The 144,179-nt window shown below is 44.7% G+C and overlaps 1 protein-coding gene across 1 annotated transcript; it reads left to right on the plus strand.

Moving 5' to 3' along the window:
* The first annotated feature begins 1,935 nt into the window (after positions 1-1,935).
* On the plus strand, positions 1,936-95,745 carry C11H17orf50 (chromosome 11 C17orf50 homolog). The gene is made up of 3 exons (XM_078668119.1): positions 1,936-2,357; positions 58,610-58,757; positions 94,073-95,745. Exons 2-3 carry the CDS (start codon positions 58,615-58,617, stop codon positions 94,389-94,391), a joined length of 462 nt encoding a protein of 153 aa, XP_078524245.1. The 5' UTR covers positions 1,936-2,357; positions 58,610-58,614; the 3' UTR covers positions 94,392-95,745.
* Positions 95,746-144,179: the final 48,434 nt, after the last annotated feature.

Raw genomic sequence — 144,179 nt, forward strand, 5'->3', positions numbered from 1 at the left:
CAGATACTAGTGGTTAGAGTTACATATATACAAGTTGCAGATTCACTCAAGATTACATTATAATAAAAGTAGAAGCGTTAAGGGTTGAATAAATAAAAAAAAAAAATTTAAAAGTATGATCATCTCACCAATGCTGGGATGGGGGCCTCCTCACCGTTCCTGTAACTGGTGAGTCACGAGATTGAGGAAAACAAGAGGTGGCATTCCATGCGTCAATAGTCTGTAGCACTGTTCATTAGTCCTGCATCTGGCGAGGTGTACTCTTGAAGGGCGGGGAGGGGGGGATTGGCACATCAGTAGTATCGACCGACAGGGAGTTGAAAGTAGGGGACAACTGCATGCTCACCTCCTGTCCCCGTTGTTCTTCTTGGCATCTTCTGCACTTTCCAAAATGCCACCTCTGTCCTTCAGGCACCATTCCTTCCTGGATTCCGTCAGGCGCCACTCTCCGGAAACATAGTCTGCACCAAGCGCGGGTGCGCAGATTGATTACTAGGCAGCCTCTGGTCCAAATGGCAATAGGCCAGCACTTTGGTGCTGACAGCCGCCTCTCCTCGCTGTGCCTGGCATGGAAGTACCCTAGGCAGGGCTAAGGGGGCACATTCCCCGCAAAAATGAACCACTGCAGTCAGGAACCACATCAGCCTCCAAGATCTGAATAGGGCCGCCATCTTGGCTCCGTCGGGAGTGTGGGAGCCGGGATATTCAGCGATGCCCCAGCTCTACGTCACACTCCCGGGGATCTCAAAACCCACAGTGGTTGACCATGATAAATTAGCACGCCACTCCTGTGAAATCAGGGAGGCGTTGGCTGCTAGGTGAGGACAAAGGAGATCGCATTTGGCGAGGAGCTCCGTCGCCACCCGCGATCCGTTGATCCTTTGACCCTTGCCTCACGTTTAATAACCCCACCCTCTCCCCATTCTACTCAGGATCACAGTTCCCAATCGCTATATTAATGCCTTTGAACACTACCAGCAACACAGTATGTTTGGTGATCAGGTCTGGTGACTCAGTGGACTAATGCATCCACTGCAGGGGCCTGTGTTCGACCTCATGTCACAGATTCTAATCCTGGCAGGTCCACTCAGCCTTTCATCCATCTGAGGTCGATAGAATGAGTACCATTGAGTTGGGTAACAATAAACATCTGTTATTCAGCGTGAAGATACCTATGGGTGAACGTGCGCTTTACAAATACACGTTATGATTATTTGCCACATGTCACACGGGGGTCTTTCTCCCGGCCCTAGTTTTCGGCAACCAACACTAAGAATGGTGGGAGCAGTAAGCCCCTACTGATACTTGGAAAATGAAACCACAGATTCCAGTATGAATAAAGATATTGGAGGAAAAGGAAGGACTGGCTGAATGTTTCCCTTGTGACGCAAATCCACTTACAGCTATTGTCCAGTTTGTGTAGTGGGCTGTGGTTATTTTTCTGTCTTATGGAAATGTTTTACTATCAGGTGGTACAAAAGGGGGTGGTGATGGACTGAAAGGGCATGGTGAGCAAAAAAACGATGGATTTAGGCCCAGATCTCTGTACTGGTGGGAATGTATGATTATTCTGTCCATCAACTGTTGTTTTTACTGTCAGGTGGGACATGCAATGCATGTCACACTTAACTAGTCCTGGCTTTTTAATTGCCACATCTTTTCATTCTGGAACTTGAGTTTTCCCCATTACAAAAAGTGCCATAACAACACAACTTTTAAAGTGCACTTTTAAAGTATCCACTAAAAGTAACTAAAGATTGAGCTTTTCTAGTTAAGGAGTTTGTTTTTTATTTTTTAATTTAATTGCAGGCACTTCTGTAGTGGGCAGGCTCAGGTATATATAATTTAACAATCAAGGGGACTTTACACGATATGTCGGCAGTGTTGCAGTTCACAAAAGGTAGGAACCCATGATAGCACATTTCTAACGCCATGAAACAAAGCAAACTGCTTGCCAAACACCGGTTGGCTCCTTCAAATTATGGTGGAGTTTGTCTGCGAAATAATTTAATCCGGAAATTCATAAGAAATCAGCAAATGAGCGCGCTGCCCCCGCTCCGGCCTTCCCATACAACGGAAGCCAGCCCAGGAGTCAATCAGGCAGCATTAGCCGGCGTTATTAAATATGGAATCTGGAGCCAGGAGGCTAACGCGGTTACCGAGGTCCGGGGGACAGTTGGGTTGAGAATGAGCAGAACACCGGCCAAACGATGATTGATAAAACGCCGCACCGCGAGGACGAGGGCGTTATTAGGGCGCGAGTCCGCCATACCTGTTGCTGCCTGGACACATACCACCTTCCAGCCGAGGCGCGAGCTTTGTCTTCGGTTTCTGCTTCCTACGCGATTATCTAGTCGGTAAGTCGACAAAGCATGCTTTAATACTCTTTAGGTACACGTTTTCTTGAAAGGCAGGGCGGGGTTCAAAGAAAAACAAATAGTTTGCCCACGACACGCCGGTAGGAATGCAGCAAATTGTTTGCAACGGGGACAAGATCAGGTTATTTCTTAGCAATCCAATGCCTTCTGGGAGATGTAGTCGTAGAATATCCCAGGAGGTCTAACGTTGTAGATTATTTTGGGTGGTAGAAGGAAACATTCTAAAAGAGAATAATGATTGAAAATGGACGCTGGTGTCCTGAGACATCTCGAATGGTTGCTTTACCCAGGTTTAAGTACAAACCACCTTGCACCGTTCATGCTTCCAGCTACTATGAATTATAAAGTCCCAAAACTTATTTTTTTTTTCAAAATCAGATAGATCCTCTTCAAACCCTTTTTTATTTTCTATAATCCTTCCCTATTATTTTCTCTTTTTAACGCAACCCTTACGCTTTACGTTATAATTACTTGCCACTTTGGCATTTTGTTTTTATTTCCCGAAATGTTTGCTATAATTGTTTTTCCTCAGAAGATTATGAATATGGACACAGATTTAGAAAAGTTTTCGGGTTAGCGTTACTTTCTCAACACTAACCCTACGCTAAACTTTTTTTGGGATTAACAAAACAACACTAATTGGTATTTGCGTTGGTTTGTATGGAAAAGTAACGCAAAGCAGTGCGAAATGCTGCTTTGCATTACTTTGCTCTCAAGGGGGCATTATTGTACATGGGCGCTCCCATGCTTCCACCCATGCTTTTTGACACTAAACCCTATCTACTAACATTAGTAGACTGGGTTTAGCGCCAAAATTGGCACAGCTGAAAGCAGGTGCTGAAAGGAGAAATGTTTTTCATTTCTCCTTGCTTTTCTGTCTTTGCATGTGAGTTGCACTGTACGGCACACATACAAAGTAGCAACCGGTTTAAAATGTATCTAGCCATGGTACTTTGTACAGGAAGGGTACCCTTTCTGCACAAAACCTATGGTAGACTCAGGCAGGCACCCTGGCACTATGGCACATGCCTGGTGCATGGCAGCTGAAATCAGCACTGGCACTAGGGAGAGGGGGGGAGAGTGCTGTTGTAATTAACCAAGTGCCATATATCTGTAGATATAACACTCTCCTGGGGTTATCTCGTTTCTTTGGTCGGTGGAGGAGTCCTGGCAGGGTCGGACTGGCATATAGAGGAATCTTCCAGGGCCAGAAGGGCTGGTCTGATTGAGCAGTGTGTGGGCCTGGTTTTTAGCTGGTTGGTGGCTTGTTTTATGGTGTGGTGGTTGATTTTACTGTTTATTTCCCCTATATTATAATAAACGTGGCATGAAGAAAGCACAAAGACTGGCAGTCCCATGTCTTGCAAAACACCTGTGTCTTTACAAGTATAAAACTGCTCCGATTTGCAAACATGGGCCGCTTTTTTAGCTATCTAATTTGCTAATCTTTCATTTTTGGGCCTTGACCTATTTTCTGTGTCAGTGTAACCCGGAGTCCTAGCCAACTAATGGCACTGCAGACCAGGGGTTGGAAATCAAAGGTAGCGCCATCGCAACGGAAATGGCTGCACGAGTTTCTGAAATGGGCTGCAGCAGAGAGTACAATTAGGTACCAACTGGCTCGACGTAAGTCGGACGAGAAAGCCCAGGAAGCAGCACTGGCGTGGGAAATAATGGTCCAGGCTCTTCGGGACGGTGCAGTGGAGAGTGCAGAGGAGGAGGAAGCTGTAGACCCAGGGGCCCCAGGGGAGGTTGTTCTAGTCCCAGCACTGACCCCAGACACACACATCAATTAATCGATACCTGACTCCTGAGGTTACCAACACAATGGAGTACACAAACATCAGACGCGGGCGCAGACACCAGGGGGAGGGGAAGGGGGGAGAGGGTGGGTTAGCCCAGCAATGGAGGAGAACCTAACACCCATCTGCCGGATGGTGCAGAGAAGAAGGTTGGGGGGGGGAAAGTTAAAAGCGGAGAGCGGTGGACCGATGGAAATGATTGCACCAAGAGATTTGGAGTGTGTTCTTAACACTTAATCGCCGCCCGGCCTCCGGGATGCGGGCTGTAAGGCTGTGTATGCAATACTTGAACTGAGTGAAGAACTTTATGGTACCGCGAAAACGTCTTGCAAATGTGTTGTATACCCTGTATTGACCTCTGCGATAAAAATTGTTTAAAAAATAAAAATAATGGCACTGCAGGAACCCAAGTAGAAACATGACTATTCATGAACTTTCGGATTTCAGCTACCAACACAGCAGTTTCCTGCTAACAATGTTCTCTGTCGCCTGCCCATCACGTAAGACAGGGCTAGCCCCTCAAAATCTACCTGCCAACCCACCAGGCTACTATTGTTTATCTGCTTATGATAAAGGCAGCCTCAAATTCCTGTATAAAACCCTTTTCTAATTTTCTTGTTCCACGCAACTTGTCTCTAGTCACCTGTAATAAAGAAGTGACTGCGCTGCTCAAAGGTAATAACTTATTACAAGTGAGTTCTGACACCTGAGAGCCAGCAGCTGAGGGGAAAGGCAGGTCACAGAGCATAATTAAATCTGCAGTTTCAAAAAGAAAACATGGCTTTTCCTACTTCTGCTCTTCTTTTTTAGATGAGCAGAAAGGAGATATTTATGGCAACATGTTTTGTTTTTCACCCACTGCATTATAGGAAAGATATAATCTATCTGCATGTCTCTATGGGTCATAAACTACAGAATTTTGATTAATTCGACATGTACTAATATCTGTTTGCAAGAAATATCGAAGTGGTTTTTGGTTTGTTTAATTGTTTACTACAGATTCTAAATTTATTCTTCATGTTTATAGACATCCCATCTCTTTTATATGAAAGATCACCACACCAAGGATTTAAACTGTTTGTGGGAAGAGTAATAGCATGAGACTGTATTTTAAGGAATAAAGTACCCCGCCATACATTATTAGCTCACCTATATGGTCACAAAACCCTTCAGGTGACTTGCAAAATCCCCAAAAATGTATAACAAGGGATATGTTATCCCGTATATTAAACATGGGAGCCTGCAATCCCTGTATAAAAGTCAGGCTCCTAATTACTTGTTACAGTTGAGCTGTAACATTTCTAGTTACCTGTAATTACAAAATAGTTTAGTGAACGGCAATAATCTATTTCAGTTGAGTTAAGATGACATAATGCCTCTTAAAGATCTAGCAGTGAGGTGAAAGAAAGGTCACAGAGCATTATTACAGCTCCAGTTTAAACAACCTGAAAACTATTTTATCTTTTTTTTCTAATATGCTTTTTCTAGAAAGAAAAAGTGATCAGCAGCTATTAGATCTTTATATCAAGATATTAGGGATAATACCATTTGACGTACATTATAAGGACATTACAAGCCACTGAGGAGTTCCATACCCATATAGAAAAACAAGGCTGTTATAAGGTTATGGAAAATCGGAGGTGGCTTAGAAGTTCCTTATCATGTATGACAGGGAGTACTTTATCCCATAAAATACATGGACACATCCTCACCTTTCCCACAAACCACTTAAAACCTTGATGTGTAGCCCTTTCATATGAAAGAGTGAGCATGTTTGCAAACATGAAGATTACAAATAAAACCTCAAATGCAAAATTAGACACATCATTGCAACAGATATAAGAAACAGTTCAATACAAGTAAGTAAAAAAAAAAGGATGTAGTAGCTCGGAATGTGTAGAAATATGCTGAAAGATTCTAGCTTTTCTCTATATAAGGAGTGCAAAAATAAGCATATTCTCTCTGCTTGCCATTGTAAGCTATTAAAATAGAGCAAAAGAAAGAAAAGCAACGTTCCGTTTTCTTGTTGCTTTAAACAGCTGCTTCAGTTATACTCGCTGACCTGTCATACACCTCGGCTGCTGGCTCTGGCAGCAGGCATTGTGAAGTCTGAAGTCGGCTGCAATAACTTATTACAGTTGAGTTCTGGCGTCTTTTCTTTATAATCGTCGACTGGGTGGGTCACAAGTTGCCAATTATAAAGAAATTAGAGACAGGAGTTTATACAGGGATTGCAGATTCCCATGTATTATATTAATTTTTTGCATGTTTTGGGTTATTTCAGGATCTCGCTGCATGTTTCTACACATTCTGAGCTACATCAATTGTTTGATCTAACATTAAACTGATTCTAATAACTCTTTCTAAAAAAAACATTTTGTAATAGTTACTTACTGTTTTGGGTTTGTTTAATTTTGTTGTACATATTTTACTTTCATCTTTCATTTCTGCAACCACGCTGTCTCTTTCAAAGGAAAGAACAACATACAAAGGATTTCAGAGGTTTGTGAAAAGGCTGAATGGTGTAACGGTTGAGATATGAAAGAATAAAATATCCTCTGCCATGTCTTAAAAGAATATTGCAGATCTCAACATAGTTCCATGACCCTAAAATTGAACTCTGTCTTTGCCCACGTTACTCCATATGGTCACAGATTAGAAACTAGAGAGTAGGTTAAATAGACTTTTTAATCTATACATCTGGACCTACAATCCTGAGTTACATTTATCAGAACAAGTGCATTTTTAACAACACTAATAAATTCATGGAAGTATAATTTAGGCTTTGAAAGGCAGGTGATTCCACAATTGTGGTGCAAACATTGAGAAACCTACTTCTTTTCTCCTTACACATATGTCAATTAAAGCTTCCTGAGCACAATGTAAGAAGGGTATTATGTTACTCAATATTGATTTTGCGTCATGTAAAACCCCCTGATATTTTTACAGAAGCCGGTTGCCATACGCGTCAAATATGGGTACAGCCGATACCTCTGGATTGCCATTCGGTATCTCTACCACAGCCCTTGCTTTATCTTGTTTGAGTGTCATGATGACAGCCACAGGACTCTAAGAGCCATGTTTATCCACCGTGGTTTCCACTCCTTGCCATCCACTAAGCCTTCATCAGGAAGTAGACAGCATTTGAGGGCTAAGGGCCAGTGAAAGGGTCAACATTCCAGGGGAAGTAGCACCAGCCAGATAGGCCACTGTCCTTCTCAACACTTCGTGTGTGATTGTCTGAGGCCTGCCCCCCTCTGCACCCGCACAGCACATCCTCCTCAAGGATGGCTGCACAAGACTGGGTGGGCGCGAGAGGGACACACAATACGCGATAAAGACAATATTACGGAGTTGCAAGACGGCCATTCAGATGTTAAAATGACCACTTTGGTCTGATAATTGTTGCATTTGTATCTTTTCTAGTTAGGTTGCTGGGGTATTTCTGGCAGCTATTCTGGTGTTCTCTTTTGGGATGGGGTGAAGAGATTTTATTGGTGGAAGTCATGCATGCAGAGGATCATTAAGATAGCTTTCAACCCAATGGCAGCCCAGCTTTAAGAAGAAATCCCTTATTCAAGAGCAGTATACAATTAAAGTGCATCCATCCTAAAACCTTAATCCCAATGCAAGAACAAGCTGTTGTCGTCTCCCTATTTAAATGGATATATGACGTTAAAACGCATATTTTTACAACGCATACCGTTACAACGGGACTTTTACAACGCAAATACTATTACAACGCATGTATTTACAACGCATTTTTTTACAACGCAGGTACCTTTACAACGCATACCATTACAACGTAAGTATTGGTAAGTATATATAATTTTTTTAATTGTATATTATTTAAAATTATTTTTATTTAATGTAATTGTATTTAATTTAATTTAATTTAATTTTATTTAATTAATTTAATTTATATTTATTTTTATTTTATTTTTTTCTTGTACCCCTTTATCTAAAATTCCCAAAACTGACCCTGAACCCTAAAAATACCCCTTTACCCAAAAACCCAAAACTGACCATGAACCCTAAAAATACCCTTTTACCCAAAAATCCAAAACTGACCCTGAACCCAAAAAATACCCCTTTACCCAAAAACTGAAAACTGACCCTAAAAATACCCCTTTACCCAAAAACTGAAAACTGACCCTGAACCCTAAAAATACCCCTTTACCCAAAAACTGAAAACTGACCCTAAACCCTAAAAATACCCCTTTACCCAAAAACTGAAAACTGACCCTGAACCCTAAAAATACCCCTTTACCCAAAAACTGAAAACTGACCCTAAACCCTAAAAATACCCCTTTACCCAAAAACTGAAAACTGACCCTATACCCTAAAAATACCCCTTTACCCAAAAACTGAAAACTGACCCTGAACCCTAAAAATACCCCTTTACCCATAAACTGAAAACTGACCCTAAACCCAAAAAATACCCCTTTACCCAAAAACTGAAAACTGACCCTGAACCCTAAAAATACCCCTTTACCCAAAAACTGAAAACTGACCCTAAACCCTAAAAATACCCCTTTACCCAAAAACTGAAAACTGACCCTGAACCCTAAAAATACCCCTTTACCCAAAAACTGAAAACTGACCCTAAACCCTAAAAATACCCCTTTACCCAAAAACTGAAAACTGACCATGAACCCTAAAAATACCCCTTTACCCAAAAACCCAAAACTGACCCTGAACCCTAAAAATACCCCTTTACCCAAAAACCCAAAACTGACCCTGAACCCTAAAAATACCCTTTTACCCAAAAACCCAAAACTGACCCTGAACCCTAAAAATACCCCTTTACCCAAAAACCCAAAACTGACCCTAAACCCTAAAAATACCCCTTTACCCATAAACCCAAAAATGACCCTGAACCCTAAAAATACCCCTTTAAAAAAAACCTAACATATAACATTTTAAATATAATTATATACTTACCTATACTTACGTTGTAATGGTATGCGTTGTAAAAGTACCTGCGTTGTAAAAACATGCGTTGTAAATAAATGCGTTGTAATAGTATTTGCGTTGTAAAAGTTCCGTTGTAATGGTAGTGCGTTGTAAAAAATGCGTTGTAATGTGTGTTTACCTATTTAAATACATTTGTTTTGTTGTCTAAGAAGGCTGAACTGCCGATGTGGGCCACAGAGATGCTTACCTTAAGAGATCTGTGCGGCATAGTAAGCCTCATGCATCGAACATAAACTTTTTACCTGCAAAGTGGAAGTAGGTCTGTGTAGTAGCCCCACAAACCCCCTCGCTATCATGCAGGTAGAGGATCCTATGAATGGCAGAATGAATTTGGTCTTGCAGCAGGCGCATTAACAACCAGAGCTATTTTTTCCTGTAGGGGCCATGTGTCTTGCAGACTACCTACACACACACACACCTCTATGCAACTACTACTTTAACGCATAAGTTCTCTTTTTGGCATTGGACCTTGCCACGGGCAGGTGTTGGTGACACTAAAAAAATCTGCAGCAGATGCATACACCCAGGTACTTCTATCAGTGAAGAATGAACGTGAACCCTACAGATTATACATAGGAACCTGCAGTGGGTGAATTAGAGTGGAATGGTGACTTACCAGGATCAGAACAAGTAGCCTCCAGGTTAAAAATCTCAGCAGAAGATGCGCTAAACAGCCAAGCAATACAACTACCACTGGAAACTGTGGCTTGCAGGTCGCGCACAGATTTCTGCAGTAAACCCCAAACGTCCTGGGGTATCTAACTGGGGGTTAAACCTACCACTTGCAATTAGCACAGCTTTCTGCAGTAGGTGCTGAACTCACTGATATATAATTAGCTTAACGTAAACTCACACGCTATTCAACATGCCCTTTCACCACAGTTTTATTCTTTTACCACTTCTTTGCTTTTTTTTACTACTTAATTAATATGTTTATTTGTTCATTCTAAACTAGTTTATATACTTGTTTGGGGGCATATTGATGGAAGGCTGTGTTTGATTTGAGTATTACATAGTTGGTGAACTACCTCTATTTAATCTAATCACCTCCTCAAGAACTGTGTTGTAAGTCAGAAATTCATCTGTATATAAAATGCGACACCAGTATAATAATGGCCTAAGCTTAGCTTTCAGTACTGTAGGTTTTACTCCTAAGTTTGGATATAATGGTATAAGGGGGCGCTCTGGGGCAGATTAAATAGCGTTTTAAAATAAATGTATTTTCAGGAGTTCATACATTAGAGACTTTGTGTGGCCTGATAATTTGTCCATATATAGTGCTGCCCTCATGGCTTTGACATTTTATAGGCAGGGAAGGGATAATTGCTTTCATGAGGGTTAATCATATACTTTCAATATCCCTGAGCTGTATTATTGCAATTTCAGTACGCTTTTGGTTTCCGGCGTTTCTCATGACATATTCTTTGTAAATTTTACCCCAAGATATTCAAAAGTCATGCCCCTCTCAAGTTTCCTTCCTCCCATTGGGATTGAACCACAGTAAGCTTTGTGGGGATTGAAAACCACATGTTTCGTCTTATAAGGGTTTGGTTCCAGGCCTTGCTATTTGCAAGAGACTATGAATCCATCTAGAAGATCCTGAAGGCCCATCAGTGTCCTTGAGATTAAAAGTGTGTCATCCACAAACAGAATGGCCGATATTCTGCTACGAACATTTTTGGGTATTTTTTTTATGCAAAGTATCAAAACATTCCAAAATGTCATTAATATATAATGAGCCAAATGTGGGGGCCACTATGCACCCCAGTCATACCCCCATTTTAAGGTCTCGCACTGGCGATGCAGCGCGAAGCGCTGTCTCGCTGCGAAACCTGTAGTCATCGGCTATGCTTTCAAGGAGACCGGAGATGGGCACGCGCAGCATGTCGGAATCAGATCAGGTCGCGTGCGTGAACACGCGCTCCATTGCGACTGAGAACAGCAAGCCAGAATCTGATCAGGGCGCGCGCTTGAACACGCGCTCCGACTGTGAACTGTTGCCACGCACACAGACACACGCGCACACACGCAGACACACGCGCACACCCCCCCTCCCCCCCAACTAACCGGGCTCGTTCTGCTGCTACAGGCTCCGTCACTCCACCGCATCACCTGACACACGCTGCTCTTCCTGAAAAGTAAAGGTACAGCCTACCACTCTGGTTGTTACGTCAGCCCACTCGCGCGCACACCCAGCGTTCTTATTAGCCAGGGCGACCGTCATTCAGAAAGGTGACGATTTGCTGCTAGTTTTTCCAATTCCAAGCGACGATACTTGAACGAACTGCAATAACATACTTTTTAGCCTATCAGTTAACGGAATGTCGGAAGGGTTATGTACAGATGTGCTTCATGCTTATCATTGAAGAGAAACAGTCACAGCCGTCTTCATACCAAATGATTTGAGCAGGTCTCGCAGGCGTGGTTTTTTTTTTTTTACACTTCACTGCTGCTTTTTTTTTTGCGGTCCTTACTTTCCTTCTCGCAGCCACTTTATTTAAAAGGCAGCATCCGCGGCAGCCTGCAGGAGTGTGTGTGTGGTATTGAGTTCAGGGACAGAGGCGGGAGCTCTACGCGCGGCGCTGTCAGAAGAGGCAAACGCCGCTCCCTGCCCCTCATCCCTGTCTATATGCGCAGAGGTGCGGAGAGAGTCTTTGTGTCTGAGCATCTGCCGGTACAGCCCTTGCCCTTCCCCACGTGAGCTCTGAGCACGGGATGCTCCCTCATGAAACGCGCTGAGCCACCTCAGGTGTGCAGCAGGAGCTGCAGCTGTTTACCTGCAGCGAGGGGAGGACGAGGAGAGGCACACAGCACCTCAGAGCTCCGGAGTAGCCGCCGAACCAGCAGCATGGAGGAGCCGGGCTGCGCGCAGGCCCCGCTGGCCCCAGGCGAGGAGGAACTGCTTGCAGTAGGCGATGACGTCGGGTCCAACCTGCCCCTCAGACCCACGCCCAGCCAGAGCCGTTTCCAGGTGGACCCGGTGACGGAGGGGGGAGCCCCGAAGGCCCGAGACAATGAGGCCACGGCGGGGTGAGCTTTCAGAACTGGGACACGGTGCTGAGCGAGGCCGGCAGCCAGCACTCGGACGGGAAGCCATACTACTATGACACGCACACAAACACCTACTATATGCGTACCTCCGGACACCACACCATTGATGCCTTGCCCCGCATCGACCACTACCGGCACACTGCCGCCGACCTCGGCTAGAAGCTGCTGCGTTCTAGCTTGATGAGCTGAAGAAGGTGAGGCTGCGATCGGGGCATGCTGAGGGTGGATGATGGAGGGATGTTGAGAGCGATGGGGAGGTCACCCTATGGAGGCAGAGACGTGGATAAGGTCTGTGCGCATTGGATGCTCCTGGAGCATTGTGTGGGTAATGTGTAGAGTGAATTCATGACAGACAAGGGAATAGAGGACAGGTGCAGAGCGAAGAGACACGGCAGGCAAAGGTAAGTAGGATGCTCAGTAGTAGAGGCACAGTACCGAGTATAGTGATCTTTTGGTGTAGGTTGGCTAGAGGACGGCAGTGCCACGCAGAGGGTATGAGTCATTTACAGGTGGGCATGGAATCCACCCTAATCGTGGAGGGTGCAGAGTTATCTGGTGGTCAGGAATGTGATATGTCTAACAACTAATGTGTGAAGACACCTCAAAGTGTGTTTGAACCTGCCACATAGCCAGAATGACAAGGGTGCATTAGACTTGCATTGGGAAGTATGTGCATAGCAGCGATACGGTGTATGCAGTGACAAACACAGTACGTGCTATGGGCAGGAGGCACCGACCTGAGTTTGTTGTCAATGCAGTCCTGTAAGTGCAGAGCCATGTCCTAGAATGTGGATGATCCGCATGTAGAAGTTGCAGAATAAAAGGGGTACGCTCATGTTTTGCTGATTGCATGGGGCATGAAGGACCGTGAGGGTGGTCAGGACAGCTATTCTGTTAGTTGAGTGTAATGGGATGTGCAGACTTATCGCATTAATGACCGAGCTTGTGCAGGGTCACGTGTGTGTGTGTGTTTGCATCTGTTGGAGTTTGTTCATGGGCTGCATTTGTTATAAAATTGCACGGTGTGTGCAAAGCCCTCAAGGGACAACATAGAGGAATTGAGATGGATGTTTAGTATTTGTGTAAAATGACTAGTGAGAATTCTACATAGTTCTTCCTTTCTGAAGTTACAGCACAACATGGCACCCAATGGCTCGTTTACTGTGTTATCTTAGAGTTAATTTACAGGCAATAGGTCAGCAATGACCATGCGATGTATGTGATTGCTGCCTGGTCGTGGAATTAATCCCAATCTAATTGCTGATGCAGACAATAGCCAAGTGCAGTTGGTTGCTGGAAGAACATTCTGATCAGTATCTGGTTAAGTGACTACTTAATTAACGCTTCTAACGTGATACCCGTTGTTGGTGCTCAGGCATTCATGCTTTTTGCCAGTGGTTTGGTGCATTTTGTTGTCTAAGGGGGCAGTTCTGTAATTTCTTTTACTTGATCTGCACATTGCCCATTACTCTGTTATTACTGCCTGATGGAGTTAGGAGATTGCAGTGGACGCAGATAAAAACGTCATCTGGACATTTGCATTTCCCGACCCCTAATGGGGAGTGACATATGGGTCGCTGAAGGGACGACATTGATGAGTGATGCAAAGACGGAGTCCTAAAACCCAGCTGGCTCGTGTCTGTGCAGTTTTTCTGAAGCCTTTTTACTTTGCTTCACGCACAACCACACACACACACAACCACACAGAACCACACACACACACACACAACCATACAACCACACACACACACAACCACACACATAACCACACACACAACCACACCTTCGGTGCACACTTTCACCAGGCACAGACACCATCCGTCATCAATGCACGCTTTCACCGGGCACAAACACCACCAGCCGTCAGTGCACGCTTTCACCAGACACACACATCACCAGCCGTCAGTGCACGCTTTCACCAGGCACACACACCACCAGCCGTCAGTGCACACTTCCACCATCAGTACACACATCAATTGTTACTTTACTTTTAAACATATTCATCTAAAGTGCAGCATGCCACCATTGCTACGAAAATAAATACACATTTTTTTGGCCTTCAATTTATAGACTTTTGTTGCAATTGGTGTTGTAATATTTAGTAATGCCAATAGCTCAAACTTAATTAATGTGAGACCTATTGCATTGCAAATGCTTGTTATAAGGATGAGTTCAATGAGTATGCCATGGGGACCCATCTCACTTGCGCATAAGTTTTTCTATGCAGTCATATAATATTGACGGCAAGTTCATTGTATCCCGAGCAATAAAGGTCCAATGTATTCAGTAAGAGTCCAATAAAAGGTTGTGTCCACAGAAAAAAAACTTTAAATTAAAAGAAAAAAAAAATTCTTGGTCTCTCTGGTACTAATATTGCTCAATGCGGTTTTTTATTGGTGAAAAATATCTTTATTCACTCTATCGAATAGATCACCATTTTTTCTTCATTTCGCTTATTATTCTCTCATCCCGGTTTTGGTGTTTCTTTTAGAGATACTTGGAGGATTATGGTTGATTTTTGTCTCCTCCAACTATTTTTCACACTGGATGTAGGTTGCTCTGCCCTGTTTTGAAATATGTTATTTTATTGTTTTTTGTAATTGTTGTTTTTGTTGAACATTCTTGCCCTGATGAAGTCTGTGGCATATTCTGCTTAAAGACGAAACACGTGTTGGCTAGGATCCATATGAATGCTGTTTTGAAAAAATAAAAGAAGAAGAAAAAGTATACGTGTGGACACAACCTTTTTTTGGACTCTTACTGGAGTACATTACTGGAGTACATTGGACCTTTATTGTTCAGGATAAAACAAACTTAGCTTTAATGGTGTGGAATTTTTCTGCATTATTGGTGATGGTTGGATGGGCATTACTCCTATTCCTATGAGCATCCTGATACTGTTGAAATTACAACTTACAACCCAGCGCAAAACGATACCCAATCATCTGTTTCTGTTGTTTTGATCTGTTTAATATTGACAGGAGGTTACTTGGGACTGCCATTTTCTGCAAAATTTGCCAGAGCTTATCACGGGGTAAGGCGCCCAAATGCAGCACATAAGTCCACTAAAGTGACTTATAAGTGTCCCTTATTTACAGTAACCGTTTTTCAATAATTGAGTAAAAGCCTAAGTAGTAGATCTATTGTGCTTATTTTCTTTTTAAAACCTGTCCGGAGATTTGATAGCATTTCATTTTCATCCTTGGAGATTATCAAGTATTTGGAGGCGGGAGGCAGAAGTGTTTCTAAGAGGCAGATATGCTGTAGTTAGCCTGATCAATCCTCTAGTTTTATATAAGTGTAGGGATTATTTCTGCCTCCTCCCAGGTATGTGTTATGTGGAAAAGTAAATTTTGCCATGTTGTATGTGCCTACGTGTTCCCCATCCTAAGTTATATGTGCATGATCAATATGCATATGTATTCCCTATGATCGATTAAAGACGCGATTACAGTTGTGTCCAACTCTAGTATGCCAGTTTCCAGTTCTCGTGAAAGCTACGAATATTAGGCCTATGTAAACCTACGTTGCCACATTTTACAGTGTGCACGTTAATTCAGTAAAAGTCCCCGTTTCTAGGCCTCAAAAGGGCCCGGACTCAGATTCAGCTCCTGTCTCCTGAAACCTCTCCGAGGAGCGATACAGCCCCCACCTGTATCCCTGACCCTTCACTTACTTTCATGCCTCACAGTGCCCGGCTCGGCCTGGCTCTGCCTCCCAGTCTGCCAAGAGTATGTTATGCTTCTAGTTATCAGTTCGGCCCTCCTTCTCTGCATTCCTAAGCTACTGAATCACATCAATAGTTTCCGTCATGGTCTAGCCTTTATGTCTCCATGTAAGAGAAATACTGTATTAATATTCATAGAATATTCCTCGCACACGCACTACATATAGAATTATGTATGCACCAGTCTTAGTGTCTGTTAGCCTTTGCCCTGATAACTTTTGGATTCTATCAACATGTACTCTAAACACCAGATACTAGATATGCCTGGGTACATGTCGCTCTGACCCTCCAGACTTTAGTCTCCTCTTCTAGGGCAGAAGTCATAGCCCCCAGTTCTCCCTAGTAACACGTCATTGTCAGTTTGCGCGCACCACTAGGTTAGAGGTCCCAGCTGCTCAGGTAGCCCCCTCCATGTTTCCGCCCCTTTTTATGACATATTCTGTTACATTTGCATCACATGTCTATGTATACGCCCTGTACACGCCTACTGCTACGCCCCCTGTATTGAATGCAATGTATTTGTTTAACTATAAATATTGTGCACTGTTATTAAAAGTTACCCCTTATGCTCCCAGATCCTGCCCCCGGCAGCTGCCATCCCATTCCCATGCAGGCTGTCCTGTTCCTGTCCTTTATGTCTGATTAAAGCCTGTAGACTCAAGATACCTCGAATCTTGTCTCTTATTTATTGAGCTATCTGTTATTAGAGTATCCTGAAAAATAGACCGGTAATTAATTATTTATTTACCACAGTTATTTCAGCTTCAGTCAAACTAGTATTAAATTGGGTCTTACTGTATGGAGCCCATTTATACAGTTTCCTAAGAAAAAGTTCTCCTGGTACTTTACCAGGGTCTGGAACCAGCCTTAGATGGAAGCATAATTGCTTGAACAGTGTCACTTAATTGAATACTAAGTGGCTCCTCATTAGGCCTCGGTGGAGTTCGCTGAGCTTTACTCAGCGGAACTCAACAAAGTGCCGGATAAACACTGCCGCGATCTGTGGAGTTCCGCCAGTGGCAGAGTCTGTTAAGTCGCGCTGCTCGCACTGATTTTTAGAAGCAGGAGTTTATCCGTGCTGTACAATCAGCACAACCTGCACTACGCTTCGGGCCAGAGGGCGCTGCTGCTTTCGGCTGCTCGAGTATACATTTCGATCAAGTGGCAACTTCCTCAACGCGAGCAGCAGATTTCTCAACACAAGCAGTCGCGACCTGCCGCAACTACCAGCTTTGAGAAATCTCACCGGAAGTAGTCTAGCGCACAATTTTATCCTGTGAGCGCTCACCAACTTAAAGTTGGCGAACAGCTTGAGAGAAAAAGCTCTGCTCTGCATCACTTCACAGAGCTTGCCGGAATTCCGAAGTCTGTGTGGAGTGGGCTAACTCTGCTAGCGGAGCGGAATTCTTCACCCACCCCTACTCCTCATCAGCTCCAGAGTGTACTATGTTGAGTAAACCAATAATAATGTTACAGTCATGGTTATTAGAGTATAGGTTAGTAAAATGATCTATCTGGATTGAGACTGTATAAAAAGCTACATTTGTATCACTTTGACAACTGCTGTGTGCTACAATATGCAATAACCTTTTGCAGTCATTACCTATTGCTGCTTTCAACAGCTCCTGCAAATTTTGAACTTCCCACTGATTTTTAGGAGGTGCATCCTGAATTTTTATATATTGTACTATCGCCCTCTAACATTATCTCTATTCTTGGAGTTGATTGCCTATAAGAGTGAGCCATTAGCTTCTTTACACCTTTTGTTAAACCAAGGTTTTTTTTGTTTATACAGTTGGTAGTCCTCGATTCACTATAAATATTTCAGATAGCAAAGACGTTGGCATGTATAAGCTTGATTGCTTAGTACTAACATGTGCCATTTGCTCGAGCTTGTGCATCCCTTCCCTACAAACATACCGTAACATCTATGGTGGGTGCTTATTGAAATCCACTTTATACCTTGTTTTTTATTTATTAAAGTCATCTCCCCGCTAGCCGTATGAGTCATGGGGGATCTACATGTGTCATAATGCCATTCAAAATTAAGCAAAGGGCATTATGATCCCTACCTGTACGATCGACAACCGTCACCTCAATAAGATCTTTCCACAGTTGTAAGACTAAAATTATTTAGTCTAACCAACTAGCTTGATTAAGTTGTATCTGAGTGAGTACACTCATCATTGAGGCCCTTAGCCTCAATAACCGCTTTAGTGCATTCAAATGGTTTGCCGAAGCAGACCAATTTTTGATAGGAAAGAGACCAAGTTTAGGAATGTTCCATAGCTCATCGTCTGTCGCTCCGACTAAAACCTCAGCAGTGATTAGGGGTTCATAAATTCTGTTGAAATCCCCTACTGCAATCAAAAATCAATTTATATTCAAAGATTCAATATGGGTATCAAAATAGTGCAGTGTTTTAGCTACTCTATTTCCACCCAGTAGTGTGATTATATATGTTATAAATAGCATATACCCAGCCCATGGATAAAATCATGTTAATGCCTAGGATATTAGTCAGGTGAATCATTACTTATCTGCTTACTCTTACAATTTAAGGTTGTTTTGACCCATGCAGAAATCCCATTTCCTTAGCAGATGCACATTACATTGTAATTTGTGAACACAGATCGAAAAACAGGTGTGATAAACCGGGTCTCCCGGAACATAATGATGTCAAACTGCTCTACATAGTCACACAATTCAGGGTCAGCCCATTAGGCTAAGTTCCATGATAACATATTTAACTCCTTTTCCGAATTTACCACTGACCAGCCATCATTGTACCTGTGTATTACTATTTGATGTAGAGTCATTGACATATCTAGTGTTCACTGGTCAGTTGACTTCCTCAAAAATAGCTTCATTATTTACTTTTAGATTTGCAACCTTATTTAGAGAACTATTTAGATTTACAGATCAACTTTTCTTCTCTACATCGGCCAGTCAGTCTATCTCAACATGGTAAGAGAACTTTGTCTGCTTTCAAAGGCTTATTAAAACAGATAGTTCTCAGTGATATTTCTTGAAACCTTCCCTGAGTACAACTATAATTAAATGAGATCAAACAATGTATTTTGGGGTACGTTAATACCTCAAGAGCCACAAATGCTTTCACTAATTTTTTTAGGGTTAACTCTATGGAACCATATAGTTTGAAAAAGCAGGAAGAAGAAGCGTTGACTTTGAAATGTTTGAATAAATCACCCAGCAGCAGTGACAAACACTTCTAATCCAGTGGATTGATTTGTTAATCTGCATCTTCTTTGGTGGTTGGAGGAAGTTTGGCAGGATTAATTATGAACACTGTCAAGTGCTTGGCATTGGCATTATAAGAACATGTGTGTGCTTTCCTCATGACAGTGGAACCTTGTGTTCATTGAGGACTAATCCCATATGTGGTTCTTCACCCAGTCCAAGATGGGCTAACATCATTAGATCTAGTCCCAGGGTTTCACAAGGGTGCATTATGACTGTGCCGCTTTGCTTTACATGGCAATTGAGGCTCCCATGTGGGTTTGTAGGCAATGGCTTGGTTCTCGTAATCCTTCCTTGGGGGGGTGTGGTTGTTTGCATTCACACTCTTACCCTGCCCTTTATCCCTCCTCCTTGGCGATTGAGGCTCCCAGGTGACTTTAGTAGTCAACAGTTTAGTTCAAATAATCCCGCCATGGGGTGTGCGGTTGTTCGCATTCATGCTTTCGCCCTTCCCCCCTTATGCCTTCTGGCTCGATCTGTTTGTGAAGCGCACAGTGAAACGATTTTTCTTAGGGACAAGCATGACTCGCAGGGTTTGCCAATACTAATGTTACAGCCACCTGCCTCCTTTCTTTGCACTGTTAAATTATCATTGTAAGAAAAAAAATATTTGAGTACCTTAGGGCCAGATGTACGAAGATGGCATTTTGCATTTGAATCTCGATTTAGAAAATTTAAAATATGTACTTATTTTGCGTTTTCCTAATAGCGACAGGAAATCCAAACCAAAGGGTGCTTCTGGTCTTTAGTCCCTCCTGAAGGCACCCTGGAATGCATTGTGCACATGTAAGTGCACATATACTCAAAGGGCATATGTGTGCTTCATGTCACATTAAGAAACGCATTTTTAAATGTATTTTTTAAATTTTGCACATGGCAATTGCATTTCCTAAATGCCCAATTTGCACGTTTATTTTCGTCGGGTGTGTTTTTTGCTAGAAAAGAGCATTTTTATATGTTTTCTTTAGAGGCATAAGTTGTTCCTGAAGGTAATTGATTATGGGGCATATTTATCAAATTTTCACACAATACAATGCAGGGAGCTGCCTTGCGTGAAAGGGCAGGAATGCACCGCATTGAGCATTATTCGGCACATTCCTGCTTTCTCCCTGCACTGGCGCACAGACTGCTGCCTAAGTACCAATCAGGCACCTTTGGACTTTGGTGCAAGCGTGCCTGTGTTGTAGGCAGGATTGTTTCTGTGCAGGACGGGACTCCTTCCTGCGCAGAAACAATCATCAGAAGCATTTTCCTCTTTCTATGTATGCTGCAGAATGCAGCACATGTAGAAATAGGAAAAATAAAGTTATGGCTCCTCATTTTGCCTCCCCTGGGGAAGCGTATCATTTTGTCACATGATGAACCTGGGAATGTGCCAAAATACATGGGTGGATGCATTGAAACACCCACGATCCACCCATGTAACGCCTCCCTTGGGCAGAGTAATGCAAGACAGCGACCCAGCCATATCCAAATCAGTCTTGATCCTGCTCTGTTTGGAATAGTCCAACTCAAACTGCCAGGCCATGCCCTCCCTGTGCCGAAACCCAAGCAACTCAAAACTATTATTGCCCAAGTTAGGACTCCTCATTCGAGTATAGCTTGGCTCTAGTGGAACGATGAGCACTGGTCCCACGTATGGCATACCCATTGCTCTTAGGACTGCAACAGAAACAGTCCAGTCCCAGGTTAGGTCCTCCCTGAACCAGAAAACAAGCAACCCAAAACCAAATTTTCCCTGATTAGGGCTTAACAGTCAGGTATAGTTTGGATCCAGTGGCACAGTGAACATGGGAATAGCTGTTCTACTTACGGCATTAACTGCTGGGCAAAGTCGGGGCAAAACCAGTCCTAGTTTGCTTGTGTTCCAATTTAGTAAGGACCTGACCTGGCTGTCCAGGCTGAACTCTTCTATTGGAGCAAGGTCAAGACTGATTTGCATGTGGCTGGGTCCCAACTGAGGTGGCATAGTGAGTAAACAATGATTGACTGGAGTTAGGCGCGCATTGGGCTCAAAGGGCTTCAGCCCCCCCCCCCCCCGTCGTGTGTGTCTTGCATCTCCACGCTGCATATTGCTGGAAGAATCAGACCCCTCCCCCCCCAATCTTTTTTAGTAGCCCCCCGGAAATTTGGCTCTAGTTGCGCCACTGACTAGAGTGCAGCCATAGAGATTAGATTAATTCAAGCATTCCATCCATCACCACATTGTTGTTGGAGTTGCTGCCCTAAGTGTGACAGTATGCCCAAATGTGGGCCCCAGGCTTACTGTGCCACTGGAGCCAAACAACACCCAACTGAAGAGCCCTAATCAGCACAAAAACAGTCTTGGTTGCTTGTGATCCAGTTCAGGGAGGACCTTGATTGGCAGTTGGTGCTGGATTGTTGCTGTTGGAGCACGGCCAAGACTGATTTGCATTTGGTTGGGTCCACACTAAGGTGGCAAGGTGGGCAAAAAGGGATGGTCTGGAGTTCGGCTCTGAATCATTACGAGAGGCTGAGATTATTTTAAGCATTCCTTCCATCACCTTGTTGCAGTTTTTATTTTTTGAGGTACCTGCAATTGAAAGACATTCTGTTTAGGTTAAGTTGGTATTTTTATTTTGAAAATTCGTGGAATGTATACTAGCCTCTGTGTGTGCTCTTTTTCCTTTTACATTTAAAAGGAGGTTATAAAAGTGTGTGTTCTCTCACATGAATTTTTCTTTTTATCATGTACAGCTCTCAGAATGTTCAGGTAGTAATCAGTAGCTAGCTTGAAAAAAAAGTATCTTTGAATAGTCTATTTTATTTGTGGAAAGTCAATGTGTTTATTATTTTTTAAATGCAATTATAATGTATGATTACCCTTTTTAGTGTGTAGGTGGCACTGTGGTGCAGAGACAACTCGGGTCGATTAATCACTTCTGCTCATTACTGTAGTCTCATCATGACTAACAGCAAAATGGTGGAGGATGACTTATATTTATTTTTGGCTGTCACTGTTTTTTTTGCATTTGTTTGTTCAAATCAGTAAAAACTTTACTTAACCGTATGTATTTGTTTACTGACCAAATACGTGTTTCATAATAAGCATTCCTCTATATGTGGAGGACACAGTCTTTGTTAGCGCAGAAGCTGTTGAATTAATATATGATTACATGGTAGAGTTTATATACTTTTCAATCTTTAAAAAAAACTCAGTGAAACAATATGTGAAGTAAGGGTAGAGGCAGTAGAGGTAAATTTCATAGCCATACATTGTATTGTGGTGTGAAGAGACACTTGGTAAAAAACGTGAGGTAAAACAACTGGATGTAATGTACATCGATGTAACTACTGATATTCGAGAAGGAGTCAAACTGTGTGTAGCTTTCCTCATTATCGAATTGCAGTGGTGGCTGGCATGTAAGGAGGGTGGTGAGGCGGGGGCCCCCAAGAAAACAAATACATTCTATTTAACTTGATGGCACAACATCCTCCTCGCTCAGATCTTCTCTACAGACAGGCAGGCAGGCTCCAAGAAATTGCAGTAACCAATACTGGCACTGCTCTCTTGCTGCATGAGAGCCACGCCAGGATTGGAGGGAATGGCCTCTCCCTCTTCTCCCAAGGACACTGAAGTTCTATGCTGTCTCTACCCTAGCTGTCGTAGACAACTAGGTGATAGAGGGTTAAAATGCGAATGCCTGGATGGCCTTCGCAAGATGTCCAGCCAAAAAGACATGCTTACTTACAACTTAAAGTACCCTGCCTATCCCTATTTTTTGCTGCTGCCTTACAGGCTGGTGGCAACAGAAAGCCCCGCCCCCGTCCTAGTGCTTGGCTCGGGATGGGGTTTTGAGAAATAAAATGGTAATAAATTAATTTTATTACCATTTTTATTTTTCCATCTCTGGGGCAATTTGTTAGTGGGGCGACACTCCTCCACCTTAATGGAGGAGCTACCCCTGTCGAATTGCTTGATATTGATCAAGTGGTAGATATCTACAGACTTTTAAATATAACACCCGAGCCAAACTGAGGTCTTGTTGATATTCCCTAGTTCTGCTCTGTATGAGATAAATATTTGGCCCTCTCTGTGGGCAAATGTCTCTCACTTATAAAATCTGTTCAGACTGAGAAATATAAATTGATCACAACCTGAAACACACGGTGCAAAAGTATCTAGCAAATGCTTTTTTTCAATAAAGTGCTCGGAAGACCTCTTCCTTCATTAGGCTTCATTTGCACATCTCCGTGGATAATGCTCTCATCCATGGGCATCTGGACTCTGTGAATTCCATTTATCTGGCTGCACCAGAAAAGTGATTTAATCATCATCATCATCATTATCATCGAAAGACTATATTCGATTATAATTCTGATAATCATATAAGAACATACAGGAACACAGACAATAAAATTGTACAAAAACACATAGGCACAGATGTACGAAACCATTTAGCATTTCTTAACGGGCCGAATCTCTATTTTGGCCCGTTAAGAAATGCTAACTGGTCTTTTCAGATACTTAAATGGCCAAAACCGGTCGTAATTTGTGATTTCTACCCAGTAGAAATTGCAAATTGCGACCACGATTTAGGAATCGCAAATAGGGATTACCTATCTGGACATGTACAAAGCATTTCCTAAATGCGAATTGGGCATTTAGGAAATGCAATTACCATTGACATCAAGTCAATGGTAACCATGTGCAAAATAAGAGTGCATTAACATTTTTTATTGTGGCCTGAAGTGCACCAGGAAATTCGGGGTGCATTCAGGGGGGCCTTAAGGCTTGGGTTTGCAATTCTTAAATTGCGATTTCCCATTAGTCGCAATTTAGGAAATTTTAACTACTTCCTTCATCTCCCGTAGGCGGGAATGCAATGGCATTTCCTATTTGCGATTCCGCAATAGCAATTTCTAATCTGTGGGAATTGCTATTAAGGATTCGCAAATGTTGTACATATCCTTTACGTTTCTTAAATGGCTATTCCTACAGAGCTGCTATTTAGGAAATGCAAACGGGAATCTTAGTACATCTGGTCTCTTGTTACATATTGACTATTCATGCATAGCTACGGCCATGGAGGCTATGATTCGTATGTATAAAGCAAAATGTTTAGCAATTGCTTCCTATGGGGCCGATATCTGGGGCTACGTACCTTCACCAGGCATTCAAATTATAGAAAACAATTTTATACGATCTCTTTTGTCACTCCCAAAGTCATCCCCCACATTTTCAATCCACTGTGAAGTGGGCTTGGGATATATTACTGATCTCCTAAAAATGACCCCTCTGTTACGTTGGGTTAAAACTTGGACAAATGAGGAGATTACACTGAACCACCTCATACTCAAAGACTGTATGGCCTTGGATAAAGCGGACAGTATACCCTGGCTTGCGTATGTTAGAGCGGCATGCGTGAGGCTGGGGCGTCCGGACATGTATTTATCACCACAGGGCCTCAGGAAAGAGGATGTAGGGTGGGTTAAGGTGCATTTCCGAAATTTGTTGGAGTCAGAAAGTGAGGAGATTGAACTTAGCAAACCAATGGTGAGATCAATATATCAGTTATCAACCTCCCCAGTCATGGAACCTTACCTAAAATATGTGACTAAACCATACCATTGTTTTCTTTTACTTAGGTTCAGGTTCAATCTCATTCACCTTGTGCTTGGTGCCTACACAAAGTGGGGGACCCCAGTAAATACCCCACCTTGTACCTGTGATAGTTTTTCTACACAGGACACGCTTCACCTAGTGATGTTCTGTGATCATTATTTGGTGGCACGGAATTTTTTTTTATACCCAATCCTGAAAGCCCTTAATTTTGCCCAGGTGAGGCCTGCACTTTTACACTTACAAATGCTTAATTCTGTGCAGGTCACATATAGCGTAGCCAGTTTTTTGGTAGCGGCAGCTCGTATAAACAAAACAAGACTCACCCAGACGAATAATCAACTAGGTTGACATTTGTCAACTACGTCCTGGGAAAATGTATCAAGCATAGTAGGAAACAGGACTGGGAAACAGGGGTGGCCTTTTTTTTTTTTTTAAATGTATAATGCTACGTATCTATTCTTTGTATCAAAGATTTTAATTGTTTTAAGAATGAACGTATGAATTACAATCATGTGTATATTTGTATATTTGTAATTTTATTTGTATAATGTATGTATGTATGTCTAAAATGTATTGTGTACTGCTTTTATGGTTTTAATTAACCGAATAAAGACTTTTGACTGACTGACTGACTGGCATAGCTACGGCACTGCACAACACGTTTTGAAACGGAACATACTGCCTAACAGCCCTCATCATCACTTAAAAAGCGAAAAAAACGAAAAGCTGACATACAACTTATAAAATGTCTTAATTTTAAAGCCTAAATTAAGTATCTTTTAGCATAAAATACATAGAATCTACAAAATAATGTAAAATTCAGCAATGTCTGTTCTGAAACACGTTCGGACGGGCAGTTGGTAATGTTGTCTCGTGTATATTGGCTCAAAGGGAAGCCCAACAGAGTTCGAATAGTGCACAGTCGGAACCAAAATATAGAGCACGCTCCCAGTAAACAAATATTGCGCAAGAGATAAAGCCCAGTATATAGTGGGGTCTTTAGCACAAAATATCACCTACAGCTGGTCTTGCTGAGTTCATTGTGGTCACTGTCAGAACATTAAAAGCTAGAAAAGTTCTCTTGGCCCAAATGTTGTCCTTCTTGTGTATGGAGGTGGGGTGTTCAAATAAGTCCTTTAAGGATGCATGTCTGCTTTACATAAGATAACCAAGGGATGTTGGACCAATGATTCCTTTGTAAACAATCTCTGATAACTTTGTGGTTAAATGAGGGACGTGCGTTGGACCAAATGGATAGCCTAAGCAACAATGGGGTTAACATGACAAAGACCTCAATACATCAAAGACACTGCTTCTCATGGCACATATAATTAGAGATACTGGGTAGAATGGAGAGTAGGCATCAATAAAATCAGTTTGTAGTGCCATAGTGTTCTAATACCACCATATTCCAACACCATAGGCGGCAAAGGCTGGCCCTGTGTTTTATAGATGTTAAAGAAGGGCCTTAAGAGTTTGCCTCCCAGTGACCGAATACGGTTAAATAGCACCCCTACAGATTGTGATAGTTTTTTACACCAATCGGAATTAATAATGTGCCAGCGTTGGGCAAAATCGAAAGTAATTCCTAAGTAGGGGCAGCTATATACCACCATTATCTCCCCGCGTGCTATAGTCTGTGATTTGGGACAATTAATGACCCAGTCCAGATTGGAAATGAAAGAATAAAAATGCAGATACCAGTTTCCCTAGACCAATGGGGTGCATGTCCATAGGACAGCATCATCCATGTACAGCAGCGTAGAGGTAGCAAAGGTATTAATAATTTGTACGTCCAGACCCTGCCCCACTAATGCCGTGTTCATGTTGTTCATCTATAAAATGTACAGTAAAAGAGCCAAGATACAACCCTGGCAAACTCCACGTTATAAACTAATGGAGTTGGTGCAAGGGCCTAAGGGTCTGGAATTTATAAGCATTCACAGGAGAATGTCTGGAAGGCTGTAACAAGTGTGGGTTTGTAGACCTACTTCTCAGACGGTCACGTGGCGCTCCCATGTGGATCCTATTCCTCCTGTTCAGAGCAATCCATAGCATAGAGCTCAACACCAGAAGGATACCTTGTGCAAAGACACATTGGTTTTCTCCACAGGAAATCTATTTTTGCCGGTTTAATAACCACTTCCCATACACCCTCATTACATCTGGGGGTGATCCATTCTCTTTCTTACCCTGGAATGGGATGTATGCCGGCTCGCTCCAGTAATAAGCCTTCATTTTCTAGTTTCTAGGATCGAAATGGAGATATTTTGGAATGCCCACAAACACAAATTTGAAGGTTTTCCCAAACTTGCAAGGACAGCCACACGTTGGAATACCCATTTTTCCACAACTTAAGTGAGATTTGTGGTTGCAGAGAAATTAGAAATGTCACAGATCTTTGCACACTGTTTGTTTGCCAAGAATCTCTTTGTGAATTTCTTGGCAGTCATAAGTAAGGTACATTTGGTCATACATTTAAATGTATCTTCTGGATAGGACATTTAATCAGGTAGAAGAGAAGTTCAGTTTTTTAAAGTTAAGCTGTGGAATGCATTAAAACCTCTAGAATACCATTTGACTGTATAGTTAGATTATTTAAAAATATATATATTTTATTGAATAAGAATTACAAGTGGTCCATTTTGAACATTTAATATAAATTGGATGCAACAAGAATTATAATGTTACTTCACTCATAGAAATTAAATGAAAAACAAGATGCCAATATCCATAAGAAGCAGAAAATTATGTATGTAATCGAAGGTGACTGCTAATAGAATAAACATGCTTTGGCAATAGTTTAAAATGTGGGGTGAGACCAATTAGCCAATATACAATGTTCAATTAGTACACCTAATAAACAGCTACAGAGTCTGGTAGTTTTCTTTGTCGGAAGCATTAGAAAAACTAAATCGGCTGCATAAAGGTCGGCTTGCATAGTATGAACACGTCTGAGGGTGACATGAGAACAAAAAGATTGAAGAAGAAGGAAAAAGGGATAGTGGAAGTGGAGGTACATGATTTGTAATATAATGCACTGCTAAATAATAAAGATAAAACAGTACAATATTAGATCAATTAAATGTATATGTCAATAAATAATTTAAATATCTTGTTCGACATATATTGCGGTCGCCAGTAGGTATTTATTTTTAGGATCTAGTTTACAAAGGAAGAGCTTTTTTCCCATTTGCCAATAACTTTGGCGTCGTTTGACAAAGCCTCGCAATATTTTAAAAACTAGTTTGCCACTCACTTTATCTGTCATCTTAAAAGTTTTAGGGTGATCCCTCAAGTGGGGGCTGAGAAAAGGGGGGGTAAAAACTAATTTAGCAGACAATTAGTTGTTGGTCCAGCGAAGTGTCTATTTGTAATTTGGTGTAAATCCGTTCAGTAGTTGCAGAGTTATTAAAAGGAATTTTCATTGTATATGTAGGGATGCTGAGGATCTGCGACCCCTTCCGATCTGATTGGCTGCCAGCACTTCAAACCAGGAAGTGTTGGCAGACTTCTTTGGAGTCGTCTTGAACCGAGTCCAAGAAAAAAAGTTTTAAAAAAAGAAAAGTGGGCAGGGTAGGAATACCCTGACCCCCTAGGCCTCTTGGGGGTGTTGCACAGGGACCCAGCAGGACCAAATAAATGTACTTTTCAGCAGGAGTCACGCTGGGTCTGCTGCTCCTGCCAAAATTCTTTTAAACACAGAAAAACAGTCTCCAGCACTTCTGTAATCTTCAGGCCCGGTGCCCAGGTCCTGGGAAATGATGAGGTATTAAAAAGAAGTGGGGGTGTTCAGGCCTCCCTCCTCTGGCCTTTCAAAGCCCTCCCTGGGACCCCGCCCTGAGGCCCTGTTTATAAATTATGTGGGGGTTGCCCACGCAGCAACCCCCTACACCCAGGAGACCACCACATCCCCAGGGCAAATCTGAAATGAATGCGGGGCATTGAAAAACAATTGTGTGCGGGCGGGCCCGCTGGACCCCCGCACCCGGGGGATCACTACCTCCCAAGGGCTAAATATAACATTAATGCAGGGACCAGCACCTCCCCAGGGCTAAGTTGATGTAATATGTGAGGTCATAAACAGTGCATTGCGGGGGCGCAAGTTATAGTTAGCTCAGGTAACTATAACTGCTGAATTTTCATGGTATTGTACGAGAAGGGCCGGGTCTAGGGCCGTGTGATTGGTGTCACCGCACCGGGTGCTGACTTTGGGTAGGAAAGCCCTGTTTGCAAGTATATTTTCATTTTAAAAGCACCTGCTGCCGGCGTTCCTTGCTTCCAGCAATTTTCAGCCATCAATAAAAACATCAAGATCACTCCAGTGATTAATGTCCTGCTGGTGAGAGATCGTAGGTATGTCTAGTGGAAGTTTTAACTCATCGTAAGGTACTGCAGTGGGTTGGTATGCATATTGCAAAGAATGGGTACCATGCAGATCACAAAGTACATATAATGTAAACAGGTCAGTGGGTTACTGCTTGTGCCCCAGGGATCCTTTCTTACTTGCAGTTTATAAGTTAAAATCCTAATATAGCATAGTGAGCTATTAACTGTCATCAAAGAGCTCATGCAAACTACAAGATATGTATTAGCGCTATATGTCTTTTCGCCCTGTCTTTCATTATCCTAAACTTGCAAAAATGGTTCATTTGGGGAGAAGAAATCAATGTTTATTATTAAACAAAACCCCTAACAATGATGTTATGTTTTAAATTCTGAATTTGTGCTTTTCCAGACCAAGGACTCTTAAAGATATACTGCCTACCAGTATAGATGACATGTGACTCCTACACCTTGTAGTCCTCTGTCATATGTAACATTTCCCAAACACAGATTTTCACACATATGATTGTGTCAACGTGTGTGTGGTTTAAAGTGCTCTGACACCCTACACTGGGATGAGTGGCGCTATAAAACTAAGGGCCCCATTAGGATCTGCCCGTCATCCCGACGTAAAGCAGGACTGCCCGCCATAAGGGCGGCAGTCCCGTTGGGGCCATTAGGATGCGCCCACCACACTGACGGGCGCATCCCGCATTTTTAACATTGCGGCAGGCGGTGTAGAAAGCACCGCCCACCGCAATGCTAAAAATGCACATTGCGCATTTCAATGCACAACGTGACAGGCACCGTGCGGTGCCTGCCACGTTGTACAGTGAAGTGCAGATGGGTACCATAGGTACCACCTATGTGCACCCCCACCCCCTGGAGTCCCTGGGACCCACATGGGGCCCCCACAAGGCATTCCCGAATGCTTTCCGTGGCGGCAACACCGCCACGGAAAAGCATGTTCCCGCCCACATCCTAATATGGATGGTGGTGTCTAACAAACACCACCACCATATGAAAATCTTTTCCGCCCGGTCAACTCGTTGACCGGGTGTAAAAGTGGCGGGCGGTCTTTCCGTCCTCTGCGGTCCCCCCGCCATAGTAATATGGCGGGGAGAAATGGGTGGCGGGCGGGGAAGGATGTCGTGCCGCTCACCACCGCCCGCATGGCGGGCGATCCGGCCGACAACCTAATGGGGCCCTTAGTGTTTCTGAGAGAGAGTGGTAATGGAGAATTGAAGAGCACTGTTAAATGCTGGTAGAGAGGGAATCTGTGGTAGATGTGGTCATTGGGGGGCGCCAACAAACATTGTCGCACGTGGTGCCACCAGTGCTAAAGCCGGCCCTGTGTACGAGTGAAACCTGAGCCTAACTATAACTTCCCTGTAACCTTTGGCTTTGTCAATATATATACTGACGAAGCTTAGCCAATCCTGGGAATCTTGTTTAGAACGCAACCCAGCAATGTTCCATGAAACTAACTTCCCCACACCATCCTTAATACCATCAGACGGCTTAGATGTAATAATTACAGGGATATCTGTAGACTGCCCTTGGTCTAATTCACATGGCGTCCCTTGGTACCGGTTGATTTTAAAGCCAACCCCGCTCCTGGTATCAACCTCTAGGTTGGGGCTTAACGGAGGGGCAGCATCCCACAATACAAACCCTGCTGCCTCAGTTATTTCTGGTGCTTCCATACATTCCCCACCATTCAGAACCACCAAGTTTCCACTATCTGCTATCGGAGAGACCAATGTTTGTCAATCATTGTTGTCTAACCCAGAGCAGCTCCTCACATTTACTCTTCCTGTGGCGTTGGAAATGGGCACCAGAGTATGGGGACATGTTTTCCTTAGTTGGATCTGTGATTGGGATGGAACACTGGATCTAAACTCCAGTGTAAAGAGGTTGTCAGCAAGGAATGCAGATTTCAAAGTTAACTCTATAGAGTCACATGTGGAATTTGGGGAACTTAACCTTTTTTGCCTCTAAAATATCCTCCCTAATCACCGAGCGGCAACCTCTGACATGGAGCAGCCAATGAATGGCTTTGTTGGTCAGAGAATCTGGGTGCTCGCTATTACCAAATTTCACATTCCCTAATTTAGGAACATTAGTCATATATATTTTGTTCCTTTGGGAGTGAGCTTTATTAGAAAGGATATTCCCTTTATTCCCTAGATTATTGGCCTCTACAGTTGTCGAACCCACAGCCACCCCAGTTGCTTTTATTTGCCGTCCGGCTAGACCAGTGGTTTTTTGTCTAAACTCTTGTCCACTTCCCTCTCCTCTAGAGTGTTGGGTAAACAGCCCTTTCTGTCTTTCAGGGGTGGGAGGCCAGGACTAAGAACAGCAGCTTTCACCGTAGTCTGATCACTATGCTTATTCAAGGCTTTAGTTAGATGTACTTTGCTTACTTCATGAGTTTTTATGGGGAAGAAATTTCGTGCTGCAGGTTTCACATTAGGCGTGGACCTTATTAAACCCTCGCATTTCTCATTGACTGTAGAAGTTAAATTAATGATCAATGCCCTCAGTGACTCTATTTCATCCCGCAATAAAATAACAAGGTTAGTCAAAGCACCAACTTCCACGGACATTGCCTTGTCCCTACTATTGTTAGTAATTGAGGGGGCAGGGAGCTCATTATGAATTTCAGCCAGAACCGCGAACCTATTACCAAGAAGTACCTGGGGGGCAGGTGACGATGACAGGTTCACACTCTCGGGGTCAAGGTGGATAATCGGACCTTCATTGCTAAGAGACTCGTTAGATGTTGTTAAACAGTCCCCAATGAGATTAACCATGCCATCCTTACGTTTCCTTTTTGCCTTAAACATATCTGGAATTGTTGGAAGTTCAACAGGATCGTTTGCTGGCTTTAAGGAAACCCCTCCCTTATCACTCGTGGCATCCTCGCTGACATGTCCTTGATCAGCCACAAGGATCTCCCTGCACTCGTCCACAAGAGTATTAATACGATCCATTACACTATTACCGGCTGGCTAATAATAAATAATAATAATAAAAGGGGTTTTATCATGCGCAAACATAGCCCAATGGGCGTCAAGGCGCCTAATTCCAAATCAAGCTCATAACATAGGCCCAGCAGCTCAACCTGTATAAGCTCTCGAAAAGCACCACGTTTTAAGGGCCTTTTTAAACAAGACTAAAGAGGGTAGGGTCTTAATCTCCATTGGCAAGATGTTCCAAAGCTGTGGAGCAACAACGGAGAAGGCCCTGGCTCCCCATCTGGTGAGCTTAAAGCGAGGGACAACAAGTTGGAATAGTCCCGAAGAGCGCAAACACCTTGTGGGATGGTAAACGGGTAAGCAGAGAGCTGATAGCGCCATTAGATCCATCCTCGAGTGCTCTGTAGGTCAAGCACAGAATTTTGAAATAGATTCTGTGTTGAATGGGCAGCCAGTGAAGGTCTCTCCTCGCAGCAGTGGCAGAGGAAGCCCTGGGAAGATCCAGGACAAAACGTGCAGCGGCATTCTGCACGATTTGCAGTCGATGTATAAGGCCCTTGTTGGATTCCATGTAAAGAGAGTTGCAATAATCCAACCTGGAACCAACAAGGGCGACTGCAATCTGCTTGCGTGCTTCGAGAGACAGATAGCTGCGAATTCTATTGAGCGTCCTGATCACGCCCCAGCAGGTCGAAACAGTCCGATTCACCTGTAAGGACATCGAGAGTGAGGTATCAAACACTACACCCAGATTTCTGGCAGACTGAGAGGGAGTGGGGCAGATGCCAAGAGAAGGGGGCCACCACTCACTCGACCAGATGTCTTGGTCCTTTCCAAAAATCAGAAACTCAGTCTTGTCGCCATTTAGCTTCAAGAAGTTGGTAACCATCCAATCTGCAACATGTTGCATACAGGACCTGAAGCTAGAGGCAGATGTTATGACAGAGGACTGAGTGAGTGAGACCATAATCTGGGTGTCGTCGGCGTATGAAACCACCTCCATCCCCTGCGATCTTACTAGCCTAGCAAGGGGGGCCACGTAGATGTTGAACAGGGTCGGACTTAATGCCGACCCCTGTGGCACCCCACATTGCAAAGACTTAGCTGGGGAGAGGTGGTTGCCGAGCATCACTCTCTGTTCCCTATTAAGGAGAAAGGAGTTGAGGAGACTCAGGGCCGAACCGGTGACACCAGCCTCCCTAAGCCGAGATGTTAAAATGGCAGGAGACAAAGTGTCAAATGCGGCCGTGAGGTCCAATAGCACAAGAACAGTTGTTTGTCCAGCATCAACCTTGCGTCGGATGTTGTCGACTACAAAGGTGAGAGCAGATTCTGTGCTGTGGTGTTTTCGGAAACCATGCTGGGTAGTGTCAAGATACTCCGAAGCTTCAAGGAAAGAGGATAAATGGCGGTTCAAGTGTGCTTCTAGGATTTTAGCAGGTGCAGGGAGCAAAGAGATGGGTCTGAAATTTTTCAAGAGGCCAGGATCGAGTGAAGGCTTCTTAAGGAGCGGCTTCACAATGGCCTTCTTCCAGGTAGATGGAAAGATGCCTTGATCAATTGCCCTGTTCATTACCTCAAGTAGGGGGGGAAGGAGGCTGTTCCTACAATCTTTTAACTTTTTGAGAGGCATAGGATCTAGTGGAGAGGAGGATTTCGTCTTGTCTAGAAGAAGATTCAATCCCTCCAGAGACATAGTAGGAAAAACAGAAAGGAAGCTAGAAGGGCCAGTATTCAGTGCCTCAGAAGAGCTTATATCAAAAGGAAAATTTTCAACCAGGGAGAGACGTTGTACTTCTAAGGAAGTATGGATGTCATAGATTTTTGTGTGAAAGAAGTCTGCAATATCGTCACAAAGACGTTGAGAACTAACTACGGGATCTGGAAGTTGGAGGGAGCATAGAGAATCAGCTATTTTAAAAAGCTCCCTAGAGGAAGTGAGTGAACTAGTAAGGTTGGAGAAGTATTCCTGTTTCTCCACAATCACTTTCTGCTTATACTCCCGTAGAGCAGACTTGTGAGCCTCCCTATCCATAGGATCCCAGGATTTCCTCCATTTCCTCTCACTGCTTCTGCAGCCCTGTCTTAGAAGTCTAAGATGGTCTGAGAACCATGGCGCTGATGGTTTCCGCCGGGCTACATATCGCAGGGATGCAGGGGCAAGCTTTTCTACTGCGTTAGTAATAGAATCCTGCAGAGATTGTGCTGCCTCATCCGCACCTTTTAAGGAAAGAGCCTCAAGAGTGGGAACAAAAGGGGCAAAGGCCTCATCAGTAAGATTTCTAAAATTTCTTCTAGATACGAAAGGGGTAGTCCCTTTCTTAATAAAATGAGAAGTAGAAAAGGCTAGATGCAGCGGAACCGCAAAATGATCTGTCCACACCAACGGTAAAGGTGTACCGCTGGAGAGTCTAGGATCATTAGAGAAAACCCCGTCAAGAATGTGACCTGCTATATGAGTAGCATTGGTAACAAGCTGAGTGAGATCACAAGCTCCAAGAGATTCAACCAAGGATAGAGTATCCTTAGAGTGGACATCATCGAGATGGAAATTGAGGTCACCTAAGATGGTGAAGGAGGGCTTTCCGAAGTAAGGTTCAAGGATTCTCAGCATATCAGAGGCGAAATTAGCTCTGTAACCAGGCGGCCTATAAATCAATATGCCCGTAAAAGAAATTGAGGGGGCGCAGGTAATACAGAAGTATAGGGCTTCGAAACGATCTTGGGGCGAGGAAAGTAAGTTGACCGTACACAGCAGGGAGGATTTAACCTCTTTGATGCTCTCTTCCCTTTGCGGAGCTTCGGGGGGTTACCAGTTCCGTTCTCCCCCTCCATTGATTTGCGTTTCCCCATGAAGCCTATATCTAAACAGCTCTTGTTAATACGGATAATGCAACAGCTAAACCCCAGCCATTAACAGTCACAAAGTAAACAAACGAGCCCCCTTACAGTTTTTGATGGTGGTAGTCTTTTTAGGCGGACGTTAGGGATGGGGCCCTGCCCTGCCTCCTTCTATACTTACGTAGACTTACTGTGGGGCGCTCAGCAGCACCCACTGTGGATTGATAGTTGTGGGGACTGCCAGTAGCAGAGTGCTCAGCGGCACACGGCACGAGCCAATGGAAGACCACGCCCAATAGGGCGGGACCTTTTTTTCAATAAAGAAGGCAGGTGTTCCCACAATCGGCTGTTGTGTGCCTTTCTTGCCTGTGATCAAGGACGACCCAGTCCAAAACATGTTTGGCGCTTGATTTGGATGAAGGTTGGGGCTAGCTTCACTGTTGCTGGCATGATGGAGGATTAACTCCCCGGGTGTGGTGTTTCTACAGAGAGCAACCTTGTTTGAAGTTATATATTAGATCACTGAATTTCTATGGTTTTGTGTAGGTAAACAGTGAACCTAACTATAGCGTCCTTGTAACCTTTGTTTTTTCAGGGAATTTGTATGGTTTCGGTTTTTTTACGTTAACTAATATATAATTATATTTGCTGGTACCGGTACTCGTGAATCCACATCCCTAGATCTAAAGTTCTATTCTTTAATAACTACAAAACTACTGAACAGGTTAAAACTAAATTACAAAAAAGGTTCTTTCTGGAACAAGACCTAGCTTTCTTCCAAAATGTGATATTAATCTGTTCAGCAGAAACTTCCTGTGCTAAACTAGGCGAAGTAGGGCACTTTTTAGGGAACATTTTGTGTAGATTCATCAACAGCCCCAAAGTTATTAGCAAAAACAAAAAGCTTGATCTATAGAAAAGGTTGGTCCTAAGTAGAACTATTTCCTGGCATATATATTCACTGAAAAAAACAAAGGTTAAAGTTATAGTTTGGTGAATATGTCAGTGACAACATTAACTTTATTTAAAACACACTAACTAATAAACACACAGAAGTCTACCAGTTATAGTTACCTCTGCTTACTAAACTATAACCTGCGCCCCCGCCAGCGAATTAGCCCAAAGGAAATAAAGCTCCCTGGGCCAATCAGAATGCTCTCATTTTGAGTTACAGCAAGTCTCTCTTGAGCCTCTTGCACGCCCAACCATCCAGATATACAAATATTTTTTACCCTAAGTGTTTACACAACTATTGAACGGATTGACACCAAATCAAAAAAAGCACTACCTGCAGACTAAAATTTAGCTTCCTGACAAATTTGTTGTAATTCTGTTCAGTAGTTTTTCCTGTAGCCTTGCCTAAAGAAGTCTATGGAAAACACATAGGGATTTTGCATTTTGGGACACATTTTAATTAAATGTAATAGTGTCTCGAATAGTGTTGGAAAACCATGTTCCAAAATATTTATTTTTTGTTCTATTCCAAATTAAATCATAGTCTTTAGACACATGTTTGAAACAATATTTGTGTAGGGGAAGTACTTCAGACTTACTAATATACAATTTGTACCCTAATACTCTAGTACACAGAGCAGCTTTCTCAAAGAATACAGGTAACGATAAGGTAGGTTACTAATATATATGAAAAAGTCATCTGTATTTGTAGACTATTTTATGTCAGGAAATCCAAACTAAAATCCTTTAATATTTGGGTTTTCCTGAAATTTAGCCAAGATCTGCATTTAAGTTTAAGGAATGCAAAATAGAAGGGGAGAGAAAAATCAGTCTTGCATAGCAGCCCTTATATTATCAAAGTAAGGTGTTTAAATGTTTGTAATGGAGCCTTAAGTAATATACATGATATAGATAAACATTTAGAAATGTTGGTCCAATATATGCCATTGTAAGGCCTTTTGTATTAAACTTCAATCTAAATAATCAAATGATGTCTCAGCACCTACAGCAAGGTCTGAACATTGCTAGATGACAATCCAATCTTAGTAAACTCTGACTGTTCATTTCTAACTAACTTCAAGATGGAAGATTCCAGTCTTGTAGCCTGAATATTTGCAAATATTTTGCAACTGTTAGTGATTTGGGGAGTAAAAAAATCATTGCTTCTAAAAATTAGCTTTAAGCCAAACCTATTTCCTGAAATTGATCATAAAATTCAAATAAATTAGGTGCTGAAGTGCTCGAGAAATGAGAATAGAAGTCAGAAGAACTTGAAAGACCCAAGTGCTTTACCTTTTTTACGTAATGCTATTGCGATAAGAGCAACTTCCAATAAAAGAGAGATCAAGGGATTGATCAAACTTTCAGGAAAGATATTTGAAATAATTTATAATGTCCTCAGTTGTATGAATTAACTCTACAGTATATAAATCTTTGAAAAATCATAAACAATCGCAATATCAGAATGAACAACTATGACTTTGCCATATTCATTGAGTATTGATTGAATACATTCTTACTTTATCTTTGGATCATTGGCTACAATTTGACCCATTATATTTCTTCTTCTAAAATACGTAGCTTTACCTTTAAACATAAATTCACAGGCTTTCTCATTAGTATGTTTATTAAAATCTATATTGGCCTTACTTATCGAGGTGCTAGATTTTCACTTGCTGCCTTTCCTAGAAGGAACTAGGTCAAAATCTGATAACATTTGTGCATACTCCGAAACAAAAATGACACCAATTTCAGAATGCAATACAGTTAATGTTTCTTGATTGAGAATCCTGCCCTGGAAGATTAAATAAAAAATTGAATTGGTCTGGATTGTAAACCTTCCACTATCAGAGAGAATTCTTTGAGTAACTAAGTTTTCAATCACGTTTGCATCTTATTGGGATAATTGGTCTGGATTGTAAACCTTCCACTATCAGAGAGAATTCTTTGAGTAACTAAGTTTTCAATCACGTTTGCATCTTATTGGGATGCATTTATGTATAGACCTATTATCCAAAAAGGGATTAAATATCTGATTGCAATCTCCAACAACTATCCAGCTGTCATGTGATAATTGTAATAAGCAGTGGCTGCTTGCACAGGTTACACGGTGGGGCGGGGTGTCTTTGGTAGTGGAGTTTGACATGCGACGGGAAAGATTAAAAGAAAAAAATAAGAAATACCTACCTTGCGCTTGCCGCATTACCGAGTCTGCGATGGGCCAAGCGCAAGGTAAGTGGTTTGATTAATTTATTTATTTACTTTCACCCTTTCAGCCATATGTCGAACTCCACTACCCCTCCTGGCCCGCACTGCCTTGCCCCGCCTCACCGCCCCACAGCGTTACCTGTGTAAGCCGCAACTGGTTGTATGTTATCGCTAATATCATCATCATCATAATCTTTATTTTGACTTAAAGCCATAAAAGAACAAATAAACATACATACAGAATAAAAAAAAATAACATTTAAATTGGACAATTGGCATTGAAGGGATCACTAATATCATTCGGGTACGCTAAATTAGGGTTTTCTGGGCCATAAGAATAGATAAAGGAATCTCATTTACTTTTGATTTTGCAAAATATAATCTTCCTTCTGAATCAATACCTTGGAAAATACCATCAACTTTTAAATACTTTTGTAATAGAATAACAATTGCATTTTTTTTACGGAGAGAATGAAAAACAAAAACCTTCTCAACCAAATTTTCTTAATTTACTAGAATTGGAGCCTGAATAATGTATTTATGCCGAACACAAACATTCATAAAATGAAAACACAACAAAAAAAAATCCCTCACTAAATCAGAAAAATAGAGTTAATTTTAATACATAATTTCACACCAAACCAACTAAAATCCACTCTGTATAACCAGAATTAGGATTTTTTTTTAAGTTTAAGATCAAAACTTCCTCTTAAAAGATCAAAGCAAACACAAGGAGATGATGGACGGAGCACTGAAACTTTACAGGCACTCTTCCCCAGTCACAGATCTTGGTTGAATCCATCATCATTCTTCAGCTCACTTCGCCACCTCAGATCCGACCCAGCTATATGCAAATCAATCTTGACCCTGTGCCTCATGGGAACAGTCCAGCCCGAGCTGCCAAGTCTTCCGTGAACCGGAAACAAGCATCCTAGGACCGGTTTCCGGGTATCACCCTTCATCAGCCAGGCTAGCTTGAATCCAGTGGCAAAGTGAGCAAGGGACCCAAGTCCGGGCATACCCTGCTAACTTAGGGCAAACAAAGCCAACACAAGGAGATGATGGACGGAACGCTGAAACGTAAAAAAACAAAGCACCAATGGCAGACATCTATCTGCGTGAGACTCGGTCGCAGTCAAAATTTATGGTTGACCATAGTGGAGAATGGTTTGGATACACAAAGTGGAAAAACTGCCTGAGATGATAACGTTCAGCTGGGCAAGGCAGCTGGTGGAGTCTGCTGTCAAGATTCCTTAATTCGGACTTAGGGCTATATTTATCATTTTTTCATGCAATGCAGTAAGTAATCTCAACTAGGTTTTGCGATGCCCTTGCATTACATTGCATGGTGCAAAGGTGATGCAAAACTTTGCTAAATATACCCCTTAATATTTTAGAAGTCAAAAATCTCCAGTGGGATGAAGCTGCAGGTTGTAGCCAATTAGGGTGCCAAGAGGCTGATACCCTTTCTGCGACGAGCCACTAAACAAGATGAGCTGCAGAGGAAAAGAAATTAGTGGGAGCTGCTACGAAGTCAGGCCAACAAGTGATGTACCTTGAGCTGATCAACAAGCAGGTAGATCCCGGTCTCTTCTCGGTTCTCAGACCACTTTTGGGCAGAAAAAGTCTAAATCTCAAGATTTGGATGTGGGCTTTCTTGGCACCATTTAAACCACTTCCAATTGTCCAGGGCAGTGAAGAAGCACCACTTGGAGGGCCAGAACTCACTCTGGTAGGGTCCAAAAGTGCGTTCAAGATGGTTGGAACCTTTTCCATCCCTGAGGCTTTGATTAGGAGTCCAGCCAACTAGCCCTTGGAGACACGCAAGTAGTCCTGGGTTAAATGAGAAGTATAGGGCATAAGGAGACCTTGGGCAGACCTCAGGGGGCTTAGGGCAGGCTTCAGACATCCTTCTTGATTCAGCATAGTAGTCTCCTGAAGTACACAGCAGATCGTAGTAACATATAGTCCTCTCAGAGTCCTTCTGGAAGTTCAGAAAGTGAACTGAAGAGTGGTTATGAGAGTCACCTTTTTATACCAGGTGCCTACTTTGAAGTGTATGAAACATCTGGAGGTTTTCCCCCATAGAAGTGATAGTAATTTCCTGCCACCATACACTGGCTCCAGACTGGCTAAAGGCTCAAACAGCTAGTGTGAAGTCCTTGGTGTGAGAGCAGGGCACAGCCTATTAAAGTGCAAGTGGGCCTGTGCACAACTCTGCCTCCCTATCCTGCCTGAGATGGCCCATACAGGCACACCTAATACCTGTATTGTGTGGCTGTCTGGGAGGAATAAACAAAGGCCAACTGCCACTCACACCAAGTCAAGTGACCCAGGAACAGGCTGTGGGCACCTAATGGTTAGGATGCAAGAAATGCCAACCTTCTAAAAGAGCCATTTTAAAAATGGAGACTTAAAATCCGACTTTACCATTAAACAGTGTTTTAATTTACAATCCCTCAGATACCAAACATTATTTCCTACCAACTCCACTCAACAGTTCACACTTATTAAATGTGTTAAGTGTGCACAAGCACTTTAGCACTGGTTAGTACTGGTAACGTTCACAGAGTGCTATGGCCAACAAAAATGAATTCAGAAAAGTAGCAGGGTTGAAGGCAAAACATGTGAGGGAAGCCCACCTTAAGGCTGACCAGGCTTATAATATTTATTTGTACATGTACACATGGATATAGGTGTACATATTAAAATATGACATTACCATCAAACAGTGCTTTAAATAACAATAATTCAGGTACAAAGCATGAGTTTCCTACCTAATCGCCATTCAAAAGTTAGCACTTTTACAGTAATAAGGTAATCCAATGTTATCTTATGGAAGAGGAAGGCCTCACAGTAATGAGAAATGTATGAGTTTTCACTACCAGGACAAGTAAAACTTACAATTGCAAGTTGAAACTGTTTAATTACAGTGCACCCTGCTCTATGGGCTGTTTACGGCCTACCTTAAGGGTGCCTTATATGTAGGCTTATTAGTAGCATTTAATTTGAATGCCCTGGTTATACAGTAGTTACTAGTGACTTATAAGTAAATTAGATATGCCAATCAGGTGTGAACTAATTTTACCATGTTCTAGGAAGTGAACACAAGCACTTTGACACTGGTTAGCAATAGTAAATGCACAGAGTCATAAGGCCTTCAAAAACTAATTCAGAAAAATAAGAGGGGTGAAGGCAAAAGGTTTGAGGGAGACTACCATAGGGCTTGCAGGTCGATCACGTGCCCCTCCCTCCAGCTGAAAGTGGTGCGACCTACCCGACCTCCATGGAGTTTTCGTCATTATTGTGGAAGAACCGGGCCAAATCATCAGTAATGGAGTGTTCTGAACGCGGACAGGTGTGGGGAGATGAATCTCCTCAACAATTTGGGATTCTCACCCCTCATTTGCATGACCAATTGAGGCCTTCCATGTTTGCAACAAGAACATAAGCCATATAAATATGATAAAGCAAAGTACTCTAGCTATAAACTGTTGTTTCTCAAGCAGTCCATTGCAATTGAAAATGTGACCATTTTTAATCCACCAGATGGCAGCCTTGTCAAGTGATCAAAATCCCATTCTTTTGTCTGCAAACTGTGAATACATGTTTGTTCCGAAATAGTTAAATCGTCACAGTGCGAGCTTCTGACTGACAGATATATAAATAGCGTAGATTCAAAATGGTGCTGAGAAAAACCGGAGACGACAAACCAATGATTTACTTGCAGACTGAAGAATGCATATCGTTCATAACAGCTGAGGGTTCAATGCCTTTTATTTTTGACTAGCTGAAATGTAGCATCTCAGTAAAATGATAAGGACGGCTGTTTCCTCTATTACAAGGGGGGATGATCAAGCTGTAGCCATCCACAAAGGTCTCATAGCGATACCTTTCATAATTTATTTATATCTTCACTTTATGTAGTATCAAAAAGATGCATAAACGAGCAATGATTAACCCCATTACACGGGATTCTTAAAATGAATGTCAAAACAGTCCGTGACTGCCATCTAGTGAGCGCGTAACTAGTGTGCAAGTGATATTTGTATTTCTTTTAAGAAAAAATCCCCATTTAACCCCTTGTCTGCGGGGCACATTCCCCCGCTGTGCTGGGGCGCCTACAGCACCCCGGTGCTCATGACGAGGTCAGCTCGTCATGAGCTACGGCGCTCCGGTGCTCATGACGAGCTGAGCTCGTCATGGTCACACCCGTTCCCATGGAACGTTCAGCACAGCAGGGGAATCAGCCCAGCGTGCGAGCGTTCCACGGAACGGGACAGGTCATGACAAGCTCAGCTCGTCATGAGCACCGGAGCGCCGTAGATCATGACGAGCTGAGCTTGTCATGAGCACCCAAGGGGTTAAAAAATGGTATTACTGATCCTGAGCCACCACATATTCATGGAAACTGTAACAGTGATACGGCAACCATCGAGCAAACAGCAAAAACAAATTAACTCGTCTGGTGCAATTTACAACAGTGGACCAATATTGCGCATTAGAAATTGCATTAGAAATTTAGAAGGGGCAATGTTACGAATGAGATTTAAATAATTCGAATTTAGTGACTGAGGGCCAGATTTACGAAATCGTGTGTTTGCGATTTCCAAACAGCGAATGTTAGCTATTCTCTATTAGGAAATCGCAAACTGTGATGTACAACACTGTCACCTGACGGAGAGAGTAGCGGTTGAGAGAGGGGTCCGCCAGGGTTGTGTTTTGGCTCCGACCTTGTTCTCCCTCTTTACCAACGGGGTGGTGGAGCACCTGAGGGAGGACTCGGCTGATGCGCCAACCCTGGCAGGGGAAAAATCACCCACGCTGCTCTTCGCAGATGATACCCTCCTGATCTCTAAAAACCCTATGGGTTTACAAAAGCTTTTAGATCGGTTTAGCCAATTTTGTGCGTCCAGAGGCTTGTGCATTAGTACATCCAAAACCAAGCTTATGGCCCTGGCCCCATCCAAGCGCTTTAGAAATTTCATCAGGCTGAATGACTCCCCTTTGGAATTAGTTGAAGCTTTTGACTACCTAGGCGTACGGGTCAACAACCTGATGAAATGGAACTCACATCTGGCTAAGATGTTGTTGAACCATAAACGCGTGTCGGGGGCTATTGCAAGACATCAGCGTCTATCATATAGCCGTCCGATTGTGCCTGCCATTAAGGTGTATGAGGGGAAAGCCTTGCCTTCGTCCCTGTACGGGGCGGAACTGTGGGGATTCGAGAACATCAAGGAGCTAGAGAGATCGGAGAACAAGTTCTATAGGGACTTGGTCTCTCTTCCTCCGTCGACCCCTCTGGTTCCTCTCCGCCACGATCTTGGAAAACATGCAATAAGGGATATAGCAAGGCTGCGCCCCCTTTTGTTTTGGGTACGTCTTACAAGGACCCCATAACTGTGCAACTATGCTGCCGGACTGGCGGAATTGGTTCGCTTGGATACAGGCCACAAGGTAGCTTGGATAACAAAATTGAAACAGCTGGTGGAGACCATCGGCCTAATAGATGTTTGGGAAAGCCAGAATCCGCCACCAAAGCAACTAGTCAAGAAGGCCTACTGGGAGTGGGTGTCTAATAATGCCATACGAAATTTGAAACTTGGCCCCTTGACGGAGAAATTCCTAGACTTTAAGCCTACTCCCAAGCTGGAACCCTTTCTGGATTTCATTGAGTCCCCGAGAGATAGGGCATTGTATTTGAAGCTGAGGTCCAGCACACTCCCTCTGAATGATTTTACATCAGGCTGGAAACACACAGGGGTGAGGGTAAGCGGGTGCCCTGGTTGTGCTTCCCCCCGGAATCTATTTCCCATTTTCTTTTTGCCTGTCCAGTGTACTGGCAGGCAAGAAAACGGTGGTTGAAACCAGTGAGCCCTGGGGGCGTGGCTACGAGCCGACAATGGTGGACGCGTAGTCTTTGAGCTCCGTCCTTAGCCCAAAACACTTGCTACTTATCCTGCTCCCCAAGTACGCCACCCACCTGAGACTGCCTCTCGGAGCATCGGTGAGGCACGGAGCAGCGGCGACGAAGACCTGCCGGCCCCCGACACAGTCCAGAACCGGTGAGGAGTCGCGGTGCCTGCTGCGGCCTACAGCCTCGTGTGCAGCCGCGACCTGGATTTGGCGGACAGCCCGGAGGGCTGCCTGACGCTGGCGGAGATCGGCGGGGGCACCAGAGGTGCGCCCGGACTCTAGGCGCCCCTACGCCCATACCCTCCACCCTGCCTCTTCAGCCTGCATGCATCTCTGCTGGGGCGACCGGTGAACCCATCGCTGCCCTCCCGACCGCGGCCGGGACTGACGCCGCGAACAGGAAAGAACCGCGCTTGCAGCTCCACCGCTGCGGCCCGCGCACGACAGAACGCCAGAGCGCTGAGCGCGGACTGCGGCGCCCTGACAGCGGTGTAGGAGACCAGCGGCTCATCTCCCCGGGCGACGACTGGCACTGACTTCATTTAGTGGGTGACTGCGGGGGTTGCACCGGCGGCCGCCATTTCGCCTCCCCCCAGGGCGGTAGAATACGCCCAGCTCATCATACGGAGACCTAAACCCACCGGAGCCCTACCCTGGGACCCAGATCACTGGACTCAGGTGGAGCGTCGTGACACTGGGGGTGACCCCACTCACATCCTCACGAGTGAAGACCCCGGCACCCCCGTGGGCGGCGGTACGTGACCAAGGGCGCCCTACCTGAAGCTACTCCTACTCGATGCCACTACGCGGTGATATTTGACCCCTTACTGTGAAACCTCTGGTGCTACTCGGCGGTCGACCCCTGCCTGCGCCCACTTATGCCCCGCTGAGAACATTCCTTACAACGCCACGGCATTCCTCGCAGGCTCTAAGAAAGACATTGTGTCGGCTGATTCTCCCGACCCCTCGTGGCTTGCTATGCCATAGGCGCTCTCCCTGCTTCCGGATTGCATCCCTCAACGCTTACCAGGCGGCGGGAAGTTACGAGCCACTACAGGATGCCCCCCGCTAGGGGCGCGTGACCATCGCCGCGTCGCCCTGCACACCAGATCCATGGGGAGACACCAGGGTAGAACCCAGGACCAGGGTGCAACAGCGGACATGCAGTCTACCGGCTCTGAAGACCCTCTGGCCTCTTCCAGCGCGGATGTCATCCCGCCAACCGGGAAAGGGACTCAGGACGCCAAACTGGACCTCATCCTGAACGAGATCAGGGCGACAAGAGAAGCGCTCGAAACACGTATGGATAATATGGCAACGGGCCTCTCATTGCTCAGGGCAGATCACAACAAACTGGCTGAGAGAGTGTCGGAGCAGAAACTCGCACTCAATGATCTGATCCCCCAGCAGACGGAGCACTCCACGAAACTGGAAGGCATGGAAAAACAGCTCCGACAGCTGTGGGACAAGGTGGACGACGCGGAAGGGCGGGCCCGCCGCAACAACATCCGAATTTTGGGCATTCCAGAGCGGAGCGAAGGGAGGAATCCCACTCAATTTGTGGAAGACTGGCTCAAACAGAAGGTGGGCCCTGAAGATCTTACTGCCCTATACAGCGTGGAGAGAGTGCACAGGATGCCCTCGAAGCCGCCTCAGCCAGGAGCTCCGCCGCGCCCTCTGATCGCACGCCTCCTTCACTATAAAGATCGCGACACAGTGCTGCGCGCAGCAAGGGAGAAGGCGCCCATCAGGTACGAGGACAAGACTATATCCGTGTACCCGGACTTCACACCAGCAGTACAGCGAGCCAGGTCCACCTTCCTGGGGGTTAAACGCAAGCTGCGCAAACGGGAACTGAAATATGCCCTCCTCTTTCCAGCCCGCCTCAAGATCCTGCATGGCAACAGATCACACTTCTTTGATTCCCCGGAAGACGCAGAGGAATGGATGGAAGTTACACTCACCCCACCGACATCTCAAGACCCGTTTGCCGAAGGCACCAGCAATGCCCACCGGAAACGACCAGACCGACATCGCCCTGCCTCTGATACTGGCCAAGGTACCTCGACACGAACCTCACCGAAAGGACAGGATGCGACAAACCAATCAGCGGAACAGGCGAAGGTGACACAGCTAACAGAGGCTGCACTGGCCGCTCATGATGCAGACACGGCGAGGGGAGTGGCCAGCAACTCGGACACACGTACAGAGGTTTCGGGATCCGCGGATAGTTTGCAGCTCTTCCCCAAGATCACGGCGCAAATGGCTACAGAATTTTGACTACGGCGCCTTGATCGATGCACGAGTGGTAATGTATGAACAGCACGATTAGCCACACATAGGTGGGTGGCACGGGGGTTGTATGTGCTAGGGCTTGCCAGGTCAACGCGGGTCAGCACATACTGGGTTCGGACAGACTACACCCCCCATCGAATGAACATGGTTGAGTTTGTATGTTACCCGGGTTGGGTATCATGGTTTGGACCCCGAGTCCGTTTTCTTGGGGACCTTAAAGTTCAGGGGTTGTTATTTCAAATGGCATTCTATCACCAACTTAGTGTAATCTTGGCTTGCTCACCTACGAGCGCACCACTTCCACATAATGCGTGCAGTCATGGGGTCACTTAATTTGTATAACATGTGCACCTGGAACGTGCGAGGCATGGGTTTGATCCACAAACGGCACAGAATACTGGCCCAACTTAACCGTAGAGGGATTGTGATAGCCTGCCTCCAAGAGACGCATTTAAGCAGTGCTGAGAACTTGAAACTGTCTAAGAAATGGAGAGGCCAGCTCTTTGCTACATCCTTCTCTGCATTCTCGAGGGGCACGGCTATATGGGTTCGTAACTCTGTGCCCTTCAAACCAACAGAACAGAGGATTGACAAGGAGGGACGATATGTATTTGTGCGGGGTGAACTGGATGGAGCTCCTGTTGTGCTTGGCTGTGTGTATGCCCCGAATTCGGGTCAATCGGTCTTTTTAACTGATCTTAATGGTGTCCTGGCGGACTGGGCGGGCTTCCAGTGGGTTATTGGAGGGGATTTCAATGCTGTAATGGATGTCATGTTGGACAGGTCGCACCCACCACTACACGCCACCGACAGCAGGAAACAGGCGACCGCGCTAACACAATGGGCGGAAGGGTGGGACCTAGTGGATGCGTGGCGCAGCAAACACTTGCTAGACAAAGAATACACCTTTTTCTCCCCACCTCACCAACTGCACACCAGAATAGACCGAGTGTTCTGCTCCCGCTCTTTACTGGGGGTGATCCTCACGGCACAACACATGGGTAAGACACTCTCGGACCATAATCCTGTAGAATTGGCGATACAATGGGGTAGGCTCCTGACGCCTATACCGACGTGGAGGCTCCCAACGGACCTGTTGGAAGACACTGCCTTCAAATCGTCCTTGGCGGACACCATTGAGGCTTACTTTACCACGAACACTGGCACGGCTAGCTCCAGACGGCTGGAGTGGGACACATTCAAGGTCTACATTAGGGGGGAGGCGATGGCCACCCGGGTGGGCATGAAGAGGGTGGTAACAGACGGCCTTAAAGAAGTAGAAGGTAACCTGGCAATGCTCGAAAAAGAAGCAGCAGGCACGCACCTTCGCTTTACACCACTGCAGGAAGCGCACATCAGACATGCTGAGCTCCTAGAAGACTTGAGGTTACTGGACTACCGAGAATACACTAACAGACAACACACTCAAGCGGATCGGTCGGGCCCACTCCTGGCCCGCATCATACGGGACGCCCCGACGCACCTCCTGATCCTTGAGGTTTCGGACCAGGACGGCTCCATAGCCTCAACTCAATTGGGAGTCAACAAAGCATTCAAAGACTACTACGCCACATTGTACGGCCCGCACCAACCCCTCTCACATGCGGCATTCGAGACGTTCATGGAGGGCCTGGCCCTACCGCGGCTTACTGATAGACAACGTGATGACTTGAAACGTACTATCACCACGTCTGAGATTAAACAGGCGATACACGCCCTGCCGAAGAATAAAACTCCTGGGACGGACGGCCTGCCTGTAGAATTTTACGAGACGTTTAGCAAACTTCTTGCCCCGCGGTTACAAATCATCTATCACGAAGCGCTACAGACTGGTTCCCTGCCATCATCCTCCTTACAGGCCTTGATAACTTCCCTGTTAAAGCCGGGCAGAGACGGAATGCACTTAGCTAACTACAGACCCTTGTCCCTCCTTAATACCGACTACAAAATATTGAGCAAGATACTGGCAACTAGACTGACACAATACATTCCCCAACTGATTCATTCCGACCAGTGCGGGTTTGTTCCTGGTAGAAGCACAGCCTTGAACCTCCGTAGGCTAGCCCAGCTGATGTTACATGACCGGGCGACCGGGAACACTGAGGGCTGCATCACACTAGATCTTAAGCAGGCTTTCGACTCCCTCAGGTGGGATTTCATGTTTGCCACATTTGAGAAATTCGGGCTGCCCCCGGAATATATTGCTTGGGTCAGATTGCTCTACTGCCTCCCCACGGCGCGGGTCGGACGTCCAGATGCATCTCTGAACCCCTACCCATTGCGAAGGGTACCAGACAAGGGTGCCCACTCTCCCCACTCTTATTTATTCTGGCGCTCGAGCCGTTGCTTTGTAAGCTCCGTAAGGAAGCACCCCACCTCGGCATTCGGAGGGGAGGGATGACACATGTTGTGTCTGCCTATGCTGACGACATCATCCTGTACCTTCATGATTTAAGGGGTGACTTACACCCTGTACCCGCTCTTTTTGAGGACTACAGGTTGCTGTCGGGCCTCACGATAAGCGAATCCAAGTCATTCGGTTATTGCTTCACTGACACTGATCCATCTACACCCCTACCATTCCCGCCATACGCCTTCCAAATAGCGGATACCACTTTCCGCTACCTCGGGATCCAAATCTACAGGGGAGCGGAGGAAATGTTGCACGGCAACCTGGGCAGGGCAATAAGAGCACTCAAATCACAGGTACAATTCTGGTTGTCGCTACCGTTATCAGTCGCAGGTAGAGTAGCAATCTCTAAGATGGTGGTGCTTCCCCGACTCATTTACTACTTCACTAACTTGCCATTCCTGATTCCGGCCTCTACCTTCAAGACACTCGACACATTGCTGACTGAGCTTATCTGAGGGACAGGGCGGAGACGCATTAGCCTAGCTAAATTGCATCTTACCTCCGGGGCTGGGGGCGTGGGAGTACCAGACTTCAGGGCCTACAACTACGCCTGTCAGTTACAATGGCCGACTTACTGGCTGGCGGGCAGGAACCTCCATGAGATTGACATGACGGAGACAGACCGGTCCAACGGGAAACTCCACACCTTACTTCTGCCTCACTCAGAACTTCCTAAGGATTCCCCCCCCTTCTCCGCCTTGCCATTCAATATTGGTGGAAGGCAGTGAAGTACACGTCCCCCACGACTTCCTACACCCCTACGACCCCACTACTCGGTATCCCACTGGAGTCCGGCCTGCTCACGACCCACAAATTGGCCCCGTGGCATGACGCAGGGGTCATGCACGTTGGAGATCTATTCGCTGACGGACGCGTATTATCCTTTGAGAACTTCAGGACCACACATAACATCCCAGGAGGCTCATTCCTCCTACATGCTAGTATACGTCACTATGTGACGGAGAAATGGGCGGGAGAGGGCGTGGAACCACCCACAAACCCACTACTGTCCATGCAATACATCATGGGGTCGGGAAGCCACCTCACCAGGTGGCTTACTGCAAGTATCAGAGCCGGGAGGGCGATCCCCTTAATACCCCTTAAGGCCAAATGGGAAGCCGACATAGGACGACCACTAGAGGAGAAAGAATGGGAGCGAATTCTACAGTTCCCCAAAAGAGTGGCCAGAAGCCCGAAGTTCAAGTTCATTCAACTGATGGTCCTGCACCGGGTTTACCTCACGCCGCACCGTATACATGCTATTTCCCTGACGCTGCTGACACCTGCCCCAGATGCAGAGCTGATGATGCCACACTAATACATATGCTATGGGACTGCCCGAAACTGGGCTATTACTGGACAAACGTACATGACTCACTCACCAGGTCAGGAGCTTCCTTACTGCCCCGCACTCTAGAACACACAATACTAGGGCTAAGACCGAGCTCGCGCACACGAAGTGTGTCGACACGCTTCACTGATATGGCCATGCTGCTAGCGACACGCGCGATAACCATGCGGTGGAAATCACCCAAACCACCACAACCTGACACATGGAAAGCAGAAGTTATACGGTGGGGTAAGGCAGAAGGTGAGGCACTACAGCGAGAAGAACGTAGGGGCCATAGGAAGACACCGATATCGCTGGACTGGTTCACCATACTAGGAGCCTTTGAGCTGGACGGGGAGGAGGGCTCTGATGTCTCGCTCTCTACTGCTTGAACTGTGACCTACCCTCACTGCGTCATACAGTGCCTCGATGCTTACGGGTGCACTCTGACCTATGTTATTCAGGAATCCGTACTTTTTATTGTTTGTACCTCTAGCTGCTTGTAAAGGATGATGTAATGGGAAGGAGCTATGTATGTGAGCGGTCGACTGCCAACTGATAAATGCAATTGCTAATAAGAATGCCAAGGGTGGGTACGTTAGGGGTGGTGGGTGGAGGATCTATGGGGGTTTCGTTGAGTTAATCGCACAGCTACAAAATTGAAAATTTACATTACAATTGTTATTACTGTACAGCGAGGAGCATGCCCTTATGTGATTGTCATTCTATATTGACTGTAACACATTGATGCCCTACTTGATATGCAAATAAACAAAATTTTCAAAAAAGAAACCAGTGAGCCCTAATCTGGGGGTTAGGAACCACAAGGAGGCACTCTGCATTCTCACAACAGACACCTCTGCCCCTAGTATAATCAGTGCAACAGCAAAATATTTGGGAAGTGTCTGGCTAATCAGATCAAAGCGCTTATAGGCGAAGCAGATAAGTAGCGCCACAAACCCCCGCCTCCTAATGCTCTTGGTTTAGATACACTGTTCTTAAAAAAATTGTATAACTCTTTTAATCGTTTTTTAAACCTTGTATATATTGTTCTTTTAAATTTTAATTTATACTGTATGTATGGCAAGAGATACATTGTTTTTTGAGATACTCGCGTTCTTTTCTCTTAACCTACGAATGAATTGTGTAAACTTTTATGATACATGTATCAAATAAAGTCATACAACAACACTGTCAGGCACATGCATTAAGCTAGGATTTTGCGAGTCCTTAATTGCGATAATTAAGGAATCGCAATTAAGGACTCGCAAAAGCCTATGCATGTAGGAATCGCTATAAAAATAGCGATTCCTACACATTTCTTATTTGCGAGTCACAAATTGCGATTAGCAAATAGCCCCTTTGCTGCGTTTGTCGGTCAACGGCCTTCGCGAGCACTGCCTCCGTAGTGGTGCGAACATCCGTTGGCCGACGTGGCCCCGCCCACTCCGCTTAACCGACGCACTGCGGCTGCATTGCCGCCGCGGTTCAGGAATGGCTTCCAATTCATTCCTATGGGCCTACAGACCCATAGGAATGATTGGAAAATTGCATGCGCAATTTGCTAGTACTAATTGGTACCCGCAAATTGCCCATGCAATTTCAAGGGTGCAAGGGTGTCAAAAGAACACCCTGTTGCACCCCTGAAATTGATCTGTGCACAAATGTTGCATGAACACATGTCCCAAGGATTATAACACACACATTAGATCCTGAGCTAAAAGAGAATTAATCAGTTTCAAATATCAAGTCCCAAAATTTCAAGTACTCTTAGTTTTATTCTTCATTTATATTTCATTCTTTGATAGAATCCAATCTTCACACGTAAAAGAGAAAAACAACCGCTGCCAACACGTGTTTCGTCTAGGTCGTCAAGACCAAAAGACTTCGTCAGGGCTGTAAATATTACAATAGACATAATCACAATTGCGTTCCACTCAAAAGGCGCTGTCATAAGGTTGATAAGGTTCGATTTACAGTTTTATATACAAAGTGGCATCAGTTCAAACAATAAAACTGGACTGATTGTAAAGATTAAGAACAAAGTTTAGATGGATAGCACAAAGAACTCCTCCAAAATTAGACATTGTATTCTTTAACACAAACATTAAAGATATATTTACCTACTAAGGCAAAAATATATTTGAGAAAAGAGAAATTCCAGTCCGTGAGTTCTTTATATTGTGACAGAAATTAAAGAGAAAGGTAAGTCAAATAAGATAGACCAAAGAAAAGAGCCCAAACTAGAAAATGTGCCGTAATGGATAGATCAAACTCACATCTAGTTAGGTGAATAGTGCGTTTATAGGCAAAGGGTAAAGACCCTCACATATAATTCCGTAAGTTATTGACCTAAGGTCACGTCACGTAAGGTGGATAATAAATCAGTTCACAACCTATATATGTAAAGCAACATATCACAAAATGGTGCAAAAATAATCAAAAAATACCCCACATAACAGTGAACTAATCTCCAACATAGCCCCAAGTAATTGAGGTAGTGCACATATATCAGAAACCGAGCCCATATTCATGTAAATCAGAGTACAATATGGGAAAAACACGAAGTTCGCTCACCATGTAAGTCTCACGAAACAGTCATATGGATGCAAATAAAAGCAATGTTCTAGTCCCAAGCCTGCAACAATACTGCAAATAGAGATCATACATAGTCACTATTTTATTACTAAGTAAGTCTCTATGATGATGGTCTCCTATGTTAATATATCAGGCACAGTGACAAGCACATAAAACACTCACTTAGATCCAAAGAGCGTCCCGCTCAAAGCACATATCCAATTCGAAAAAACGTCCAGTCCTTCCAATAGTTAATTAGCGTCCACAAAATCCATGAACTGAGTCGCTTTAAATTTCACGATTCAGTTATTATCCTAAGAACCAAACAAAACGATATATCTGTAATTAATAATCTTCCTCAAGTATAAGTGGGTATAACGACTAGAAGAACTAATCAGAGCCAAATATACGTTTCAAAATTTCCAAATTCAAAATAAAGTTACCCTCAATAAATTGGTTAAACCGATTTTAAAACAAACAATAACCCAATAATGTGCCCAAGTCGAAAAAAAAAAACACTTAGTCAGTTATACGATACTCCAAAAGTGAATGAGTGGTCCGAACATCCATGCATATTATTAAGAGCATCAAGGACATACCTCCGAGTACAGAGACAGCAAGGAGAAAAATCATTCAGTGTATTGCGGCGTGCAGCAACCGCGCCATATTGTTTGTCTCCTTATCACCACCTAGCGCGAGGAGTAAAAATAAAAGTAGGACTACCGTGCTTGTTGCTGAACGGCCGCCATCTTATAGTTGTCAAAAAGGTCCGGAAAGTGTTATATAAATTCAGTATTCTGAAAACATTAATTGAACATGACACACATAATACGTGCCAATGTAAACATTCAAAAAAGAACTTAGTCTGTCTGACGAAAGAGAAGAAAATTAGTTATCCACCATAATCTAAAACGTTCACACCCGATTTGGTGTCATGTAAATTAGTGAGTGTCACGAAAAAGTATTAGATATAAAATAACAGGTGACAAAAAACACAATATTAGTAACATACATTGAGAAAGCGGAAGGTAAATAGAAATAAGGTCAATATTCATATCACAAGCAGTCTGGTCAATATTCAAATCACAAGCAATCCAGTTATTGTGTACTTCAACATTATTGGAAATTTCACATCCATAAGAGTTTTTTTACAGTTAATACCCAGTTCAGCATATCAGAGATACAGAAGGGTTATAATTCCAGTATACTTGCCAATGATATTCCTTGCAATCCTACACAAATCATCCAGTTTCTGAATTCATCCAATCTTGATTCGTTAGATATAGAGGTCCATCATATCTTAAAGGCATAAAAGTCTGTTCTGACACATAATGAAATTATACCAAAAAGAATTGTAGTTCATCATCAAAATTCAAACCCCGCTCCACCGCATGAACCCGCATTATCCAACGTGCTTCTTGTTGTCTTAATCTGAGTTCCCGATTCCCACCCCTTATATCCATAGGCATGGTTTCTATGCCATGGAAGAACATTGTCAGGTGTTCTGTTTGCGCCGGACAATCCATGGCATGGGCAGCTATCGGAACTCTATTATCCCTATTTTTTAGACCCCTGAAATGTTCACTGACACGGTCTCTCAATTTTCTAATAGTACTCCCAATATAAACTTTCCCACACTTGCATAATATAGCATATATGACATAAGTAGTTGTGCAGTCAATGTGGGTCTTAATATGGTAAGTACCTGAATCATTGTAGTTAAAATATTTTGTCCCATGTAGTGACATTCTACACATACTACAATTCCCACATCTATAAGAGCCCTTATTGTGAGAGTGTAGCCAAGATGTTTTACGGATATTAGTAGGATAGCTGGGACTAATCATGTTCCCAATCGTAGTGCCTCTCCGGAAGGTCACTGATGGGTGGGGCAATATATGTTCCTTTAATATGGGATCTGCGGTTAGCATGAACCAATATTTCTTAAGGATTCCATAAATGTGTGTAGACCATAAGTTGTAGCTGGTCACAAATCTCACCAGGTTCTTAGTTCCAATGTTTTTTGGTTTCGTTTGAAGGGTTACATTACGTTTGAGTTTAATTGCCCTGTTTTTAGCTCTACTAATAACAGCCTTACTGTATCCCCTGGATAAAAATCTGTTTTCAATATCATTAGCACATGCTGTAAAGTCAGTGTCTTCACTACAATTTCGGCGAGCTCTGTAGAACTCGCCAAAAGGAATTGAGTTAACCTGTGACTTAGGATGTGCACTACTGCCGTGTAACACAGCATTGCATGAGGTCTCCTTTCTAAATAGTGTACTACACAGTTTGCCATTGTGTACATAGAATTTGAGATCCAGAAAAGTTATTTCAGAACGACTGTAATTCATAGTGAAGGTCATATTGTACATATTGTTGTTCATATATTCAAAAAAATGTAAAAGTTGAGTCTCGGTACCTGTCCAAATAAACAAAAAGTCATCGATATACCTTCCATAGTAGTTTATACAATCATGCCATTCTGCACCACCAGGGCCCCAGATATGCTTCGTCTCCATCCACCCCATATAGAGGCAGGCAAAAGACGGCGCAAATCTGGAACCCATGGCTACCCCGCATTTCTGGCGGTACCAAGTGTCATTAAAAAGAAAAACATTATTCTCCAAAATTATTTTAGACATAGCCAAAAGCATATTCGTGTGGTCTAGTAGTTCAATTGGTCTTTTGAATAGAAAGTATTCCAATCCTGAGATACCCTTATCATGTGCAATATTGGTGTACAGTTGTGATACATCCATAGTAACCATTAGCATTTCTGGTTCCCAATTAAAATCATTGAATACATTAAGTACGTCCTTCGTATCTTTAATGTAAGAGGCAAGGCTGGTGACATATGGTCGCAGAAAAATGTCTACAAATTCCGATAGTTTTTCAGTAGGCCCCCCAATACCAGACACTATAGGTCTTCCAGGTGGACAAGTAGTATCCTTATGAACCTTTGGTATGGTATATAGGCATGGGAAGCGCGGGCGGTCTACTAGTAGGTATTTGTACTCATTATCTGATAAAATGGTTTCTTGATGACAAGATTTCAAAAAGTCATTAATTTTCGTTACAATTCCAAAAATGGGATTGGAGGGTAGTTCAGTATACCAAGCTTGATTGCTTAGTTGGCTCATAATTTCATTGTCATAGTTAGATTTATGCATTATTACAACATTCCCTCCCTTGTCTGCTTCTTTGACTACAAGGGAGGGATCTGTTGCCAACGTTTTTAAGGCTGTTCTTTCGCCCATCGTAAGGTTATTTAGACGTGAAGAGGTTTTAGATGTAATAATCTTTTTTTCCAATAGATTTAGTTCTTGCATTATGATTTAAAAAAATGCATCAATATTATTGTTACTAGCCAATTTGGGGGTCCATTTAGATTTACTTTTTAAACCACTATCCTCACTATAGTTGGTACAACAGTCAAGTTCCTGCAGTACCCGTTGTAATGTGATGGGATCGTTTTCATTTTCAGTAATGGAGAGAAGTAATCTCGTTGCTTCCACATCGTGAATGGTTACATCCCCCCACATTTGCTTAGAAGATCGATTTGTTTCCACACCTGTTGCTGCAAAGAACTTTTTAATTTTTAGTTGTCTTACAAATTTGTACACATCAATTTTCACATCAATTACATTGCAAACACCAGTAGGACAAAAGTTCAGCCCCTTCTTAAGTGCTGTCAGAGTTTCCTGGGAAAAATCCCTATCCGTCAGATTCATTATCTGGATGTCATTAGTGCAATCTACCTCCTCTGGTTGGCCTGCCATGATCTGGTCTGGTATTGGGTTCTTACGCCTGAGTTTCCGGCCGCCCCTTTTACCTCTCTTGGACCTACAGCGCCCTCTCCCCTTTGGTCCCGCTGTCTCGAATTGCCAATTTTTATACGTTGTACCTCCTTTAAAAAAGAAGAGGAAGAGGTAGGAGGTGGTACTCCATTTGCCTGTTCTATATTAGTGTTGCTAGTCCCTTCATCCCCACTAACAGAAACACTGCTAGAAGATATAGTATTTAAACTGCTAGTCGACACAGTATTGCTGTTGTTATTGAGGGTGTCATTTGTGATTAGTGTGTCAAATCTTTTAGCAAAAGTAAAAACCCTGCCCATGTTATAGTCTTGCTCGTCCCGTTTCAGTTTTCGCGCCTTCCTCTGTTTGATATCATCCTCATACTTGTTCAAAATATCGTTCAAGATGTCATAGTTTTTCTTTGTACCTTCCGCCTTTTGTAAATCCACTATTTCTTTTTCTAAAATGTCCACTTCCTGAATAATTTTGGTTACCTTTCTCTCACAGTTTTCAATGAGTAAGTTCATCAGCCTCATAGAGTTACCAGTGAGTTCTTTTTCCCAAATGAGGAGGAGATCCTCCTCCAGATCATCATATGTGGGAAAAAGCTGTGATCTCAGACCACGTGGGACTCTATCTAACCTCTGGTATTCCTTCAGTGTGGCTCCGTCCCACCATTTACTAATCTCTTGATTTTTTAAGCGTTCTAACCTGATAAATTTAGCTTACCGAATATTGTATCTTAAGTAATAACTATTTCTTCCCAGCGCAAATTATCCTCAATCACCCGTTATCCTTTTTACATGTCCCAAGGACGTGTGTGTGTGTGTGTAACCTACACTACACTAAAGTGCATTTTTCAAAGTTTTTACAAACTACCATGAAGTTCAACTTCATGGTAATTTGCGACCCATTAGTAGCGAAATCGCTACTTCAAAGTGGTTCTTGCATTGCATTTAAGGAATCGCAAAATGTGATTCCTTAAATGAGAGTTCTCAAATTGCAATTGCAATTAATTGCGAATTTTCAATTTGCGAGGGCATTGACCCTTAATGCATCGCAAAAAGCTTTGATGCATGTGCCAGTGTTTTTGGCACTGTTAGCGATTCGCAGTGGCTAGCAAATGGACCTGCCTAATCTATTTTCATGAGGCAGGTCGCAACTTGCGACCCATTGTGAATAATCACAGGGATTATGGCCTGTTGGAATTCATTGCACAAAGTTTGTAAATAGTTCTATTATCCAGAAAGAGAAGCTTCTGATGTAAAAATGGCCATCAAAAATAAATTAGGGAATATATTTTTTAAATCAAGAAAGACAAGCATGCATCACAGAAAGATAGTAGTCTCCTTGACTCAAAGAAACAGAAGACGGCATACTGTGGCTGGAACCGAAAGTAATATTGCTGGCTTGGACCGCATGTTGACTGGAGCAATAACCTTTTAAAATATCAAATAAAGTATAATCTGATTTTTAATTAGCAAAGATTTTCTTCCGCAAAGATTTTCAAAACGTCAGCATTTTCAGAGACTGGAAGGTTTTAATAAACGTGCAGAAAGAAAATTACACAATTATGCTTAGTGTGGGAAAAATCCATGAGCAATTCATTTGTTAGAATTGTTTTTGTTTTATTTTCTTATTTTTTTAATTTTTTTAAAGTTTGTGGAAAAATGCTTTACTGAAAATTTTCACATGCAAGCAAAGTTTGACGAAGTTGACAACCTTTGTATTCTTCCCTAAATGTGGATTTCATAAACCTTTTAAGCAAAAAGTAAATTTCACACACACCTATAAGCTATGAAAATAAACAATCAAGTGAAGTGAACATTTAGCCAGGATAGTAATGCGACTTTATTAGTCCGATTACAATCTTTAGACAGATGAGCATTTTTTTACAGACTAAATCAACCCCCTGGATGTGAGGGAGAGCAGGCATTAATGGAAACTGCTGCAAACCCTCACAGGTTCTTAGAAAATGGAAATTGATAGGATATGCACAACATTGTTGAATGTTCTACTCACAATCATTGCCCTTTCCTCACCCGCCTGTGATATGCAGGTTGTAACAATTAACACACACGGCTGAAATAGTTTGTCTGTGAAAGCGCACTGTCTCAAAGCCAACTGAGGCCGAGAACAAACTTTGACTGAATTAGATTTTTCTTCTTGTGATGTTTGGTAGTTGATATGAGCCTGCAGAAAAAGATTTCAAGAGGAGGAAGTGTGGTAGAAGGTGTGGTGGAACCAAGAGCTTCCAAGAAGAAAAGAGAGCACCTGAAGAAGCGCCTGACATCACTGAGTCTCTTCTGTTCGCCTTTGAGGGGTAAAAGGTAAGTCCTCTTGATTTATAGAGGATACTAGCCACTCTGGTATGTTTGAATCTGCACTGACTCCCAGTGATGTCAGTGGTGTGGGAACACTTTTATGAGTAAACATTGGGCTGGCCATTGATGTAAATTCACAAAAGCCATGGGGGTTGTAAAAAGCTAACTGCCACCCAAAGAGTGAGTGTACTAAATGTCCACAGATGTGATAGAAAATGGTGGCACAGTGGAGTATCTAGTGGTACCTGTTTAACTGCAATACACAAATATTTGGTTAAATGTGGTGCGGTAGTTTATTGACATTGACGGCATCTGATCGGTCTGCTTGTGCAACTCCGTCAGCAAAAACAACCACTGGGCTGGCATTCAAAGCTTAGCATGGTATATTTCAAAGACAGGCCTGGGGAACCACATGATCTCAACGAGAGCAAGCACTGTGCCATGGTATTTCCATCTCCAAGTGAATAGGTTCCATTCCAACTTCCACCAGTCATTGATCTATGTAAAGATGTGGAAAGAGTCATAGTCTGAGCTGGATTCCCATAACCAATTATTCAGTTGGAAGCACTGATTAGTTTTGTTTTTGTAGCACCTATAAGTGTGCAGAGTAGGCTAAGCACTATACTCCTGATTGCACCAAAGATAGTCTAACGCTAGAATTGAAGGGACAGGAGCTGACTTTTAAACTAGCAACTGAGGATAATGTAGTTCAGTGGTTTAAAGTAATTGCTGTATCTGACATACACTTTCTCCAAAAAGGAAAATGCAAATACCATAGGTCAGTCAGTCACAAAATCCATGTGTCCTAAAATCACAATATACAATACATTAAATAATGAGCATTGTCCAAGATCACAAATATAAAATGAAAAACAATGATGCTCGTTTTGGTAGCAGTGCTAAAACATGAGGTGGGAACTGATGCCAGAAATACCATTTTCTGTGCCTAATCTCTCAATTCAGCATTTTATTTCAGAGAAAAAACATTGCATATATTTACCATTAGTATTTGCATTGTGGTAGAGGGCGACAGTTTACACATGCTGTGATGCAGTTTTTTTCTTAAACTAACGTGGTAATATATAATAATGGTGTTCTTCTTCTGAACCTAAAATGTGTTAAAATTATAATATGTGCATATGTTAAGTCTCCTTGCATATTGTGCAGCACTTTAAAAAATGCCATTGAATATAATGAATGATAACTACCATGGTGTGCCAATAAAGTATTATATACGCCTGTTATATAAAAAAGTGACTTATTGGTTTGCGATTGTTTAATTTTTACATTAAAACAGAGTCATAAGTCGGAGTTGTTCCATTCTATTTTTTTCATAAAGTAAGCTTAATTGTTTATTGTTCATTATTTTGACCTTTTATTGTGCATTTGGACCTCAATTGTATTTGGGGGCTTTTACAATGAAACGATCGAAAGTAACTGAGTGTCATCAAGATGTGGCTTAATGTGTCTTGGTTTGTTTTGATTCTGTAACAATATGTGCCCCCCTTAACGGTGGGTTAACCATTGAGGGGGAATTTAAAAATAGTCAAAATGCTCCCCATTTTATTCACAATAATTAAGGCTGACTTTTTACTTGGCAAGCAGAAAAAGAAATCCCAAATCCCAGCACAATTGCTTTTACGAACACTGTGAGGAGCCAGGGAAAATGTATTGAGGTAAATCTATCACCCAGGACCCCGACAGTACTCTTCTAAGCAACCACTCCAGCACGGGGGTGATGTTGACTGATGACGGGATAGGGAAAATAAAACAAATAAATAAAACCACTCTTTTTGCTGTCGCCGTATTGCTAATGCGGCGAGAGCAAGGTAAGTGGTTTTATTTATTTATTTTCCCTATCCCTATCATCAGTCGACTTCCCCTCCCGCCCTGCCCCACCCCACTGCTCTTACCTGTACCAGCTGTGCCTGGCTTTGCATCATTCTATCAGTTTATAAGAGTACTTCTGAAAACCTTCCATAGTCGCAGGTAGCCATGAATATTCCTGGAAAAGCCTAATGAATTCCCAATTAGATGCCTGTAAAGGTAGTTTAACATGTGTAACTGTACAAATTGTATGTGAGAAAGTGGATTGTTAATTGGGGTGGTTGTGAGAGCTCACAAAGTAATAATGCCACTATTCTATATCGGGTACAGATATATATATATTTTTTTAAATCAAAGCTTAGCCAAATCTTGGTTGGGTAGATGTGGCACAGAGCCGTCAGGTTTAACTCGAAGCCGAAGGATAGCAAGAGTAAAGCATTTCAGTATCAAAACAGTCAATAAGTAGGAAACCTGACACAACGAAAACTCCTTTCCAATTTATAAAAATAGTATATATTGTATCATTAAATAGACACCAACATGACAAAAATCTGCTGAAGGGAACTAGAGTTATGAGTTTCAGAGGTTTCTCATACATTACTGCAATTTACACCAAGATTAGTAACTGGTCAGCTGGGCACTATGTAGGTGCAGGGCTTCTTTATTTTTTGTGTCCTTGAAACTTACCAGGAGGCTAGTCAACTAGCACTTGGAGTCCACTAGGTAGTCCTTGGCACAAGTGGGAGCAGATCTAGCCCCTTGGGTCTTTCACCACAGCTTCAGCAGCAGGAGTATCCCTTCTTTTTCTGAAGTCCTGTTTTGGTTCAGGAGGTGCAGTCTTTCTTGGTGCTGCCTTTCTTTCAAAGATCCGCAGTTCCAGCATGTGCAGTCTCTCATCTGTTCTTTCCAAGTCTAACATTGTTCTGAGGCTCAACTTTGTGGGTGGGGCGAACTCCCTGATCAACGGGGCCATAATTCTCAAGGGACAACGCTAACCACTCTTACTTCACTGCCTGTATGGTTGGCACTAAACAACCCCTCATTGCATCTCTCTGCTCTAATCCATGATGTCAGGACCCTTCGTCCCTGGGTCAGAGCTGTGGGCATACCCTTAAGGTGTATCCAGTATAATGAGCTACCCCTCCTGGCAAACCAGTTCTGCTGTAGGTTTTCCCCCTCTGGAAGTGATACCAGCCTGTCTACCTAAACAAAGGAGCGATTAATGTTTTCCATCTGTGGCCACAGCCCACTGGCCATTTGTCGGGAAGAGGTCACACCTCCTCCCACCAGCAGGCCATTTATTCCCCTTTCCTGCCTGAGAGCCATTCACACCTCCTTCCAGGAGGACAGGAAGCTGTCTTCGGCAACAACTGCTCTAGTAAATGAGAAACGGCTACTACAACTTAGGGGCAAGAATCAGTGACTTTTTAAAGTCCTAATATTTAAAGCTACTTGAGCATTAAGTTGATTTTAATGTAGCAGTTAGTTTAATACCCTGTAGTAGTATATTTGGTGGTCCCAAATGGAAGTAAGCATCTCGTGGTCGTGCTAGTGTAACCCCATGTTAGCCAGCGGGACTACCAGCCTTGCTACTGTGAAAACGACAATTTTGAGTTTTCACCGTCAGGACATTTAAAACATAAAAGAACCATGTCCTTCTTTTTAATATTTAGCACCCTGCCACATGGGCTAATAAGGTCGTCCCTAAAATATTAAAAAGGATATTTTCGATCATGTAAAAGCGTATAGATTGTCAAACCGGGTGGCAATTTAAAAGCTGCTAGACTAGGCTGAAGTGGCAGATCTAAACACATGTTTTCACTTATTCACTGCAGTGATGGCACAAGAATTGCTGCAGTCCACTAGTGACATTGAACTTACTAGCCCTGGGTACACATTGTACCATGTACTAGGGATGTATAGATAAGTTAAATATGGTGGCCATGTACTAGATAATTCCACATACACTTAGGAGGGGTTAGAGCACATGCACTGGGGCCAGATCAGCAGGGAAGAGTGCACTTCAGAGTCAAAAAACAAGCAGCCTCAGTCGAGATATTGGGAGGGGGAGGAGGAGGGGGGGGGGAGTGATCATGCAAAAAGTCATTTCCGTACAATGTACAAATATGCTTGAGAAACTGCTTTTGCATTGCAACAATGCCACTCTTGAATTTATATTCACTTTTCTCTGTGCGTTGAAAACATTTGTCCCCCTGTTCTCCAAAGTTGGTCCTGGAGGGCCAGATCCATGCCAGTTTTGTAGCATTTCCCCATTTAGGGATAAATGTAGTTATCTTAAAAATCCGGCATGGATCCGGCCCTCCAGGACCGACTTCGGAGAACCCCTTCAGTAGAGAAACAATTTCACCTACACTTCCAACAAATGTGGGGATGTTTTTTCCATTTTCTCCCAGGAAATGGATACACTCTTGCATTTGTTAGGGGTATATCTCTGAATTTTAGGGTAAGAACTATAAGAACTGTAAGAACTGTTCATGGAGAAGTTTGTCAATACCAACAACATTGGTGTATTGTGTATGCACCCCCTACCAAAAACGCCCACTCCCTGGCCCGCAGAAATAAACAATTTATTTCACTGTGATGCTCTATTGCATCAGTAAATTCATTTACAAGTGCAAATTCGTTTTTTGTGAATTTCAAAATTTTATCTGCACTCACAAGGCAAGCCATTTGTGCATTTGAGTTAAAATTACAAATGCAAATATCTTTGAATCCGACCTAAAGAGTTAGTGTTGAATCATGTACTTTAAAAACTTCTGGAATATTAAGAAGTACATGGAATGTTTAATTTGTCAAGGTAACAAATTATTTATGTACGAGTGTTGGAACTTCTTTATATACTGAAGCCTTCTCCTTTCACACAATACCACGCCTTGTGACTAGGTTCATATTAGAAAATTCCTACCTTAGTAATCAGAGAAAATAAAATAAAACACAGATGTAAGTTAAAATAATCAGCAACAGTGGCAGCTCCTCCGTTAAGGCGGAGGAACGTCGCCCCATTGCTTTTAAGCAGTGTGATGAAAGGAAAAATAAAATGAAAATAACGTATTGTCGTTTTATTGTTTCCAGCTGCTTTGTGGGCAATCGGGCTGCTCTGCTCTCAGAGCAAAGCAGTGGAGGATTGGTTTGCCCACTTCAAGTGCGCATGAATGCTTGACCGGCCCTCTGGGGCCGACCAAACAGTCATGCACACTTTGTATGTTCTCCACACAGGATGCATTATAGCCTGCGTGGAAAATATGCCAAGGCCCCCAGTCTCTGTCTAAGTGGCAAACAAAGGCACTCAGACCAATCACAACGCTGCATTGCAGCATTGTGATTGATCAGGGGAGCCTGGGTGATTACCAATCACAACGCTACCAGAATAAAAACACTTTAAGGTCTTCTTTATTGTTCATTCTCCATTTAAGCTTTGTCGTGGTTGTGAAGACAGCGGATGGTTTTGATGGGTGTCAGAAAGTTTGGCGCTCTGCCTGTTCCCAGAGTGTAGCAGGTCGTAAGATGGTTGGGGTCGGTGCAAGACAGGTCAGGGGAACAAAACCAGCAGAAAATAGCCCCTGGGTAGACAGAGATAAGGACCTCTGGTCAAGTACAATGTAACAAGTGTCCTGTGCACTCCAAAGAGGTACGCAGTTCTCATGTGAGAACCAAAAGAGTCAGACTTTTTAGGAGGAGTAATGTGCTTCAATAAAGTGGTTTTTATGAAGAAAGGTTTTAATTGTAATGCATAGAGGTTCAGTACAAACAAGAGCACAGAAAGCCGACACGTGTTTCGTCACACCGTGTACGGGTTGTGACTCATCAGGGCTGTGCTGGGGCTGTCTCCTATGGAAGTGTACCAGCGTGAGCGAGAGATGTAGGTCAAAGAACACCGTAGGAGGCGGTCCTCATCCGGGTTGTGGATGTACCGCTGATTCCGCATTACCCGCGCAACCTTAGAGAGTAGCGCCACGGCCAGGACGTATCCGTCCCCGAGCAGCACGAGTGATTTCCCACTCTCACCCCTACCCGTAGCGAGGACCGCCTCCTACGGTGTTCTTTGACCTACATCTCTCGCTCACGCTGGTACGCTTCCATAGGAGACAGCCCCAGCACAGCCCTGATGAGTCACAACCCGTACACGGTGTGACGAAACACGTGTCGGCTTTCTGTGCTCTTGTTTGTACTGATTCTCTATGTATTACAATTAAAACCTTTCTTCATAAAAACCACTTTGTTGAAGCACATTACTCCTCCTAAAAAGTCTGACTCTTTTGGTTCTCACATGAGAACTGCGTACCTCTTTCGTGTGCACAGGACACTTGTTACATAGCTTTGTCGTGGTTATCTGGGAGTGCTACAACACCCCCAAAATCGTAGTTCCAGCACCACCTCTGGTCAATCAATCAATCAAGGGTTTGTAAGCATGCTACTCACCCGTGAGGGTCTTATGGCGCTGGGGGGGGGGGGGGAGAGCAGCTTCGGTTCAGTCGAAGAGCCTGGTATTTAGGCTCTTCCTGAAGGTGTGCAGGGTCGGGGAGCGCCTGATGTTGACTGGGAGCTCGTTCCAGGTCTTGGCTGCCTTCTCTGGTTCTGCGGATGCATGGGGTCTATGCCAGGACAAGATCAGCGGAGTGGAGGTTACTTTTAGGTATGTGGAAGTAAACTGCATCGTTGAGGTACTTGGGGCCGATTGCCTGGTTTTGGATCTAAGAGAAATAAAGTGGAATTAAGACAAGGCAGTCTTTGTATTCGGCACTCCAACCATCGATAGTGCTGACTGCAGGTTTCTTGGCAAAATCTTTTTCCCCACCACTTATTTTACAAATTAAGCACTGCACATGGCCCTTTTTTTTTTTTTTTTTAAATGAAAGCAGTGCCCCTCACTATTCGGTAGTGGTCAGAACATTGGCACACTTGACACTCACATTTTGCCTACCATCTCCAAAACGGCTGGATGGATTTTCACCAAAACAAGAAAAAGCACAGAAGGATTTTAATGTGGGGGGTAGAGCTAGTGCCGTGGCCTGAAGATGTGACCAGTGTGAGCTTCTCACCGACCGCGAACCCCCGGTCACTCGCACCCAACCCAAGTATCCTGCTCCACTGGGGAATGCACTTCCAGGTGGTCGTGGTCATGGTGAAGCCTTTGGGTGCCCTCCCCTTGGGAGGGCCAGAGACCAGTAGTGGAAGGCTGCGGGCGCCTCTCGATGCGGCTCGAAATGGTGACCCCACATTTCTAACGCGGACTCCTCTGCCACCTGACACAGCCTGGCCAGCACTGTGCTGTGTTGTTTGGCCCTTTAGACTGTAGTAAGGGCTGGGCCTTGTTGCGCACATTGTTAAGTTAGCATAGGCTTATTAGAAGTTTAAACGCCATTTTACCTTTTTGCCGCTTTTGCACACGACACTGCATATAAACTGTTGTTGTAAGTTAGGCTGCGTGAAATGCTTCGCATGAGAATGGCTTGTTTTCAGCATCCCTAAACTTACATCGTGACTCTAGTTTGCACACTGAGTGCTAAAGCCTCCAAGGTTATCATAACAAGGTAGCTGTTGTTCAGGCTGATTGGCTCTCGTTTTAGCCATAACATACATGCAGCTGCAGCCAACGTGATGCTGGCGCCTTTAATATTGCATTGTAAGCATGATTTCAGGCACGTGGAAGAAGCCCGTCTTTTCAGACAGACCGAGAGCTTTTGCAGATCCTGATGTGATACACTTCTGCTGATTCTAGAGGTATGGGGTCCCCCGCACAAGCCTAAGAGACCTTCTATATTTTTATAAAACATAGTTCCTACCTAGGGAGGTTGATTTACTAGGCGCTATAGGACCTATTTTCCCCATCATTGTAATATTATTTCTCCTTTTGTGTTTTATGGAATTGTAACAATGCTGAGCATATCATTTCTAATCATATGTCTGCTTATGTTAGCAAAAATACTGCATCTTAGAGCACGTTGTTAAAATAAATATTTTAACTTTTCCTGTGTCTCTTTTACTCCTGTTGTGGACTAGTATGAGAGTATAACGAAAGAGTGTTCTTGCTTCCCACCATTCCTGAGTGTAACTTAAGTCGCATGTTCTGGGTTGTCTAATCATTGGTTCCTTTGCTATAGGACGAAGAGCTAATGTGACACTGATGCTAGCTGGTTAGGGTTTCTAGGCACTAAGGTGAGTTTTTTGGTACACCACAATTCACTGAGGTCTTGGGTCTCTGTGCACAGTTCTGTGTAGGAGCAGAATCCCTGCGACATGGCTCACCTAACGTTGTGGTCTTATTTTGAGACTCTCTAGTAGTGCCTATATCAGTCCACGGCCCCCTCACTATTGTTTCCGGTTGACAGTGGTGACGGAGAAACCTACCTATAGGTAAATAGGGCTTTTCAAGCTTGATAATTTAAAACGGTTTGTAGTGGGTTACTCCCCAGTTGTGCTACATTACTTTGTATTGTGTTTTTCTCTTCTGTGTCATAATGGGTGGCGTTGAAATCCCACAGCATAGTCGGTTGGCAGTTCGCAATCATTTGCAGGCTTTTAACGTCCCTTTGGAAGGCATGGTAGTAGTTTTTGTTGTGAGTGCTGACGCGGCTTACCCATTTGAGCTTTTCTACTCATGGGTTACGTTTCCTGCGGTCATGGCAGATACTAATATGTTTCATGTTTACACTCACACTGTCGTGCCAATGGAGTATACTCCTTATAGGACACAGGAGATTCTGATATCTGCTTGGCAGCACCGAGTTTGGGTTAATGGCGCCCTCCCCCACTCTTTAATGGCGGTGAGATTAGGTCCTTTGTCCATCCCAGGCGCTTCTTGGCCAGTTTTGGCTGGATTTACACTGCACCCCCAAGATAGAACGGCTCCCATTGGTGAAGCAAGGACCCTTTATACCTCTGCTGTAGGGGTTATAAGGACCTTGGTTCCTTATATCTCACGCAACATGCAGGATTGGGCCCTTGGTGTTGCGGCGCATCCAGTTGGGCCAAACGGGTTGAAACTTAGTCCCGTTATGGTTAATGCGGTGATGGGCAAGCATCCCCAGGAGAAGGATGAAATGCCTTTTTGGCTTGCCGAGAAATTTGATTCTTACAATTAGTTTGCAGAAAGACTTAGAGCCTGAAGTAACTGACTGTACCACTTGGGGTATGATTTTTGCGGCAGTCTATACTAGGTGCTTCAGCACACCGTCAATGCCTGTCCTACCCTCCATCATTAAACGTGTTCAATATGAGCACGGGCCGGAGGCTGCTGTTGAATTGGGAATGAGACTAGTTGGAGTGTTTGACGTAGTTTCCGATCTCATCCTAGCTAATGTTAAGGGAGATGCCATAAGCTTCCAGGTGTCTAATGCTTTGCGCGACGTCCCCGATGCAGAGAAACCCCGTCAGTTACCGAAAATTATTACGGCGGCATATCAGACAATTGGCCGTAGTAGTTTAGGTGGTAAGCCTTTTGCCAAGGCAACGCAAAAGCAAACCCAGGTGGGGAAATCTGACAAAGATGATTGCCCCTCGGTTCCGAAACAGACTAGGAATAAAAATAAAAAACAGGGGAAAAAGCAACAGAAACAGGGGTCCCATCCCGCCTCGCCAATACGTGTGTTTACTGAGCGCACTTATGAATTGCGCGACCGCGCTACGATTAGGTCACCTGATCGTTTTCAGGTTCCTGATCAATGTTCTCCTCGCTCTTTGCAGGATTCATCGGTCTCCCCCACCGGTGGAGGATACAGCGGCAGAGGAAGGGGTGTGAAGCAAGAGCAGCCCCGCAAGACAGACGGTAAAGGCTAGCAGGACGACTCTCCACGTCAGAGGCCCCAGTTTCAGAAAAAGAAAGTTGCGGCTTTAACAGCGAGATATGCCATGGATAGTGAGAACACAGCTTCGTAACTTGACATGGGCGCTGACGCTGTTAGACAGCACGGCGGAGATTACCATAGTGCAGGAGGTGCTGCGTCCACTTCTGAAGGTGACAGCAACTGACACGTTTGTTGTTGTTGAGACAGCTGACACTAGAGTGGCTCCCCTGAGACTTTTTTTAAATTGTCCTTTTATTGAAGGTGACCTACAACGTACTATAAAAGGGGTATTTTGGGAGAATCCAACTACTACTTATGACATTTTGTTGGTGGTGGTCGATGGGCCCCCATCTTTTGTTTTAGCAGCTCCGCGGGGGGAGGAGGTAATCCTCCCTAGTTTCGCACACACAGTGCTGAAGGAGCAGGCTCTTCATTTTGCAGAAGATTGGGCTAAGGTGCTTGCACCAGCTTTGTCCCGACTTCACTGTGGATGGGACAAATTTCCCCCAGACATGAGATACCATTGCGGTCTATGCCACAGCCTCAACCCCAATACCCCATGCGACGTGAAACGAAAGCTCCCGTGGCAGAAATCCTTGAGCAATTAGAATATCAAGGTGTGATTAAAACATTTGTGTCTCCGATGAATAACCCTCTTTTTACGGTGACTAAGCCTGATGGCTCGTACCGTTTGGTAATTGGATTACCGGCACTTAAACGCCCATTGTCGTACGTGCGCAGTACAAAATACTCACAGTTCTGCTCTAGTGGATAGTCTCATGCGTAAAAGGTTTAAGACCACACTTGACATATCCAATGGGTTTTTCACCCATTACTTGTCCTCTATTAGTAGTCAATGGACAGCTTTTACAAGTGGTGGCAAACAATACCCGTTCCGACGTTTGGCTATAGACTACAAGAACAGTCCAGGCGTCTTTACCGCCCGCATAGTCTCTCTTTTGAAGGGACTCCACTCAGATGCATGTTCGTATGTGGATGACATTTGTCTCACAGACGACGAGTTATGGCCGCATCTATGTCGTGTTGACCGCATAATTTGCCATTTTGCTGACTTTGGCAATAAATTCAACTTTGCGAAAAGTCACATTGCAGAGTACACAGTGTTGCTCCTGGGCCACCAGCTCAACAATGAAGGTCAATGTTTGGCACCTCACTTCCTGGAGAAATGCGCACAGCTGCGCACTCCCACAACACTGAAAAAACTACAGTGTTTACTGGGCTTTTTGAATTTCTGGCATACTTGCATTCCCGATTATGCCAAGCGTATCAAGCCTCTTTACGCTTTGGTGCAACCAACTTTCTCCAAATCTTGCTGGCTGTCTACACATTCAGCCATCTTGCAATATTTGCAGGATGAACTTCTGGAACCTAAATTCTTGTTGCCCCGTGATAACCACACAAACCTGGTGATAAGAATCGTACCTGGGATGGTGGGTTTCACATACCTGACTTTTTTAATGAGGGTGACACAGTCCCTATCGCTTACAAGTCACACTTGTACACTTTGGCAGAGTTGCGGTTTTCCACTGCGGAAAAAGTTTTGACAGCAGTGCAAACGGCGATTCTCAAAGAACGTGCACTGTCGCAGGGAAAACGCATTTCGGTTGTTACTCCGTATCCTGCCTTGGAGGCAGTGACGAAAGCCAGTGTACCGAATTCAAAAGCTTTGCACCCACAGTGGATACAATGGGCCACGTCCTTGACGTCTCCGGATTTAACGTTAATTTTTGATTCCTCTTTGCAGACTCAGGAGTTTTTGCAGTATGAGTTTTGTTCATCCTGCTGCTCTGACCATGCGGCCACTAGAGGATTTCCATTGTATCATTTTCACTGACGGTTCAGCGCAACCGGCTACGGGTTCAAGGCACACCTATTCTTTGGCCTGCGCAATAGTGTTTGGTACTATGGTGAATGAGTTCAAGTCCGATGTCGTGCATACACAGACATTAGGGGACTGTACCGCCCAATTGGCAGAGCTTCGTGCTCTGATGCTTGCATTGGAGTACACAGATCCTAGTGTGACTACTCTTTTCATAAGTGACTCTTACTACTGTGTTCAATCATACAATGACAATTTCTTCTTTTGGACTCAAAATGACTATTGTGACTCCAAAGGTCGCACAATAAAACAGAAAATGATCTGGGTTTGAGTGGCTGAACTTAAAGAATGGCTCCCACTCATGTTTGTAATTCATACTCTTGGTCACCAGTGTATCAGAGTTCATGCTGTTGGCAACAGTCATGCCGATGAAGCGGCCAAGACAGCAGTAGCAGCAGTTACACGTTCCAAAAGTAAGATTGAGGATGACATCTTGGCAGCTATTGACGCAACAGAGAAGGGAGGTAATTACCCAAAAGGTTTCCCTTCTAAATATTCTTATCATTTAAGTCCTGATAATGTTCCTTATGTGAGAATTAACGATGTTGGTAACAGGTTGATTCCTAACGCGGACCGCAGGCAGACTTTGATTACAGTGGCACACGAGGGCATGGCCTCAGCGCATGCCGGCGTGTCAGCTACTGTTTCTCTCCTACAACAGCCTTACTGGTGGCGCGGATTGTACAAACAAACACGTGATTATGTCCTTCATTGTGACATTTGCCAGCAGATTAAACCTTCTACTGCTGCACGCCCGCCACAGACTCAGTTGTATATATCTAATAAACCACTTGGTTGTGTTTACTGAGATCACTGCGGTCTTTTCTCCTCTGATACTGCGTATAAGTACATCTTAGTAGCAGTTGATTCTTGCACGTGCTTTGGGTGGGTGTGGCCCCAAAGCAGTGCTGATTCTCGAACTTTCGTAAGGGATTTGCGTGTCTTTGTGGGAATTTTTGTATGTGGTACCTTCCATTCGGACCAGGGTCCAGCGTTTGTCTCTAAGGCATACAAGGATGCCATGCGTTCATTGGGGGTCCGAATCAAATTTTCATCTCCATATCGGCCTGAGTGCAATAGTGTTGTGGAGCGGATGAACCGTGACTTAAAGCAATTCTCGACAGCTACAATATTAGGTACTGGCCGGAACTGGCTAACCCACCTCAATAGCGTTCAGCGTGCACTAAATAATCTCCCTAGAAGGTCTCTGGGTGGGCGGACCCCATATGAAATGCTCTTTGGTATCAAATGTTTGTTCCGGACCTTGAAGGTCTAGATCAAGCGGCGTCTGCCGCTCCCTTTTGACGTAGATGAACATTGTACTATTTTCCAGAATCTACAAAAGACCTGTGACAGTCTTGCAAAGGAACATTTGCCCCACACATCTGATGCTGCGTTGCAGATTCTGATAGTTGACTGGCTACCCCGAGTTGGTGAACTGGTCCGAGAAAAGGTCGCAAACAAGGAGGAGTTTGGGCCCTTATATCGTGCTCTAGTTCCTGCTTGGCGTGCAGGGTACAAGAACAGTAATTTTACCTCCACTTCCTGGTCAAAAGGAATACAGGTACATCTCCATTGACAATGTCAAACTACACAGAGTGGCCGATTCTTCTTAGTATGACACCTAAGGTCACTTGTCCAGCTATGCTGCGAAACTCTGTTTTGGTTCCGACGCCTGCTGCCAGACCTGATGTTGCCATCGAGATGACTACAGTTACAAGTCCTTTATTAAATCCTCCGGCTGCTGATCCTCTTGATGATACTGAGTACACATATCCCACAGATTTATCCATGCCTGATTTAGAAACCTGTGTGGCTAATCAATCACGTTTTTCATTTGACACTAACTCTACCACATCAAAGTCTCCTTCAAAAGTTTCGATTTTTGCTGTTTGGTTTAAAAAACATGTTTTAATTCCCCCATGGACTTACATTTAGCTGGTGCTTTTTTCAATTTTTTTATTCATGTGCATTGGATTTGTGGTGTATTTGTTCCGTCTTGTAAATGCACACTATGTTAAAAAAAAAGAATTACAATTAGACTAATTGATGGAACTTTAACACCTCATTCCTCATCACACAGAATGCAGAGGGACCAGACTTTCGTGAATATCATCGCCTGGCCTGTCTTAGATGGGATTGTATGGGATGCTGTCAAATTTCAAACACATGGACCCAAAGAGGTTATTAATGTTCCTAATGTACTCCGTGTTTCAATGGTGGATGTGGTTAAACAGAATATACGCTCTGATGATTGGGACGTCCAAGCCTTTGAGGCTCTGTTTTCTGATTTGAAAAATTATGCTGCCTTTGATGCTGAAGATTTGTACTTAGATTCTGCAAATTATGACGATTTGTTTTGTTACCAACATTATGGCAATCAGTTTCTGCATAAGACAAACACATTTAGAAATGTGGTTAACTACACACAATGGGAACATTGTCCCGCTCCTATTGAGGGCAGCTCCAAGACTCTTTTGAAAAAGTTTTCTTACTTTACTGATTTTAATCAGTCAAATCCTGATGCATTTTACTTTAAGATGACTGAGAAGTCCTCTACCAAGGTTAGACTCACACGCACAAAACTATTGTATTCAAAGTCCTTTATTGAACAATTGGCAGTAGGGGGCTATGAGCTGTGGAAAGATACTATTGATCTTAAATCTGTTTGGGGTTCTAAAAAATGGCAAGTGCAAGGCACTGAGGCTTTGCATGATGCATGTCTCATCCCGAACCATATGTTGTTTCTTAATTTGACTATTTCACAAACCACCTGCTTTGGCTTGACTACGTCTAAAAAGTTAAATGCTCCCTCTATTCCTGATTTGGGAGAATACTCCCATTGGAATAATCATATCAGTAGCTCCCTTAGTGATTTACAAACTCTGTTACAAAATTTGTCCTTTAACATTTACAGTTTCGATCACCAAGGCTGGCTGTTATGGGAAAAAAGTGCAGATTCATTCCAGCATCGTTTTTTGGGTTTGGCCCCTGGCTATACACAAGTTAGGGTGGATCCCCGTTTTGAGAGTGACCACTCTGTCACAACCTATTCAGTAGGCAAGTTATGTCAGAGTTGGCTCAAACACTCCACTTTAGCGTCAGTTAAGCTCCATTTGTCTAAATTGACTGACCATGTTGACTTGAATGATTTTGTGAAAGGTCCTGCAGCAGGTGGGTCCAAAAGATGGATTTATGCTCTTTACAACGAAGTTTGGAAACTGTCCCAAATTGAAGCTGCTTCTAGGTTAAGAGCTAGTGATCAAGCTAATTTAGAAATGGTGCTTGCAGTTGTAGATAATAGCATTAACACACTTTCTTCCCGAATTTCCACTTTAGATAATATTGTTTCTTCTGTTGTTGATATTGTAAGATGAAGTCTCAGTTTTGTACCAGGGTCAAAATCAATTGCGTTCTATTATGCAGTTTGCATGGACTTTACAAACGTTAAAGGCTGGGAAAGTGCCTTGGGACTATATGAACACTTCTTCACTGTTTTTACCATTTATTCTGACTGTTAAACAACAATTTATGTTGATGAAAAATGCTACATTTTCACTTTTTCATATTGAAAAGTTAGAACCCTTACCATTTTCTGTGGCCGAGTCGAATTCTGCAGTTTAGCTTATTCATGAGTTAATAACGCTCCCTTTCCCGCTGTTTAAATTTGAAGCATGCATGAAACACTATGCCATAGGCGTACCACCGTGAGGTTTGGTCTCTTCCTTTCACCAATAGGTGTCTGAGGGAGGAAAAAGAAGTTTATTTGAAAGGGTAAGATTGCGCTTCCACACCCGATCACTCATTGGTCTTTAGGAATATACAAAGCATGGCTTCTGTAACCTAGAAGCACCGAATTTGGCCTGCATTTTAAAAGGTACACCGGCCCTGACTATTACACCTACTTTCACGTTGTTAGCAAACAGTAGTTATTTATTATTAAATAATGAAGATTGCTGTGGTATGCTGGCAGGGATACCGTACTAAGTATGGGTGAATTTTGCGAATCAGCGGTTCGCAAATTCACGCGAAATCGCAAAAAAATCTCCAAAATCGCGGATTCTTTTGCGATTTGCACCATACTTAACTGGAGTACTTTCTACTGGCTAATCAGTAAGTGCTACCTCGTTGGGTAAATCTGTATCGTGCTTTTCCTACACTACAGCTGCGTAAAGGCCCAGAAGAGTTGTCTTCAGTGACCCCGTCTGTCTGTAACTTTGCCGCGGAGGTCCCTCGAGTGAGCTGTCCATCACAGTGGGGGAAAGGGCGGGAAGAGGTTGCATAGCCTAGTGTGTGTGGGCTGGGGCCGGGCTTCTGTGCGAGTTCCCATGCCTCAAGTTTATAAAGGGTCAGAGGCAGATCAGCGCAGCAGATGAGGAGAAAGCAGCCTCCTGGTCACTGGAAGTACAGGGGGATTGCGCTCGAAACTCGTGAATGCCTAGACCTCCATCACGGATTAAAGCTAATTGTAGACTGTAGATCTGGGGAGAAAGGACACCTGGCTAGCATCGACCGTGCTCACTAGATTCTTGGGCTGATTATATTGCGTGACTGAATTTGAGATTCAACTCGGGCACCTGCTTTTTTTGATCTTTAAGTGCTTCCTGCTGAGGTTTAATTGTTGGGACAGGCGCCTCGTTGCCTAATTGTAACTATTCTCTGACCCTGCTTCGAGGGTCAGAGCAGGGTCAGAGAATAGTTGCAAGTAGGCAACGAGGAGCCTCAGGAAGCACTTACAGGGTTACAGCAGGTGCCCAAGTTGAAGTTAATTTCTTTGTAACCATTTTACAAAGAAATTAGCTTCAATTTGGGCACCTGCTTTAAGCCTGTAAGTGCTTCCTGAGCAAACGCGATTCGCGAATCGCGTAAAATCCGCAAATTCCGCGAGTGGAACGAATTTTCCGCCCATACTTATACCGTACATAGTGACTGTTTCCCAACGTGTAGTCTGTTGTAAGAATGTACTGTTTCATCTTCCGCATGGGAAGCTTGATGTATCCTTCTGGCCTTCCATTCCGACCTTGAAAGCAGAGTTCAATAAGATGATTCAAAAAGGGCTCTTTTGTCTCAAAAAGAAGTCGCCCTTACATCTGCGTGTGAAACATTCGTCCTTCACGTGGCTAATACTCGTACTGAGGTACATGCCTTACTAAACACAGATCTCCCCCTGCATTTTGGGGCGTTGATTCACACTATCTTTAATGCCTCTTCAACTACAGGCTTGGCACACTTTTTTAAAGTAGTAAGTTCTGGCCTTGTGACTTCATTCCAAACTATATTTGGTGTGATACCAGCATTTTTCATTCTATTTTTCCAGCGTCTTTGGCGGTTTACCGTTAATTCTCGCCTTGGCTGCCGGTGACCTGCTGTTAATTTGCTTGCTGCAAAATGGTAGCACTTTCTGTGCCTCAAGACGGTCTGCCCCAGCTGCTCCAATTTCGTAACCTGGTGCTTGAATACTATGGATCACTACCTCTGGCTACTGTGAGTGTGGCGTAAGGTTTATCTTTCCGGTTCTCCTACTTTACATGCGTGCAGCCAGTTTTCCACTGCCTGGAATGCGATTTTGAGTGGGCTCTGGATTTGTGTCTGTGCAACACGGTGTCTCCTAACCCGGATTATGATCTACTAATGAGTTCCTTAGTTGCTCATGAACTAGACTGTTCTGGAGTCGGGATTATGGCCTGCACAGCGGCTCATGGAGTCCTGGGAAATTGGAATATATGGACTGCAGCCCATGACTTTCTGGCACACAGTTATCTCGAAGAACACCTGAGTTGTCTTCTGATAGTGCAAGAGGCTCCGGCTGTTGAAGAACATGTGTGTTCTATTCTAATATTGAATTGGATGGCTGAAATGTTCACTGACAATAACAACAACTTCCTATTGGAGGCAGTTGCAACATACTGTGCCTATACGCTGTTGGATTGAAGTTACAATTATTTCTGCTTCATAGACACGTAATGGACTGATGACATTTTCTGTTCCCCTTCACTTTTTTTTCTCACTTTACAAGTTACGTGTGTTTTGATACTATACACCCCTGTTGGGCTTTGAAAATGTTTTTTTGGTCACAAATTCGGATTTTACTCCCAATTATCACGTTTGGCGAAATTTTGAACTTGGTTCAGTCTAATTCGAACTTGAACTCTGCGTTCTTAAATTTCCCCTGCTACTGTGCGTTCTCCGATCAAGGGAGTGTGTAGTAAGGGCTGGGCCTTGTTGCGCACATTGTTAAGTTAGCATAGGTTTATTAGAAGTTTAAACGCCATTTTACCTTTTGACACTTTGCACACAACACTGCATATAAACTGTTGTTGGAAGTTAGTCTGTGTGAAATGCTTCACATGAGAATGGCTTGTTTTCAGCATCCCTAGACTTTCATCGTGACTCTAGTCTGCACACCGAGTGCTAAAGCCTCCAAGGTTATCATAACAATGTAGCTGTTGTTCGGGCTGATCGGCTCGTGTTTTAGCCATAACATACATGCAGCTGCAGCCAATGTGATTCTGGCACCTTTAATATTGCACTGTAAGCATGGTTTCAGGCACTTGGAAGAAGCCCGTTTTTCCAGAGAGACAGAGAGCTTTTGCAGAACCTAATGTGATACACTTTTGCTGATTCTAGAGGTATGGGGTCCCCCGCACAAGCCTAAGAGACCTTCTATATTTTATAAAACATAGTTCCTACCTAGGGAGGGTGATTTACTAGGCGCTATAGGACCTATTTTCACCATCATCGTAATATGATTTCTCCTTTTGTGTTTTATTGAATTGTAACAATGCTGAGCATATCATTTCTAATCATATGTCTGCTTATGTTAGCAAAAATACTGCATCTTAGAGCACGTTGTTAAAATAAATATTTTAACTTTTCCTGTGTATCTTTTACTCCTGTTGTGGACTCGTATGAGAGTATAACAAAAGAGTGTTCTTGCTTCCCACCATTCCTGAGTATAACCTAAGTTGCATGTTCTGGGTTGTCTAATCATTGGTTCCTTTGGAAATGCCAAAGAGCTAATGTGACACTGATGCTAGCTGGTTAGGGTTTCAAGGCACTAAGGAGTTTTTTGGTACACCACAATTCACTGAGGTCCTGGGTCTCTGTGCACAGTTCTGTGTAGGAGCAGAATCCCTGCGACAAGACCCAGTGGGGACTTTGGAATCCTAGGTGACAGCAGCAACCAAGATGGTGGCCCTGCTGGCATAGCGAGGGCCACAAAACTATTAGACACGACCCCGAGTTGGGAAGCCACTCAAGAGCACAGTTATCATGTGACCATGGTCCCTTATCATAATGGTTTCTTGTGTGTGGGGCTTCCCGACGATCATCTTGCAACCACTTTGAGTTCCGCACACGGGGCAGGGCTATTTTTACAGCCCCAGAGGCCTTCCTTATAAACTGGTGATAATACAGGGGACCACCGCAATATTTGTAATCCGCTGTTGAGGGACGCCTGCCGAGGCCCCAGGAAAGTGGGATCGCTGCAGCCTCCCATCGAGCAGACTGCGGTTTCCAGCCAATAGACACTCTTGCTACTACTGACGGCTACGGCCGCACCCCTGAAACAACCATGGTCAACTTCTCATCTCTATGCTGTTGGAGATCTAAATGACCTTTGGCTTCTACGCCCTGTGGTGCCTGCAAGCTTTGGGCCTAGTGGTGATGGTCATAGGGCTGCTATTGTCCTTAAGAGCCTTGGGATCCTGGCTGGTGCCCAGTTATGCAGTTACCTGGGGTTCTTTCTGACTACTATTGGGACCCACAGGTGGCCTATTCTACAATAGGGCCCCTGTTAAGTGATGTTGCCTGACTTCTCTTTCTCCTTGTGCACTGAGAAGGCACTCCCTTCTCTATTAATGGGGCTGCCATGGGGCGCACCCAGCAGACAAAGGAAGATGCGTCTACGAGCACCTCCCAGGAGGAGCTCAAACTTGGCGCCACTGGTGGTGACATGTCATATATTGACAGTAAAGTTGAGAAACTCATCCCTGCATTGATGTTTCTGGGGAGAGACTTGAGGGTAAGATTGACTCCATTGCAGTGGAGCTTGGCCTTATCCAAGAGGTCTCCTGGAAAGTGTCTGAGAAGGTCAATGCTCTGGAGGGCACTATGCAGTCCTTGGCACTAGCTGTTCAGTCAGCTGATCACCGGCTTACAGTATTGGAGGCCCAAACGCAGTAATTGGCTGCTCATCCTGATGATCAGGAGGGGTGGGCCCACCGGAATAATGTCCAAATTGTGGGACTTCTGGAATAAATTGAAGGTGACTCCATGTTGGCTTTCTTGGAAGACTGTCTACAGGAGGTGGTAGCCCCACAGGGCTTATCCATATTCTATGCTTTGGAGCGGGCTCATCGGGTACTGGTGCAGTTGCCTTGCTCTGGGGCCTCACCTTGCCCACTGGTTCCTAGCCTCCTGCACTTTCATGGCAGGGATCATCTGTTGCAGCAGGCCCGGGCTTATGGTCCATTTGCAGTGGCAATGCCAATATGTCTTTATATCCCAACTTTATCCTCCAAGTTCAGACCCAGGGGTCATTGTTCTTGCAGTGAAGAAGAAGCTGCACAAACTGGGTTTACTCTGCTCCTTTCTCTTCCTGCCCAGTTGAGAGTCCAAATGGAGGGTCAGGTGCACTTCTTCACGGACCAGGTTGCAACATGGGACAAGTTTAAGTTGTATGACAAGGTCACTGTACAATCAGAACTGCAGGAACAACAGATGCTACCGCGTCCACCGCAAAAAAGATCTTGGTGTAGGGGGCATATATGCCAACTAAGTCCCAGGTGGCACTGGGACACATGAGGGTGGTGGAGATCTCTGCCTCCCTCAGAACTGGTGATGGCTTTCTGCAGTGAACAACTCTGGCCCATTGCACCTCTTCTTCTGACTCTTAGGACTCTGTTGTGCCAGGTCTGGAGAACATATTTCAAGGGGTTACCCTGGCATGGCTGATGACCTTGTGTGATGAGTGACTGGATATGGATATCACTGTAGTCTTGATTGTGCGGTAATCCCGTTTCCTTTGTGTGGGCTGGGGGAGCTAATCGGGGGCTTGCCCAGTGTGTCCCACTGTGTTGGACTGCTTTACTGTTTGCCCTTTCTCCTCCTCTGGCTGGCGGTTCCGGTCCCCCGATCATGTCTTCCCATTATAGAACTAATATGGCCCCCTTTGGACTCTAGTTGGCTCCTTGGTGGGCCCTGTTGTTTTGTTGTTTGGACAGGATGTTTTTATGTCACAGTCTTTGGGGGTGTTGGGGATGTGTTTAGTTCTGTTTTCTGTATTGTTTTCTTTCAGTTGGGGTGTATGAATGCAGATGTTCCAAGTTGTGAGTGATAAGGGTGGACTAGATCGACTGGAGGGGGCTGAGGCAGGTGTGGACTGGTGGGTCCTTACTTGGACTGGTTTCAGTGGCAGCCTAGATTAGATTGATCACGTGGAACATCTGAAGCCTCTCCACCCCCTCTAAACATTATAATGTATTGACTTATTTGAAGCGCAAGGGGGTGCACATTGTGTTCTTGCAGGAAACTCCTCTTACAGACCCTCAGGGTACCCACAGAGGAGGGTACTGTTATATGCTGCTACTTACTCTGCATTTTCATAGGGCACCCTCATTTGGATTAGGCCCAAGTTGCCCTTTCATTTGCATAGGTCATGAATTGACCCAGATGGTTGTTAAGTATTGGTACTTGGTCGCTTGGACGGTAGTGATGTTACCCTACTGAATGTATACGCACCAAATGTGGACAGGTCTGCATTTCTGATCAGCTTGGTCCCTCTACTCCCGTTAAGGATTGCATTTTTTAGGCTAGTTGGGGGGAGGGGGTCTTTAATTGTGCAGTGGGCCTAGGCTTGGATAGATCCCACCCGTCCTTAAGTACCGCACCTGTGTGTAGGTTAGCAGATGGTACCCGTGCTTGCGCTGCACAGTTGGGTCAGGTTGATTGCTGGAGAGTTCGAAACCCGGTGGACCGGGTGTTCCTATTGCTCTGGATTGCATAGCTTGGAGGTCCAGCTCAAGAGAATTTATAGCTGCAAGATAATGTATAGTAAGGTGCTTGGTGCAGAGTACTTGGCAAAAATATAATCTGATAATTTTCCTGTGTTGTGTTCCTTCCAGTGGTCCACATGTACGCTGAACCTCCCTTTTTAGCACTTGGACCCCATGACGCTTGAGGACCAGGCTTTCAGGTTTCGTTGGGTGAACATGTTAAGCAATATTGGCTTGATCACACAGGCTCAGCCTTGTCAGTGGAGATCATGAAAGTGGTAATTCAGGGTTATTGCATTTCTAACAAAGTAAGAGTGCACGCCCAGTTGAATTCTGATATTCAGAGGCAAGACGCAGTGCTTGATGGCATTCCCCGCAAGCTGAAGAGTAACCCCGGAAAGCAACCTGGATGAGAGCGAGAAACTGTTCGAACTGGTTGAACATTTGCAGCAATTTGAATATAGAGCCTATGTGGCCAGGCTTCATGCCGAGAGGGACAAATCGGGCAGAATGCTTTTGTGGCTCTTACGGAATGAGGATTGGGGGCTACCATTCTCCCGGTGTAGGACGCTTCTAGACATAATGTCTGTCTTTTTGTTTTTTTGCAGAGTTTTATATAGCGCACACTTGACACAAATCTGGTATCAGAGCGCTTTACATAGCACCAGTTACGTTACATGAGGGCACACATTCATTTTTGTTAGGCACAGGGAGATTAAGTGATTTGCCCAGAATCACAGGAAGTTCAGCACCATTGCCGAGACTCAAACCCAGTTCCCCAGATTCGAGGTTGACCTCCCTAGCCGTTAGGCCAACTCCTCTCCCCTGTCCTCAGGAGGAGATTAATACATAATTCCTCCATCAATATTGGGATTTGTATTGTGTGAGGACTGGGGGCAGTGAGGTGCATATGTTAAACTACATCCCAGATTCCTCCCCAGTAACTTGATGGGCCGTCCAACACGTCCCCGCAGGGGACACACATAAGAGGGCGGCCCCCATAGTGTCACAAGATGGCACACGGGGGCAGCCCCGCTCTTTTAGTCTCGGGGGTCCCGAGCGTCACATCCGGCCTGTTGGGGGGCGGGGAAGAGTATATATTCCTCCCCCGCCCACCTAGCGGCCTCTTTGGCCGCCGTCCCCTCACCCTGACGTCGTTTGCTGCTGTTTCTGCATCGAGGTCGCCTGACCACGAGGTTAGTCAGTGCGGGCCTTGTTTTCCTCCTCCCCGACCTATTAGGGGTCCCTCCTCTCGGGCATTGCCCGCGGGGGCTCCTTCCCAGCTCCTGCACCGGCCTTGCGCTTTTCCAAGTAGTGAAGGCCGTGGGTGCTCGGAGGTAGGGGAGCGGGTCGGGGAGTGAAGGGTGGGGCCCGCGGGCAGCAGCTGCCTCGTCTAGTGGCAAGGTCGCAGCCTCAGTTGCAGGGTAGGGCCCGTATCATACTTATCATCATCTCCCAGGCGACCTTGCCGGGGCTCCTTCTGGGGGACTAGGCCCCCTCACCACTCGGCATCTACAGGCCCAGGAACCCATATGGGGGTACAAGCGGCCGTGTGGGACATTTTCACCCCCCTCTGTCACATGGTGTTCGTAACAGCATCTGACCCCCCCTTCCCCACCCCGTGTCTTAGTATAAAGGGCCAGGTGGCCTGGCCACGGCTGTGGTCCGCCTGGGGGGGTGTCCAGTCAGCGCTCCATGCACCCTTCCTCCGGCATAGAGGCGCTCTCTCCTTTGTGTGCGAGGGGGGAAAGGGCATCCGGGGGGCCCTGCCCCGTGTATTAGGGGACTAGGTGGACCGCTGTCCTTTACCAGCAGCTTGGCTGTGGAGGGTAGTGTCACTTACCCCGCCTTTCTCCCGTCCCACTGCGAGGGAGACGGATCCAGCTACACACCTCCAGCGGGTGAGCCCCATCCTTAGCGTTGTCTCGGTGGGGGCGTATTTTGCAATGGTGTCAATGTGCGGCCCCCGCTCTGCGAGCCTGCAGCTGCGATTGGGGGGGGGCTCCTCCTCCTGTGGCTGTCGATGGTACCGGGCACTAAAGCGCACGGCATGTGCGATTCTCCCCCCTCCCCCTTATACCTAGCGGCAATGCCCGGCCATCACCGGGGCAGCGGCCGCCATGGGACGGCAGGGGCGGGGAGGACGGCCTTGTAGGGGGCACCGGGCAGCGACGCCTACAGCCGGCGCAAGTCCTGAAATAGGAGAGAGGCCATGGAGGGCAATTTGGGGCTGAGCCCGCCGGGTTTCTGCTCGCCTTTCAACACTAAGGTGTTGGTCCCGGCTTCCCCCACGGCGCCGCGCCCTGCGTGGGCAACGGTGTAGGGAATTCAGCGGGGTCACCGCAGTCTGTGCTCTGGCGGTGTTGGTCCAGGTTGGGGCGGGGAAGATAGTGTCGGGGGCAGCTTCAGAGTTGCTAAGCCGTCTGATCTGGAGCGATCCGTGCTCCCGTTATCTATCTTTGCCATCCGAACCAAAGTGTGTCCTGATAGGCGAAACTGCTCGCGGTGTAGCACTGGAGCAGGGTGAACCCTGGTGTCAGATGGAGGCGTTGGGTGTATGCACTTGGTATGCATTTCGTTGTCTATCCAACCCGCCTCCTGGAACGGCTTGCGCCTGCCCACGCAACATGATGGCAGTGTAGTTATCGGACTAGCCCTTCAGGGTAGCGTTATTTTTGCGATGGAAACGCCGTGCTGTGCCCACTGTCACGTCTTCAGACAGGTAGATGCACTCACCGCGGGGTGTACTCGGTGTGTTATGCACGTCTAATCTTCTTTTGCAGAAGGATCTCTCTTGTGTAATGTTTCTCATGATGTTTCTTTTCTGTTCCTATTGTGAAGTGCTCTGACGCCTTCGGGTAAAGTCCTCGCTATATAAATATGCATAAATAAATAAATAAACTAAAATTGGGGGCTGCCTTCTTCTAGCAGGCTTTGTCTGGCGACGGGGGACTGGGATAGGAAAGGAAGCACCTCCTAGGAGGGATTCATGCCTTTTGCGTTCCCTGTCACCAGGCTTGGCCTACTAGTCGCCGTCAACATACGTTACTGCCTCAGTTGCTATTTTCTCCTTATCATCTACAACACAGTCGAAGCTAACAACCCGACCTTCGGGATGGACCCTAGCGCCTCCTCTCCGGAACTAAGTATAGTTGTAAATTTAGCGCCCAATTTTAGATCGCCCGTTTGTGTCCAGGGCGTGCTCCAGGCACTGTATTTGTTTTATTATTTTCCGGGCACCCGGTTCGCATCATTGACGTGGTGGCCCGTGGAGCGTTTTTTATCAATTTTTTCCTTCTGGTAACTTTTCAGCTTTTGCCGGCTGGTGGCACTACCTGTAGCAAGCTTGATAGGTGCTCAGTAGAACTAGGTTCCCAGGGTTGCGGCTGTGGGCCTCCATTGTCGGTCTTTTGGGCTCCCTAATTTTATTAGGATGCCCCCCCCCCGTGGCACTGGCGCGTCCTAGCGTCTTACTAGTCTAGGAGGTGCCGGGATTTAAGGACGTTTGGTCACTCTGGCGCCAGGGGGGGGAGCGGAGGGCACACGCTCGAGTTGGTTCAGCGGGGACTAGGCCAGTCTCAGCGGGGTTCCCAGTCGGGCTTTGCTTTCGTCTGTGAATTACGCATGTATGCCATTTCTAGGAATTTTTACGCCGGCACTGTTCTCTCCATCGGAGGGGCAACTTTGTTTGATGAACGTGGCAGAGCATATTTCGGAAATAATGGGGTAAATTGAGTCAGAAGAGCTAACTCTGGGTAATGCTTAATCTCATAGCGGAGTGCAGCGGCATTCATGTATTAGGCCCGGGGGTGGCCCGCAACCACCATGTGCTCTACCCCTCTTTTTGCCACGGCATGCTGTGTCCGGGAGGAGAGTAACACGTGCTCACTGAGTTTTCCACTCGCCGCAGCTTTTAAGTGTGCTGTACTTTTGGACTTGGCAGCGTTGTTGTTCTTTGTTATCCAGCGCGTGGGGGGTAAGGCGGATGCTTTTCCTCCGTTATGGGAGTCTCGGCGAGGGACGCGCAGGCTGGGCTATGCCGCTGCCGCGTTGTATTTTGCCCGTGTTCACGGTGCAAACATCTCACTTCTTTTGCCGGCCGCACGTGGCAGAGCGTTTGAGACTCGCCTGTAGTCCCTGCTGTGCACGGTTTACGGCTTTTTGCGGGGGAACAGATTCGAGGCTATTCTCGCCTCACAGTATGCTGCAGTTTTCTTCCCGCACCCAGGCTTTTGCACGCCTGTCTTAGTGCGGACTTTACCAGAAGGTGTCAGGCGCTCTACTTTGAGGACAGAACGGGTACTGGGAGCACTTTACGTGAGCGCCCCTCATCTTCGTACACTAGTCACTTATAGCGATGGGAGTGCTAGTTACATAGGCGTACATTGCACAAGTAGAGGCAGGGGCTGCATCTCATGACATATGTCTATCCCTAGAACAATTGTACGTAAGAAATGGTTACTCTGGTGCAAGTACAACAAGCAAGCACGATTTTGATCTAGCGAACGGGGTGTTAGCCTGGGGACTGTCAGCGAAAGGACTTACGCCACGTAGGACATGGCGACTTTTTGCAAGTACCGGAAGGATACGATTTGTAAGAGGGAGCAAGCAGTGTGTTTCATGAGAAATTTTCACAGGTGTAGGTTACTTAAGAGTACCAAACACAGGTAGAAGGCTTTTCTGCACGTTTTGGGGTCTCTTATACCTCTAGAACTCACGGGTAAGACATTTCCTCAGTCTAGGAGAATGTACATATGTATTTAAAGGCCTTCCTTTGAGTAATAGAGGGCATCTATTGATTTGGTTGAGGTCTAGGAAGGCCTGGGAGGAAGTGTTCTGGGTAGTCGGGTAAGGGGACGTGCTACGATGCGTCTTTACACACACTAAGCGCATTGGTCAGTTACTACTTTACATTTTATTATTTGTTTTAGTGGCTAGACTCTACCCCACTCCACTGCCTCTGGCGCTGGAGCCGCACATACGTTTGCCCGACCCCACCCCCACTGAGAAGGTAATAGGGTCATATTAGTTCTCATATCTGACGAACAGGCATGCCCCTGGTAACGTGGGTGGGCATTGACTGCCCCTGTCTCAGGTTAGAATATTTCCTGGGTATGAGAGGGCAGGGCTCCCTTTTATTGTTCTGTGTCCATATGCGGGCTCCGAGCTGGAGAACCGCCCCACTCGCATCGGGGGCTACCTGAACCACCTACAGGTAGAAGGGTCTCTGGTAGTCAACCAGTGAGTCTGAGCAGAGCAGTTAGCTCCTGTGGAATAATTGGTTGTTCGCCGGTCACAACTGATGAGTTTGGGCAATTGGTTGATTTTTTTGTCTATGATTGCTCGGGGCTCTCGGTAAGCAGTGACAGCATGTGGCCAGTGCTTGCATCCCCTGTGACTAAGCTTAGCAGGTGAGCTATGGTCCTAGTAACATGACACTTCCCTGCACTACTGCCGCTGGCGCTGTAGATTCACATTGGCTTGCCCCGCCCAACTCCTAAGACATGTAATTGGAATCTATCAGTTCTCGCAACTGACTGACAGGCTTGGCCTGGTAGGAAGGGGGCTGTTGCCCCAGTCTCATTGTACGATTTCTTATGGTTACATGAAGGGGGCGGGGCTTCTAATCGTTGTTTTATGTCTCATCTGCAGGAACCGACCTCTATCCTGGGGGCCGCCCAAACTGTCTACAGGTAGAAGGGTCCTAGCTCACTGCGGTCAGTGAGCTAGGGTATGGGACACCCAGGTTCTCCCCAGGAGTCATTACGACCCGATATGTATTATGCCCGTTTGACAGACCAGCCCTTTCATGATCTCTTTGGGAAGAGTTACTGACAGTGCCCGGGCATTCTCTTGCTATTTTAGATTGTGTTTCCATACATTATTCGGGGATGGTTACGGGTGTGTAATACGTTTACGCAGCAGCTTACTAATTGTAATGGAAATATTGGGTGACACTTCCAACTTGCTTTTGGAGGTTTAGTTTTGATCTATTAGAAACTGTCTAATATTGTTAAAGAGTAAAACTCATTGCCCTGGTGGCGCAGCTTGCAGGGAGACATACTATGCTCGGTCTCCTTTACGCTGTGGGGCGGCAGTGCGACCTTGGTGTTGGGTCTCGCTCTCGCAGGTTGATTAGAATATAAGGAGACTTGGACGTGGTCGGCGTCACTCGGATAATAGATTGGGTCGGCATGCTCAGGTTGAGGCGATGACTGCGCACGCCGTTTTCCCCTGCTGCTCTAGGTGAATCTTCACGCAAGGCATAGTGGCTTTTGCCCTTCTCCTGCACTACGGTGCCAGGCATTGCAGACCGACTGTAGTTGCGTTTCGCTGCTCCTTCCGAGCTACGCAGCCTTATATCACACCGGGCACTCGGACTCCCAAAGTAGCGTATCTATGTTAGTGTTTCACACAGGCACACTTTAGCTCGGGTTTACCTGTCTATAGCCGCCTCTTCTTTGGCCTTATAGAGTCGCTTTTTGGGTAATTGGGTGTCTTTACTGATTTGGGTCTCTCTGCTTCTTCGTTCTATTGCTGGCAAGAAAGTGTTATTTCAGGTCCTTTTATGTCACCCATAGTGCACTGTATTTATGGACATGTCACACATAGCAGTTGACACCTTGGCAGCCATGGAGGCCTATTTGCACAGAGTTTTGGGCCTGCGTTAGCTCTCTTTACCTCCTGGCCGATCCCACCTTTTCCTCCCTGCTCTGGCTACGTTGTGTTTCAGGCTGATACTTTATAGCCCCACTTGTTTTACATGGGTCACATGTTGGTACTTTGTGGCCATGTAGACACTTGCGTTAGCGGTTTTTTGTGATAGGACGCTGGGAGGGCCTGTGGCATGTCCACGGGTAGGCGGTTACATGACAGTATTTCATTTAGTTATTGTTAGGCACCGCAGTGGGGCCTTTTCTTTTGTAGTTTCGCAGGCCAGGAAGTAACCGTGAGCAAGTAGTAGTACCCCTAGATGCACTACATGTTTATACAGTTGGGTAGGCTGCTTCTTAAGCGTCTCTGGGTCCAACGGAGGACAGGCAAAGGGGGACATTTTAGTCGTTTGACAAATATTAGGAGATACCTTGCACAGTGTTGAAGGGAGGTGGCCTAGGCAAATATATTACGGCCAGTTTCGCATGATGGTGAAACTTGTGATCTCAAAGTGAGTTGTCCAACCTATGGTATTGGGCAACAGGCATCTTATGAAGCACTTCATATTTTGGTGTATCTCGAATTTTGTCATGCTTGTAGGGCCCAGAAGGGGCAGGTATAGTTATCAGTGCTTTCACCAACTGCAGTGAACATACCTTGCCACCCGTTGTGCACTGTCCTTTGGATACCGTCTCACTTAGCATTCTTACCCGTGTAGTCCGGATAAGGGTGGCCAATTCGTGGGCGGCTATGCTTTATATGTCCAAGTGTGGCTTCTGTAGCTTGCACAACAGAACAGTTTTGACTACGTCACTGTTGGGAGGATGGAAGGGCAGGCATGCACCACGGGATGGTCCTGCTAGATCTGCCAAGACCGTATCTAGTCCTTCCTTATAGACAGGTGTCGGCTCACGCGTACAACGGCCTTGTTCAGTTGGGGTGCATTATGCTTTAGAAAGCATGGGGGGAGAGCTTATTTGGCACTCCTTACTGGAAGGATGCTTGAGGGGCATCTCTCTGCTCTCCTCCTGGCATGTTATTGGTCCTTGACCCCCCGGCGGATTGCTGCTAGTTCCGTCCACAAGGCTAGATGGACACTAAGGGGGGGGAGACTGGCCTCCAGCAGAACATCAGCAGGGGGGTTTTCTGGCCAGTTTTCCCTCGCCATGCGGTGCGGGGGTAGCGGACTCTAGGTGCCTCTGTAGATCAGGCAAGGGTATCCTGGACTGAGGTGCGTGTAACATTTTACACTTTCTCAGACAGGCTCCAGCGGAATTTTCACCCACCTAGGGGGAACCTTGTGACACACTGTCTTTATTAGACTCCACCCCGGTCTATAGATGAGGGTATTATGTGGTTAGCAGGGTCCAGGTTTCTGGGACCAGGTGCTTGCCTGCATGCAGCATAAGTTACCCGTGGCTAAGCCTTGCAGTGTATCTTATTGGACCCTACACTCGCAACCCCTCCCCCCCTTATTCTGGCCGTGTCACCTTGTGTGTGCACCCAGTTCCTTTTCAAGGGATTGCGCTGGTCACTGCAGTTTTCTATGGCTCCGGAGAGTACGACCACAATGAACTTACTGTGTGTTTTGCTACCAGTGGAGGACAGGTTACTTTCTGTGGTCAGACATGTCTCCATATCTGTAGACAAGGCGATAGTCAGGGGAGGCTCTGGAGCCAACACGCAGGAGGTCCTGTGCTGTGTTAATTAAGGGGCAGAGGAGACAGGGCGTCTTTGACTTAGGAGACCTTTCGCCAGGCGCAAGGGGCTTTGGGAAGATATTTTGTCACTCCTGCCCGATTTTCATTGGAACTATTCTGGCTGGTATGGGACAGGCCCCTGTATTAATCACTAGAAATTGAGGAAGCATGCCGGCCTTGGTGGGGGGCCCTGGCTGCGACGGTCGCCACACCCAGGGCTGTGGCGGAGTTACAGGGCGATCCAGAGGCGGAAAGGTACCCGGGAGTACCCTCTTCAGGAGCACAAAGGATGCTGAGGCCTAATATCCCCAGGTAGTCTGTGTGGTGGACCCTGGGGGTGCGACGGCGCCCCGCTATCCTACGGGCGGTTGGAAACCTGTACAACCGGGGGTTGCTTGAACGCTCCGCCCCTCGTAGGGGGGGGCGTGAGCAAGAGGGTGGACCAATGGTTCACCGGATAATGGGAGGGGCTATCTCCTCCCATAACCGCTAAGCAACGTTTGGCTAAGGTCACATTGCAAACTGGCCCATCAGGTGGTAGGTCGCGAGGGGCGGCTTGCCTTTGGATCGTCTGTAAGATAACCCACCTTGTTGGCATGTGTATATGCTAATAAACCTGCAGCTACTTTTTCCCAACAATAAGTTGTCTTGTCTGTTTATTTCTGCGACATGCATGTTGCTGGGAGCGGGCTAGTGAGTGGGCCGATATTGACACTATAGATTCTGCAATAGTAGGTCAATTGGGTGCAGGTATTACTGAACAGGAAGTGCAGGGTGCGAATAAGGATAAGGTGAAGGGGAATGTCCCTGGGTTAGATGGTCTGCCCATAGAATTCAGTGCTTTGGAAGCCGTGGGCCTTGTCGCTAGGTCGTGGCCCTCTTTAATGATTCCTTGAGGCAAGGAGTACTTTCTCCCTCCCTACATTAGGCAACTAATGTGTCCCTACCTAAGAAGGATAAGGACCCACTTCTCCTCAGTTTGGATCATTCCTCTCTCAATTTTCAACACTAACGACAAGATTCTGAGCAAAGTCCTGGCGACCAGACTACTTCTCCACATGTAATCCTTGTTCCACCCCGACCAAACCAGTTTTATTCCCACGCAAAGCACCATGCCCAACATTTGTCTGTTGCTTTTGACTTTGCACCAGCCAGAGCGGCTACCGTTGAATGCGTTGGTCATCTCTGTGGATATCCAGAAGGCATTTGACTCACTCTGCTGGGAGTTTTTATATGCCATTTTGTTTGGCATGGGTTTTGGGTGCCCTTCCTCAAATGTACAAATTGTCTATACACTAGTCTGTTGGCTAGGGTTTATACTGGCTCCGTCATCTTGGAGTTGTGTGCGCTATGTGGGCCACCCGACAGGGGTGTCCTTTGTCTCTGCTGTTATTTGCCCTGGCAATAAAGCCATTTGCCTGGATGGTCCATCGGGGATGCACTACTGAGGTTTGCAACTTTCTTCTGATTGTCTCTATCTCTCCTTCCATACGGATTACATGCTTCTGTACATGAGAGGGAAGACTCCGATCTTGAAAAAGCTGTGGCTGCTTTGACAGAGTTCAGCCCTCACTCTGGTCTTATTGAAAATTGGGACAGGTCTTGTGTCTTTCCCCAACAAGAGGTGAAGGTCTATCCCGACGGTCCAAACAAAACTGCAGTGGGAATTGAGCACTACTCGGTAGTTGGGGGGTAGGCATTTACTGTACTGTGGATCTGCTGTATGAGGGCAATATCTGATATGCAATTGTTGCCCTAAGACGTTTGGTGGCGTCTGGACCCTCCCAGTGGAAATACCATGGAAGTCCTTTTGGGAACTGGATGGTATCCTACTGATGCAGTATTGGGGCACTTTGCTATGTTGCATAGCATTCAGAAGCTTCGCTTGCCAGTGGCAGAGAGTGGCCTGGCTGCACCTGATTTCGAACTTTACTATTTGGTGGCATAGCTGCAGTAGTTGGCTTGCTGGAGATCTGCGCTGTGGGGCCTCTCTAGCATTGCTCAGCCTCTAAAAACATGCTGATTAACATTTTGATGAAGCCTGTGCCTGATTCCCTGGTGCAAAACATGAATGCATTGATTAGGATGGCATGCTTCGTCCAGGCTAGGGCATTGCAAAGGACGCACACTAAATTATCATATACTTGCAAGCTCTTGTTGTTGGCTGCCCAGCGTTGGGAGCGATCAGGGGATGGCCTGGGCTCCACAGATGGATGACGGCAGGGATTACTATACTGGGTGATTTACTTTTGAGAGCAAGGTTTCTCTTCTTGGAGCTCCAGGAGATTCATGACCTCCCAATGGGAATCTTTTTTCTCCACAGTGAAATGGTGGGGCCATGGAGCTGCAGAACCGTCAGAGCATGAATGCTTGTGTCACATCTTTCTCTTCACAGGCCAGATGAGGGCGGTCACGTTGCTATACAGGACTCTGCTGAAGGGGCTGCAGTTGGATCTCCATTGGCGGTGGGAGGAGGACTTTGGGATGCCTTGGTCTGATTCGCCTTGGAAGAGGGCACTGGAGCTCACCCCCAGGTTGTCTAGCAATGCTTGCTTCAAGCTTATTCAGTTCTACTACCTGCACCGGGATTACCTCACCACACAGTGAATACTTACCATGTTCCCTGGCTCAGCATTGTGCTGTCCTAGATGCGGTGCGGAGTACAGGAAGTACAGATTCTGCCAGCTTGGGATGTTGTATTGTTGGCTTGTTCTAGGTTGGACCCAGGTGTGCAAATTTATGAGGATGGGTCCCTCTTGGGGGTTTCCTCCCCGGCTACTGTGATACAGGAATTGGTCCTGCCCCAAGGGGAACCTCCATGACTGGTTTTGAGTGCGTGAAGTTGATGGGCCCTAGCTCTCGGATGGGTTTTCAGATGCGGGAAGGGGGAATGTGGCCCGGGTTGTTGGTCTGGAATGATGATCTTACTCACGTATTACAATAATAAATGGGTGTTGTCTACTGATTCGCCCCCCCACTCCCTTTCTTTCATATCTTTGTTTTATTGATTTGTTAGACGCTATATTTCTCGTGCCCCTTACTGTAATGTGTACTACCATTGCTTGACATTCTGCTTGCCCGCAGCGCTCCACTGTGATCTATTTTGTTTGAATAAAATGCTAATACAAATATTTACCAAAAAAAAGGATGTAAATGTCACTTTGCCATAAAAGTTGGTGACCACCCTTCCGGCAGATTTGGACTTAAGCACTTAGACAAATCTCATATGTTATTCCAATCCCCTTTTTCTCTGTTTGTTGCTTTGAATCCCTTATCACCCGCTTGTCACTTTGAACCAGGGCACCGATCTGCACTAAATTTGACATGCTTCTAGATGTCTAACTGAATATTATTTCCAACGTGTTTGATGGGGATTGGTTAAGGGGGCAACGTTATTAAGGGTCAAACAATGGGATTTCCTATAGAGTGACATTTCAATCTTCACTAGAGGCACAACTGCATCTCTGTAATATGTATTTCCTCATATCTGTTTGAGCTCATCTATTACATTGAGCCTATGCTTCTGGATGCCAGTTACTTGGTGGTTTGTAAACTAACACATGATTTATATGTCAGGGTTTCTTTGAATCGTATGCAATTCCCACTATAACAACTGTGACCCGGGATATATGAGTTGCAGGGTGCGGGCGTGATCTATTATTGATAGAGGCAGACTGTAACTACTAGGAGGTGTCTAATTTTCATCCTGGCTGCCATTGGTTGTCTTGATGTTACATGTGTATGGTGATTGTTTTCAGAAAGATCTATAGGACCCACATACTGTGCACATACATAAGGATGTCAAAGATACCTGCATAACAAGACTGTACATCTTCAGCCGAACTGGGATTTTGACTCTGCCAGCTCTAGTGAAGTACAGGTCACCAGTATAAACACTCTGTAACTTACTGTTTTGGACCAACATTTGGAAATGGTCTTTGCAATACAATATTAATCTAGATTGAAAATGATCACCCACTTTGTCTAAGATTATAAATCCAACTTGTTGTAAAAGATTGCCCATCATCTCTGTTGAGCCAAATGGAAAAGTTAATGGAACAGACTGAATTTGTACAGTTCCGTCTGACAAAACCAGCCAAAATCCTGCCATTGCATGAGATCATGGGAGTAGAGCTACACTGTAGGAATAATTTAGAGTTGGGTGATAATTGGGCATCTGCTTGAAAACAGTGAATGTCCAATCCCCTAAAGTCTTGGTTCACCTGCCTCACGTGAAGCTATGGGACCTCCTTTGCTTCTAATGATGGATCAGCAGCTCCTCCTTTTGAAACGCCCTCAAATCATGGCCGCTCTTGCATTCCTTGGCTAACATGCATCAGAATGCCGGCCCTTATTAGGGTGGGACTTCTGACCGCGTCGGCCTTTTTTTTTTTTTTTCCTGCCCAGTACTGCCATGCACATCATGGGGTCCCAGGCAGGTAAAATGATCAATGATCCCATGCACTAGGAGTGAACTTCCAGGTTGTAAGTCAGGTGTTTTTTTTTTAATCAAATGAGGGTGGATCATGAAAAATAGAAATAAAAACTGCCGATTCATCCATCACAAGTCCAGTATCCCTTAAAATGATTCTGCCAAATTAGCAAAAACACCTTTGGTGACAACTCCCTGCCAAATCACTTTCCTTAAAATTTCTTTGACCTTTGCCCTTTGCCCTAAGGAGTCTTGGTCCTTCAACGAAACATCCTGTCCTGATAATTGTCTCATAGATTCATCTTGGTCAAGACCGAAACGGCAATGCTCTCTAACCCATTTCCTTTTAGTCTCTGTTAAGATTCAAATCTGGGAGATTTTTGTTCCTATGCCTAGGATATTCTTCAAATTATATAGTCTTAGGAATGAGCTATTGTACATGGATGACCGGAATAATCTGTCTAGACTTTCTTTTCTGTTATCAATGTTGTCGAAGTATCTGCTTATGTGCGAACCTCTAATGAAACCACTTTTTATGATTGAAAAATACAAAGATATAATAGATACACCCAGTTGAACTGATTTATTTCTTAGCTTAAGAATTCAAGATTATTGGCTTTGGATTGGTTTCCGTACGTCATGACCAGACGTTTAAAAAATAATTAAAGATTCTATTAGAATATTTTTTCAAATATATCCCTTGTAGGCATCTTTACCAGAATCTTAATGAGGCACTGTGTAAGTGGTGACAGATGGATGGCTACTGGTGGTTTCTTTTCTGGTGCAGTAAAAACAGTGAGGTAAATTTGACAAAAAAGGGTATCTGTGCTTCAAAGCACTGATATCAGCAGTCCAGCATGTGCAGATTTTAAAACTGTAAGGACACAAGATCAAATCAACTATAAACCACCACTGGCAAAGCTGCCTAAGTATAGCTCAGAGTCAGCATAAAATTACAAAGGAACCCACAACTAATAATTATTTTGTCTTCTTTATCTTTTTTTGTAGCCCTCAAGCGGGGAGCCAGGTTTGCGAAGACAAGAAAAAAGTCCCAACTAAGGACTTTGTGAAGGAGGTCAAACCCGCCAGAGAAGAGGTGTGTTCTTTGAGACAACCCCATTCAAGAAAGATGTGTCCTAAATGTGAGATTGTGATCTGCCGGAAGTGTGACACCCTACATGCAAACAGCAGCTTTGTGGCCCACAGTTTGCTAGATCATTATGACCGGGGTGTGCCGGCACCGTGCAATTTGAAGGAGTCTATGCCAAGTTACTGTGACCAAGAACCGCATTTTGTTGTGAGATCCAAACTCCAGAAGAGCTTCTGAATCCCAGTCACTACTATAATGGGAAAGCGGGAAATTTACAACATTGAAGAGCACTGCGGATTTTATTTTTTGCGAATATTACATTTTTTTAAGCCAGTTTTGAAGCATTAAAGCTGCTATCCTAGTCAGTTTAAAAAAAAAAACTAAATGGCAGGTATTAAGTAAGATAGGAAAGGCAACTTATTTTTCTTTTATAAATGAATGATTAATTCCAGAGTGGGAGCTTTCCTGACCACAAGGTCATCCAATCAAATGAAATGCAAGGTTCGAAGATCGCGTGCCTCAGCCTGGACATGTGGGTGTGATATATATATGTTCTTTTCTACAGTATCACCAGAATCCAGTGTTTTAAAAAAAATAGGGTTTGATTTGGAGTTAAATTGTAATGGAAAATTCTATGGAGTCTACTGTTTTATATGTACCCACGAATCCTGCAGTAGCATTTCACCACTCTAGAGATAGTACCGTGGAGGGATTTCCACAATTGGATTCTGCTCTGGATTTAGCACTTCCCCCAGAAATCAGGGCAGTTTCCATTAGCACCCAATTCTATCTCATGCCCTTAATATTGGTTAGATCTACACTGTTTCTCCATCACAGCTAATGGACATTTCTCTGGAGCTCCAACTTCCTACCACCTCTGACATCACCGATTTTGTTTGTCTGAAAAGCTATTCCACACACTTTAAACATACCCTAGAATCCCAGTGGGAAAGATGAGTGTGATCAGCATGGCTCACTATCACTTTTATTGAGTGATCTGCCCAATCCCCACTCGTGTCTGCCTTAACTTTTGAAAGACGTTTCAGTCTCTCCTTCCTCAAGCTACCTACTACTTCTCCTTTCTTATCCTCATGCTCCTAAACGTTCAGTTTGAAGGCCCTGGTACTCCCGATTGACACAGTAGGTACATGCCCTATTGGGATTACCAGTTCTGCAGTAACTCCGCTGCTTGGGAGTTTTCAGCTAGACCCTTTAGCTGTTGGAAGCAGCAGAAATGCCCTGATTAAGTCCTGGATAGAAATTTGGAATTACCAGGGGAAAATAGGGGCATCATTCTAGATTCCCTTACTTCTGAGGGTATATACAATGCTTGCACTTCATAATACCCTGTCATTCCCCTCTGCCATGGTTACAGGGGGCCTTGGTAACAATAACTCGAAGGGGAAGGGGAAGGGGAGGAGAACAGCGGGCATGCTACATGGGCACTCATAATGTGGCCTTTAAAGTTTTACCCTAAATGATGATTTAATGAGCATCTATGTAGATTTGCGATATTGGACAATATTAACAATAATGTTGAATGCTTCAATATGTACCACATGTTTTTGAATGTAATTTATTACCAACAAATAAAAAAAGGAATTTTTTAAATAAATTGTGGCTTTGAAACTTCTTTATTGACTATAGGTGGGGCCCTTGAGTGTTGGGGTTTTACAAATTGTAATAAAAGTGCTTTAACATCGCCAAGACCATCTGCCATCCTTAGAATATTTAGGTTGTGTATAACTGGTCAACGCATAAAGGGCGTCCGACCTATGGTACTTTTGTAACGAGTAGTGTCGGTGGTCATAGCTCTGTATCCCCCCTTTAATGCCCTGTTTTAAGGAGAAATGCTACTATACACAGTAATGGAGGTCTAACTTTCTCATCTAAGCTAGGAGCAGAGACCATGTCCTCTCGACACAAAGTGATCCTCATGTGTCAGGTAACTGAATCTCACAGGATGCACATTTGCATGTGCGTGTCGTAATCTATACCTTGCACTCACATTCTTTCACATATAGTATGTACCATTTACCATTCCTCCAGCCTGTCTTGATATAATGGTACGGGATGGAGAGTAGAATTCCTGATTTTCATTGATTATTCATCGCCATTCTGCCCAGGTAATACCATCTACACCTTGGAGTAACCATTGTTCTGATTATTTTACTGGACACGAAACTGTATGTATTCTGCTAATATTACTTCTTGTTCATATGGAAAGGAAACACGTCTAAGATTCAATAGTTTTAACAGTAGTGACGATACATTTGAATTCATATATATTATTCTGATCTGTAGCTTAAAAGGGATTGTACAGAATGACAATCTAGTAAACCCAGAGGGAAAGGTCAAGCTATCTAATTTCTTTCATAAGGTTCACTTGTGCAATGTAACTCTTTGTAAATATGATGGTGCATCTGGGTTATTATACATTGGCTACAGTTTTTTCGATAAGGGTTTTTACTCAGGGATTTAGACTGGGTAGGTTTAAATTGTGAAATGATCAGATTTACGCTTGTGCTCATAAAAAAGACCAGTCACCAGCATCCTCTCCACAATAACAGTGGGTGAAACCTGAACAACAGCATCAAAATCCATTTCTCAAAAACACAAGGGGGATATGAACAAGGAAGTGGAGGAGAGAGGCGTTAGCCTTCCTGGTTGAACGCCTCTCTCCTCCATTCTGAAACGCAAGGCTGCACCATATTTACAAGAATTGAAGAGACAAGGCTCAGAGTCTCTGTGGTCCTGTACCCTCCCTATACTCCTTAGTAATGTACCCACATTCCTGCTAAGGTACAAAAGAAATTGAATCTAGAAAAGGCATCTAAAGAGGTAGCAGCTCACCAAATCTGATGTTTTAACTGTGCTCCTGTGGCTTCAGTATGGCATCATTCCCCGTACTGGCAATCACTTAATTACTTTTCAACAGACCGTACGATCTTGGTCTTATATAAATAATAGTTCTCCTGCAGCTGCCAGCAGGTTATCACATCAATGAAGATTCCCATGACGAAGAAATACAACAAGGTAACTTTTTTGTTCTCCATCATGGGATGAACAATCATAGCCGTCATATCATCATATCCCAGCCAAAGCTAGCCAAACGCACTGAACAGATCATCAACCTTATAACACATTGGCACAGTATCAATAGCTATAGATGCCTTAAAGCAGGCAATTACATGTAGATGCATATGCATTGTGGTAGCTGCCACACAGCAGGTACACAGGCGAGGTAGATAAGATGCAAAGTGTATAACCCCACTAGGAACTTGATGTTACTCGCTCAGTCCCCATGCAGCATCTTCCCTGTCCTGACATACCCAAAAATCCTGAGATTAAACTATATTCTATCACTGTGAGAATAGTAACATGACAAAGCACAAAGAAAGGAGAGAAGGATAAAACTCTGAATCTGACAAACACAAGTCCCAACATATTTTCATTCTTTTAACAAACAAAAGAACGTTGCTGTCAGGACTGAGCATGTCGCACCACAAAACCTGCGTACAATCCTAGAAAACACAAACCGCTCACACACAACAACCACCTAATTTCAAGAGGCAGTTGCACCATGAATAAGACTTAACACTGCTGCTCTAACAAGTAAGCTAGACCCAAGTTGAGCGACACTCAAGCAGCCACCACATAGCTTCCCTCGGATCTGGAAACAAAGCCATCCTTCCGTCCTAAACCACTAATCCTACCACACAGCAAGCCTTCTCAGGTTTGAGACTGCACCCAATCATACACAACATTGCCTGCCAAGTAAAACAGTAGAACATGAACACACATTGCAATACTCACCAAATCAGTCCGTCAAATCCTTAATCCAATAAATATCAACCACTAATGAAAACTCTCTACAATGGAAACAAAAACATACACACTCTTATTCCATATCCAATTCCACCACTTCAAGCCTAACACTCCAGATGCTGTCCAAAGCAAAGGGCATAAAGAAAACACAGACACTTGTATACCTACCCTCACAACAATCAAACAAAAAGCAAACAATACTGAAAACGGTACATAAAGTGACAAGACCAAGCTGAAATATATAGCGGTATAGCAACCCTGCACAGAGAACTACAAGCAATACACAATAGAACTCCAACCCAGAAAAATCAACAGGCAAGAGTACAATTGCATCTCACAAACCGTGAATGCGCAACTATTTGGACACAATACTGTTACTCACCAGTTTGCAGAGAAAACTCTTTCATGCCAACTGTTGGACTTGGTCCTCTTTGCTGGGTTAACCCCAAACTTTCTTTCTTCCTCCGCTTATTTTTCTGACCTTCTTTTTGTTGGCTTTAGGACTCTGTGCACTTTACCACTGCTAATCAGTACTAAAGTCCATATGTGGTAAAGTGTATATGCTCTCTCTCTCCTCCAAACCTCAGGCCTGCCACTGCTGGGCCTGTGTGTGCAGATACTGCCACTTTAACTTGGCATCTAAAACTGCTTGCTGCGCCTTAAACTACTCTTTTATTACACATAGGTCACCCCTAAAGTAGGCGCTAGGTAGCCCTATGAGCAGGGTGCTGTGTAAGTGAAAAGTAGGACATGTGCCTGTGTGTGTGGCATGTTCTGATGGTTACAAACGTCTATTTCGTTTTTTACTGCTGTGATTTCTACTCCTCTCATAGGCAAGCATTGGGAATTCCCCTATATCATATTAAGTGGTAATTCCTGATCAGAAGGGAGTGGTGTTGCCATATTTGGTGTGTTTAGAATAGTGGTGTTAAATCCTACTTACTGGTGTAGTTGGATTTTACATTACTATCTAGAAATGCCACTGCTAAAAAGTGTAAAGAAAATACAATATCCCAAGAGGTGAAATTCAAAAGACAATTGATCTTGTATGCATAAAGCATTACACGGAAATGAAAAAAGGAGACACTTATTCAGATAACTTCGATATAGTAATTATTCTTGTATTCTAGTATTCAAAAGAGGGTAAGGTCATATTCAAACAGTTTAAACAGCACAAAGTTGAAAGATTCATATGACAACCGAAAAAAATTTGGTGCTCAATATATACAAGTGGTCTGTGGCGAAGCAAGTGAGGAGGTGGACAGCGTGAACGGCGCAATGTGAACAAGGTGAACTAATTGTACAGTGAGTGGCTCAGTGCGTGACAAAGTTATAATGACTTTATATCACAATTCACAATTTCAATAGAGCCACGATGAAAGATGCGCCTATAGTAGCGCTGTAGAGTCGACGACGTTTCGGTCCTAGATCAATTGGGACCATCTTCAGGACATGGTTATCTCGTTTTCTGCTAAAAAGTGGGCATTTATTCTGTGCATATGACTCTTTGTACTTTGCTGCCTGACTCCAATACACATATGGGCTTGGTGACAGCTGCACTTGGGGCATACTTTCCCAGACAGCCACAACCCAGGAATGGCTGGGTGTGACAGGGGATTAAGCTGCATACTGATAGTCTTCCTGAGCTGGGAAAGGGAGAGGCGGTTCACACTTTACATTTGAATAGGTGGTGTCCTGACCTCACACAAAGGGCTGGTTTACCCCTCACTGATCGTCTGGAGCTTGGGCTGAGTTGGAAGGGATTGCTGCGCACTTCTTAGGGTTCCTTTAAAGTCACCCCTTCATCAAAGACATTTTTTAGTATAAGTACAAGGGGTCTGACCCCTTGTTTTTAGACACTATGTGGACTTGTAACCAAATGTTGCTGGCTCTACAAACTGCACATTGCCAGAGGACTGCTGTGCTGCCAGGAGGGACCACCATTGGACTACTTGCTTTGTGTGCTGGCCTGCTGGGCTGTTGGAGGGACTGCCACTCTGCAAAAGTACCTTCATGTACTGACCTGCCTGCTACTCGCTTTGTGCCCCAGTGTTCTCCAATGGCATGCTGGCTTGCCCCCTGCTCTACACAAACTCAGGGCAATAAAAGTTTGCCCCAGAGAACCTCTGCTGTGGGACTCTATTCCCTGTGAGTCCAGCAGCAGCGTGCTGTGCGAAGGTGTCGTGATGAGTGCTCGTTGTGCTCCAAGTCAGTGTGTGGTGAGTGCTGTTTATTGCTCCTTGTACTCTGAAGCAGCGCATGGAGAGCGCTGTCTATTACTCCTGGCTTTGGTGATGTCAACGCATGGCTGACCAGCATGGAGCCACACCTCAGCCCATCTCTCCGTGCTGCTCAAGACTGAGCGTGGCCTTCCAGAAGAAGAGTGAGTGCTGCCCCGGGGGTCAACATGCCCTTCCGTGGCACCCGCAATGTGTGCCAAACCGTCAGCACACTCCCCCTTCATGTTTTTCTGCTGCACAGCTAGGACGCTATAATTGAGGGACAGCCTCCTGCGTCTATCAGGTGACAGAGACAGCAAGGACTCTCCTGCTGATGACAGAGTGCCGGAATAGTCTTTTGGAGCAGGCGTGCCCCTGAGTTGACGTAGCCTTAAGGGACATCACAGCACGGAAGAGGGATGAGTGGCCTGTGGACAACCCCCCCTTCCCACAATGGTTCAGCACCTCAGGAAGAAGACCTGTGGGGTCCCCTGAGAGCATGGGATCTCATGGATGCCACATCGCTGGGGAACCTGCCCCCGCCCTTCACACTGAGGTTTCAGTGCACCAGCACGGTAGTGGGTGCTGCTACTGGCACATCCCTGTGAGCTCTTGACATACCAGTCAGGGCTACGAGTCCATTACCGGTTTGGGTGCATGCTTTGTTCCAGGCAGAGGACATGAACGGGGTCCATGCATGTCTACACCACAGCAGGATGGTGCCTCTGCATGGCACAGTAGTACCACATTACACTGAAGGAAAGGAACATTTCTGATATTCACATAACAGGGATCCCAAATTACTTTATCACATCAAGTATGCACCCAATTGCTCCTCCTCCTTATTCTTTGTTTGCAAATGCACTCATTTCAGTCAGGCCCATAGAGATTACCTTAACCCTGCTAGTAGGAGTACAGGTGTTCCTGTGCCTATTTTTGCCTACTCTCATTGATGTGCTTTTCTGTTGAATTACATGTCCTAAGTATTTACTGATTAATGTCGTTTTTGCTTTGCATTGTCCAGGATAACCAGTACTATCCGAGTAACTGCATAGAGTATACAGTAATTGTGATTCATGTAATTTTGGTCTGGTTTTATGGACAATATAGTATATATGTTTATATAATCCTGTGTGGAGTCTCTTTTGTGGTGTATTCATTGTGTTGCTGTGTGAGTCTGCTGTGCAAACGCTTTACACATTGCCTCTGATAATAAGCCTGCCTGCTCTGCGCCAGATACGAGAAGGCTAGCACAGGTTATTTTTGGTATGCAACTGACTTGCCCCGACTACAGCGATGAGTTCTGTATGGCTTAGGTGCATACCCTAGCCAACCAGAAACCCCAATTCTAACACTAACACAAACAGAAAATCAACATCATTAAACAGGGATGAACTATACATTTTTAAATACAGTAAAAGTGTGCATCATTTAATATCAAACATCCATTTTTGTGAAAGGTTCCATTGTAAGCCTTGTATCACCCTGGCTGGAAAAGGTAACTAATACAAGTAGGGGCCCCCTGGGACAGATGCAGGGCAGACCAGCAGGGGAAAAGGAACCAAAGATCAAAGGAAATGAGTCAGCCCTATATATTTTAATTAAGGCTCATATAGAGTCCAAACATTTCAATCAACACAACTTTGAGCTCACTACTGTTCAGGGCCGTATAATGTGATTCATCAGACAGAGAATAGAAAAATATATCATTTTATTTTCATTTTCAAGATATAAATGTTTTTCAAAAGGTATACAAAAACATCATCATCAAAATATATACAAACAATGGTAATTCAGTCACATAAACATAAATAAGACGCCCCACATTACCCATTCATCTTTCATTCATCATCACAGAAACATTCTTCTAAACTAACATCGCACATTCATTCAATCACATCCAGTTAGTAAAATGCAAAGACCTCAGTACACATCGTACACTAATACACTGAGGTTGTCCTGTGGTGTCCTCTCAGCGAATTGCTGGGGAAACAACATGGTATTAACAGGACAGAAGGTAACCACGCCGACGCGCGTGTCAGTGCCAGGCCCGATCTACGGCCGCACCTTCATCAGGGCATGTATACGATGGAGAACAAAGGGGCAACAAAATATCAGGACAGCGGCCACTCTGTTATAAACAGAAAACATAACTTTTAGAATCTTATATAGCTAGTGGTTTCTTGCAAAGGTATTAGGGCAGAAATACATTCTTTAAATAATTACATTCAAACAATTTCCACATTATCAGATTCGTAAGTTCAACTTCTTATAATCAGCATTTTTTAAAAAAAATATGATTCAACCAGTTTATGCAGTGAGCTCAAAGAGTGTACAATCAAGATACAAAAAGATTTTTTACAGCAACAAAAAATATACCATTGGCCCAAAAGGGCTAATGAGCACAGGAATCCCTTGCAAGAAAATACTCAGTTCATTCATTCACACATTCGTTGGGTCAAAAGGTGCATGTACAGCAGTAGGAGGGAGGGGAGAAGTAAATGTTCAAAATTACATGACTGCTGTTGTCTAATAGGTCACGGGTGCAGTGTTACTTCCTGCTAGATATATTATACGTGCTCAAAGTTTATGCTCACCACTGAAAAGCCCTCTTGATATTTACCTCAAAATACGAGTGGCACAAGAAACTATCTAAGGCACTCCTAGGAACGATGTTTGCAAGAGTCGCATTCTTCTCAATGAAGGTGCTCCATTTAGCAGGAATACTCACGATCGACCCCCAATGAGAGGAGGCTCTGCTGGGGAAAAAAACGTACATTAGTTACCGTCCTCCCAGTTAGAAGAATATCGAGGGGTCAAGGCAAGTGGGGAGAGGCAAACAATCCTTGACGTGAGACTTACTTATAAGCCAGAGCAGATAAGGGCGGAGGACAGCTTCCTGTGCATAATCTCAAGGCGCAATCTGGATTAAAGAGTCGGCCTGAAAAAAGAAGATATATCATGGGCCGGAATCGCACCAAAATTCTTGGTTCAGCTGTTTTACGCGGGGGTAACTTCAATTACTGAATACTTACCCTCCGGGAATAGTACGCAAGTGGAGAATGCTGCTCCTAGAAAATTTGCTCACGGTTTCGGAAATAGAAAACCGGCATATATGAACATCAGAGTTTCGGGCGCTTGTAGGCTCTACGGACGACAAAAGAAATAACGTGCTCACAAATAGCGGACACTGATCGAAGGATTCAAAACTACTGCTGAAGTCACCCCACTCTGTTTCAAATTCGGGCATGGCGGCAATCCCAGGGCAGTTAAAAGACCCCTAGGTTAAAAACATGGAGAGTCCATTACAGAAGCCCAACATTCAGCGGACTTAGCTCTTTTTTTGATAAGATATCCCCGGGGGCGGGGTGAGGGGGCCCAGGAGACATGGAGAGTCAATTGCAGAAGCCCAAAATTCAGCGGACTTAGCTCTTTTTTGATAAGATATCCCCGGGGGCGGGGTGAGGGGGCCTAGGGTGGCGATAGGCTTACCTCGAATGTGCAGACTCCGATCTTTCTTCAAAAAGGTCCATCTGGGTACAGAAGCCAAAGTTCAGCTATTCGCAGAACTCACGTTCAAACTCCCGCGGTTTAAAAAGGGGGAGGGGACACACCCACTCTCTCAATCAGGGCGGCACCAGATTTACTGTTGGCAGGGGAGAAAGCCTGGAACAGGCGCACCAAATCGCCCAAAAGAATCAGGAGCGGGACTCTCAATCACACAGGGTAGAACCCGATCAGGCAGAATAGCCGCCGGCAGAGAGCGGTGAACAAGCTAGATGTTTTTTTTCTTTTTTGCGAAAAGCAGGTGACGGCTCAATTTACATCAAGAGCCTCAATAATTTCTGCTAGAATTAGTCGACCCTCTATCCGAAGTCTAATTAAATAAAAAATACAAACCAGGGGATAAGTGATGGAAAAAAGGAAAAAAAAACAGGAAAAAGGGCACAAGCAGCGGGCACAGGTAGGATAACAAAAAGGATCTTAGGGGTAAAGAAATAATAATAAAAGTGGGTGGTATAAAAGGATCCAACCAACATGTATCGGCGCAAGGCGGATCATGAAGTGCCAGTATATCAGCAGGCTTGAAACATGAATATGTTACGGAGTCTTTATAAAATTGCATTCTCCCATGGCCACCAGTCGTTCAAACCTGAATTCACGGCATCCAAAAGGAAGATCCAATACACCTCCCATTTTTTTCTCAGTGAGGTTGCATCCTTGCCTGGAACATTGCGGACCTTTTCCAGGATAGACCACTTCAAATCCACCTCAGAGTGTTTGGTCATTATCCAATGTGCCACAAGTGGGGCCCCACTTTTCTGATTGCGGATATTCGATTTATGTTCGCTGATTCGGATTCGGCACTCACGCCCCGTTTCACCAACATAGGGTCGCCCACATGGGCATATGATGACATAAATTATGTTGGTGGTCCAGCAGTTGCTCATGTCCTTAAGTTGGACATTGCGTTTACCGATACTCAAGGTGTTACCTGTGAGGGCATGTGGGCATGCTTGGCATGTCCCACAGCGATGGTTACCTTCAACCTGGGGTAGTCCGAAAACAATCTGCTTAGTTTCTCTTAAGTTCTGTACAGGCCCCTGCACCAGATAGTTACGGAGGTTTTTGTTGCGACGAAAAGCAAAATTAGGTTTAGTTATTTGGTTTCCAGGGTCGTTGGTGTTCAGGATATGCCAGTGGGAATTCACCACTTGTCGCAGTTTGTTATCGATCATGAGGCGGAAGCCGGGACCGTATGTGAGCGTGTGTTGAGAAGGTGACATTTTCACTGATATTTTAATTGCACTTTCACATGCGTTCGTTTTTAGCTTTACCTTGCTGAAATTTAATATTGGGCTATCGCGCTCCATGCGCTCGCATTTACCTGCTGTAAACCGTAATTGCTCACCTTGAAGTGCCTTCTCCCCCCATTGCAGACGATTAGGTGCTGCTTGGGGTCTATCACTTCAGGCGCCATCTTGAGTGAGGTGAGGAGCAGGCGAGCGGTCTAGTGCTCGGCCCCTCCCGCCCCACAGGCATAAAACCCCCCAGATAACCGCCGCATTCACCGATTGACAGTTGAATGTGGATGTCCTGAGGCGGAAGCCGGGACCGTATGTGAGCGTGTGTTGAGACGGTGACATTTTCACTGATATTTTAATTGCGCTTGCGTTCGTTTTTAGCTTTACCTTGCTGAACTTTAAAATTGGGCTATCGCGCTCCCTGCGCTCGCATTTACCTGCTGTAAACCATAATTGCTCACCTTGAAGTGCCTTCTCCCCCCATTGCAGACGATTAGGTGCTGCTTGTGGTCTATCACTTCAGGCGCCATCTTGAGTGAGGTGAGGAGCAGGCGAGCGGTCTAGTGCTCGGCCCCTCCCGCCCCACAGGCATAAAATGGCTCCCCCAGTTCGGAAGCGCAGCGGACAAGCGCAGCGGGCGCACCGGCGGCGCGCCGAAGGCTCGCCAAAGCCGAGCCCGTCTGCGCCCAACCGGACCCGGGGCCAGGCATGCTGCCTGTCTGATCTCATACTCCCATCACAACCATTTTAAGTACAATAAAGGCCAGGGTCACATTTCAAGGGATACACACAGCAGGATGAAGAGACTAGGGATCTTGGCAGAACGCACTACTCTTGGGGAAATCCCCACTACATCGTGCTTCGGCCCTCACCGCCAGGAGGAGCCTGCCCCCCTCCCTCACTCCTTGACCATCTTATATTTAAACACCCGCTCTCGTGTGAAACATCAGCAGGACATTTTCTTATTGTTGGTCATTGAGCATCCTGATATCCTCTTATTAACTGAGACCTGGCTGGCTCCAGACTCTGCCCCAGACATAATAGCAGCACTTCCCCCAAACTATTACATCTTACACGCGGACCGTGTTTCAGGTAAATCTGGCGGAGGGGTGGCGGCAATTATACATTCTTCTCTAAATGTTACCACCGTTACTTGCCTCAAATAGCTAAACATAGAGAATTTAATATTAAAACTCGAAACCCTGCATATTACTATTGCCTGTGTACTTCTGTATAGACCCCCTAATTCCATGCCATCCTTCCCTTTAAGCTTTAGTGAGCAAATTGCCAATTTAGCCATGGAACACGCTAGGATTTTTTGGTTGGTGATTTTAATTACTGGTTTAACAACCCCCTGGAAGGCCCCCACTCAAGTGAGCTCACAGAGCTTCTCACATTTGAATTTCTCACAAGTTCTCTTGTCAACCCATTTAAAGGTCACATCCTGGGCCAGTTTTGGTCTAACTTTCCTCTAAACACAATCCCGGTAATTACTCCTTGAATCTGGTCAGACCACTTTCTTCTCAAATTTAAGATCACCTACCTTCCCATCAAGCTAACTGATACTCTAGCCGGCGGTAGGGCAAGGAAATGGAACACATTAGATATATCAGAGTTTCTAAATACATTAACTAACAGTGTTCCACCTCCTCACCCTGATATCAACTCTTCTGAATCCAACCTTGCTGCTTGGCTTCAAGCAGCAAGTGACATTCATGTACCCTATAAGGAAATAAAGCTGGCTCGGCGCGCTGACGCCCAACGATGGTTTTCGCAAGATTTAAAAACCATGAAACTGTCCTTGCGCCAATTAGAGCAACAGTGGCGTCGTTGCTACTCCCCTGACCTAAAATCCAGATTCATCACAGCCAGGAAAGACTACATGAAGGCCATTCTTTCCACAAAAGCCGGTTATTTTTCCTCTTGCATCCTCAATTCATCAGATAGAACTAAGGATATTTTTTCCATTCTGAATGAACTGACTAACTTAGACAGTGTCCGTCCTAGTGTGACCCCAACCCAGACCTTTTGCTATGCACTTAATGTTTACTTTATCGGTAAAATCGCGGTCATCAAAGAGATCATCCCGAAATACCTCACTAATACCCCCTCTGAAACTCACCCCATCATCAACACTGCTCTACTTCATAGCTTCCCCACTATTACCCCAGAACAATTCCAGGAGCTGCTTGTAAGAGTCAAATCTGGTTCCCCCTCGGACATATGTCCCCCTTACATTCTTAAAGAGTGTCTCTGCCCTTCCGAACCCGGCCCACACCCTGTTGAATGACTCCCTTACTTCGGGCCTAGTACCCTCACGCATTTAAGGAAGCAACGGTCATACCACTCCTGAAGAAACCCAGGGCTGATCCAACCTGTATGGCTAACTATCGCCCGATATCCTTGCTCTCCTTCTTAGCAAAACTAATGGAGGCCCACGTCGCGAGATGCCTGTCCAACTTTTTGGAGGGTTCAAACTGCTTAGACCCTCACCAGGCAGGATTTCGTCCTGCCCACTCAACAGAGGCAGTGGTAGTCATGGTTTTTAGACACTCTCCGGGACTGTGCTGACAGACGTTCCCCCCCAGGCCTTGGTGCTGTTAGATCTGTCGGCCACATTTGACATGGTCGACCACAACATCTTGATCGACCGTGTCAATCAGGCCGGCATTAGGGGCACAGCTGCTTCCTGGCTGAAGTCCTTCTTAGAGAACCGATTCCAGGCTGTTTGTCATGTGATCTGGCTGGAACTAAACAGACCATCACATGTGGAGTCCCACAAGGCTCCTCGTTGTCACCCCACCTGTTTAATCTCTATATTCTTCCTCTAATTCAAACTTTAAGAGAAAAACAGGTGACAGTGTTCAACTATGCAGACGACCTGCAGCTGCTCTTTACCATCGACAATTCTGAATCTTCCATCTCCCATTTTCAGTCCACCATGAGGTTCATCCAAGCATGGATGAACCAAAACCATCTAAAATTAAACCCTGGAAAAACAGAGCTGCTGCTCACAGGAGATAGCGCTATACATTGGGGGCCCCATTATTGGCCATCAGATATGGATCAAGCCCCAATCCCCTCCTCTTCAGCAAAGACACTTGGAGTCACCCTGAATAGTGATCTCTCACTAAAAGCGCAAGTGGGTCAGGTGGTCTCCAAGTGTTTCTTCCAGCTCAGGAAAATCCGGAAGGTACGACGTTTCTTCACCCCAGAGGCCCTCATCCAGGTGGTGATTGCCACTGTGCTCTCCCACCTGGATTATGCAAACTCCATCTATTTAGGCCTACCTCTTTATCTGCTAAAACGCCTTCAGATGGTGCAGAACTACGCAGCCAGACTGATTCCGGCACAACCTAGATGGCAACCTGCAACTCTCTTGCTTAAGAACCTCCACTGGCTTCCTATGGCCCAACGATGCTCCTTCAAAACCGGCTGTATGATTGTTAAATCCCTCCACTGCAATAGTCGTAAATTCATTGATAAACTCATCACCAGGCACATCCCCTCCCGCAATCTGCATTCAGCCCATCTAGCCCTCCTCCAGACACCTGCTTTTAAACGCAAGCGTGCCGGAGGCTGCAGATTCGCTTTTTTGGCACCTCGTCTGTGGAACACCTTCCCCTTTGAGATCCGAACTTGTCCGGATCTCATGTCATTTAGGAAAACATTAAAAACCTGGCTCTTCAGACAAGCATACCAATAATCCCAGCATTTTACACGACCTCAGGTTTCGCCCTCTGTCTTTATCAGTGCCAGGAAACCAATCGGTGGCAGTGCGCTTAAGCAAATTATTTTTAACATAACATAACATCATCGAGTGCTTGGTAATACACACCAAACGCTCTTGTTTTTCATTGTTTTGCTTCTGAAACATGCTGTCCCTGTCGAAGTACCTCGCACGTTTGAAAGAGTCTCGAATGAGACGGTGCGGGTATGCTCTTTGAGCCAATTTTGTCTTCAAGATGTCTGCTTGAGACAGAAAATCTCTGATTTGGGAACAATTTCTCCTTAATCTAAGGAATTGGCTAAAGGGGATTGAGTCACGTTGGCTACGTGGATGAAAACTCCCGTATTCTAGCAGTGTGTTCTTTGCGGAGGGCTTAGTATATAGAGACTAAGGGTGAGCGCAAAATCCGTTCCGATCGCGGATTTTGCGAATTTTCGGTAAATTCGCGATCCGCGAACTCCCTCGAATTTACCAAAAATTCGCAAATCCGCGAGCGGCGGATCCGGAGGCAAAAGTTAAAGCCTGGCCTGTTGTAACTATTTTACGATGGCGCCGGCAAGCTGCCAGCGCCATCCTGAAATAGTTACTAAGTTAGCTTCAACAGTAAGCTCTAATAGATAAAATAAAGCAGGTGCTCGAGCACCTGCTTTATTTTATCTATTAGGGCTTCCTGTTGAAGCTAACTTAGTAACTATTTCAGGATGGCGCTGGCAGCTTGCCGGTGCCATCCTAAAATAGTTACAGGATATGAAGGGCAGGGTTCATTCTGGCACGATGGTCCTGTCACAAAAATTAAACCTCAACAGGAAGCACTTACAGATATCAATAAAGCATGTGCCCTAGTTGAAGCTCAAATTCAGTGACTCATTCATCAGCCCAAAAACAATCGTGAGCATTGTCGAGGCTGGGCAGGTGTGCTTTCTTCCCAAATCTACCGTCGAAAATCAGCTGTGATGCTGGATAGAGGCCTTTGCATCCTTGACTTTCACGAGCGCAATCCCCTGGCTGTTCCTGTGACCAGGAGCTTCTTTCTCTTCATTTGCTGCTCTGATCGGTCTCTGACCTTTTATACACACCAGAGGCATGTGTGCTCGCATGGAATCCCCGTCCGTTTGGCCCCGCCCACACACTTGCGGTGTGAACCGTCTTCCCGCCATTTACCCACTATTATGGACAGTTGAAGCTCAAATTCAGTGATGCATTCATCAGCCCAAAAACAATCGTGAGCATTGTCGAGGCTGGGCAGGTGTGCTTTCTTCCCAAATCTACCGTCGAAAATCAGCTGTGATGCTGGATAGAGGCTTTGCATCCTTGACTTTCACGAGAGCAATCCCCTGGCTGTTCCTGTGACCAGGAGCTTATTTCTCTTCATTTGCTGCTCTGATCGGTCTCTGACCTTTTATACACACCAGAGGCATGTGTGCTCGCATGGAATCCCTGCCCGTTTGGCCCCGCCCACACACTTGCGGTGTGAACCGTCTTCCCGCCATTTACCCACTATGATGGACAGTTGAAGCTCAAATTCAGTGATGCATTCATCAGCCCAAAAACAATCGTGAGCATTGTCGAGGCTGGGCAGGTGTGCTTTCTTCCCAAATCTACCGTCGAAAATCAGCTGTGATGCTGGATAGAGGCCTTTGCATCCTTGATTTTCACGAGTGCAAGCGGGAAAAAAAAAATCCGCGGATTTTGCGGATCAACAATACGCAAATCCGCAAAATCCGCGGATCGTGGATCCGTGAAATCCGCCCATGCCTAATAGAGACACATATAGTTGTTTTTCAGAATGTTTTACCCACACGTCAAGGAACTCAACTTTTTCATTGCTGATGTTGGCAGTAAAACGAATATTCACATCAGCCGAGTTAATCCAACTGATGAATTCATTCAGCGTCGCCTGGTCGCCGCTCCAGATTAAGAAAATATCATCGATGAAGCGTGACCAGGCTCGCACTTTCTCATAAAATTAGGCCATCTCGTTGTGGATGTTTATCTCTTCAAAATGGCCCATGTAAAGACAGGCCACGCTGGGGGCACAAGAGGCCCCCATGCTTACACCCTTCACCTGATGGAAATATTGCTGGTTAAACTCTAAGTAGTTCTCACCCAACACGATTTTAAGAAACTCAAGGATCACAGAAGCATTGGGGAGATTCACCTGCCGGATCAGGATTTCCTCAAGAACAAGTAAGGCCCCTTCCTGGGGGATATTGGAATACAAAGATTCCACATCCATAGTGACCAGGAGTTCAGTGTTGGAGTCAAACGGCAGCTTTTCGATCTTAGAGATAAAGTCGCCGGTGTCTCTGACGTAAGACCTGAGCTTGCATACTAGCGGTTTCAGGAATTGATCAATGTACTTAGACAATGGTTCCGTGGCTGAACCAATGGTGGAAACAATCGGGCGCATCGGTGGATCAGTTAGATCTTTATGGACTTTAGGAAGCCCATATATAATGGGCATCCTAGTGAAGGTTGGAGTGAGGTATTCCGCTTCTTTAGTACAGATGAAACCACCCTCTACCGCCTCAGTCACTTGATGGAGAATAAGTCTTTTTAGGGCTTCCTCTGGGCATCTCATGATACGATTGTAGTGAGTGTCCGAGGACAGAAGGTTATTCATTTTTTCTAAATACGAGGTGGTTTTCAATACAGCAATCCCCCCGCCTTTATCGCAAGGCTTGATAGTCAGTTCGGGGTTGTCGCGCAGTTGTTTGAGGGCCCAATTCTCTTCCGCAGGTAGATTATAACCTGGGGAGGGAACAAACTTCAATAAATTGTTCAATTTGTTCATCACCGCCTTCTCGAATACCCCAACCTCTGGTTCAAGGACATCACGGCTCGGTGTAAAGTCAGATGGAGGTTTTAAACCAGATGTATTTTCAGAATCCACCAAGGTGGGTCTGGACAGGAAAAACTTCTTCAGGCAAATCTTCCTGAAGAACACATGAATGTCTTTAACAAATTCAAACCGATCTAATTTGGTAGAGGGGACAAATGAGAGGCCATGGGATAAAAGGGCCATGGACTCGTTGGGAATGCTAGAATCAGATAGATTAAACACTGGAATATTCCTCACCTCCTCCAGTATTGCGTGTTCTGGGTCTGAATATATCTCTGAGGACGGCCCGGGCCTAGCTGGAACTGGGTCCGATTTCTCGGTCTGGGATTGCCTTGACGGTTGGATAAAAAATGATCCTGGCCATTGGTTCTGTCAAACGACTCAGAGCGCTGTTGGAAACCAGTGTTGTAATTCGGGTCGTGGTTGGGACCGTTGTCGCCATCTGAATCAGTTGTGTCAGAAAAGGTTTGCACTCTTCTGTTCCCGCCTCTCAAGTTTCCTTGGTAGCGGTCTCCTCCCTCTGTATTGGTGTAAAATTAGGGGGTCAGGTAGGGATATGCCTTTTCTTGCAAAAAGAGTCTTACATCCTTCCTGAACTTCTCCATTTTCCTTTTTATGAGATATTCAGCGAAGGAGTCGACCTCTATACTAATTTCCTCTAGTTTCTTAAGACCAAAATCGACTGGGTTTTCCTTCTTTAGTTTTTCCTCCAACTCTTCAATTTCCTTTGCCAAGGTGGCCAGGACTTCGCGTGCTGTTTCTACAATGAGCATCATATAATCTCTGGAGCACCTGTTTGATATTAATGCCCATTTTTCTAGGAAGTGGTGCAGTTCAATAAATAAACCGGGAATATTCCTAACTCTAAGACCGATAAGGATCGTTCCGGCCTTTAAATAGTCCAGCATGAATTTCGCGTGGGCCTCTGTTCGGAGGGATTTCTTTTTTAGGTTGAACAACTTATCCCACTCACCTTCAATCCCTTTGAACAGGGTGAAACGACTGCCTGTACCCTCAGTCGCACCAATCATCCGCGCGAAATCTTCATCACTAAAACTAAAGGTTTTTATACTTTCCATATTTGCACAATCCCTCAGTTGGTCAGATCTCCAAATCGGGGAGGGAACAGACACTAAATGATCCAAAATTAATACACCAGTGTGAGAAAATAAACTAAGACCCAACTTAAAACACACTTCAAATACTCAACTCAAGGACACAGCACAAGGGTTCCAAGCATCACCAAACACGGACACCCAACAGCACAGGGCTGGGAAAGGTAACTAATACAAGTAGGAGCCCCCTGGGACAGATGCAGAGCAGACCAGCAGGGGAAAAGGAACCAAAGATCAAGGGAAATGAGTCAGCCTTATATATTTTAATTAAGGCTCATATAAAGTCCAAAGATTTCAATCAACACAACTTTGAGCTCACTACTGGTCAGGGCCGTATAATGTGATTCATCAGACCGAGAATAGAAAAATATATCATTTTAAAGATATAAATGTTTTTCAAAAGGTATACAAAAACATCATCATCAAAATATATACAAACAACGGTAATTCAGTTACATAAACATAAATAAGACGCCCCACATTACCCATTCATCTTTCATTCATCATCACAGAAACATTCTTCTAAACTAACATCGCACATTCATTCAATCACATCCAGGTAGCAAAATGCAAAGACCTCAGTACACATCGTACACTAATACACTGAGGTTGTCCTGTGGTGTGGGGTGTCTTATTTATGTTTGTGACTGAATTACCATCGTTTGTATATATTTTGATGATGATGTTTTTGTATACCTTTTGAAAAACATTTATATCTTGAAAATGAAAATAAAATGATATATTTTTCTATTCTCTGTCTGATGAATCACATTATACGGCCCTGAACAGTAGTGAGCTCAAAGTTGTGTTGATTGAAACTCTATATGAGCCTTAATTAAAATATATAGGGCTGACTCATTTCCTTTGATCTTTGATCACCCTGGCTGGAACCCAAGAAATATTGAAAAATTGATCTGTACAAAAGAAAACACATTCGCCTGAAAGGCAACCAAGTGTCTAGTCTTTTTCATCCGTTTTCTGCATTGAAGCCATTTACTCAAAAACAAAACTCAGTTTTCTCTTTCATCCTTACACTTTACTGAAGAGTTCTCGTCTATGGGACCTGTTCATATTCAGACAGAACCCTGGCATGTGCACCAGGGGAAGAATCAACCTTGTCCAGCGGAAGCCACTTCCTTGCGACAGTGCAGGTACCGTGGTGAGCGCGAGCCCGATGATGAAGCATGCCACCTGACTGGGTTAGGATTTGATATCCTTTTACTCAAGCAACGTCAGTGTATTCTGCAGAGATACAGATACCAAGTGTAATGGTAGGAACTTGTTGGGTCTCTTTTTTTTTATCTAAAACATTCTATTAGCATTTTTTAATAGATCAGTATCAGTACAACTTCAATACACCGCAAATATAATCATGTTACAAATTGAAGAACCACAATTAAGCACAATTTGCATCCCATAGCTCGGGATATATAGGTATTGCACAACTCATTATTCAAAACGTGGTCTTTGTGGTCATCATTCTGGTTGGTGTGCCTCCTCCCTCGAGAGTGTTCTGTACCTGATAATGGAGTATGTACGACAAGCAATAAGAAAAACTCCTCTCCCTCCTCTGTTGATAGTCTTCGTGCCCAGCAGTTTAGATGTGGGAGACGAAGATAAGAATACCTTTTTTTTTGGCCACCAACACAAGTGGAAACTGTTCGTCCCATGGTAAATATCATAATCTAACATCTTACAACCTCAACCACCCTACAGATATCAGGACAGTATGGCAGAATAGATAGACCTAACCTTTGGCTTCTGACTTCCATGAATCCCAACCACCCAGAAACCACTGTTTCTAGCATAGTGAAAGTGAGGAAAAGCGTGTAAACATTCTCCCAGGAAACTACATACCTGTACATGACTGGTAAGTATTATGTAAAACCACAATTCCAACCACAGATAGGCATGGGTCAAGTGATAGAGCGCACAGGTCCCCCAACTATAAATTTTCCAAATACTTACCTACGCCCATATCTAAATTAACCACAATTTCCTAGATCAGATAACCTGGGCACTAACTATCAGATATTTATACTTCCTAGGTCCTATACCCTTGACTTACACTCCTGGTCATCGGTATCTGTGAACCTATGGGATCAGGGAGTCTAGCATAATAAGTATGGTAGCAAGACAACAATATGCACTCATATAATAACCACAGACTCGAGAAGTTTGAAAACCTTTATCTAATCTTCATCAAAAGTCGTAAGCCAAACAGCAAGCAAGCTATCGATAATCAGAATCAATTCAATTCAATTTCAAAAAATCTTTATTTCGATCACAGATCATAAAAGATGCAACAAGAACATACAATTAAAAACTTATTAAACATAGTGTGATCCAGTATGATAAAATTCATTTAAATGTTGGATAAAACAGTGAGAAAAACCGCTGGAGGAGTCCATTATACCAATCTTTTCATCATTCGAGTTCGGGTAACCCACAATGCAGTTAAAAATTTTGAAAGTGCAAAAACTACATAAGGGGAGAGGTCAGATTTTAGAACTCTATATGCAGTTTGGAAAGATCTAAATCCCAGGTTCCTGAGCATCGGAACTAGCCAATATTTTCTGCTTCGCTCATAACCCTTGCAGAAGAAGACCACGTGCATGTCGTCCTCCTTCGGGTGGGCACACATTGGGCAAGATGGCACGGTGAAGCACGCTGTCCAAGACGCTGTAAACGAGGCTAGAGGAAGACATCCGTAGCGCCATTGTAAGAACAATTTCCTTGTTAATGCAGGGGAAATATTGTCCAGTGTTTTTTCGAGAGAGTAGGTGTCTTTTATTTTCAGGAATGATTTTGTCAGGGACCCCTCACGGGAGTTGTTGGAGGCTCTGGTGAGCATCATGTCGTTGTAGGCACTCGCAAGTACCTTCTTTGATATCTTCGTACATGAATTAATAGGATCTGTCCATAGTTCTGGGAACCCAATTTCCTCGAACCTTCCCTTGACATAGGTCAACCAAGGAATCTTCTTTATGTTCCCTAGTTCCAGGAATTCCTGTAGTTCCTCTCTATAAGTTACAAGATCTGGGCTGGACCACAAACGCCTCCAAAATTTTAGGGGTTTGAGTCCCAACTCCTCTGTTATGGGTTTAATACCCAGATCTAATCTGAGTGGAAGTAGTGGGGTACTCTGGGGAAGGGCAGCTACCTGTCTCAAAAATTTGTTCTCCGTGGCCTGTAACTTCGGATGTTGAATGTAGCCCCACAGCTCACCCCCGTAAGTAACCCCTGCCCTCGCTTGTATTTTGTATATATGAATAATTGGGGTAAGTGGTCGATAGCTTGATTTGTTTGCCAGGCGCAAAGTGCCACCCGCCAACTGTGCCAGTTTGATGGTCACTTTGGCCTGGTGGGATGACCAAGTTAAATATTCATTTATAGTAATACCCAAGTATTCAATATTGTGGACCCGTTCTAGTTGGACCATTCCTAGCTTTGGAGGGGCTCTATTTCGGGCGTTAGGATTTAAAATCATGAATTTAGTTTTTTGGGGATTAACTTCCAATCCCCGCTCAGAGCAGAAGTCTAGGAAGCCATCCAGAATGCGTTGGATCCCCATCGGGGATTTAGACAGCAACAGGGTGTCGTCCGCAAACATAATTGCAGGCACCCTGTTGCCAGTCAACTTTGGGGCATCAGAGTTAGCAATCCTGTTGAGGTGGGCAACTACCCCGTTCACAAAGATACAAAACAGGGTAGGTGCGAGCACACAACCCTGTCTTACACCTCTGCGAACGGGGAACCTTTCGGTTAGTTTGCCACCTTTGCCACACCTAACGCGGGCATAATTGTTGGAATGGAGTCTCATCAGGATTGCCAAAATGTCCTCTGGGACTTTCAGCTCTTTCATGACGCTCCACAGCCTTGCTCTTGGAACCAAATCGAAGGCGGCACGTAGGTCTACAAAGATGGTATATAGACTGCCGCCCTCGATTACCGCTGTTCTCCAATAGAGCAGTTGTAGCCTGAATATTTGGTCTGTAGTAGATACACCCTCCCGAAATCCTGCCTGGTATGGGGACAGGATATCCGTTTCATGAATCCACACCTGCAAACGATTTAAGATCAGTCTGCCAAAGAGTTTTTGGGATATATCTATCAGACTGATAGGACGATAGTTGGATGGGAGCAGAGGGGATCCCTTTTTATAAATTGGGACTACCTCTGCTCCCATCCAAGTATCGGGCACAGTCATTCCCCCCTGGATAGCATTAAATATAAGTGTGAGGTACGGTGCCCAAATCCCTGGTTCCTGTTTAAACAGGTCCCCCGGGACCCCGTCCAATCCCGGTGCTTTTCCAGCAGGTAGGCCTTTGATGGCCTCCCTCACTTCTTTTTCAGTGAATGAGGCCCCCGAAGGGGTAGGTCTAATCAAGAATCTCTCGCTACTAGGATCCCCACCACCCTCTGCATACAGCGCTTCAAAGTGGGCCTGCCATACTGAGGGGGCTATATTGGGCTCTAATGCTGGAGATAACTCCGTCGTGCCATTCGCTACTACCCGCCAGAATTTGCGTGAATCTCTGGTTGATAGTGCTTTCGTGAGGTTCTCCCAATAATCGTGGTCCCATTCCGCCTTGGCGTTCACTAGAAGGGACTTGTACTTGTTTCTCCTATCCCAAATTTCTTCCCTGCCAAGGCGTCCCTTAATGGCAGATATCAAATGGGCCTTAGCCTTCCTACACGTGGCATTATACCACGAGGTCTTTGGCTTATAGCCCTTCCTTTTCGTAGAGGATGTGAACAAGTCTTGTTCAAGGGAGTCTGTAATGTTTTTATGTATTATTGCTAGTTCTCCTCTAGTTACTTCATCTAGGTCTTTGGTACCTAGGTCGAAGGCACACTCTAAAAATGGAATTAGCCTTTCATAGAGGCAGGGTATTTTGTCTATACTACTAGCCAGCTTCTCCCACTTGACTTTCCTACGATTATTTTCAAGTAGGAGGCCAGACTTGTCACTACCAGATCCCTGTAATAGGTCCTGGTTCCTAGGGAGGGAATAAGTCAATTCCAGTGAATTATGGTCACTGTCCGTTCTTGGGCATACTTTAAAGTCAATTATTGCTGGCCACATGAAGGTTTTGACCATAATGTAATCTAGTCGGGATTCACTACCGGGTTTGTTGTAAGTCGGATTACTTGGTATGTCCGAATTACAGCGCCCATTACATGCCCTGAGAGCAAGATTAAGAGTAAGGGCATTTATTTGTAGGGCCAGGGGAGTCCAAGCCTTTGGGGGTGGTGCCGCCGACTCAGGTATCAGCCAGCTGGAGTCTTCATCTAAGGACGGACCATCGCGTAGTCCGGGCAGAGGTTCATAGCGGGAGTTAAAATCGCCCCCAACTAGACAGGGGAGATCACACGGGATGCCCTCTAGAAACCTAGCTAACTCATCTATAGTGGGCGACTCGTTATGCATTTTGGTCGGCCTAGAGTAGATATTAATAACTAGAAGCTTCAATGCGTCAGGCCACTCTAGTAGGACGGCCAACAGATCGTCGGAAGCGGTCTCCAAAGCGGAGGCTTGGCAGCCTAGATCCGTTGCTATCCCTATAATTAATCCCCCAGAAGGTCTCCCCTTTCCCTCCCACTTGGCTATTTTGGTGAAAGAAGCAAAGCCAGGTAGATCTACTGCTTCTCGCGCCCAGGTTTCCTGTAAGAGTATTAAGTTTTTGGAACTAACATAAAAGCCCCACTCTGGGCAGTCTAATTTACTGGAGAGCCCAGCCACATTCCATGAAATTACAGTTATATGTGGTACTTGAGCGCGAGACGGGCTCGCAGCCATATCATTGGGTTCCTGATGGGCCGTATAAGTTGGAGAGGGATGTGTGGAGCCCGATGGGCTGGTAACAATTGGTGGGGAAGGATTTGTCATGGCTGGCGTCTGGATCGGTTCGTCTAAGCTTGTTGTCAATGTATCCTTCATCCTATGAAGTGAATTTAGGGGTGAAGGGCTCCGTTGGTGGGGAATAATCTTGAGGGGAGATAAGTCTCCAGACCTCCCGAGTCAATCCACCTCCTCCAGGCAGCCGAACCTGTTGGAAGTGGGGACCCCTTGCCACCAATTAAGTTGATTTTGTCCAACAAAACTATGTGTCAATCGACTAGGGTTTCTGACAGTGGACCATGACCCCTCACTCACTAGTTGTTGTCTAGGAGGATAGAAAAAGGTGAGAGGCCTCACCACTATTGTGGAATTGGCCTCAAAAGATGGCCCTGCACATAGACACTGGGCTGTGTGGGGATCAGAAAATGATACCACCACACAGTCGCCGGCTATGGACTTGTGCGTACGACCAATCCAGGGAACTCTCCGAACCATAAGTATATTACTTCTTTGATGGTCGGGGAGTTGTTTATTGGAATTAAGCCAGTGGATGACTTTATTTTTTAAAGAGAAATCATTCTCCTGTGATTGTTGATCCAACTCTGGAACACCGGCTAGAATAATGACGTAGGACCCTGCTTCTGGCGGGAGGTCAATAAACCCTCCGCGGAAGTTGTGACGACTAGCCTGACGTGTTGGGTTATACACCAAGGGTGGCCTGGGGGGGTGGTTAACTGGTGCCCTGGAGACTGTGTTCGACCTATGTGCTGGTTTCTGCGGGTAGAAGGGTTTGAGTACTGCTGGGCTCGGGGTAGGTACAGTAGTATTTACAATAGTGGTGCGGGGTTTTGGAATAGGTTTGGGTAGGGTCACAGGGATGCTTTGGACTGATTGTGAAAGAGATTGAACGGATTCTGTTTCTTTGGGCTGGGGAGTGGGTTCAGTTACACGTGTGAGCTTAGCATCCATTTCCTTAAGACTCAAGCTGGCTAGAGTGACTATGGTCCTATCCATTTCAAGGAGGTTATTCTCTATGCGAGAAAGCCTCAATTCCAGGGGGGAAAGTAGCTGCTTTAACGTACCCCAGACTAGTTGGAGGAATTCGCTATCACCCTCCCTGTCATGCACGGGTCCGCTCACCCGACCATCCAAAATGTTTATACTGTTCTGACTAGGAGGGATGCTAAGAATATCATCTTCGACCAGGCTAGGTATTTCCGGAATAACTTCCCCATTAAGAACACTGTGTGTCGGTGTGGGGTTAATATCTTTCATCCCAGGGGAACCCATGGCCCTTCTATTATTAAAAAACTTTAACCTTGCTATTCTGGCTTTTTTCCTAGCGTGTATAGTTCTCGCCAGACATTTCTTTTTATATGCTGCGGCTTTCTTAGCACTACAATGGGTGGCAGCTTGACTTATTTTGGGAGGGGGAAAGGAACCCGCGATACTAAATAGAGGGGCAGGGCCAGTACTCTGTAGCACTGGATCAGGTTGGGAAATTGGAGGGGAATGTACAGAAATAGTAGAGGGAGCAGGATGCATAACTGCCGTTGTTATCAGAGGCCGTGGGGCAGCAGAACGATCAGGGGTACGGGCAGATGCAATGTTCCCCAAGGAAGATTTTTTGGAGCTAGCAATATGCGCCGACAGCCTACGTGCAGCGTCAAGTTCTAAAGAGACCTTGTGCTGCATTTTGCTGATTTCCTGGTCAATCGCCAAATTGGTTTTGACCAGGAAATCATCTATGGATCTATTGGAGTTGCTAGCCGCCATGAGGGTTTTGCTCCGGCTACCACGTGAACACATATTACAGAGTACAAGTCAATAAATAAATATACACACAACAATAAAACTGTAAGATGTGACAATAAGACTAGGAAAAAAAAAAAAAAAGGGGGGTGGCCCAGCCCAGCCCTCTTAGTCCTCGAACGGCCTCAAACGGCCCAGTCTTTGCCCTGTCTTCGCCCCGGCGCTGCGTCCCGCGCTGCGGGAGTGTTGGGCCAAGATATAATGGGCGTGATAGGCGGGGGGCGGGCCGGCGGGGAGAGCGGACCGGATGGTCAGTCCGTGGTCTTCGCAGGGACTCCTGGATGTTGGAGTCCCTGCACACTCGCAGCCCACGCCTTACCTCGCGCCCCTGCCTCCGCCTCCAGTGACCAGGTGCTGTAGATTAGAAACGCACTCCTGTGCGCAGCGGCTCCCGCGAAGCGGGAGCGGCAAGCTGTGAGGGCGGAACTGCCCGTGGATTCCTTGCGAAATGAAGTAAGCCTCTGCCTGTCCGTTTCAGCGTCCCAGGGAATAGCAGGGGAAAGCGCCTTTTACACTCACAGGTGGGCGGGGGGCGGGCCGGCGGGGAGAGCGGACCGGATGGTCAGTCCGTGGTCTTCGCAGGGACTCCTGGATGTTGGAGTCCCTGCACACTCGCAGCCCACGCCTTACCTCGCGCCCCTGCCTCCGCCTCCAGTGACCAGGTGCTGTAGATTAGAAACGCACTCCTGTGCGCAGCGGCTCCCGCGAAGCGGGAGCGGCAAGCTGTGAGGGCGGAACTGCCCGTGGATTCCTTGCGAAATGAAGTAAGCCTCTGCCTGTCCGTTTCAGCGTCCCAGGGAATAGCAGGGGAAAGCGCCTTTTACACTCACAGGTGGGCGGAGGGCGGGCCGGCGGGGAGAGCGGACCGGATGGTCAGTCCGTGGTCTTCGCAGGGACTCCTGGATGTTGGAGTCCCTGCACACTCGCAGCCCACGCCTTACCTCGCGCCCCTGCCTCCGCCTCCAGTGACCAGTTGGTGTAAATTAGAAACGCACTCCTGTGCGCGAGCGGCAAGCTGTGAGGGCGGAACTGCCCGTGGATTCCTTGCGAAATGAAGTAAGCCTCTGCCTGTCCGTTTCAGCGTCACAAACCGCGTATGACTATGCAAAAGATATGTTATGCCAACCATTTAGAATTCTAAAGGGAAGGTAAGAACAAGGATCATACTAAAATGAACTTCTAGAAATCAGAAGGGACATGCTATATATCACAGTTCGTAGCTTCCAAGAGGGTGGGTGAAAAGAAGGAACACCAATTGTTATGACGAAACTGAATTAACCATGTAGCTATAGGGAAGGTAAGAAAATGGAACACGCTAATAATTCCAAATAACCACTTCAGCTTCTTTAAAGGGTGGGTAAAGAAAGGACACCTCTATACATTCATGGATAGCATTTAATATTCAACTCTATGGAGGAGGGAAAAATGGAACATGCTAATAACGGCAAGATTTACGATTTTATTAATGATTACAAGGGAAGGGTAAGAGAAAGGAACATATGCAATTAAGACTTTAGCAAAATTCAGGGAGGGTAAGAAAAGGGCACAATTGATACTATTTGTTACCCACACAGATTTATATTTACCTAGACGGAGTTAAGACCAACCCTGGACACGGGTCAGTTAAGGACAGTTAAGGACAGAAAACCCCAAAAGTTGCAAACGCCAGTAGGCCAGCAAGTGCAGGTCAGAAACAGGATAGGAAAGCCAAATTTGGATCAGAACCGGACCACCGAAAGTTGAAACCAGCACCCGCAGTTCAGTTGCAATGCCTGCGCTACTCCCTCTCTGCAGCTATCAGTCAGAACCCCGATTAGGTTATCAAATTTCCCAACAAAGTGCTTCGCCAGCACTTCAGGTCCCAGAACACCGATTGGGTCAGCGAGTCTTCTGACAGAGTGCTTCGCAGCACCTCTGTTCTCGATCAGCTATTGAGTGCGTTGGGTCAGTGACAGGTCAGCTATTCGGACAAGTCGGACGACTTCTCTATGTAAACCTAGGCTAGTTATACTATTTACCAGGTCAGTGTACCACCCCCAATGTTGCAAGTGTATGGTTCCCCAATTTCGATTGGACAAGAGAGGAGGAGAGGTCGACACACCACCTACATTTTTTATACCTCAGCATTGAATATTACTTTTTACATTCCCACCCTTCAATTTCTGGTTCACATTACTTCGGTAATTCACGTAACAATGGTTGCTTTATTAATAAATACATTGTAATTCAACAGGTTCACTCTGGCTTCTGCGAGCAAGGGCAAAGTTCAGCTTCTCAGGCGTATCTTGGCTGTGACTGTCTTGGCTGGGTTTCAATGTCAAATGACTTCAGCCCTCCTCTTGTAGAGTGCCGTGTGCAGAAGGATTTTCAAAATGGAGTATTCCCATCCCTCAGGCCCAAAGATTTTGATACGTGAAAGGTAAAAGGAAACAGTTTTAGAACACAGAACAAATGATTTCACTGTATACCATGAACTTCTACTCTATACCCATTACCTTATTTTTTATCTATTGCATTACAATTAGGCAAAACGACCAGCTTGGTGCAAGCAGCAGTACAAGCTTCTTGCATGTGATAACATAAAGCAGCCATCTTAATTCTAGTGCACAGATGCGAACAGTTTCCCACCAAGACCACGAATACATCATGTCACATGGGTATGACGGACGCATGCGCAGTCCAAATTCCCGTGTAGCAGTGGCCATTTTAGATGCAAGCGCATTAGTATTAGTAGACATATAAGCAAGCTTCTCTCTGACACCCAATATATACGGGAAAATATAAGTTTAGTAGGACAAACATGTTGATTACTTATTAATACTGTTATTCGAGGTTCTTGAATACGAGCAAGTCGCTTTACGTGCGAATCCTTGCTCCATCACAGCAATGCAGAGAAACTTCTGAAATTCGGACATTCATCTTGGAATAATGGAGAAACCACGAGGAAGCTCATAGTATTTATACCGGATCTTACCAACAAATTCATTGTTGGCTAAGACCATCCCCACAGGGAGAACTTTATCAAACAGGAGGTCTTTTATAGAATATCAAAATGCAGGGGAAAGAACAGATGTTGACAACTTCATGTACTGCTGGCATAGGACACTACCCTCATTACAAGGCAAAAATGGCTGATGAGGATTCACAACAAAGCACAGACTCAGTGGTCAATTGTACTGGCACCCCTCTGGTGGAAAAACAAGTAAGAATACATAATCAAGGATAGGGCTCCGTGCCCACTCAATAGGCACGATAACATTATAACAGAACTTCCATGAAATAGGACTCAAGATCTTTTCCATAACTTTAACATTGGATTGCCAGCAGACACCAACACAGCCATAAAGAAAAACTAGATTCTCCACAACTCATTCTCCAAAAGTAGAGACATTGGAAATGTCATACTAATGAATGTACACTAAATTTAACAAAATGCAATTTCCTCCCTAGAGAAGAAAGAGAAGCACTGCAAAGTCTACATACAATGATAATACTAGTATATACAAAGGAGGTGCTATATCCAATTCAGTGATTTCTATTGTTGAGAATGTCTGCATCTCTTAGAAGACAACAAGAGCTATGAAATACTACTACAAAACCCATGAGAGAAATTACAATCACACTGGCTTCTTAGTTGCAGAATCCAAAACAGCAGGTGTATCACTGAGCAATATTTCTTGATTGTAAAACACCTAGTGATGCCTATTTTTACACTGTGTCCAAATACAGGAGACACAACTCCCCCTTGGAAGACCAATTAACTGAGGCATTAGTGCAATGCTTGATCTGCTCTTCCAATTCTGTGATAATTTTTGACACAACAATTGTCCAGATGCTTTCCTAACTTATAGGCAACATGGACGTCTTCAACATTGTGAAGGACCTGCTGATTGATCCGCAGAGAGAAATAATGCTCAGCAAAAGTGTACTTCAAAATTGCACTGTTAGAGCGATCAAACAAATATTAAGATCTAGCAAGTGGTCCGACGTGATACTACTCTCCTTTGTTATGAACTTTGCTAAGATAGTATTAAAAAAAATTCTTCAGGTGCTACCACCAGCTACTTCCACATACATGGGGCATATATGGGCAGTACATTTGCACCGAGCCTGGCAAATCTCTACCTTCACTGGCTAGAGATCTAAAGTTTATTTCCCCTACACCCAATAACTTACACTTCAGATAATGGAGGAACTGCTCGAGGTTAGCAGTTTAGAGGAAGACCTGAAACACTAACAAACTGGCTGCCAAAAAATATGGCAAGATAACTCTTTGCCAGTCTACGATCAGAGCACAGAATAACAGCAAATATGCCTTGTTGGACACACACACTAAAGGAAGTTCCACTAGTATTATATGCAGGGACATCTTAAGGATTTTGGGACACAGGGCCAAATGTATTTTGGGGCCCCTGTTTGGAACAGTTTGGAGTGTATGATCCAGTTTCAGCTCTTTCGTACACTCTGGCCAGGTCACTGACGCACTGTCACAATCATCCAAATTCTAAATTTGTTTATATATAAAATTTAGGATTAGCGAGGCGTGTTTTCAATATTGTAACACAGTAAACAACTCACTGATATCACTGCACATCATTTCGGTGACATATGAATATGTGAGGTCCTGTTTTGATCTAAAAGAAACTTTTTTATGGATGTTGCATTAAACAAATACAACATTTCTCTGCAAAATGTCTGTTATAGACTCACGCATCACCCACTTTAAAAATAAATGAAAACTATATTCGAAAATATCTGCCTAAGAAATATTGAAGGTCATCAGGCAAGAGTCTCTGCAGAATATATTTAACCCGTTCCATGCTGCCGTCGGCCGTTGGACGTCGCGAGCGCTACCTCGCTAGTGCTGCGCACGTTCAACGGCTGAAGCGGCCCCACCCGCTCTTTAGAACGCCCGCACCGCGGCAGAAAAACCGCCGCGGTTAAGGCGTTAATTATCCCTCAGCATCTTCCCTCGAAATTCACCCCACTCGGCGCACTGCTGTTACCTGCACGGGCCGCGGCAGTAAATAATGCTGATTCATTAAAGCAATTATACAGTCAGGCATGTTGATGAGTATATATGAATAAACCCTAGGATCCATTTACTTTAGTAACTATAGCATTCAGTACAAGCACAGCAGCTGGCAATCAGCTGTCTTTAACAGGTTAGCTACATCCCAGACTGCGTATCAGACACGCGTCACACTTTTTACAAGATAAGGAGTCCCATTATGAGTCACATAATTCAAGTGAAACCATTCAAATGTGCAGCTTTGGCATACTATTCTTTCACACTGGAAGAGACCATGCAAGTCAATTCCACTTCCTATCCACTACTGGCTAGAGCAGCCACTCCATGTTATACGTATGTTTAATGCCACTGCACCTGGGCATCAATATGTCAATATGCACATTTATGTGCATCACTGCTGTGCCTTTAATACAACCTGGGATGTGTGAGCGGTGACCATAGGTTGAATACAGCTACCAGCGAAGCCGGAAGAAAGTGGCAACACTGGGGTCAGTATGTGCCAATGTTTTCTACAAAATAATACCCTGTTAACCCAATGCTCTACTTGTATCTCTGCAGTTCACATTCTGAAGCGTTGCTAAAGCCCCTCCTAACCAGTGATGCCACACCCCTAGTCAGGATTTGGTGAGGCCTTGAGATACTGGTCATGTCAGTACCAAACTTCTACCTGCTATCTCATCCAGTGAGTGTTTTACATCAAAATCTTCAAACTGTAAGTACATTACCTGATTTAGGATAGTGTACATTACAGACAGACCACACATTAAGACACAATAACTTTACACTGTATGTTGAGTTGTGCCACCACCAGGGGGTTGTTTATGGTGTGCAAATAATAAAGCCACCATCAGGCCAAAAGTAGGTTTAAATTTTAGTAAACTCTGTGTTATGTGACAAATTGGCCCTTTTTAGGGAATAAGGATTGAAATAAAATGTCTTTCTCACTTGCTAGCCTTACTGGATTGGGTTGATGGTGCCATTTGAATGTCTTAATAACCATGCATTTTGATTTTCCCAGAGGTTATAGACAAGATCCTATAGAAGCAGTAACACCACTGCCCATCTAAGTAAAACTAGGTAGCCCTTTTTTGAGACAGACAACTCATTTTATACAAATCTACAATTAGGAAAACACCGTAAAAGAAACAACGTTCAGAGACAGGAAGGACCATCACCCTGAAGAATGCCCCAGACCCACTGTGGCTTACAGGAAGTTGAAACAGGTCAACCAAGCAAAACAAGGAGAGTTAATAATGCATATTAAGTGTTCGATTTTCTACACAGAAACACCCAAAAATGTTTTTAGTCTATCATGGAGCAATGTTATGCTTAGTGTCTCAATGGCCTCATAAGTTTTAGGTTTTACCATTTTATTATCAAGGTACAATTAAAAAGTCAATACGTACTCAACATGTTGAGGTACTCTGGCACTAGTAGTGTCCCCAGTAAAAGCTCCCTATTTGGGAGTAACCCACCACAGTAAAAAAATAAAAACCTTACTATGGACAAGGAGGGAGTCTTGTGATTAAACAGGTCACCTGAGTGGGCGAGGGATCCGGCACGCTTTACTCAAGTAGTGTCTATGATACACCCTTCATCACCAAAAAATTACAGATGTCAGATTTGACATCCGGTATCGATTCTTCAGCTTTGTCTACCTTATATTAAATAAAAAAGGATGATCTGCAGGCAATGAAAAAAACTCCTCTCCCTCCTATTTTCTGATGACAGTAGGTTGTCAAAATGTCGCTATCACTATTATCCACTGACCTAAGCATAAATAGGAGTGCTGAGGTTCTGTGATTTTTGGCTTCGCTTCGTATTTAGCCGCCATTTTGTGACAGTCGCCATTTTGTGTTGCCTTCACTCGGGCAGCACGGCGAATCTAGTGTTTTTGCTTTTCCAGCTGATATGCATCTCTTCTGTTAAAAAGTAACCCCTTGTCCTTGTTTATGAAACCGATGTCAGGGTCTGGCTGAGTTTGTTAATCCACGTCTAGACTGATTGATCCTGGTCTTAGTTGACTGTTTGGGTCCCACCATTCTTCCTTTACTTTATCTTATTTGACTGGCCTATTCTTCTCTTGTATTCTCCTATTACACAACTATCCTTTGAGGCACGCAAATACGTCCTGCCACCTGCAAATTGGATTACATGCACTAGCATTGATTAACTTGAGGGGAGGAGAGAACACGGGGTCTGAAAGAAGGGCGTATTCAAGATACTTCATAGCTTGTTTTCAAACTTTTCCTATTTGTCAGTCTAGTATGTTTTGGGAGTAGACATTGTAAATATGTGTGCTATAAAAGATTGTGCGCCACGGAATTAAGTGGCAGTCTCCTAAGAATATACAACTGTACTTCTTGGATAACTGTGCTTAGCTGCAGCTAATAAACGCCTCACAGAGTGTCTCGTGTCTCTGTCTGACAAGGCAGGTGAACCCGGAGATATTAGGCGTGCCCTGCTCCGCTCGGCCCATAAGGCCCGATTCTCCAACTGGCACCCAACGTGGGGCGGCGTCAGTGGTAGCGGTTCAGCCCGAGGGTCGTGAGGAGCCTCGCAACAGAATTCTGGAGGATTCATGAACCACGTCAAGCGACCCCTGTATGTCGAAGTGGACCGAAAGTCTTTTGCAGCGCGGCTACTCCTTTCCGACGGCTGCCGACGACTGCCACCCTGACTGCCGCCCTGCCTTGACCCTCCGGTGATGATTGGTATCGCGAGACATTAGACGGACACCTGTTGGCGTGAGAAAACATTTAGTTAAGTATTCGTGGGTAGGACCCACTCTTTTGTTTTTTTGTTGTTATTCGACTCATGCAGTAGTCGAAGCCAAGGGGTAAGTACGTTTGTGCTGTGATCATTGCCTTAACTCCCTTGAAGTTTGTGAACAGTCCACTTCATTACGAAATGCCTGGGCTTAGTAAGTTTAGGAAGTTTTGCTGTTTTAACTGTAATAGGGATTTCCGGCTAGAGGACTCTTGTCCAATTCCTCCGGTTGGAACTCCCACTTATGAACTCTATTCGAAACATGGTCTTGGCCCCATTATTTTTAATGAAACATGGATCCGGTATACGAAGAAAGATTGTGTTCTGCAGTGGCCACAAAATGGTAGCTTTGAGCCTGACATATTAGATAACTTAGAAGCAATTTTGTTTAAGCGAAAAGACCGGCCGGCAATGTTTGACTCTTTCCGCCTATGGCGTAAGGAAGCCAAACAGAAAGAAATTAAGCAGGCAAAAAGAGATAAGAAAGCGCAGGATATGACAATTTTACAAGCTGCTCAACAGCTCAGGAATAATGAGACTGATCAGATGATTGAAGTCTCAGAAAGACAGCACCGTATGGCAATAGATAAATGTTATCCTGTGTTGTCTACTTCCCCACAGAATAAAGATCTTGATGAAGATCCTTTAATGTCTCATTTGTTGAATTACCTCCGCCTTATGTACTAGGTGCTAATGCACCCCCATTACAACCTGTTGTTCAGCAACCTGTGGTTCAACCAGTTGTTCCGGTTCTTCCACAATTGCCTCTTCCAGTATTTCCGTCTCCTTTGCCACCGACTCCCGTTCCTGGGACTCCTATACCTCAGTCTCCATCCTCGGTTCCTCTTATAACTGTCCGCCCCCCTTCTACTCTGCCTAATGCCTTGTCTCCCGTTCTACTGTCAGATTCCCCTACAGCTCGTAGACGATTGGTCGATACTGTTCCTGGCCTTTTTCCCCCCTCTTTGGTTCTTTTAATTTAACTCCTGCTATGTCTCGAAGGCAATCCCGTAGTCAATTCCCAAGGTCCGATGAGCGAAGTGTGTTGGATAATCTTGCCCGCAAATGGATTATGAGTGATGCACAGTATGGTGTGCAGGATAATATGAGCACCTTTCACCAGTGGGATGCGCCCAGACAGAGATATGCTTTTAATGTTATGTGTGACACTCTTGTTAAAGGTTGGGAGGATATGGAATTGGGTTTAGCTCCCCAGGGTCTGTTGGACGTACAGGCTATATTTGATAAGGGACTTATTGTGGGTTTTGAGGTTGAGAAGGCCGTAAAGACACTTGTCACTTTTCGGTCTTTATTTTCTTCCCAGGCTTCTCTTGAACATGATGCTGTAGTTAGTCAAAAAGTGAAACATTATCCAATGAGAGAAGTTCCTCCAATATGGAGAGATGCGGTACCAGCTCAGGGTGTTAATCTGGCTGTCCCTGCTCATTTCCAGCGTATATGGGTACATGTCCCCTGGAAACGACCTGAAGTCTTGGCGCTTAAACAGTCTCTACCGGACCCTCGTAAGAATCCTGCTGGGTATTATAAAGAGCTGTCCCAGACTGTTGATGCATGCGTTATGAATTTGGCAGATATTGATTTACTGATGGGAAATATAGTCCCTCAAGCATTATGGGCTCGGATTCGTAGGGAAGACCACGATCACGCTTTAGGTGGTAATTGGGCTGCTTTAACTGCAGCAGATGCAGCACAAGTAGGTGGTGCTAAACCCGATGATTTAATCACTGAATTGCCTGGTAGAATAATTACTCTAATGAAAACGATGATGCCTGCCCTACGTGTTAATTGGGATAAGTTAGCTGCGTGTAAGCAGAAGAAAGATGAGTGTCTCCGATTTCTTTACTCGTTTTGAGGAGACGTTCATCGACCACAGTGGTCAAGATATGAGTACTGAGGGTGGACAGTGATTATTTGTGGATAAATTTGTATTTAATTTACTTTCAGAATTATCGCATAAATTAAAACACTCCGAGAGTTCGTGGGCCGTTTCTTCGTCTGCCCAGATATTAGCCAATGCTCAGAACTACGAGAATAGGGATAAGGAAGAAAAGGATAATGTGGAGAAAAAGACTAAAGAGTTAAAAACAAAGGTTCTTTTGCAACAAGCTTATCCCCCTCGTTCTGCTAAGCGTCAGTTGCAATAGCCTCCACAGTTTCGGAGATTGTTGCAGAAACCTGCACCATTTGTTCCGCGACCTTTGTTGGGTCCTAATCAATGTGCCTATTGTAAAGAGGAAGGTCATTTTAAGAGTAATTGTCTGGTTCTATTGTAGCGTAATGGTGGACTATCAGGGCCTCGAGGCCGTGGTGGTTTTCAGTCAACACCTAGGGGTAGAGGGCGAGGTGCGCTGTCTCAGGAACAGCATTCTTTTCCCCCTCAGAATACTATGAATTATTTTGATCAGCAGAATTCTCAGTCTGCACAATATTACAATGACGATTATTGTACTGAAAGCGAGAATCAGGATTTTCATACTAGCTAGGACAGCCATGGACAAAGCAAGAGAGTGGTATCAGTTACAGTGGATCAGAATGGGCCTCATGTTAACGTTGTTGCATTGGGTGTTTCAGAGCCATTTCTTTTGGATACTGGTGCAATGAGAAGTTCTATCATTCACTCCAAACTCCCTGGGGCACCTTTTGTCTGGCTTAACGAATGTTTCTGTAGGATTCTCTGGCGCCCCAGTTCGCAACCCGGTTTCTTGTCCTTTGCCTATCTCCATTGGTCCTTATGATTTGGAAGCCCCGCTCATTTTAACGACTGGTTGCGGTGAAAATTTGTTGGGTTTGGATTTATTGAAACGTCTACATGCAACATTGAATTGTTCTCCCTCTGGTGTACATCTTACTTTGGGTGATAAATTGGTTTCTCCTATGTATTTGTCTAAGGATCAACTAACACTTGAATTGCGTTCACTTCCTGCTACGCTTTGGGCTACGGGTCCGAATGATGTTGGTTTGCTCAAGATTCCACCTTACGTGATTACTGTCAAGCCTGATGTTCAATTGCCACGCATTCCTCAGTATAAGATTTCTAACTATGGCGAAAGAGCTCTGTTGGCTATTGTTTATGATTTAGTTCAGAAGGGTGTTGTTGAGGAAACGAGAGGGAATGTTTGCAACAGTCCTGTTCTGCCTGTTCTTAAACGTACTGATCCTTCTAAGCCTCCTGTATACCGTTTTGTTATTGATCTTCGGGAGGTCAACAAAATTGTTGTCCCTCAGTTTCCTGTTGTCCCGGATATTACTGCTTTCTTCACAATGATACCTGCTTCGGCTGTTTGGTTCTCGGTTATTGATCTTAAAAATGCTTTCTTTAGCATTCCTATTGCTGAGGAACGTAGGGATCTCTTTGGTTTCTCTCTCGGAGGCAGAAGTTTTCGATTTCAACGTGCACCTCAAGGCTATTGTGAGAGTCCCTCCATTTATAGCCAAGCTTTGAAATCCCAGCTTGACGCTTTTTCTTTGCCTCCAGGTGCTACTCTTATTCAGTATGTGGATGATTTATTAGTGGCTGCTGATTCAGAGGATGTTTGTAAAAATGCGACTGTTTCGCTTTTGCGTCATTTGTCTGATTTACATCATAAGGTGTCACCTTCAAAAGTTACAATATTGCCGCCAAGAGGTTACCTATTTAGGTCATCTCTTGTCGAAGGAGGGAAGGCGATTGAACCAAGAGCGTATTCATGCAATTTCACGAATGTCTGTACCATCCACACAAAAGGAGGTGCGTGCCTTTTTGGGCATTACCTCTTATTGTAGACAGTGGATTCCGAATTTTTCTTTGTTGGCTAAACCCTTGTTGGCACTTACTCTGAAAGATACACCCCAACCTCTTCCTTGGACTGACGAATGTCAGAAGAGTTTTTCTGACCTACGTACTACCTTGTGTTCTGCTCCTGTGTTGGGTACTCCAGAATATAGTAAGCCCTTCATACTCTATGTGCATGAAAGAGAAGGTTGTGCTTTGTCAGTTTTAACGCAACAATTTGGAGACAAACAAAGGCCATGTGGCTATTTTTCGGCTACATTGGATCCAGTAGCCAAGGCATTGCCTAGTTGTCTCAGAGCAACAGCAGCAGCAGCGAACTCCATTCGTCAATCTGCTGGATTGGTATTGGATCACACTCTTGTTGTTATGGTACCACATGCAGTGGATACTCTCTTGAATAGAACGAAAACGCAACATCTCACGAGTGCTCGCTTGTCTGGGTATGAGTTGACGCTTTTGGCTAGTCACATACATATCAAGCGATGTAATGTTTTAAATCCAGCAACATTGTTGCCTATTCCAGAAGAGAAAGATACACAAGAACAGCATGATTGTTTTCTTCGTACAGAGGAGGAAACTAAAGGCAGAATAGATTTAAAAGATACAACACTCATGGACCCGGATGGATCCTATGGGTAGATGGGTCGTGTTTCAAGCTTTCTAATGGCGAGACGGCTGCAGCCTATGCTGTTACCACTTTGCATACAGTAGTAGAAACTGCACGTATTACACAGAATTCAGCACAAGCAGCTGAGATGATTGCACTGACAAGAGCGTGTGTGTTGGCAAAAGGAAAAAGAGTGACTGTTTACACCGAAATTTTTGCAAACAAAAAAAGAGTGTTCAATGGTACATAGAGAACCACACTTGGAGCAACGGGAAATACCACTGGCCTTGCTTTTGTCAGTTAGGAAAGCCCTCACTCATCGACCTGGTCGATGACATGCTTCATCATCGGGCCCCACTGAAGAGGCCGAATGCCTCTTCAGTGTGCTGCGATGCCAGATCTACTGCGGAGCAGGCTTTTTTGTGAGTTCAGGCGTGATTTGAAAAATAGTTAGTGGTAGTGTGAATTAAAAAATGTCTTAGGTGTATCAAAAATTATTTATTATATGATCACTAGGACATTGATAAAATTTAATATTGGAAGATGACCCCAAATTAATTGTCAGGTTAATTCCAATAAATATTTACATCAGTCAACATGTTTCTGCCTTTGAAACGGTGTAATTTTACCAGGCATTCGTCAGGACAACAAAATGGACTAAACCCTGGCGGTATGAGCACCCTAAGGCTCACCCTAACCACGGGACGTGAAAGTAAAAGGTGAAAAAAGAAAAAGTGCAAAAGGAAAGAGCTTGCTCCTTCCCGGTAACTCCTGGTTTAGAAGGCTTACCAACTTTAAGGATACTGCACTTGTAAGTTACATGTGATCGGCACCATGGGTCACGGGAGGGGGGTGGTAGCGTAATTGGCACACCGCCCTAGACGCCAGGTACCCTCTCGGAACCTGCGGCGATCGGGGTCTGGTCGAGGGAGCAGCAGGTTCCGAGAGGGTGCCTGGCGTCTAGGGTGGTGTGCCAATTATGCTACCACCCCCCTCCCGTGACCCATGGTGCCGATCACATGTAACTTACAAATGCAGTATCCTTACAGTTGGTAAGCCTCCTGAACCAGGAGTTACCGGGAAGGAGCAAGCTCTCTCCTTTTGCACTTTTTCTTTTTTCACCTTTTACTTTCACGTCCCGTGGTTAGGGTGAGCCTTAGGATGCTCATACCGCCAGGGTTTAGTCCATTTTGTTGTCCTGACGAATGCCTGGTAAAATTACACCGTTTCAAAGGCAGAAACATGTTGACTGATGTAAATATTTATTGGAATTAACCTGACAATTAATTTGGGTTCATCTTCCAACATTAAATTTGATCAATGTCCTAGTGATCATATAATAAATAATTTTTGATACACCTAAGACATTTTTTAATTCACACTACCACTAACTATTTTTCAAATCACGCCTGAACTCACAAAAAAACCTGCTCCGCAGTAGATCTGGCGTCGCAGCACACTGAAGAGGCATTCGGCCTCTTCAGTGGGGCCCGATGATGAAGCATGTCATCGACCAGGTCGATGAGTGAGGGCTTTCCTAACTGACCAAAGCAAAGGCCAGTGGTATTTCCCGTTGGTCCAAGTGTGGTTCTCTATGTACCATTGAACACTCTTTTTTTTGCAAAAATTTGACCGGGGACTAAGAGTGGTTCCTTATTCTCCCTACCTCTCTTGTTGTTGTTCTGTTTACACCGATAGCCAATATGCCTTTGGCGTGGCTCATAGCTTCGGTCGTTTGTGGAAGGAAAGAGGATTCTTTACTTCCCATTGGACTAAAATACAGCATGGTCAGTTGGTAACTGACCTTCTCGAATCACTTGCCTTGCCTATTCAAAAGCAATTGTGAAGTGCAGTGCACATAAAAGGATCACTGATGATGTGGGTCGTGGGAATGCTTTTGCAGATGAGGTAGCAAAAGAAACAGCGAAAGATGTTAAGAGTCGTATGTATGTTGCAGGTCCTGCAAGATGGGTCAGAGAAGTAGGTATGTGCGAGGACACCGTAGAAAGTGTGAAAATGATTCAAGAAGAAGCAACTGAGAAGGAATTGAGAAAGTGGAGAGAGAGTACGGGAATGTTGGACGCAACAGGGTGTTGGACGGAATTGTCAGAACACCAACGTTGGTTGTTACCAGATGTCTATGTACTGCCTGTAGTTACTATGGTGCATGGTCCAGCTCATATCAGTGCGAAAGGAATATGTAAGCTTCTGGCTCCAGTATGGCAGAATGAAGGTATTCCCAAATGTGCGGAAAATGTGGTAAAGCATTGTATTGTTTGTTTGATGCATAATCCAGGAAAGGGAACCCCAACTCCGGCAGGTCATTTTGCTCCCCCTACCTATCCTTTTGAGGTCTTACAAATTGATTACATTCATATGGAACGTTCTAATAACCTCAAGTATGTTCTGGTGGTGGTCTGTGCCTTTTCCAGATGGATAGAGGCCTACCCCCTAAAGGATAATACTGCTTTGTCCACTGCCAAAGTTCTCTTGAAGGAATTCTTCCAGAGGTTTGGTTTGCCGCGCATTGTCTGGAGTGACGATGGAAGTGAATTTGTGGGTCAAATTATGCAGAAGGTGTGTGCGGGTCTTGGTATTAGGCAGAAATTCCATGCGGCAAACCACCCTCAGTCAGCGGGTTTGGTAGAGTGCTATAATGGCACTTTCAAGCTCAAATTAGCAAAGATTCAGGCCATCACGGGCCTTGCTTGGCCCGATGCTTTACCTTTGGTACTTCTCTCTACGAGAACAACTGTACATTCTCGTTTAGGACTTAGTCCTTATGAGGTCATTTTTGGGCGCTCAGCCAATGTTTGGGGAGTCCCTCGACCTAAAAAGTATTCTGATATTCCATACCCATTGTTGGTTGATTACCTGCATGACCTCACCACTAAATTACGTGTTATTCATCAACAGGTTCAAAATGCTTTGCCGGAGGCTTCCTCAGATGCAGGTCATTCCATTCAACCTGGAGATTTCTTTTGTCTGAAGAGTTTCCAGAGGAAAAGGAATTTGGAACCTCGTTGGGGACCACCGTGACAGGTGCTTCTCGTCACCCGTACAGCAGTGAAGGTCATCGGGAAGAAAAAGTGGGTCCACGGCGTGCACTGTAAGAGGGTACCCTTGCCTTTACCTTATGATCAGTGGGTCCAAGAAGGCGTAGGTGATAGTGAGAGTGAAAAAGTACCCCGATTTGTACCTTTCAGTAGTGCACGCCTGGACTGGACAAGTTCTGAGAAAGAAGATGACGATGTGTTGCAAGAAGCTGTACCAACACATTTGCGACTAAATACAACGAACCCAGAGACTTTGTTTCGAGACCAAACGATACCTGACAAGACACGGTACAACCTAAGACCTAGGTTGACAAAAGACAATTGAACTCTTTTTTTCTGGTTACTCTTTTTGAAAGACATTTCCTTTTTCACTATCCATCAAGTTGCAGGGTCACGGTATGAGTCTTAGGCTGTGACCTGTGTAGTGACATAGGTCTGCAGGACTTGCAGTGTCATAGGACGGCTAATAACCACAACCAAGTGATCCAGGAAGATTACCGTGAGTAACGCTTTAGAGAATGGATAATAAAGTGGAAGGGAATGATAAGAAAGTTGCAATTAAAATTAAGTATCAGAAATTATTGTTTAATAGATGTGGCGTAGCATTGTGTATTTTAGTATGTTTATGTATGTTATTAGCTTGTGTGGGTTGGATTGTCCACACTATGCAGCAAGCACCTGCTCCAACTTCTGTTCCTTTGCCTTTTTCTATTACTACCTCCCCGCATAATTTCTATACACTCCCAGATCATGAGCAAATTAGGAGAACAGAATACTTCAACAATTCATTCATCCAGTTGTTACATCAGCATCAACTGGTAGTCAACACTACTGACTGTTGGGTTTGTGGGCTTATGCCCCATAATGCTGAGAAAGGTATGCCATATTTAGTCCTCCCGTTTTCCTACGAAGGCTCCGCTTGGGCTTATTTGGCTATGTTTTCTAATGCATACCAGGATCAACTTCGATATCCTCCTGGTGGTTCATATGCTGGTGGAGCAGATTTTAGTCATAGTCCTTTGATAAAGGGAATAGTGACTATGGCTAAAATTGCCGACATTGGTAAGATTCCCGTTGATGAGAAACGAGCATATGATGGTTGGAATGTGACTCGTTACGTTACTAGCCTCACTGATAAGGCTAGACAAAGAAGATCTTTACCAATTTGGACCATACCCAATAAAGGTAATTTATGTCTGCAGATAAATGGTCAGAATAATAAGAATAAACAGGAAAAGAGTGTTTGTTCCCATACATATATCTATTCACCCTTGATTTCTTCCCAGCTGGTACCATCTCAAGGTACATATTTTGTTTGTCATGATAGAGCCTATACATGGCTTCCCACCTATTGTTCAGGAACATGTTATGTGGCTTTCCTTCTTCCCCCAACATACACTGCTCTTTCAGGTCATCACAGAAAAAGATATGGCAGAGGGGTTATTGATTCTAAAGACACAGCTGGACAAGAGGGGGGAGACTTTATCAAAGGGTTTCTTCCCTTCTGGGGCCCAATGGCCAATAGCAGAAACATTAGGCAGCTAGTTCGTGTTGTTGAGGCTACGATAAATGTGACTTCCTGAGCCTTGAGTAATTTGACAGCCGAACTTCAGGCGGATCGTCTTATGACTTTGAAAAACCGAATGGTTTTAGACAATGTCCTTGCAGATAGAGGAGGAGTCTGTAAATTGATTGGGTCTAGTTGCTGCATTTACATTCCTGATAATGCCCCTACAGTATACCAAGCCATTTCTAAGTTACACGTGATTTCTGAGTCTATTCATCAGGACACAGGAGATTGGTCTGTGATGGGATGGTTTTGGGGACTACTGTCCACATGGGGATGGAAAGTGTTAACTTTCCTTGGAATGATTTTAGCCATTATTTTCTCTTGCTGTCTTTGTTTTCAGTGTGGCCCCGCCATCTGTGGTCTTTGTGCCACCTTTTGTGTCCCAAAGCCTGTGTCACAGAAAACAGAGAACATTAAAATGATGTTGCAGCAACAGCTCAATGACCTCATGACCATTGACATTGACTCAGACTAACTTGAGTCCTTTGTGTTTTGCCTGAGTAATGACAAAAGGAGGGTCTGAGGTTCTGTGATTTTTGGCTTCGCTTCATATTTAGCCGCCATTTTGTGACAGCCGCCATTTTGTGTTGCCTTCACTCAGGCAGCACGGCGAACGTAGTGTTTTTGCTTTTCCAGCTGCTATGCGTCTCTTCTGTTAAAAAGTAACCCCTTGTCCTTGTTTATGAAACCGATGTCAGGGTCTGGCCGAGTTTGTTAATCCACGTCTAGACTGATTGATCCTTGTCTTAGTTGACTGTTTGGGTCCCACCATTCTTCATTTACTTTATCTTATTTGACTGGCCTTCGCTATTCTCCTCTTGTATTCTCCTATTACACAACTATGCTTTGAGGCACGCAAATACGTCCTGCCACCTGCAAATTGGATTACATGCACTAGCATTGATTAACTTGAGGGGAGGAGAGAACACTTGGTCTGAAAGAAGGGCGTATTCAAGATACTTGATAGCTTGTTTTCAAACTTTTCCTATTTGTCAGTCTTGTATGTTTTGGGAGTAGACATTGTAAATATGTGTGCTATAAAAGATTGTGCGCCACGGAATTAAGTGGCAGTCTCCTAAGAATATACAACTGTACTTCTTGGATAACTGTGCTTAGCTGCAGCTAATAACCCCGATTTTCTACGCCTAACAGAGTGTCTCGGTTCTCTGTCTGACAAGGCAGGTGAACCCGGAGATATTAGGCGTGCCCTGCGCCGCTCGGCCCATAAGGCCCGGTTCTCCAGTGCCACAAGCTGTGAGGTGAGCAATAGAGAAACAAACCTTGAAATGGTGTGACTTACCATGAAGACCCAACACTAGTCTACAAGGATACTTCCACAATTGTTCAGGAGGCCCAATAACTGAAGGAATGGATGTGCTTGTTCAGGGTTGGAGATAGCCAGATTTCAATACAAATTCCATTCACCCCTAACGCCTAAAATAGAGCAGTTCAGAAAGAATCTACCGGCATGTGAGTTCTATAATGGTGTGGCTTTATATATAAAATAGTCATTCTGTGTCATAGACGTTTGGTTCGCCTTGTATCCCCTGTGGAAATGTAATAGGCAAGGTTGGGCGTTTTCGGCCCCGATGACTGGATTGAAGATTATTTGCATGTAAGGACTAGAAGGGAAGTCCGAGTACAGGAGGGTAGCATTCTGCGATAACATATATTTTGCACCAATGCTTGACATTATTATTGCATGATGAATTCCAGTTTTGTACAGTTAATTACATATTTTCATTACCATTCGTGTGCAGTACCACATGTGATGAGCAATTGCTCTTATGATTTCAAATGAGAATATAAATCAAATGTTTAATCCTTTGAGAAGAATGTAATAGATTGTACCAATTGAAGATTGTTCTAAGATATATTAATTATCGAGAAACTTCCAAAATAATACTGAACTGAAATTCCTGTAAGCGTCCTGATTCGCGTGCTCGTACCTGTGAGTTTTAAACCCATACAGGACCAGTCTGTTTTTTTGGTGTGGCGTTTGTCCACCAGATATTTGCTGTCTCAGTTTCCGCTGCTCAAATGTAATCAGAAATACATGAATGTGAAGAATGTACGAGGGGGGGGCAACCCGTAGAAGAGAAGGATCCACACTCCGGTATACTAGAGATTGAGGAGCGCTTTTATTTGTAATGCCACAAGTCAAAAGAAAATTAACAGGACTCTCTTGGTTCCGAGATGGCAGAACTCTGGGTAGCTCTTGATACTCTCTCTTCACTGGTCCGGCCGATTTAGGTCCTTTTGGTGTCAGGGATCCATATGGTGCTCGATAGAAGGGAAAAGAGACCCTGGGTTACTAGCGCTACCGGGACTCTGGTTATGAAAGAAGGGGGCGGGGAGTGAGGGGATCACCAGGGACCGTTACCATAACACGAAAAACTTCAGTGAAATGCGCTCTTGTGTGTACTCAAAGAGGGGGGTGCGATACAGCTCAAACACACATGCACGTCCCGTGACCACCCTCAACCACCCCTACCCGTTCCCTCCCCGTGAAAAGACGAGTCCCCTTAATCTGGCCCGTACCTTGTGGAGCCACACTTCTCCAGAAGCGTGGCAGGGCGGAGCGTGGTCTCGTTGGCCTCCCGGCTTTCTCTGCTCCTGGGGCGACGCAGCTTCCGAGTCCTCGCTCCTCTGCTCCCGGGGCGACGCAGCTTCCGAGTCCTCTCTCCTCTGGACACCGAATCCCTCTGTAGGCTCTCTGGACGACTTCTCCTCTCCTGTCCCGGTCGCGCTGTTCTCTTCCGGGTGCCGCGCTATCCACTCCTCCGTAGCTCCTGATTGGAGGGTGAATGATGATGTCACCGGCGGAGTTCCATCCTCCGGGAAGGCCAACGCTGCATTAAAGGGACCATATCTGTCCTGTACTCGGGGCAGAAAGGAATACGGGTTAAAGTCTTCTCCTGGCCCGTGGCAGGCAGGGAGCCCCTGACAATGAAGTTGTGTTTTTGTTTATTGTAACATTTTTATACAGCGCAAACTTTACCCGAAGGTGTCAGAGCGCCTTACAAAAGAACCAGTTACATTGCATAAGGACTTCAGAGTACAAGAATTACATAAAAGATACGAAACAGATAAACTCCAAACTCACATAAGAATGGAAGGAAGTACATTTGTCTACTAGTGCTTAGAGTTACATATATACAAGTTGCAAATTCACTCAAGATTACATTTTAAGAAAAAACTGAAGCGATTCTGGTTGGACAAATATATATATAACATATTTACAGAGCAAGAACTGCTCATTTAGCCAGTCCTTCAGTGTACTGTTGCTCTCATGGGTGGTGATCCAGGGCCTGGAGGGATCCCCGAGCTGGTGATGGCCATATGGGTAGAAGGCCAGGAGGTGGTGGGCAAAGTCAGTGTGCTGGAGCCTGGGACTGTTTTTGCGCTCGTGCTGGGTGGCAACTATAGGAAGGAGGGTAGCGTGGCACTGTAGGGCATGAAGGCTCCATTGACGGTGTAGGGGAGTTCGTAAATGGAGGTAAGGTAGTCATTGGTTCAGTGCTGCGGGAGAGAGACTGGAGTAGTGGGAGCCGTCCAATCAGCTGTGTATCCCAAAGTGACCCCCTGAACGGGGTCGTCTCCCACAAAGTAATTTACCACAGCAGGTTTAATCAGGGTGGCCCCCGAGATCAAAGGGAGGTTGCCAATTTAGTTGTGGTGCTGGTCCTTTGTTTACCTGTCTCCGGCTCACGAGACATTAAAATGAGATTTCACTGCTTGCTTCTTTGACAAACGTAACTTATTTGTAATAGTAGTAAACAAACCTGCCTGTTGTCCTCACTAGTGCCATATCCCCTGTCACCCTTATCAAACCCAAAGCAACACAGCTTTAAATTATAGGACCTCCTCCTGTTTGTCAAGTTTTGACTCAGGGTGGGAAGCTGGTTGCACCTGGCCTGTGTTTTCTGCATGTCCCATACTCGATCCTGACAGACAGTTGAAAAGAGGTTATTGGGGAAAACAAGTCTTCTGTACAGTCTAGCACTTCAGATTGTCAACGAAACACCAAATCTCACTTGGTAACGGAGTAGTGTGGTGGGTTAAGGCATTAGTTGCAGAGTTCCGTGGGTAACCAAAGCTTTTAGGCTGTACTGTGTTGTGAAGTGTAGGACACACATCCAGTTCTTTATTTTTTAGGTCTGTTTTTAACCAAGACCTTTTGATTTTATTGAAATTGTAATCATCTCTCTATGTATATATGTGTGTGTGTGTATATATTCACTTGAAAAAAACACAAAGGTTAAAGTAATGTTATAGTTAGATGAAATGTTCAGTAACAACTTAAAGGTTTTAAACTCTAAAAAACAGATATTCCCCAGTTCTAGCTTTCTTATGTAATTCCAACTCCTGCTCTAAGGTAACTATAACTTGCTTTCCCAACATGCACAGTTTTCTCGTCAATATTTTCACTGCAAATGTTGCAGTGATATTATCAGTGATGTCATAGATAATGTCATGAGTGATGTAATATGTGGGGTAACTAGCAGTGCATGGCAAGGGTGTAAGGTATAGTTACCTTAGAGCATGAGTCTTCGTTACTTGAAATAACTATAACCAGGGGTAGTTCCTTCTTTAGGGCAAAGGGGAATTGCCCCCTCCCCCCCTCCCCCTATTGAGGGACACATGCATTACCATAAATAAAACATATCTTTTTACAGCAGTGTTGTGTTTCTTACAAATCAGATGTCGAGCAGGAGTGGGCAGTCCTGCTGATTGACAGACAGCAGGTATTAAGCCAAGTGCGCATGTCAGGTTGGACGGGTCTCTTTCTTAGACCAGACCCGCATGCTCACTTTATGCTTAATAAACCCACACTGCAAAGGAGCCAGGGGGACACAGCACAGCTCCCCAGTCTCCTTTGGAGTGCTGGGCTCTCCTGCTTCCACCAGTCCTTGCTTTACTCTCAGGACATTTACAACTAAAAACAGCTTGGGATCAATGCATGGATTGGTTGTGTTTACAGAGGTTTAGGTTTGCCTGTCTCCACTGACCCATGATCAGAAGGCAGCGCTGGGGTGGGAGTACTATGACCAATCACTGTATGGCTTTATTTTTAAGCCATACAGTAATTGGCCAGGTTTCTGTTACTTGGAGTCACACGTAGAGCATGAACGGGAGACATTGAAGAGGGCAGTCAGCTTTTTTGCGCTGGCTCCAGTTCAGCGTGCGTGCCTCCAGACCCTGGTGAGTGGCTATTTCATTTCAGTGTAGAAATGTTAAGATGAGAAGTTGTCGTCACAAGCCTATCTTACTGGAGGAAAATTCTGTTTTGATTTCAAAGCACTGAGTTTGCAGATTGGAGAGAAAATAGTTTGAGAAATTTTTCCTTGACTTTAGGGAGAAGCGTTGCAAACTAACATGTTATTTTTACTTCCACTTTGAAACCCGCTAGATATGTTTGATATTGTAGTTCCAGCTGATTTATGGACTAAGTGTAAGATTGCAGATGATTGGCTGAAAGAGAAATATCCAAGAGATGTTAAAACTGGAGCGCCTTCAGAAGAGGTGATGAAGAAATGTAATCAAGTGATTACTTACTTGGAGAGTAAGCTTTCCCTGAAAGAAACAGATTGGGTTAAAATTGACAGGACGACACAGGAGTCAAAAGAATCAGTACCTGCTTATTATGAGAGACATTTACAAGTGTTCAAACAGTATAGTGGTTTTGAAAGTATAACTGATAAAGATATGGGACATTTTGTGTAGAAATTTGTGTTTCGATTGAAACATGAGATTAGTAATATGATTCAGCAGCATTTGATTTGTTGGCCAAACAAGACAGTGGATCAAATTCTGAGGTACGCAAAGTATTGTAGTGATGATATTGAATATTGTCACGACTAGGCTGTAATAATGTATGCATGTGGAATGAAGGTGGGACTACAACTACCAGAAAACTTATAGTGTATCCTGTCCTACCTCTCTTTCCATGCCTTCTTATCTAAACGCCTCCCTCCCTGCTCTCAGTGGTTGTCACCTGTGGGTTTCAGTCTGCCGAAGCTGTATTTCAGAACGTTTTCGCTATTCAAGATTCCTGGATTGTGTATTGCATCCCATCGTGTTTCCAAGCTTCCGAGACTTCGTTTTTGTCACGTTCGCGCTGGTGCGCGACCGCGTCTCATTGTTCCCGCTTTCATCTGCCCTCGGAATCAGAGTACTGCAGTCCCGTCGGAGAGCAGCTAAATCAACCGGTGTGAAGGTTGAAACCGCCGGGGGCAGAAGCCTGTCCTTTTCCGAACCACGCGGGAGTGCAGACATCCTGTTCTGTGTCCTGCGAGGATATTTTTGTGGCATTTTGTGTGGTGAACGCGCAGGAGCACGATTAGTAAGGGAATTCTTGCTTATACGAATTATTTGAGCTGTTGAGAGGCTCGGAAGTCCTGTTACTCTCACAGGGCGTTTAGGGTTTTTTGTTCATCGTGAAAGATTGTCTGCTAGCAGAAACTTTGGTTATTGCTGGTTTTTGTGGCGACATCTTTGCCAGCCTGCAAACCGGAACTACACCAGCTCCAGGACATCTTTCAGGAGATAAGTACAATTACTCTTGACTTATTTTTGAAATACCAAGTTGGTATTGTCATACTATTGCTCTATGTATCAGGAACTCTGAGAAGCAAAGAAACTACTCTTTATTTTCTTTATTTTTACTTTTTGTGCCTTTTTTCTATGGGAGTGATTGTGGCAACATACAAATGTAAGTGTGACTCATAGTTCATTAACATAATATTTGCATCAGGGAGGGTCGGGGTACACACTGATGATATGTTGTGTTGTGTCTTTTCTACAGGAAACACGGGGTGATTGTAGGAGTGGAGGTAACAACTCCAGGGTGCAAGCCTGTGTTCTTGCTGCTGCAACTTTGTTTTGTTTGTCTCCTTTTTTCCCTTTCCCCCACTGTGGTATAATCTATGGAGGGATTATATAATATATGCAAAGCAACTCGGCAGGTGAGTATCCACGGCACAAAGAGGTCCACGGCAC

This window comes from Lissotriton helveticus, chromosome 11, assembly GCF_964261635.1.
Source record: "Lissotriton helveticus chromosome 11, aLisHel1.1, whole genome shotgun sequence".
NCBI lineage: Eukaryota > Metazoa > Chordata > Amphibia > Caudata > Salamandridae > Lissotriton > Lissotriton helveticus.

Bases quoted from the DNA above. Each gene is read 5' to 3' on its own strand.
- C11H17orf50 (XM_078668119.1), top strand. From the start codon at position 58,615: ATGAGCCTGCAGAAAAAGATTTCAAGAGGAGGAAGTGTGGTAGAAGGT. The intron at 58,758-94,072 runs GTAAGTCCTCTT...CTTTTTTTGTAG, and splicing joins TCGCCTTTGAGGGGTAAAAG to CCCTCAAGCGGGGAGCCAGG.